This window comes from Hyla sarda, chromosome 1 (assembly GCF_029499605.1).
Source record: "Hyla sarda isolate aHylSar1 chromosome 1, aHylSar1.hap1, whole genome shotgun sequence".
Lineage (NCBI taxonomy): Eukaryota > Metazoa > Chordata > Amphibia > Anura > Hylidae > Hyla > Hyla sarda.
In genome coordinates, this window is record NC_079189.1 from 605,334,362 (window position 1) to 605,478,540 (window position 144,179).

General features: G+C 44.9%; 4 protein-coding genes across 7 annotated transcripts; 2 read left to right on the forward strand and 2 right to left on the reverse strand.

The window, feature by feature from the left end:
* The first annotated feature begins 6,987 nt into the window (after window positions 1-6,987).
* On the forward strand, window positions 6,988-29,066 carry LOC130296832 (gastrula zinc finger protein XlCGF26.1-like). Of its 2 annotated transcripts, XM_056548833.1 has the most exons (5): window positions 6,988-7,034; window positions 21,226-21,365; window positions 21,494-21,673; window positions 26,607-27,036; window positions 27,679-29,066. In XM_056548833.1, the coding sequence occupies exons 2-5, from the start codon at window positions 21,288-21,290 to the stop codon at window positions 28,857-28,859; spliced, it is 1,869 nt and encodes a 622-aa protein (XP_056404808.1). In that variant the 5' UTR covers window positions 6,988-7,034; window positions 21,226-21,287; the 3' UTR covers window positions 28,860-29,066. The 2 variants fall into 2 exon arrangements, with proteins under 2 accessions (XP_056404808.1, XP_056404817.1); XM_056548842.1 differs by lacking the exon at window positions 6,988-7,034 and having other exon boundaries at window positions 20,581-21,365; window positions 26,607-27,024.
* Window positions 29,067-53,825: 24,759 nt separating this feature from the next.
* On the forward strand, window positions 53,826-56,823 carry LOC130297297 (uncharacterized). Its single transcript, XM_056549608.1, has 2 exons — window positions 53,826-56,366; window positions 56,578-56,823. Exon 1 carries the CDS (start codon window positions 54,322-54,324, stop codon window positions 55,210-55,212), a length of 891 nt encoding a protein of 296 aa, XP_056405583.1. The 5' UTR covers window positions 53,826-54,321; the 3' UTR covers window positions 55,213-56,366; window positions 56,578-56,823.
* A 4,329-nt stretch (window positions 56,824-61,152) lies between these two features.
* Window positions 61,153-104,991, reverse strand: LOC130297003 (oocyte zinc finger protein XlCOF8.4-like). Of its 3 annotated transcripts, none has more exons than XM_056549150.1 (7): window positions 104,947-104,991; window positions 92,907-93,046; window positions 92,529-92,708; window positions 90,209-90,335; window positions 90,064-90,125; window positions 89,142-89,538; window positions 61,153-62,728 (listed from the first exon to the last, which is right to left on the reverse strand). In XM_056549150.1, exons 2-7 carry the CDS (start codon window positions 92,982-92,984, stop codon window positions 61,971-61,973), a joined length of 1,602 nt encoding a protein of 533 aa, XP_056405125.1. In that variant the 5' UTR covers window positions 92,985-93,046; window positions 104,947-104,991; the 3' UTR covers window positions 61,153-61,970. The 3 variants fall into 3 exon arrangements, with proteins under 3 accessions (XP_056405125.1, XP_056405118.1, XP_056405135.1); XM_056549143.1 differs by lacking the exon at window positions 104,947-104,991 and adding an exon at window positions 103,035-103,133; XM_056549160.1 differs by lacking the exons at window positions 61,153-62,728; window positions 104,947-104,991 and adding exons at window positions 63,429-65,166; window positions 103,035-103,133.
* Window positions 104,992-125,498: 20,507 nt separating this feature from the next.
* LOC130297256 (oocyte zinc finger protein XlCOF6.1-like) lies at window positions 125,499-131,792 on the reverse strand. Its single transcript, XM_056549518.1, has 4 exons — window positions 131,733-131,792; window positions 131,588-131,649; window positions 129,830-130,108; window positions 125,499-127,382 (listed from the first exon to the last, which is right to left on the reverse strand). Exons 3-4 carry the CDS (start codon window positions 130,104-130,106, stop codon window positions 126,475-126,477), a joined length of 1,185 nt encoding a protein of 394 aa, XP_056405493.1. The 5' UTR covers window positions 130,107-130,108; window positions 131,588-131,649; window positions 131,733-131,792; the 3' UTR covers window positions 125,499-126,474.
* Window positions 131,793-144,179: the final 12,387 nt, after the last annotated feature.

The window sequence follows — 144,179 nt, forward strand, 5'->3', positions numbered from 1 at the left end:
GACATATGCCTGGAAAACTCACCCCCAACTCAAGAGTTACTACATTCCCTTCTACCGAATAGAACTCTACACTTCCTACACATACAGGCTATACAGGGCATGTGCCGGGCATTGCTCAAGGTGTACGTCGTCAGGAAAGACCCCACTTGGTTGGAGACAGCATCGCAGTCAGCAGCGGAATCTAAAATTAGACTCCCATTTATTCGTTCCCATATCAATAGAGAAGGGGGAAATGCTTATCCTTTGTACCTATTGTCCTGGGAGAAAGAATTGGGTTTGTCACTGACGACGGAGGAAAAGTCAGTGGTGTTAAAAAACTCCCATGGCTTTTCAAAATGTGTGAAACTCCAAGAAAACCACTTTAAGCTCATCTCAAGATGGTATAGGACCCCTGAACGATTATATAATTGGGGCCTCTCCCCTACGAGTGAATGCTGGAGAGGCTGTAAGCAAACTGGCTCTCTATCACACTTGTGGTGGACTTGCCCGTCAATCACTGATTATTGGAAGGCAGTGGGACAACACATAGACTTGATTCTAGGCAGAAAAGTACACTTGACCCCACAGCTAGTGCTCTTGGGCTTACCCCATGGGGGAAATACCCTGCACAAACACTCACTTCTGGCTCATCTGTTGGCAGCGGCAAAATTATTAATACCTCTCCACTGGAGACAGCCTAATCCCCCAACTTTGCAAGAATGGCTAGCAAAGGTAGCCAGTATTTGTAGATTAGAAGAACTATCTAGCTGGAGTATCCGCTCATACGACAAATACTTTAAAACGTGGTACCCTTGGATTCACTTCAAGGAGACAATACAGGCAAATATTGACACAGCAGGAGCTGGTGACACCTCAGTATCCCAGTGTAATCAGTAGACCCATGACATAGTCCATTGACCTACCCTTCACCCCCCCCTTTCCCCCACTTTTCTCTCATCTCCTCCTCGTTCTCCTATGCCTTTCACTTTACCTCTCTTCTTTTTCTTTCTTACTCGCTAATTGTTTACCTTAGCAATTTAGATACAAATGACTTTCAATAGTTTGTTGATTTAATTCGATAAGTGAAAGATACACGGAACGTCTTTTTACCGCTGCCCTTTGACGCAGTTTGAGGTAACGCTAGACAGATTACTTCTAATTCATATTAAGAAATGTATACCCATATGACAGCACCTTTAGTTGCCTTAGATTGTGAACAGGAGTTCATTGTATCTTTGAAGGTATTGACTTTTTCGATTCATGCTCAAGCAATGTTGATTTACAGCTTTGTCAATTTATGCTTCACAACTTTGTCTTATATTGGTTGAAAAAACTAAATAAAGATTTGAAAAAAAAAAAAAAAGGGAATTATTGTTTCCATTTGGTGCATAAACATTGTAAATACTATATGCATTGCCATTATGTTCTAACTGCACTTGAGATAAGCGTGGCTAAGAATCCCTCTCATGGGAGAGTTAACACTCCAGATTTGCCATCAATCGTGGTGTCTCCCAGGACCCTGCCTACCCACAGCTTCTGCATTCTCTTAAAGTCATTTTCCGCAAGATGTTTCTCCTGGAGGAGGACTATGTCAGGTCGCTAAAGTTTCAGAAAACGCAGAATTTTAATTCGCTTCTGAGGGGACTGTAGCCCCTCAACATTCCAAGTAACTGCCCTACACATATGTAGAACCCCCTCCGGGGGCAAGGGGGGGGGGGGAAAGGCACTACACTGGTCAGGAGATAGAGAGAGAGAGACAGAGCAGTCAATACCAGATGGAGTGAAGAATAATGGGGAAAGGGAAGAAAGACCAATCCAGAGAACCATGCGCATAATATGAAACTAGACAAACCCTGCAATACAACAGTGCCTGGCATGGAATAAAGGCAGCTGGCAATCGGGTGATGGACTTTTTCTGGCACATGTGGAAATCAGAGCCCTACCCACGCACCTTTGGCTGACCAGGGCGCGACCTATTAAGGCCATAGTAAAAAAAACAGGAAGGCTCTAAATGCCGCTAAAAATGCTGCTAAATGACCACTTAACCCCAGAAACACAGGACTCCATGCCCCCTAACGCCATGCTAACAAGAACTATAGGTGGACCCAAATCCCCCACAAGAGAGTAAACAACATGATGAGTGCAAAGATCAATCTGCTGCGCCCCCCAGCTGACTTTCAGCATTTCCTGGATTCATTAGGTGATCGTGTGCGGCTTTCTGTGTCTAGATGGACGAGAAGCATTGTCGCCCCGACCCCTCAGTGATAGGAAGCAACAAGTAGGTCGATTCGGCTCCATCATGAGATCCTGGAATGCCGCATCTGCAGCTGCTGGTGTCGGGTAAAAGGAGAAAGTCCCATCAAAGTGAAACACCTTCAGGATGGCAGGATACTAGAGTGGAAAGCAACTCTTTGCCTTGAACAGCCCGGTACATATCTTTCTATGAGTTCACCTGCACTTGGCAACTTCAGCCAAGAAATCTTCAAAGATCAGCACTCTCTTGTTGTGAAATGGGGGATGTATGCCTGCGGTAAGCCCTCAGGATCTCCACCTTGTCACTGTAATCAAGCAGCTTCAGGATGACTTGCCTCGGACGGGTCACATCACTATGGCGAGACTGAGAGCTAGCAGCGGGGGGCCTAACCCAGTTTGTGTGCCTTTTTAACACTACATTTATACTAGAGGCCCAGAGCTTTGGGCAGGTCGCTCTCACAAAAGTCTTGCAGGTAAGGCTGAAGAAGAGATCCACTGACCCCTACTAGACATAGATTGTTCCAGCGGGATTGTTCCAGGTCTTCAAGTTGTTCGCTGATCCAGTAAAGATCAGTTTCTGTCTGGCAAATTCGGGTAGCAAGGCCACAATTCTCATTTTCCAAAGCGATAATTCTCTGTTCCGCCTCGGCCAGCAGCCCGACATGGGCGCCCAGATCAGTCTGAATAAGTGTTAATGTAGAGTAGAACACATAGTGTTTTCGAGCATCTGTTAAAGAGTAGGGATGATCAACTTGACCAAGGCTGCTGCTAGTGTCTGGAGGTCCATGGGGGTGGACAGAGAAACATCTGGAACGACTGCCAAGGGGGCAGAGAGAGAGGAGCAGCTGATGGTTATGTACCTTTCTCAGGTGAGAACAGGAGCTGGCTGATCCAAACGTCCATGACTACTGCCAGATTTTGCACAGGCTGTGCTGGCACAGGACTTGAGGCCGGAGCAGGAATGGAGGGGAGTGCTGCAGTGGAAGAGCCCGAGCATTGAGACCCCTTATTTCCATGAGAGAAACAGGAAACTCCAGCTGAGTGAAAAGGTTGTTTGGCAGGAAAAGCAGGCCCTCCTTAGGACCATGGACCATCCTTAGGTAGAGGAAGTACTTTATCACGGCTGGCACAGAGATCTCTCATCACGGAGTTAGGTTGGTGGGGGGTAGATAATCCCTGCAGACGGTAACCCCACTATCTCGGCTTTTCTAGTGGCTGGGTGGCACAAAGGGCAGAGTCCCTGATAGGTGGTAACCGGTGCAGGCCGCAGCGACAAGTGATGGTGGCCCCTTATGCGTTATGGGGCTGCCTGGCAATATGATATTCTGCCCCCTCTGCTTTCTAGGACCTGCAGGGTCTCTATCTGGAAGTGGCAGTGCGGGCTGACCGTCTGCCATCCACGTGAAAGGTCCCCCGAGAGATGATGCATGCTCCTGGCTGTAGCGTGGCCTGAGCAGTGATATGTCAGCAGCCCTTATGCTCTATGGGGCTGCTTGTCTGTGAAGAGGGGATATTGCCCCTGTCGCCTCCCGATGCTGACCCGGTACCTAGAGGGTGAGCGGGCGGTGCGCTGACTGACTGGCCGGCTACAGCGCTGTGCGTTTCACAAGATGGTGGCACCATATAGCAAGGTGAAGAGGCCTCTGGGAACTGCCGGGCCCTCTTCTGCCTGCCGGGACTCCATGCAGCATTCTGGGGTAAGTACCCCCCTGTGGCGGCCGGTACAGTACGGGTATGAGGTCCGTCTCCACGCTCCTCACATGCCCGCGTTGGAACTGGAAGTCCGTGAGGACTCATTTTGAAGGTATTGTGATGGAGAATCCAGCAATATAAGATTGGGGCCATGGATGTGCCCATAAAACATACTGTGAATAGTTGTTAGATATGGTATTATTAGAGGGGCAGCCCCCTTGAGTCCTTCCTTCTGTAAACGGGATTACTCTGGTACCTTTTTGGCTGGAGATGGTGTTATATTGTATAGTACAGCTGTGTCATCCACCCCCGACCATAACTATTCCCACCTATATAGCGGTTCTTAGACTTGGGGTCTCCACATACTTCTGGATCAAAAGGGAACAAATTCCTTAGAGATGATGATACTGAATTACACCAATGCATTATAGACATTTCATCCATTATATGTGACACCGATCAGTTAAGAAGAAGGTCGGAGGGTCCATACCTGTCTCCGAGTCATCAGATCAGCGCTCTGAGAATACAGGCAGGATATATAAGCAGAGCACAGATAACACTGATCAATGCTGGGGAGTGAAAAATAGTGAACAAAAAGACAAAAAATAAGTGAATAGGCTCCTCCCCTTGTAAGTTTAATTCATCCCCTTTTTCAATAAAATTACGTTAACAAAGAAATAAACATATTTGGTATCGCCACATGTGGAAATATCCGAACTACTAAAATATAACATTATATAAATTATATGTATGAATAAAAAGTTATCAAAGAGCAAGTTACACATATACAGCTCTACTGTGTACACATACAGCTCAGCTACATGCACATTACACATATACAGCTCTACTGTGTACACATACAGCTCAGCTACATGTACATTACACATATACAGCTCTACTGTGTACACATACAGCTCAGCTACATGTACATTACACATATACAGCTCTACTGTGTACACATACAGCTCAGCTACATGTACATTACACATATACAGCTCTACTGTGTACACATACAGCTCAGCTCCATGTACATTACACATATACAGCTCTACTGTGTACACATACAGCTCAGCTACATGTACATTACACATATACAGCACTACTGTGTAAACATACAGCTCAGCTACATGTACATTACACATATACAGCTCTACTGTGTACACATACAGCTCAGCTACATGTACATTACACATATACAGCTCTACTGTGTACACATACAGCTCAGCTACATGCACATTACACATATACAGCTCTACTGTGTACACATACAGCTCAGCTACATGTACATTACACATATACAGCTCTACTGTGTACACATACAGCTCAGCTACATGTACATTACACATATACAGCTCTACTGTGTACACATACAGCTCCGCTACATGCACATTACACATATACAGCTCTACTGTGTACACATACAGCTCAGCTACATGTACATTACACATATACAGCTCTACTGTGTACACATACAGCTCAGCTACATGCACATTACACATATACAGCTCTACCGTGTACACATACAGCTCAGCTACATGTACATTACACATATACAGCTCTACTGTGTACACATACAGCTCAGCTACATGCACATTACACATATACAGCTCTACTGTGTACACATACAGCTCAGCTACATGCACATTACACATATACAGCTCTACTGTGTACACATACAGCTCAGCTACATGCACATTACACATATACAGCTCTACTGTGTACACATACAGCTCAGCTACATGTACATTACACATATACAGCTCTACTGTGCACACATACAGCTCAGCTCCATGCACATTACACATATACAGCTCTACTGTGTACATACAGCTCAGCTACATGTACATTACACATATACAGCTCTACTGTGTACACATACAGCTCAGCTACATGTACATTACACATATACAGCTCTGTGTACACATACAGCTCAGCTACATGTACATTACACATATACAGCTCTACTGTGTACACATACAGCTCAGCTACATGTACATTACACACATACAGCTCAGCTACATGTACATTACACATATACAGCTCTACTGTGTACACATACAGCTCAGCTACATGTACATTACACATATACAGCTCTACTGTGTACACATACAGCTCAGCTACATGTACATTACACATATACAGCTCTACTGTGTACACATACAGCTCAGCTACATGCACATTACACATATACAGCTCTACTGTGTACACATACAGCTCAGCTACATGCACATTACACATATACAGCTCTACTGTGTTCACATACAGCTCAGCTACATGTACATTACACATATACAGCTCTACTGTGTACACATACAGTTCAGCTACATGTACATTACACATATACAGCTCTACTGTGTACACATAGAGCTCAGCTACATGCACATTACACATATACAGCTCTACTGTGTACACATACAGCTCAGCTACATGTACATTACACATATACAGCTCTACTGTGTTCACATACAGCTCAGCTACATGTACATTACACATATACAGCTCTACTGTGTACACATACAGCTCAGCTACATGTACATTACACATATACAGCTCTACTGTGTACACATACAGCTCAGCTACATGTACATTACACATATACAGCTCTACTGTGTACACATACAGCTCAGCTACATGTACATTACACATATACAGCTCTACTGTGTACACATACAGCTCAGCTACATGTACATTACACACATACAGCTCTACTGTGTACACATACAGCTCAGCTACATGCACATTACACATATACAGCACTACTGTGTACACATACAGCTCAGCTACATGTACATTACACATATACAGCTCTACTGTGTACACATACAGCTCAGCTACATGTACATTACACACAGCTCTGCTGCAGACATATATAACACACACATACACAGCTCTGCACCACGCACATCACACACACACAGCTCTGCTGCATACACATAACTTCAGCTCATCCAGCAGCGATCACAACCAGCACAGCAGAGTCCTGCATACACTGAGCAGATGAGCCTAGAGCAGCAGCCCCTGATCATGTGACTCCTCCTCTCTCATGTGACTGATCACATGACGGTGACATCATCGCAGGTCCTGTAACGACAAAGAAGCCACAGGTAAAGGTATGTGTGTGGGTTTTAAGTTGTTCCCCTCTTACTGGTTATTGTGGTTCCGCTCTCTGTAGTTACTGGTTATTGTGGTTCCGGTCTCTGTAGTTACTGGTTATTGTGGTTCCGGTCTCTGTAGTTACTGGTTATTGTGGTTCCGGTCTCTGTAGTTACTGGTTATTATGGTTCTGGTCTCTGTAATTACTGGTTATTGTGGTTCCGGTCTCTGTAGTTACTGGTTATTGTGGTTCCGGTCTCTGTAGTTACTGGTTATTGTGGTTCCGCTCTCTGTAGTTACTGGTTATTGTGGTTCCGCTCTCTGTAGTTACTGGTTATTGTGGTTTTGGTCTCTGTAGTTACTGGTTATTGTGGTTCCGGTCTCTGTAGTTACTGGTTATTATGGTTCTGGTCTCTGTAGTTACTGGTTATTGTGGTTCCGCTCTCTGTAGTTACTGGTTATTGCGGTTCCGGTCTCTGTAGTTACTGGTTATTGTGGTTCTGGTCTCTGTAATTACTGGTTATTGTGGTTTTGTTCTCTGTAGTTATACTGGTTATTGTGGTTCCGGTCTCTGTAGTTACTGGTTATTGTGGTTCTGGTCTCTGTAGTTACTGGTTATTGTGGTTCTGGTCTCTGTAGTTACTGGTTATTGTGGTTCCGGTCTCTGTAGTTACTGGTTATTGTGGTTCCGGTCTCTGTAGTTACTGGTTATTGTGGTTCCCGTCTCTGTAGTTACTGGTTATTGTGGTTCCCGTCTCTGTAGTTACTGGTTATTGTGGTTCCCGTCTCTGTAGTTACTGGTTATTATGGTTCTGGTCTCTGTAATTACTGGTTATTGTGGTTCCGGTCTCTGTAGTTACTGGTTATTGTGGTTCCCGTCTCTGTAGTTACTGGTTATTGTGGTTCCCGTCTCTGTAGTTACTGGTTATTGTGGTTCTGGTCTCTGTAGTTACTGGTTATTATGGTTCTGGTCTCTGTAGTTACTGGTTATTGTGGTTTTGGTCTCTGTAGTTACTGGTTATTGTGGTTCCGGTCTCTGTAGTTACTGGTTATTGCGGTTCTGGTCTCTGTAGTTACTGGTTATTGCGGTTCTGGTCTCTGTAGTTACTGGTTATTGTGGTTCCCGTCTCTGTAATTACTGGTTATTGTGGTTCCCGTCTCTGTAGTTACTGGTTATTGTGGTTCCCGTCTCTGTAGTTACTTGTTATTGTGGTTCCGGTCTCTGTAGATACTGGTTATTGTGGTTCCGGTCTCTGTAGTTACTGGTTATTGTGGTTCCGCTCTCTGTAGTTACTGGTTATTGTGGTTCCGCTCTCTGTAGTTACTGGTTATTGTGGTTCCGCTCTCTGTAGTTACTGGTTATTGTGGTTCTGGTCTCTGTAGTTACTGGTTATTGTGGTTCCGGTCTCTGTAGTTACTGGTTATTGTGGTTCCGGTCTCTGTAGTTACTGGTTATTGTGGTTCCGCTCTCTGTAGTTACTGGTTATTGTGGTTCCGCTCTCTGTAGTTACTGGTTATTGTGGTTTTGGTCTCTGTAGTTACTGGTTATTATGGTTCCGGTCTCTGTAGTTACTGGCTATTGTGGTTCCGGTCTCTGTAGTTACTGGTTATTGTGGTTCCGCTCTCTGTAGTTACTGGTTATTGTGGTTCCGCTCTCTGTAGTTACTGGTTATTGTGGTTCCGCTCTCTGTAGTTACTGGTTATTGTGGTTCCGCTCTCTGTAGTTACTGGTTATTGTGGTTCCGCTCTCTGTAGTTACTGGTTATTGTGGTTCCGCTCTCTGTAGTTACTGGTTATTGTGGTTCCGGTCTCTGTAGTTACTGGTTATTGCGGTTCCGGTCTCTGTAGTTACTGGTTATTGCGGTTCCGGTCTCTGTAGTTACTGGTTATTGCGGTTCCGGTCTCTGTAGTTACTGGTTATTGTGGTTCCGGTCTCTGTAGTTACTGGTTATTGTGGTTCCGGTCTCTGTAGTTACTGGTTATTGTGGTTCCGGTCTCTGTAGTTACTGGTTATCGCGGTTCCGGTCTCTGTAGTTACTGGTTATCGCGGTTCCGGTCTCTGTAGTTACTGGTTATCGCGGTTCCGGTCTCTGTAGTTACTGGTTATCGCGGTTCCGGTCTCTGTAGTTACTGGTTATTGTGGTTCCGGTCTCTGAAGTTACTGGTTATTGTGGTTCCGGTCTCTGTAGTTACTGGTTATTGTGGTTCTGGTCTCTATAGTTACTGGTTATTATGGTTCTGGTCTCTGTAGTTACTGGTTATTGTGGTTCCGGTCTCTGTAGTTACTGGTTATTGGGGTTCCGCTCTCTGTAGTTACTGGTTATTGTGGTTCCGCTCTCTGTAGTTACTGGTTATTGTGGTTCCGCTCTCTGTAGTTACTGGTTATTATGGTTCTGCTCTCTGTAGTTACTGGTTATTGGGGTTCCGCTCTTTGTAGTTACTGGTTATTGTGGTTCCGCTCTCTGTAGTTACTGGTTATTGTGGTTCCGCTTTCTGTAGTTACTGGTTATTGTGGTTCCGCTTTCTGTAGTTACTGGTTATTATGGTTCCGTCCTCTGTAGTTACTGGTTATTGTGGTTCTGGTCTCTGTAGTTACTGGTTATTGTGGTTCCGGTCTCTGTAGTTACTGGTTATTGTGGTTCCGCTCTCTGTAGTTACTGGTTATTGTGGTTCCGGTCTCTGTAGTTACTGGTTATTGTGGTTCCTGTAGTTACTGGTTATTGTGGTTCCGGTCTCTGTAGTTACTGGTTATTGCGGTTCCGGTCTCTGTAGTTACTGGTTATTGTGGTTCCGGTCTCTGTAGTTACTGGTTATTGTGGTTTTGGTCTCTGTAGTTACTGGTTATTATGGTTCCGTCCTCTGTAGTTACTGGTTATTGTGATTCTGGTCTCTGTAGTTACTGGTTATTGTGGTTCTGGTCTCTGTAGTTACTGGTTATTGCGGTTCTGGTCTCTGTAGTTACTGGTTATTGTGGTTCCGGTCTCTGTAGTTACTGGTTATTGCGGTTCCGGTCTCTGTAGTTACTGGTTATTGTGGTTCCTGTAGTTACTGGTTATTGTGGTTCCGGTCTCTGTAGTTACTGGTTATTGCGGTTCCGGTCTCTGTAGTTACTGGTTATTGTGGTTCTGGTCTCTGTAATTACTGGTTATTGTGGTTCCGGTCTCTGTAGTTACTGGTTATTGTGGTTCCCGTCTCTGTAGTTACTGGTTATTGTGGTTCCCGTCTCTGTAGTTACTGGTTATTGTGGTTCCCGTCTCTGTAGTTACTGGTTATTATGGTTCTGGTCTCTGTAATTACTGGTTATTGTGGTTCCGGTCTCTGTAGTTACTGGTTATTGTGGTTCCCGTCTCTGTAGTTACTGATTATTGTGGTTCCGGTCTCTGTAGTTACTGGTTATTGTGGTTCTGGTCTCTGTAGTTACTGGTTATTATGGTTCTGGTCTCTGTAGTTACTGGTTATTGTGGTTTTGGTCTCTGTAGTTACTGGTTATTGTGGTTCCGGTCTCTGTAGTTACTGGTTATTATGGTTCTGGTCTCTGTAGTTACTGGTTATTGCGGTTCTGGTCTCTGTAGTTACTGGTTATTGCGGTTCCGGTCTCTGTAGTTACTGGTTATTGTGGTTCTGGTCTCTGTAATTACTGGTTATTGTGGTTCCGGTCTCTGTAGTTACTGGTTATTGTGGTTCCCGTCTCTGTAGTTACTGGTTATTGTGGTTCCCGTCTCTGTAGTTACTGGTTATTGTGGTTCCCGTCTCTGTAGTTACTGGTTATTATGGTTCTGGTCTCTGTAATTACTGGTTATTGTGGTTCCGGTCTCTGTAGTTACTGGTTATTGTGGTTCCCGTCTCTGTAGTTACTGGTTATTGTGGTTCCCGTCTCTGTAGTTACTGGTTATTGTGGTTCTGGTCTCTGTAGTTACTGGTTATTATGGTTCTGGTCTCTGTAGTTACTGGTTATTGTGGTTTTGGTCTCTGTAGTTACTGGTTATTGTGGTTCCGGTCTCTGTAGTTACTGGTTATTGTGGTTCTGGTCTCTGTAGTTACTGGTTATTGCGGTTCTGGTCTCTGTAGTTACTGGTTATTGCGGTTCTGGTCTCTGTAGTTACTGGTTATTGTGGTTCCCGTCTCTGTAATTACTGGTTATTGTGGTTCCCGTCTCTGTAGTTACTGGTTATTGTGGTTCCCGTCTCTGTAGTTACTGGTTATTGTGGTTCCCGTCTCTGTAGTTACTGGTTATTGTGGTTCCGGTCTCTGTAGATACTGGTTATTGTGGTTCCGGTCTCTGTAGTTACTGGTTATTGTGGTTCCGCTCTCTGTAGTTACTGGTTATTGTGGTTCCGCTCTCTGTAGTTACTGGTTATTGTGGTTCCGCTCTCTGTAGTTACTGGTTATTGTGGTTCTGGTCTCTGTAGTTACTGGTTATTGTGGTTCCGGTCTCTGTAGTTACTGGTTATTGTGGTTCCGGTCTCTGTAGTTACTGGTTATTGTGGTTCCGCTCTCTGTAGTTACTGGTTATTGTGGTTCCGCTCTCTGTAGTTACTGGTTATTGTGGTTTTGGTCTCTGTAGTTACTGGTTATTATGGTTCCGGTCTCTGTAGTTACTGGTTATTGTGGTTCCGGTCTCTGTAGTTACTGGTTATTGTGGTTCCGCTCTCTGTAGTTACTGGTTATTGTGGTTCCGCTCTCTGTAGTTACTGGTTATTGTGGTTCCGCTCTCTGTAGTTACTGGTTATTGTGGTTCCGCTCTCTGTAGTTACTGGTTATTGTGGTTCCGCTCTCTGTAGTTACTGGTTATTGTGGTTCCGCTCTCTGTAGTTACTTGTTATTGTGGTTCTGGTCTCTGTAGTTACTGGTTATTGTGGTTCTGGTCTCTGTAGTTACTGATTATTGTGGTTCCGGTCTCTGTAGTTACTGGTTATTGTGGTTCCGGTCTCTGTAGTTACTGGTTATTGTGGTTCCGGTCTCTGGAGTTACTGGTTATTGTGGTTCCGCTCTCTGGAGTTACTGGTTATTGTGGTTCCGCTCTCTGGAGTTACTGGTTATTGTGGTTCCGCTCTCTGGAGTTACTGGTTATTGTGGTTCCGCTCTCTGGAGTTACTGGTTATTGTGGTTCCGCTCTCTGGAGTTACTGGTTATTGTGGTTCTGGCCTCTGTAGTACTGTGACTCTGTAGTATACAGCAGCCACAATGTTGTCCCTTTCTGAGGCTAATAACTTATCGCAGCTGTTCTCTGGTACTCCTTTATAGGTTGGGTCTCAGGCCTGATTCTACTTGCCCAAGGTGTAGCCAGGTGGGAGCCCATTTTTATATGGTGTGGCAATGCACAATCCTGGTTCCTTTCTGGAGGGGGGAGGGGTGCTCTCTCTCATCAGTAAGATATGAGATACTGGTGCCACTGGAGGTTAAAGGGGTTCTCCACTGCCCTCCCTTCCGGAGCTCCGCTCACAGCGTCCAGAAGTTTATTACTCCTAACTCTGTGTGTGGGCTTCCGTGTTCAAGGCCGCCCCCTTGTGACGTTACGCCCGCCCTCTCAACGAAAGTCTATAGGAAGGGGGCATGGCAGCGGTCGCGCCCCCTTCCCATAGACTTTCGTTGAGGGGGCGGGTGTGATGTCACGAGGGGGCGACCTCAAACACGGAAGCCCACACACAGCGTTTGGAGTAATAAACTTCTGGACGCTGTGAGCGGAGCTCCGGAAGGCAGGGCAGTGGAGAACCCCTTTAACCTCCAGTGGCTCCAGTATCTCATATCTTACTGATGAGAGAGAGCACCCCTCCTCCTCCAGAAAGGAACCAGGATTGTGCATTGCCACACCATATAAATATGGGCTCCCACCTGGCTACACCTTGGGCAAGTAGAATCAGGCCTGAGACCCAACCTATAAAGGAGTACCAGAGAACAGCTGCGATAAGTTATTAGCCTCAGAAAGGGACAACATTGTGGCTGCTGTATACTACAGAGGAAATTCTTTTCTTTTTGGATTTCTTTTCTGTCACAGTACTACAGTGCTCTCTGCTGCCACTTCTGTTTATTTTAGGAATTGTCTAAAGCAGCATATGTTTGCTGATCCTGCTCTAGACAGTTACTGACATGGACAGAGATGTCAGCACTGTGGCCGTGACAGAAAAGAAATCCAAAAAGAAAAGAATTTCCTTGGCGCTACCATACATCAGGAGACGTGGAGGAGGCCGTAGGAGGGCAACAACCCAGCAGCAGGACCGCCACCTCCGTCTTTGTGCAAGGAGTAGCAGGAGGAGCACTGTCAGAGCCCTGCAAAATAACCCCCTCAGGCAGCAAATGTGCATGTGTCCACTCAAACGGTCAGAAACAGACTCCTTGAGGGTGGTATGAGGGATCGACGCCCACAGGTGGGGGTTGTGCTTACAGCCCAACACCATGTAGAACGTTTGGCATTTGCCAGAGAACACCAAGATTAGCAAATTCACCACTGGCGCCCTGTGCTCTCACATATGAAAGCAGGTTCACACTGAGCACGTGACAGACGTGACAGTCTGGAGACGCCGTGGAGAAGGTTCTGCTGCCTGCAACATCCTCCAGCATGACAGGTTTGGCGGTTGGTCAGTAATGGTGTGGGGTGGCATTTCTTTGGGGGGCCGCATAGCCCTCCATGTGCTTGCCAGAGGTAGCCTGACTGCCATTAGGTACTGAGATGAGATCCTCAGACCCCTTGTGAGACCATATGCTGGTGCGGTTGGCCCTGGGCTCCTCCTAATGCAAGACAATGCTTGACCTCATGTGGCTGGAGGGTGTCAGCAGTTCCTGCAAGAGGAAGGCATTGATGCTATGGACTGGCCCGCCCGTTCCCCAGACCTGAATCCGATTGAGCACATCTGGGACATCATGTCTCGCTCCATCCACCACAGACTGTCCAGGAGTTGGTGGATGCTTTAGTCCAGGTCTGGGAGAACATCCCTCAGGAGACCATCCACCACCTCATCAGGACCATGCCCAGGCACTGTAGGGAGGTCATACGGGCACGTGGAGGTCACACACACTACTGAGCCTCATTGTGACGTGTATTAAGGACATTACATAAAGTTGGATCAGCCTGTAGTGAGGTTTTCCACTTTGATTTTGAGTGTGACTCCATATCCAGACCTCCAAGGGTTGATAAATTTGATTTCCATTGATAATTTTTGTGTGATTTTCTTGTCAGCACATTCAACTATGTAAAGACGAAAGTATTTCATACGATTAGTTTATTCATTCAGATCTAGGATGTGTTATCTTAGTGTTCCCTTTATTTTTTTGAGCAGTTTATTAAAAAATCTTAATCCTTCCAGTACGTATCAGCTGCTGTATGCTCCAGAGAAAGTTGTGTAGTTCTTTCCATTGTGACCACAGTGCTCTCTGCTTACACCTCTGTCCATGTCAGGAACTGTCCAGTGCTCTGGACAGTTCCTGACATGGACAGAGGTGTCAGACAGAAAGGAATTTAAAAAGAAAAGAACTTTCGCTAGAGCATACTGCAGCTGATAAGTATTGGAATAATTAAGATTTTTATATAGAAGTAATTTACAAATCTGTTTTACTTTCTGGCACCAGTTGATTTAAAAAAAAATGTTTTCCACCGGAGTACCCCACTAAGAGGCGTTGTATCCTCTGAAAGTGCACCATCCAGGGCCGGTCCTAAATTGGGTCCTGGTGGGTCCTTTGTCCCAGGCGGCACGCTGTCAGGGGCGGTACTTTGCTGCCCAAGATTTAATTACTCCATTATAGCACCGTTATAATAGGGAAATTAAATCTCTGGCAGTAAAGTGCTGCCGCCGATCACATGGGGAGCTGCAGCCGTTGATGCGGAGGGGAGAGGGCCCGCAGCAGACACTGTGTTGGAGCTGCGAGCCCTGAACGTCCTCAGCGGCAGCCACTGTGGCACTTTAAATGGGCACTGTCAGATACAAAACCTTTTGATATGTTGTAAAGCATGTATAACCAATAGGTTCTGCAATTGCTTTCATTAGAACATTTTCAGTATTTCATACTGAAACAGCCAGTCAAACAACTGCCCCCCCCCCCCCCCTGTCTGCTTGGACACATACTAGTCCTGTTGTGTCCATGAGTCATCACCTATGTCATGGACACACTTCCTTGATTGACAGCAGTGAGCGCAGGGCTCAAAGCTGGAGGAAAAATCCTCCCACTGTCAGCTTGTGTCCCGCTACTGTCAGTGAGGACAAGCTGGGAGTTGTAGTTTTGCTAATGCTAGGGGAGATGTGAGCAGACAGCATACTGAGGGAGGGGGCGGAGACCAGCACAGTGAGGCCACGCCCCCTCCCTTTGAGAGGAATTCAGACTAGTGAGCTAAATTAAAAGTGTAATAAAAAAAAAAAAACGGTGCTAGACACATAAAAATATAGATAGATGTACATGGTCAGGATTAGCTACTGAGTGATATATAAAAAAATGTTTTTTTTGTTGGATCTGACGGGTACGCTTTAAAAGAACCACAGTGGCTGCCTGGGAGAAGAGCTGAGGTCACGTCCCACTGTGACGTGACCTCACGTCATTGTCAGCAGTGAGCAGGTCCATAGAGGAGCTCATTCCGCCGCCGTCCCGACATGTGGGGGAATGCCTGCTGGAGTGGTGAGTAACTTAACCTCTTCAGGAGTCAAGGCGTATGCATACGCCCTGCATCCTGAGTCCTTAAGGTCCCGGGACCAGACCGGGATGCCTGCTGAAATCATTCAGCAGGCATCCCAGCACATCGCCGAGGGGGTCCTAAGACCCCCACATATCAGCGATCGCCGCAGATTTGCCGCAAATGGGTTAAGAGGGACGAAATTCCCGTATTGAACCCCCAGAATGTCCCCCTGCTCTGGGTGTTAGCGGAAAAATCGTTTAGGGCCTTTTGCACCCATTGCAAGATAAAGGTTACCACCTTTTACGTGGATAACTTTTATACTAGTATCCCTCTCTTCACATCCCTGGCCGCCAGATTCAGGCTCACTTGTGGGACAGTCCGGAAGAATCAAAGAGGTCTTCCGCCCCATCCCCTCCAAATTCCTATCCCCCGGGGTGAGTTCCGTGCCCTTACCCATGAAAACCTGTTGCTGGTCTGGTATAAGGACAAGAGGGATGTCCTTATACTCACCACAATTCATGGGAATGGCTGTCCTTGTGCGAGATACCGCAAGACCGGTCCTCAGGCCTGATTGTATTCTGGACTACAATCGGTATATGGGGGGCTTGATCTCTCTGATCAAGTCCTCAAGCCATATAATAATGCACTAAACCCCAGGGCCTAAGCCCGGGGTAAAAAAAAACCTATTGCTTACCCCCTAAAAAGTAACTTTCATTGAGTACTAATAAAATGTCCCAAAAGTAACACTTTAAAACTGATACCAGGTGTACCTAGTACTTATAACATTAAGGTCAAGAGAATAGTCTCCACTATTTCTCCAAAAATAGCACTGCAGTGGCTAATTGTATAGAGGGTAACACACTGGTACCACTTAAAATCAAAACACTATTGCCGCCTCTACATGTTTCGCCGCTACCCGCGGCTTTCTCAAGAGGCAATGGTGGCAATGGCAGAGGGGGTATTTATAAACCACTCTCCCCTTGTCATCATTGTGTGCCCAGGTTCCTTCTCCAATGGAGTTCACTTTTATATTTATTTTTATCCAGATCACCAATAGAATCTCACCCATACTTAAAACCATCTGTGTGAGTGACCTACTTACCAATCACAGTCGGGAGATGTCATGTCCGGGAGCCCGTCATTATCGCGTCACCTACGCGTCATGCCCCGTCATCTAGAAGCGCCTGTGTTTACTTGCTACATCGTAGCGTTGCGCCGCGCATGTCTAATGCTGGCTTTCACAGTCTTAGTTTCCATCAGCACTGTCCGATCTATTGCGGATGCGCTGGAAACCTGCGCATGCGCTAGCACTTAGAGAAAAAATTTACCTTTTGGACTCATGCATTGACCTATATATAAGGAAAGACTTGTATGGAGCAATTTCTGCAATCGCCAGATCCATCTCGCCTCCTCTTGTAGTAGGCGAGTATCGATGTTTCCTTTCCTCGGTCCTTGTTGTAATGGACACAACCCAGAAAACTTAAGCTCCTCCAATCTCCCATTATGGGTTGCCAACATATGTCTCGCCAATGGTGTGTCCTTAGCCGTTGTGATGTTGCTCAAATGTTGAGATTCTTCTCCCTAATTCTTGAGTCGTTTTTCCCACAAATAGTTTGGGGCAGGTACACTGGGCAACATATATGACATTGTGTGATCCACAATTAATAAACTGTCTTATTTGATTAATACAGTTGTCAACCGGATTCACGATTTCTTTAGTTTTATGTATGTACCGGCAAAAACTACAATGTCCGCAATGATATGTTCCCACTGTCTTGTTTTTTAAGAGGAGGCGAGATGGATCTGGCGATTGCACAGTCAATCACCGTTGGGCTTGAATGAAGGCTTTTCTTTTGCAGCCTTTTTATAATATGCCTTCATTTAGTTTTTTGGATTATCCTTCCCAATGTTATTTTGTTCATTATTTTGCAGCTTCTATAATGGGGTCCCAGGTCATGCACTTTCTTTCACCCACATACATATTTTTTGCATGCCGGACATATATACTGGTGACCGTTACTGAGTTAAGCGCTATAGCATTAATCCCTGACAATATAGGTGGCATAAGATTGAGGCTGATACAGATATCCATTGTGTGAGAATAGACTTGTGGAGTTGTAAAGTGTGGGTTGTTATAACAATATTTTAAATAATCTATACATGCCTACTATTATACCTTTTTGTCTGATATTCATTTTATGTTGGCTTCTCTTTATTGTTACAACCCTTCAATCCACATCCATGCCAGCCTATATGAACATCTTCCACCACACTGTCAGAATTGACTGATAATTCAAAAGGAAGAGCGTATGAAGACCAAAGTATCAAAAACTCATCAAGCTTTATTAGTACAAAATGCACAAAAATAGGACAAACACTTAAAGCACATAAAATTAGAGATACAACTCCAGATCCACAAGGGCAGGAAGGGGGGGGGGGGACTGGTCAGGGTACATCAGATTCATGTATACTATGCTGCAGGTACAAAGATAGATGGGTAATGGGGAAATACAGCAAAATGCCCAAAGTAAATAAATCAATAAGCCGGGAAGGGGTTAAATCCCGATTAATAGCCCCATAAGGTGCATAGAAAATAAGTGGATTTCACCCGTAAAACGTATATGCAGGCTAGAACTCAGAACCCAACAGGACGTAAATAAAGTATAAACAGTAAATTACCTAGTGAAGAGGGTGAGAGAGTGTAAGACCAGACCGCCGTGGCCCAACGTTTCACCAAAATAGGCTTCTTCCGGGGCGTCCCGAAAGAAGCCTATCTTGGTGAAACGTTGGGCCACGGCGGTCTGGTCTTACACTCTCTCACCCTCTCCACTAGGTAATTTACTGTTTATACTTTATTTACGTCCTGTTGGGTTCTCATACACATCATACACGGCAGGTCCCATCTGCTATCAGCACCCGGGGGCATTAATTTTGTTTAACTTCATAAGGACCTGGCCAATTTTTGCTTTTGCATTTTCATTTTTTTAATCCTCACCTTCTAAAAATTATTTCTCTTTCAATTTTTCACCTACAAACCCATATAAGGGCTTGTTTTTTGCGTCACCAATTGTACTTTGTAATTACATCAATAATTTGGTAACAAAATCTATGGCAAAACAAAAAAATATATATTTGTGGGGTAAAATTGAAAAAAAAGTTATTTTGTTACTTTTGGGGGCTTCTGTTTCTACGCAGTGCACTTTTTCGGTAAAATGATCTTTATACTTTAGGTCCATTATCTTTATTCTGTAGGTCCATATGGTTACAAGGATACCTAATTTATATAGGTTTTATTTTATTTTACTGTTTTAAAAAAAATCTTTACTACATGCACCAAAATTAGTATGTTTAAAATTGTCATCTTCTGACCCCATAAAAGTTTTTTTTTCTGCATAGAGGGATGTATGAGGGTCATTTTTTGCGCTGTGATCTGTAGCTTTTATCAGTGCCATTTTTATTTCAATCATGGGATTTTTTATTGCTCTTTCTTTCTTTCAAAAAATTCGCAATTGACTTTTTTTTTACATATACGCCATCAACCTTGCGGTTTAGCTAACATTGTATTTTAAAAGTTCGGACATCTATGCATGCGGCGATACCACATATGATGTTTATTTTTTTTATTTAAAAAATGGGAAAAGGGAGGTGGATTCAAACTTTTATTAGGAAGGGGTTAATTAACTTTTTTATTAACTTTATTTTATTTATTTTTTACACTTTTTTTTATAGTCCCCATAGGGAGCTTTACCATGCAATCTTCTGACTTCATACACTGTTCAATGCTGTTAGAGATGAGCGAACTTACAGTAAATTCGATTCGTCACAAACTTCTCGGCTCGGCAGTTGATGACTTTTCCTGCATAAATTTAGTTCAGTTTTCAGGTGCTCCCGTGGGCTGGAAAAGGTGGATACAGTCCTAGAAGACTCTTTCCTAGGACTGTATCCACCTTTTCCAGCCCACCGGAGCACCTGAAAGCTGAACTAATTTATGCAGGAAAAGTCATCAACTGCCGAGAAGTTCGTGACGAATCGAATTTACGGTAAGTTCGCTCATCTCTAAATGCTGTGCCATAGCATAGTATTGATCAGTGTTATTGGTGCTTTGCTGCTCCAGCCTGCCTTGACTGGCCAGAGCCTCGGAGCACCATTCGGACGGCGAGGAGGCAGGTAAGGGTCGCCGTCCACTCAGCTCATCTGGACATCGTGATTTTACCGTGATTGTCCCGATCAGCTCCGCTGAGCTGCCGGGATCATTTCACTTTCCTTTTAGATGCCGCAATCAACTTCGATCAATGACTGGAATTAAACGTGGGTCCTGGCTGTTGATAGCAATCGGGACCCACTGGGTTTGAAGCGTGCTCAGCCCTTGGTACTTAAAGGGGTACTCCGCTGCTCCGAACGCTGGAGCAGGCGCCGGGAGCTTGTGACGCCCTAGCCCCGCCCCTCATGACGTTACACCCTGCCCCTCAATGCAAGTCTATGGGATGGGGCGTGACAGCCAACACACCCCCTCCCATAGACTTCCATTGAGGGGACGTGGCGTGAATGCATGAGGGGGGCGGGGCTATGACGTCACGAGCTCCCGGTGCCGGCTCCAGCTGAGCAGCGAAGTACCCCTTTATGGTGTTAGTTAAGTTCGATTTTTCTAAAGTAGTAAAATAATAGTAAAGCCTGTAAACATGAGGATCATTTTAATCGTATTGACATTAATAAACATTTATTGCACTCATTTTTACTGTAGAATACACTGCGTAAAAATGAAACCCAAAAGTGGCAAAATTGTGGATTTCTTTTCTTTTTCCAAATAAAATAATATTTTTTTGTGGTTGTGACGTACATTTTATGGTAGAATAAAAGGTGTCATTACAAAGTGCAATTGGTCTCGCAAAAAACAAGCCCTTAAATGTGGATTGAAATATAAGAGTTATGGATTTTAGAAGGCAAGGAGGAAAAAGCGAAAATGCAAAAAGGAAACTGTTTGTGTCCTTAAGGGGTTAAAGAACTCTGTTATGCTAAAAAATTTCATAAACTAAAAAAAATCCAAAGACCCTTCATACGGTGATCTGCTGATTCTTCAATAATACAATCTATTCAGCCATATATTTGGCATATAGCCATGGCAGGTCTAGGATCCTTCGCTAGGCCCCAGGTTGCCCTGGTAACCCATTGGCTCCATGTGACCATTATCTTGTTCTGGCCATTGCATCGGGATGTTATCTGTACATTACAGCCGCCATCATCTCCTGATACCATGGACACCTCTCCTGCCACATAACTGTATGTCCTCATGTGGGAAGATAGTCCGAACTACAGCGTATAGTTACATCATGGTGCGGGAAGGGGTTAAGATCTTCACTATGATCTATCTGCTCCCAACCTGACCGTCCCTTATATCCTCCCCCCTTTACCTGCCCCCCAAACCGGCCTTCACTGTTTACTTAGAAACTCCTCTCCTCTCCACATCTGAGACCCCTTCCCCCACCAAACACCTTCCTAGACTGTATGGCGATACTGACCATGTGGTGTCCGCCATCTTATCTCTCCTCTGACCTGAGTCCTAAGATCGTGTTTATATGGGATTTTATACTGGATCCTCTTCTTCCCTTCAGGTTCCTCCAACCCAGGATCCTCTGCTGATATCTTCTATATAAGAGAAGTTTCCTGATCAACCATGGAGAGAGACAGGAACAAGATGGCCGACAGGATAATAGACCTCACCCTACAGATACTCTTCCGGCTTACTGGAGAGGTGAGGGATTCTGGGAGTGATGTCACATGACCTCATTCTTATCTATGTAATCACATATGGATATGACTGGAGAGGTGAGGGATTCTGGGAATGTATGTAGTGATATTAATGTGTCTCTCCATACACAGGATTACACAGTAGTGAAGAAGTCCTCTAGTAGGTGCTGTCAGGCCCCTGTGTGTGAAGGATGGGGAAGAACCCTGAGCCCAATCCCGGGGCCCCCACCTCACTCCCTGATACACGAGGAAATGGATGAACAGAAGATCCTAGAACTCATCAACAAGATGATGGAGCTGCTGACTGGAGAGGTGACCCTGCTGGGAATGCTGGGACATTATACAGTAATGGAGGGGTCTGGTGATGACTGGAGAGGTGACACTGCTGGGAATGCTGGGACATTATACAGTAATGGAGGGGTCTGGTGATGACTGGAGAGGTGACACTGCTGGGAATGCTGGGACATTATACAGTAATGGAGGGGTCTGGTGATGACTGGAGAGGTGACACTGCTGGGAATGCTGGGACATTATACAGTAATGGAGGGGTCTGGTGATGACTGGAGAGGTGACACTGCTGGGAATGCTGGGACATTATACAGTAATGGAGGGGTCTGGTGATGACTGGAGAGGTGACACTGCTGGGACATTATACAGTAATGGAGGGATCTGGTGATGACTGGAGAGGTGACACTGCTGGGAATGCTGGGACATTATACAGTAATGGAGGGGTCTGGTGATGACTGGAGAGGTGACACTGCTGGGACATTATACAGTAATGGAGGGGTCTGGTGATGACTGAAGAGGTGACACTGCTGGGAATGCTGGGACATTATACAGTAATGGAGGGGTCTGGTGATGACTGGAGAGGTGACACTGCTGGGAATGCTGGGACATTATACAGTAATGGAGGGGTCTGGTGATGACTGGAGAGGTGACACTGCTGGGACATTATACAGTAATGGAGGGGTCTGGTGATGACTGGAGAGGTGACACTGCTGGGACATTATACAGTAATGGAGGGGTCTGGTGATGACTGGAGAGGTGACACTGCTGGGAATGCTGGGACATTATACAGTAATGGAGGGGTCTGGTGATGACTGGAGAGGTGACACTGCTGGGAATGCTGGGACATTATACAGTAATGGAGGGGTCTGGTGATGACTGGAGAGGTGACACTGCTGGGAATGCTGGGACATTATACAGTAACTACACCAAAAGAAGAAGATACCAGTAAACTGATTTGGATACAAAAATAGTGGATAAACTTTATTAAAGTGCATTATAAAATCATACATAAAATACAAGGTACTAAACAGATGAAAGCTACAGAAAAAAGGTAGTGATACTAAATCCACAATGGTAGACAATACAGACGGCAGGGATACAGTCCACAGATGTCAAATTGCAACATGCCCATAAGTAGTAAAAATAAATAATATAACATACATATAATGGATGTATAAAGCTGGTATATGTCCTCAAAGGGGCTATGGGTAAAGTGCAAATAACAAATTGTAAGGCACCTAGCCCTATTCAGAGGTTAGTCAGCAGCATTAGATAACAGCGAAGATAAGAGCATGAAAGACAGCATAAAGTAGCAAATACCTGCCATACACCAAAAGGGGAGATCACTACCTGTACCCCAACGCGCGTTTCGCGTATGGGCTTCGTCAGGGGGCGTCGACGAAGCCCATACGCGAAACGCGCGTTGGGGTACAGGTAGTGATCTCCCCTTTTGGTGTATGGCAGGTATTTGCTACTTTATGCTGTCTTTCATGCTCTTATCTTCGCTGTTATCTAATGCTGCTGACTAACCTCTGAATAGGGCTAGGTGCCTTACAATTTGTTATTTGCACTTTACCCATAGCCCCTTTGAGGACATATACCAGCTTTATACATCCATTATATGTATGTTATATTATTTATTTTTACTACTTATGGGCATGTTGCAATTTGACATCTGTGGACTGTATCCCTGCCGTCTGTATTGTCTACCATTGTGGATTTAGTATCACTACCTTTTTTCTGTAGCTTTCATCTGTTTAGTACCTTGTATTTTATGTATGATTTTATAATGCACTTTAATAAAGTTTATCCACTATTTTTGTATCCAAATCAGTTTACTGGTATCTTCTTCTTTTGGTGTAGTTAGGTTATGATAGGATCCAGTTTACGCAATTGCCTGTTAGCCAATTGTGTTTGTTCAGTGACAGTGACATTATACAGTAATGGAGGGGTCTGGTGATGACTTTAGAGGTGACACTGCTGGGAATGCTGGGACATTATACAGTAATGGAGGGGTCTGGTGATGACTGGAGAGGTGACACTGCTGGGAATGCTGGGACATTATACAGTAATGGAGGGGTCTGGTGATGACTGGAGAGGTGACACTGCTGGGAATGCTGGGACATTATACAGTAATGGAGGGGTCTGGTGATGACTGGAGAGGTGACACTGCTGGGACATTATACAGTAATGGAGGGGTCTGGTGATGACGGGAGAGGTGACACTGCTGGGAATGCTGGGATATGATACAGTAACTAGCTTTTGCCCGCGGCTTTGCTCGCGTTAAATTTGGGGTAACATAGATTTACTTTTTACGATCCTATAGTAATGAGGCCACTCTGGGTAAAGTCTACGGGCATCCAAACAACCCAAAACATTACATCTGCTGTTTCTGTTTCAATGTTTTTATTATTATTAAGGTGATCAAAAATGAATAAGCATACAAAACATATAACGTCAGCAGTACACATTATGCCAACTGTGAGGAATTGTAAACTTCAACAAGTAATTAGCAATATATTAAGCTTAAGTCCGAAAGGTTCGGATTGCAAAGTCACAAATCTGTTGTGGCTTCCCATTAAGGGATTCCTATGAAGGCTCCTCCACTTGAACAAGAGACACAAGATGAGCCTTTGGAAGGAGCCAAAGCTCCCTGAATCAACCAGTATATGATCAGACAAATTAGCCCGGTGACACCGGGTTTTAAACAATACAAAGACAGACACACAAGGGGAAACAGCACAAGGAACGAAACAGGGGAGGGAGAATAGTTCCAGTAGGAGAAAAAGAAAGGAAGGTAAGAGGAGAAAAGAAGAGAGACAGAAACTTCAAGAAGGATTACCCAGATAGTCCACCCAAGGTTGCCAGGTAGCCTCAAACGACTGTTGGGAATCATTTAAAAGGCTCGTCAATTTGTCATTAGCCATTATCCAATTTAACTTGGGGCGTATCAGCTGAAATTGTATAGAACTTGATTTCCAATTAGTCGCCATGGCTATCTTAGCGGCTAGAAAGATGTAGGAAATAAGTTTGCATAGTCCCTTTGAGATATTCGGGATTGGGGCATTTAGTAGAGCTTGCTCCGGGGATTTCACAAGGTTCACACCTGTTACCGACAAAATAAAATAATAGACCCGTATCCAAAAGCGTTTTACACGTGGGCAAGCCCACCAAATATGAAACGTAGTTCCCATCTGCTGGCAATTACGGAAGCATAATGGAGAAGCTGTGGGGTACATTTTAGCTATTCTAGTAGGGACCAAGTACCATTGAAGGAGCACTTTCCAGCCCGCTTCCTGCAAGGATGTGTTAATGGAGAGTTTGGAGTTGACAGAGGCACTAAGGATCCAATCTTTCAATTCAGTTTCCTTCCCCAGGTCCTTCTCCCAGGCAATCATGTACGGCAATTTGGTGGGGGTAGACAATAAGGTATCATAGATAGTAGAAATAATGCCCCGGCTGTCGGAAGCTCTCAGGCACAATGATTCATAAGAGGTGCGGTAAGTTATATCTGTCCCCGTCTTCTTAAGACCTGACAAGAAATTAGCAATTTGATTGTAGCGGAATAATTCGGGTAGCTTATAGAAGGCGCGGAAGTAGGCAATTGGTTTGATACCTAATCTATCAATAAAGTCACCTATGCGAAACAATCCATTATTTGTCCACCAAGACATACATCTACTGTTTCATGGAATTGAAGATCGACATCCTTTGAGGACTTTTACAGAGTCTGCGCGCAGGGGAACTCGCCTTCTCGTGCTGCTTATGTACTGCCAACAGTCCTCCTATCCCGACCTCCTATCCCGACCTCCTATCCCGACCTCCTATCCCGACCTCCTATCCCGACCTCCTATCCCGACCTCCTATCCCGACCTCCTATCCCGACCTCCTATCCCGACCTCCTATCCCGACCTCCTATCCCGTCCTCCTATCCCGTCCTCCTATCCCGTCCTCCTATCCCGTCCTCCTATCCCGTCCTCCTATCCCGTCCTCCTATCCCGTCCTCCTATCCCGTCCTCCTATCTTGACCTCCTATCTTGACCTCCTATCCCGTCCTCCTATCCCGTCCTCCTATCCCGTCCTCCTATCCCGTCCTCCTATCCCGTCCTCCTATCCCGTCCTCCTATCCCGTCCTCCTATCCCGTCCTCCTATCCCGTCCTCCTATCCCGTCCTCCTATCCCGTCCTCCTATCCCGTCCTCCTATCCCGTCCTCCTATCTTGACCTCCTATCCCGACCTCCTATCCCGACCTCCTATCCCGACCTCCTATCCCGACCTCCTATCCCGACCTCCTATCCCGACCTTCTATCCCGTCCTTCTATCCCGTCCTCCTATCCCGTCCTCCTATCTCGACCTATCTTGACCTCCTACCCCGACCATCCCGTCCTCCTATCTCGACCTCCTATCCCAACCTCCTATCCTGTCCTCCTATCTCGACCTCCTATCTCCATATGGGAAATATGTTAGGGTACAAGGATCAGGTCATTATGGAGGATCAGCAGCCCCTCACATTACTAAAACTGGGACCCCCGTGATCTCCGGAACAGGTCCCCAGCTCTCAGTGAGGAGAACGTGCCATAGACTGTACATGCTCTAATGGTTTCTATGGGAGAGCCGAAGAATATAGCACTCAAGCATCTCTGGAGCCCCCATAGAAATGAATGGAGCGTGTGCCATCTAAAGCACACACTTCTCACTGATAACCGGGGTCCCTTCCTGGAGATCTCTGGGGGTCGTAGCGGTTGGACCCCCCAAGATCAGCTACTTCTCTGCTATTCTGTGGATAGGGGATAAAATAGTTTTTGCTGGACATTGTCATTAATCCATCATGTAATATATCTATTATCTATGGCCATCTAGAAGACCTGCACCTGGGCTTAGATAACTCCTCCTGCACATATAAAACATTCCAGGTGACTTCTACTGTGTGATGACTTTTACAATATTTATTTCACAGCTTATGATTCAGGGAGAAGATCTGAACAATAGCAAAGATACAGAAATAGGAGTAAAAAAAGAAGAGACAGATGTGATCAGTGATGAGCAGTATAAGGAGGACATTCCTACAGAGAAAGATCTGAACTCTATTAATGCTACAGACATAAAGGTAAAAGAAAGAGAAGAAGAGACAGATGTGAGCGGTGATGAACAGTATAAGGAGGACATTCCTACAGGGAAAGATCTGATCTATAATAATGCTACAGACATAAAGGTAAAAGAAAGAGAAGAAGAAACAGATGTGAGCGGTGATGAGCAGTATAAGGAGGACATTCCTACAGGGAAAGATCTGATCAATATTAATGCTGCAGACATAAAGGAAGAAGAAGAGACAGATGTGAGCGGTGATGAGCAGTATAAGGAGGACATTCCTACAGGTAACCGCACAGGTATGTAGTAAAAACTAAATGCAGAGACAGTTCTGTGTCCTGTCTGTATTTTAATGGAACGGAGGATTATACAGCAGAAATTACTTAACATGGACAAAAATATGACCCCAGTATATGATAACACATGATGTGCAATAATAATATGAATGCAAAATACAACTGGAATACAATGCATACAGAAATTCTTCAGACTAAAATTTTGTCTAAAATGAGGTTCACCAAACATTAGGAGCTTGGCAACGGCACTATTATAGGAAAAGGTATGAGGAACACATGGGGTTTTGGCGCAATTTCAGCATAGGATGAGGGAGTAGGAATACTGAGCTGATGTACGGGCACCTCAAAATACTTTGCAGCTAGCAGGAATGGTGTGCTGTGGCATTTCAGAAGCTCAGCTCCGCCTCCTTGGCACTTGACTTAGAAATTATAAAGAGATTATATAAGTTTGAGTATCGCCATCAGCACCAGGAACATGAAATACCCGGACATGAGCAGCAAATACACCAGACAGATTCCCTGTAGAAAGGTCCTAATTCTGATAGTGCCTTATATAGATGCACATAAAAGACTTACTATATTTATATGCAACATTCTTAAGGTTATATTTCTTAAAAATAATAAAATCTGTGTTATCCTTGGCAGATGACTGTACCAGGAGATCAGAGGAGAATCTTATATCTTCAGATTATAAAGCAGATGATGATATCACACAAGATACATATGAAGAACATTCCATTATCCCAGATACACCCTCAGCCCTTCACAGCCAAGATCTGTCATCTCATCCTGTTATACCCGTCCTGTCTTCTGATCCACCACAGACTGTCAAGATAAATAAAAGCCACAGAAGGGTTGTTGGACATCAAAAAGCTCATATAGGAAAGAAGCCATTTTCATGTTCAGAATGTGGAAAATGTTTTTATCTGAAATCAAAACTTATAAATCATCAAAAAATTCACAAAGGAGATAAGCAGTTTTCATGTCTGGAATGTGGGAAATGTTTTAAAATGAAATCAAATTTTATGGCACATCTTAAAACTCACACAGGGGAGAAGCCATTTCCATGCCAAGAATGTGGAAAATGTTTTAGTCGAAAATCAAATCTTGCTGAACATCAGAAAACTCACACAGGAGAGAAGCCATTTTCATGTTCAGAATGTGGGAAATGTTTTACTATGAATTCATTTCTTTTTAGACATAAAAGAATTCACACAGGAGAGAAGCCATTTTCATGTCCAGAATGTGGGAAGTGTTTTTCTGTGAAATCAAATTTTGTGGCACATCGCAAAACTCACACAGGAGAGAAGCCATTTCAATGCCCGGAATGCAAGAGATACTTTACTACAAAATCAGTTCTTGTTAAACATCGAAGAGTTCACTTAAGGGAGAAGCCATTTGCATGCCCGGAATGTGAGAAAAGTTTTATTCAAAAATCAAATCTCGTTGAACATCTAAAAATTCACACAGGAGAGAAGCCATTTTCATGTTCAGAATGTGGGAAATGTTTTACTCAGAAATCAATTCGTAATAGGCATCAAAGAATTCACACAAGAGAGAAGCCATTTTCATGCCCAGAATGTGAGAAATGTTTTAGTCAAAAATCACATCTATTTTATCATCAAAAAATTCACACAGGGGAGAAGCTATTTTCATGTTCAGAATGCGAGAAATGTTTTACCCGAAAATCAGATCTTGTTAAACATCATAGAATTCACACAGGAGAGAAGCCATTTTTATGTTCTGAATGTGGGAAATATTTTGCGCAGAAATCAATTCTTCGTTATCATAAAAAAAAATCTCACACAGGGGAGAAGCCATTTTAATGCTCAAAATGCAGGAAAGGTTTAACTTGAAAAACAAATCTTGAGGAACATCAAATAATTCACGCAAGAGAGAAACCATTTCCGTGTGCAGAATGTGGGAAATGTTTTACTCGGACAAAAGTTCATACAAAAGTACATAGTGTTTCTTCTAAATAAAGTGCATGATTATGTGTATTAAAATAAAAAAATAAAAAGGGCTTGAATATTCCTGGTCTATATTAATTGTACTAATTATCTAGAATAGCATGTTGCTGTGTTATCAAAACATAAACATATGATGAGGAGGAAAGCGCTTATGGACTCTATACATTCGTGATGGCGTGGGAGAAAATCAACTGCAAAAAGAAATATATAATAAGAAATAATTATATAACCAGTCCTCAAGAAGTAGTGAAAAGAAGTAGTGAAAAAAAAAAGAAGAAAAGAATGAATAAAAAGAGGGAAGTATTAGTACTTTCCTCTTTTTATTCATTCTTTTCTTCTTTTTTTTTCACTACTTCTTTTCACTACTTCTTGAGGACTGGTTATATAATTATTTCTTATTATATATTTCTTTTTGTTGATTACTGGGTCTTTTGGGGTTATCAGACCTACCAGTTAACCTCGGAGTAGATGGTAGATTGAGCTGCACTCCCTCTTTGTCTTTTTTTTGCAGAAAATCAACTGCGCCTGCCCGGCTGTCTACTATAGGACGTCATCATGTGACCTAGGTCATATGACTCTGTCACCTGATCTGAGCATCAGGTTTAGAGCATCAGGTGCAGCGCCGGAGGCTCGTGATGGCACGGCCATGCCCCCTCAATGCATGACGTAACAAGCCTCCGCCCCCGTGCACCGGATGTCTGGAGTGTCGCAGACGAGATTGTGGGGGTCCCCAGCGGCGGAACCCCCGCGATCAGACAACTTATCCCCTATCCTTTAGATAGGGGATAAGATGTCTAGGGGCGGAGTACCCCTTTAACTCCTACTACTGTAGAACTCCCACTCTCCTGCCTCAACAAGACACAGAAAGAGTGGCAGTCAATGGGGGACCGAGTCACTTGGGGCCACTAAGTCCCTACATGTGAAGGTCTACCCACCTACAGTATACTTGGAGCGCGCCCGCTATTCCAGCAGCACTGGTACACCCCTTGTGGGCTACTGCAGATTCAACCTTTTTACCAAATGCAACATGATAATAAATATATATATATATAAAACTCAACGTGTGTATGTATGTATGTATGTGTGTGTGTGTGTGTGTGTGTGTATGTTCCAGCATCATGTCCAAACGCAGTGGCGTTGCTAGGGTTGGTGTCACCCGGTGCGGTAGAAAATGGTGTCACCCCATACCTTCCCCCCCACAGTAAGTTTTTAGCCTGTTGTGACAGACACCACTGTTGTAGCGCATTGTGATAAATTCCAGTATAATAATCAGATATACCAGTTGCCACAGAATAGGAAAGTGTTAAAGAAGTTTTCACCATTTAAATATACAGCTCCCTGAATTCCTTAAAGGGGTACTCCACTGGAAAACATTTACTTTTATATCAACTGGTGCCAGAAAGTTAAACATATTTTTAAATTACTTCTATTTAAAATCTTAATCCTTACAGTACTTATAAGCTGTTGTATTCTCCACAGGAAGTTGTGTAGTTCTTTCCAGTCTGTCCACAGTGCTCTGTCTGTCCATGTTAGGAACTGTCCAGAGCAGGAGAGGTTTGCAATGGGGATTTGCTCCTACTATGGACAGTTCTTGACATGGACAGAGGTGTCAGCACAGAGCACTGTGGTCAGACAGAAAATAAATTAAAGAAAAGAACTTCCTGTGAATCACTTATACAGCAGCTAATAAGTACTGGAAGGATTAAGATTTTTAAGTAGAAGTAATTTATAAATCTGTGTAACTTTGTAGCACCGGTTGATTAAAACATTTTTTTTTCCAGTAGAGTACCCCTTTATGCAGTGGTGAGGTTATGCTGGGAGTTGTAGTTTCACTCATCATAACTGTAGAACTGACAAGCGACTACAGCTCTGATAGGACACAGTGAGGAGAATGTACAATGATATCAGTGATTACAGGTGACGTCTTCTCTATAGTGAGGAGAATACACAATGATATCAGTGATTACAGGTGATGTCTTCTCTATAGTGAGGAGAATGTACAATGATATCAGTGACTACAGGTGACGTCTTCTCTATAGTGAGGAGAATACACAATGATATCAGTGATTACAGGTGACGTCTTCTCTATAGTGAGGAGAATGTACAATGATATCAGTGACTACAGGTGACGTCTTCTCTATAGTGAGGAGAATACACAATGATATCAGTGATTACAGGTGACATCTTCTCTATAGTGAGGAGAATAGACAATGATATCAGTGACTACAGGTGACGTCTTCTCTATAGTGAGGAGAATGTACAATGATATCAGTGACTACAGGTGACGTCTTCTCTATAGTGAGGAGAATACACAATGATATTGATTACAGGTGATGTCTTCTCTATAGTGAGGAGAATGTACAATGATATCAGTGACTACAGGTGACGTCTTCTCTATAGTGAGGAGAATACACAATGATATCAGTGACTACAGGTGACGTCTTCTCTATAGTGAGGAGAATGTACAATGATATCAGTGACTACAGGTGACGTCTTCTCTATAGTGAGGAGAATGTACAATGATATCAGTGACTACAGGTGATGTCTTCTCTATAGTGAGGAGAATACACAATGATATCAGTGACTACAGGTGACGTCTTCTCTATAGTCTTCCCTTATCTAATTCAGATGGTACATACCGCCTGGTCCAGCTAAAACTTCTCTCTGCAGAATGTGACGCCCAGACGTCTCCTCACTATGTCAGCGCATTCTCATCCTCTATATGAAAACAAGTATTATTATAAATCTGCCAGATTCTGTATGCTCTAAATATAATACTACTATACACTACACTCTTTGTTTATAAACCTTCCATACACCGTACCCTCTGAATATAATACTACCGCACACTGTACATTCTGATTATAATACCAACACATACTGTACCCTCTGAATATAAATCTGCCACATACTGTACCCTCTGAATATAAATCTGGTGCTGTTGCTAGTGGATGATGGGGGTGCTAGTACTGGGGAGGTGTTGCTGGAAGATGATGAGGGTGCTACTGGCCATCCCCCCTGGCAGTATCACCCCCATCATCCATCGGCAGGATCATGCACCATCAGGATCTGCTGGGGGTTTTCTGGTGGATGATGAGGGTGCTACTGCCAGGGGGGGGAGCATTAGGTAGGCAACAGTTCCCCCACTTAAGGTAGGTAGCAGTTCCCCCACATTAGGTAGGTAGCAGTTCCCCCACATTAGGTAGGTAGCAGTTTCCCCACATTAGAGAGCATAGATTCCCCACATTTGGTACCAGTTACCCCAAATTAGGTAGTAATTTCCGCACATTAGGTAGCACAGATTCCACACATTAGGTAGCACAGATTCCACACATTAGGTAGCATAGATTCCACACATTAGGTATCATAGATTCCACACATTAGGTATCACAGATTCCCCACATTAGGTATCACAGATTCCCCACATTAGGTAGCAGTTTTCCCACATTATGTAGCAGCCTTCGCACATTAGGTAGCAGTTTTCCAACATTAGGTAGCAGTTTCCCCACATTAGGTAGCATAGATTCCCCACATTTGGTAGCAGTTTCCCCCCATTAGGACGCAGGTTCCCTTGCATGTTCCCCACAATAGGTCAAAGTCTCCCCACATTAGCTGGTTCAAACAAACCCCTCCTCCCCCCACACAAAAAAAAGACACACACACACACAGATAGAGAGACACACACACAGTCAGAGAGAGACACACACACAGTCAGAGAGACACACACTCACAGAGAGACACACACACAGTCACACACAGTCACACAAAGACAGAGAGTCACACACAGACAGAGATAGCGACAGACACACACACAAACGGAGAGAGATACACACACAGTCACACACACAGACACACAAACAGAGAAAGTGAGACAGACACACACTCACTCACCCATCCAGCGCAGCGCTCTTTCTCTCCGGGCGCTCTGCGAATGACGTCACGTCCTCCTGCGCCGGCCCTGCGGAGGGACGTCGGACCGCGCAACAGAAGACGTGGGGGCGCAGGCCGGTTCACTGTGCAGGTGACGGGGGGTGGGGGTGCTAGTACGGAGGCGCAACAAGTGAGGACCGGGGGGGGATGCTATTACAGAGACAGTGCAAGTGGGGGCCGAGGGGGTGCTGCTAGTACGGAGACAGGCAGCGCAACTGAGGACTCGCGGCGTACCTGGTGTCACCCCATCAGGATGGTGTCACCCGGTGCGGGCCGCACCCCCCGCACCCCGGTCGCAATGCTACTGTCCAAACGGCTAAAGATATTAACATGAAACTTGGCACACGTTACTTATATGTCAACAACAAACATAGGATAGGTGATTTAACCCTTACTCACCCCCATTTGCCAGGGGCGGGGCTTATGTTTAAAGTCCTATACAAGTCAATGGGAAATATATGTTACTGCATAACTTCCAAACGGCTGGAGATATTTCGATAATACTTGGTTACATGTTACTGATATGTCCACTTAAAATATAGGATAGTTAATTTAACCCTTAACTACCCCCATTTGTGAGGGTTGGGGGTTTTGTTTAAAGTCCCATGCAAATCAATGGGAAATGTATGTTCCCACATAACTTCCGTACGGCTGGAGATATTTCAATACCTGGTACACATATTACAGGTCGAAATATGAGGACGGGATAGGAGGACAAGATAGGAGGACGGGATGGTCGGGATATGAGGACGGGGATAGGAGGACGGGATAGGAGGACGGGATAGGAGGTCGAGATTGGAGGACTGGATAGGAGGACAAGAAAGGAGGACGGCAAAGGAGGTCGAGATAGGAGGTCGGGGAAAGGAAGTCGGGGTAGGAGGACGAGATAGGAGGTCGGGATATGAAGTCAAAAACTTCCTCCTTTGTTTATTTTCCTCCCCAACAAGGATTAGGAAGGAAAAACCGGGCAACGCCGGGTACTCAGCTAGTAAATAAATAAATAAGAATAAAAATATAAAGAATAACAATATAATGATTAAGAAAAATATTAAAAGTTTAAAAAAATGAAAAAATTAAGTATTAATAAAAAAAAATATTTAAAAAATTATAAAAGTAAAAAAACAAACATCTTTATATATAAAGCTCAACATGTGTATGTACAGTATGTGTGTGTGTGTGTATATGTATGTGTATATGTATGTGTGTGTGTGTGTGTGTGTGTATGTTCCAGAATCACGTCCAAACGACTAAAGATATTAACATGAAACTTGGCACACATGTTACTTATATGTCAACAACAAACATAGGATAGGTGATTTAACCCTTACTCACCCCCATTTGCCAGGGGCGGGGTTTTTATTTAAAGTCCCATACAAGTCTATGGGAAATATATGTTACTGCATAACTTCCAAACGGCTGGAGATATTTCGATAATACTTGGTCACATGTTACAGGTTGGGATAGGAGGTCGGGATGGGAGTTCGAGATAGGAGAATGGGATATGAGGACGGGATAGGAGGCTGAGATAGGAGGATGGGAAAGGAGGACGGGATTGGAGGTCGGGATAGGAGGTTGGGATATGAAGTCAAAAGCTTCCTCTGTTGATTTTCCTCCCCAACAAGAATTAGGAAGGAAAAACAGGGGCAACGCCGGGTACTCAGCTAGTATAATATAAAATATAGGGAAATAACCTTTTAACTATATACTTTCCAGCTGATACACATGCTCATCCTATAATCAAATATGTTAAATTACGTTTTAATCTATGTTGCACATGTGAGCTGATCATCCTATTAATAATACTTTAAGGAAAACTGTCAGCTTGTTCACCAACGCCAATCCCAATACACTGGGTTGGTGTGGGTGAACAGGATTATAACGAGGGGGTTACTTACTTAAATTGCTTCAGTAGGTCCGGAGATATCAGCTTCCGAAGTTCCGTTCTTGTATTCAGGGAGCCGTGCTGTGGAGGCGCCCCCCCTTGATGGCCGCTTCTGTCTCCCTCTGTTACCTCCTAATACCTCCCCCACTATTCAAATATTCATAGTCTTCAACTCCACGTCCTAGTAACGTGGGGTCAACAGTCACGTGAGCGCAGTGCTCTCTCTGAAGAGCGCATGCGCCGGAAGATTTTCCCCCTGCTCTCCAGTCATGATTAAATCTTCTAATCATGATGTGGAGTTGAAGACTATGAATATTTAAATAGCAGGGGCGGTATTAGGAGGTAACAGAGGGAGACAGAGGTGGGGCCAGGGGGGCCCCGCCTCCACAGCGCAGCTCCCTGAATACAAGAACGGAACTTTGGAAGCTGATCTCTCCGGACCTACTGAAGCAATTTAAGTAAGTGACCCCTCTATGGCATCCTGTTTACCCACACTATAACCAAGTGTATTGGCTTAATGTTGGTGAACAGGCTGAGAGTTGCTTTAAATCAATCATGTTAAAATACAAAGAAAATTTCTTCATGGAAAAATAGTAATATAAACAGAACAGGAAGCGTTTCCTCCTTATAATGATGTTCTTCACACAAATCATCTGTAATATCAAAAGAAAAAGATACAGTGGGGATCAAAAGTTTGGGCACCCCAGGTAAAAATTTGTATTCATTTGCATAAAGAAGCCAAGGAAAGATGGAAAAATATCCAAAAGGCATCAAATTACAGATTAGACATTCTTATAATATGTTATCAAATGTTAGATTTTATTTCCATCATTTACACTTTCAAAATAACAGAAAACAAAAAAATGGCGTCTGCAAAAGTTTGGGCACCCTGCAGAATTTATAGCATGCACTGCCCCCTTTGCAAAGCTGAGACCTGCCAGTGTCGGGGATTGTTCTCAATCATCATCTGGGAAGACCAGGTGATGTCAATCTCAAAGGTTTTGAATGCCCAGACTCATCTGACCTTGCCCCAACAATCAGCACCATGGGTTCTTCTAAGCAGTTGTCTAGAAATCTGAAACTGAAAATAGTTGATGCTCACAAAGCTGGAGAAGGCTATAAGAAGATAGCAAAACGTTTTCTGATGTCAATATCTTCTGTTCGGAATGTAATTAAGAAATGGCAGTCATCAGGAACAGTGGAAGTTAAAGCAAGATCTGGAAAACCAAGAAACATATCAGACAGAACAGCTCGCAGGACTGTGAGAAAAATAATTTAAAACCCACGTTTGATTGCACAATCCCTCCAGAAATATCTGGCAGACACATGAAGTTGTGGTACACTATTCCACTATAAAGAGATACTTGTACAAATATGGTCTTCATGGAAGAGTCATCAGAAGAAAACCTCTTCTACGTCCTCACCACAAAAATCAGCAATTGAACTTTGCAAATGAACATTTGATGCCTGATGCATTTTGGAAACAAGTTCTGTGGACCGATGAGGTTAAAATGGAAATTTTTGGCCGGAATGAGCAAAGGTACGTTTGGAGAAGAAGGGGAACAGAATTTAATGAAAAGAACCTCTGTCCAACTGTTAAGCATGGGGGTGGATCAATCATGCTTTGGAGTTGTATTGCAGCCAGTGGCACAGGGAATGTCTCACGAGTAGAAGAAAAAATGGATTCAATAAAATTTCAGCAAATTTTGGATGCTAACTTGATGCCATCTGTGAAAAAGCTGAAATAAAAGAGAGGATGACTCCTTCAAATGGATAATGATCCTTAACACACCTCAACATCCACAGGGGATTACATCAAGAGGCGTAAACTGAAACTGACCTCAACATAATTGAAAGTTTATGGATAGACCTTAAAAGAGCAGTGCGTGACAGACAGCCCAGAAATCTCAAAGAACTGGAAGACTTTTGTAAGGAAGAATGGGCAAAGATACCTCAAACAAGAGTTGAAAGACTCTTGGCTGGCTACAAAAAGCATTTACAATCTGTGATTCTTGCCAAAGGGGGCAGTACAAGATATTAACTCTGCAGGGTGCCCAAACTTTTGCAGATGCCATTTTTTTGTTTTCTGTTATATTGAAAATGTAAATCATGGAAATAAAATCTAACTTTTGTTGACATATTATAAGAATGTCTAATCTGTAATTTGATGCAGTTTGGAGATTTTTCCATCTTTCCTTGGCTTCTTTATACACATTAATACACATTTTTACAAACTTTTGATCCCCACTGTAGATGCTGGGACATTATATAGTAATGGAGGGGTCTGGGGATGACTGGAGAGGTGACACTGCTGGGAATGCTGGGACATTATACAGTAATGGTGGGTTCTGGTGATGACTGGAGAGGTAACACTGCTGGGACATTATACAGTAATGGAGGGGTCTGGTGATTACTGGAGAGGTGACACTGCTGGGACATTATACAGTAATGGAGGGGTCTGGTGATGACTGGAGAGGTGACACTGCTGGGAATGCTGGGACATTATACAGTAATGGAGGGGTCTGGTGATGACTGGAGAGGTGACACTGCTGGGACATTTATACAGTTATGGAGGGGTCTGGTGATGACTGGAGAGGTGACATTGCTGGGAATGCTGGGACATTATACAGTAATGGAGGGGTCGGGGTGATGACTGGAGAGGTGACACTGCTGGGAATGCTGGGACATTATACAGTAATGGAGGGGTCTGGTGATGACTGGATAGGTGACACTGCTGGGAATACTGGGACATTATACAGTAATGGAGGGGTCTGGTGATGACTGGTGAGGTGACACTGCTGGGAATGCTGGGACATTATACAGTAATGGAGGGGTCTGGTGATGACTGGAGAGGTGACACTGCTAGGACATTATACAGTAATGGAGGGGTCTGGTGATGACTGGAGAAGTGACACTGCTGGGACATTATACAGCAATGGAGAGGTCTGGTGATTACTGGAGAGGTGACACTGCTGGGACATTATATAGTAATGGAGGCATCTGGTGATGACTGGAGAGGTGACACTGCTGGGACATTATACAGTATTGGAGGGGTCTGGTGATGACTGGAGAGGTGACATTGCTGGGAATGCTGGGACATTATACAGTAATGGGGGGGCTGGTGATAACTGGAGAGGTGACACTCCTGGGACATTATACAGTAATGGAGGGATCTGGTGATGACTGGAGAGGTGACACTGCTGGGAATGCTGGGACATTATACAGTAATGGAGAGGTCTGGTGATGACTGGAGAGGTGACACTGCTGGGACATTATACAGTAATGGAGGGGTCTGGTGATGACTGGAGAGGTGACACTGCTGGGACATTATACAGTAATGGAGGGGTCTGGTGATGACTGGAGAGGTGACACTGCTGGGAATGCTGGGACATTATACAGTAATGGAGGGGTCTGGTGATGACTGGAGAGGTGACACTGCTGGGACATTATACAGTAATGGAGGGGTCTGGTGATGACTGGAGAGGTGACACTGCTGGGAATGCTGGGACATTATACAGTAACAGAACTGGAGGGGTCGGGGTGATGACTGTATCATTGTGTGTCAGGTTCCTAAAAGGTGTCAGGACGTGGCGGTCTATTTCTCCATGGAGGAGTGGGAGTATGTAGAAGGACACAAGGATCAGTACAAGGATCAGGTGATGATGGAGGATCAGCAGCCCCTCACATCAGCAGGTAATAGACATGACTATATACACACGTCCTCTCATTATTTGTATGTAAAGAATGAATTCAGTCTCTGTATGTGTTCCCTACAGTCAGATCCAGTAAGAGAACAGCAGCAGAGAGGTGCCCCCCTCCTCTTCTTCCACAGGATCAGGTAGATGAAGATATTCTCTATGCAGAGAGATAGTCTCTTGGACATAATAGTTAGAGGAAACAGAGTTAAAAGCCCCTCTCTTCAAGCATATCTTTACTTTACCTTTTAGGTCCAGAAGAGAGATCTGCTCTGGAGTCTATAGGGACACTTATTACGGGTGACCTATATAGGATGGGAACTGAACTATTACTGTTATTTTCCTAGGTTGCCCTTGGTTTCTGGACTCCGGTTTGGCCTCTCTAGCGGTGGTGTACTGTGCTCAGGGAAGTATACATCCCATGTCTGGGTTGACGTGTCGGGTAAGTCTTTAAAGGGGTACTCTCGTGGAAAACATTTATTTTATTTTTTTAAATCAACTGGGGCCATAAAGTTTTACAGATTTGTAAATCACTTCTATTAAAAAATCTTAATCCTTCCAGTACTTTTTAGGGGCTGAATACTAAAGAGAAATCAAAAAAAGAAATGCATTTCCTGTGATGTCCTGACCACAGTGCTCTCTGCTGACCTCTGCTGTCCATTTTGGGAACTGGAGAAAACCACGCCCACTCCTTATATTTATGTTACAAGCAGAAAAACAAGTAGGGTAATGTCATTCAAATGGTACAATACTTAATTTATACAAGATGTCTTTCCACACGCAAAGAGGCCAACATCCTGTTGAAGCTGTGTTCTCAAGCATTCCTTCCAGAAAAATCTTATCTCAGGTTGCTAACAAATGTAATACAGAGTTCAATTATGGCTGAAAATGACCATCATGGCGTCTTGAACCAACTTTATTCTCTCACAAATCCCCCATTAGAAGCTTGGAAAATGGCAGCAATGTTTATATTGAAGGTACTTCAGAGGCTCTATACCGCCATCTGCCGGACTTTGGATTACATGCTTCGGTGCTTCACCAGATTCCCACCACTGTTCCATTTTCCTATAGCTTCTGTAATATAATGAGACAAGTGAAAGTATTGTTTGAAATACAGGGGTAGGCGTCTTACTTGACATTTAATCTTACAATAGACCCATATAACAAAGAAGGACAAAAAGCAAAAATAATGTAATCATGGGACCAAACAGGAAATGTCTGTTTTTAGTAGCCGTTGGCGACCAACCGCTAAATATGTCGTACCAGTGATGAGCAGTTTCATCCTTAATAGATCCTGATCTTTGTCTATATATGCAGACACTAAGCTATCCTATAAGGTGTGATTATACTTATTTATGTTTTCTTACATGTTCAGCATCTTTTAACAAATTATGCAATTTAGATAAGTTGGGAAGAGTTATGTTTACGAGTATAAACAAGCATATATCATTTTCAAACAAGAAAGTCTAATTTTCCCAATGCAGTACATGAACAGCTGATATGCACCCTGAGAAAAGAGCAGTAAGAATAACCGGTTGCCGTCTAAGGACGAGCCGGCTCGTCCTGAGATGGCAACCGTTGTATGGCGCGGGCTACCGACTTGAGCCTGCGCCATACCGGCCGGCCCCAAGCTGATTCCTGTAGCTGGGGGCCGGCGTTAATAGCCGACATGCGGCGATTACCGTGGCCGGTTATTAACCCTTTAGATCACTGCTGTCAAAGTTGACAGCGGCGTCTAAAGGGACATTTAAACCATCCCTGGTGGTCGAGTGGGGAGGATTGCCCCCCCCCCCCCCCCGCAGCAAGATGGGGGGGGGGGGGTTAATCCACTGTGGAGGTAGCCTGAGGGCTTACCTCTCCTGTAGTGCTGGCTCCTGAGCTGAGAATGATAAGGCCTGGCAGGACCAGGCTTTATCATTCGAGCGCAGAGCACACGGATCAATGTGGTTCTATGAAACCACATTGATCTGTATGAGGAATCTAAGGATTCCTCCTAAAAGTCCCCTAAGGGGACAAAAAGTGTAAAAAAAAAGTTGAATAAAAAGTTTTAAAATACACCCATTAACCCCTTCCTTATTAAAAGTTTAATTCACCCCCTCTTCCCAAATTCCATATAAAAATATGTAACCACAATAAAAAATACACATATGTGGTATCGCCACGTGTGTAAAATGTCTGATCTATAAAAACATAGCATTAATTCAACCGCACGGTCAATGGCGTACGCGCCCCAAAAATTCAAAATTGCATATTTTTGGTCACTTTTTATATCATGAAAAAATGAATAAAAAGCGATCGAAAAGTCCGATCAATACAAAAATGGTACCAATAAAAACTTCAGATCACGGCGCAAAAAATGAGCCCTCATACCGGCCCATACACGGAAAAATACATTTATAGCGGTCAGAAGATGACAATTTTAAACATAAATTTTCGTGCATGTAGTTATGATTTTTTCCAGAAGTGCGACAAAATCAAACCTATATAAGTAGGGGATCATTTTAATCGTAATTACCTACAGAATAAAGATAAGGTGTCATTTTTACCGAAAAATGTACTGCGTAGAAACGGAAGCCCCCAAAAGTTGCAAAATTGTGTTTTTTCTTCAATTTTGTCACACAATGATTTTTTTTTTGTTTTGTTTGTTTCTCTGTAGATTTTTGGGTAAAATGACTGATGTCATTACAAAGTAGAATTGGTGGCGCAAAAAATAAGCCATCATATGGATTTTTAGGTGCAAAATTGAAAGATGATGATTTTTAAAAAATAAGGAGGAAAAAACGAAAGTGCAAAAAAGGAAAAACACTCGGTCCTTAAGGGGTATGAGAGTTTCATTATCATTACTCACCAAACACACTTGTCGAAGACCTACCTCAATAAAATGATTTCCCACAGTGACCGGAGTTCTGTAGACAAGGTTCATAAACCTCAGTCCCTTCACCACAAACTTTACCCTTATGAGCATCATTACACAAGGCTAAATCGTGTGTCTTGTTCTTTCCATCCACATATTGTCTGCTGTAGTGACAAGTAGAGGTCTGGTCATCAATCTACTCATTACAGTAGTTTTTCCAGGCTTTACATGGTAGGCCTCAAAATGTACTTCACACCACCTATCTTCACATCTGACATATTTAATGTGTTTCAAACCAGATATCCGATTTACTCAAAATGTGGAAAGTATTTAGACCATTCATTATACACTGCTCAAAAAAATAAAGGGAACACTTAAACAACACAATGTAACTCCAAGTCAATGACACTTCTGTGAAATCCCACTGTCCACTCAGGAAGAACACTGATTGACAATCAATTTCACATGCTGTTGTGCAAATGGAACAGACAACAGGTGGAAAATATAGGCAATTAGCAAGACAACTGCAATAAAGGAGTGGTTCTGCAGGTGGTCGCCACAGACCACTTCTCAGTTCCTATGCTTCCTGGCTGATGTTTTGGTCACTTTTGAATGTTGGCGGTGCTTTCGCTCTAGTGGTAGCATGAGACGGAGTCTACAACCCACACAAGTGGCTCAGGTAGTGCAGCTCACCCAGGATGGCACATCAATGCGAGCTGTGGCAAGGTTTGCTGTGTCTGTCAGCGTAGTGTCCAGAGCATGGAGGCGCTACCAGGAGACAGGCCAGTACATCAGGAGATGTGGAGGAGGCCGAAGGAGGGTAACAACCCAGCAGCAGGACCGCTACCTCCGCCTTTGTGCAAGGAGGAGCAGTGCCAGAGCCCTGCAAAATGACCTCCAGCCGGCCACAAATGTGCATGTGTCCATTCAAACGGTCAAAAACAGATTCCATGAGGGTGGTATGAAGGCCCGACATCCACAGGTGGGGGTTGTTCTTACAGCCCAACACCGTGCAGGACTTTTGGCATTTGCCAGAGAACACCAAGATTGGTACAGGGTGCCCTGTGGTCTTCACAGATGAAAGCAGGTTCACACTGAGCACATGTGACAGAGTCTGGAGACGTCGTGGAGAACGTTCTGCTGCCTGCAACATCTTCCAGCATGACCGGTTTGGCGGTGGGTCAGTAATGGTGTGGGGTGGCATTTCTTTCGGGGGCCGCACAGCCCTCCATGTGCTTGCCAGAGGTAGCCTGACTGCCATTAGGTGCCAAGATGAGATCCTCAGACCCCTTGTGAGACCATATGTTGGTGCGGTTGGCCCTGGGTTCCTCCTAATGCAAGACAATGCTAGACCTCATGTGGCTGGAGTGTGTCAGCAGTTCCTGCAAGAGGAAGGCATTGATGCTATGGACTGGCCCGCCTGCTTCTATTCACTTAATCACTTTCTGAACTGAGTCATTTTTCCTTTTGCGGGCCTCTTTATTTTACTTAGGGCTAGTGTGCAATTTGTCCTGCAACTGTGAATATATTTTACATTTACTATTGTATCTGAGCTAGTATCTTGTGTTTACAGCCATTACTGTTGGATGTAGGTATATATACACTTGATTGCAATTGATCTTGGATTTAGATCTAACTATGTGATATGTGCACTTTACTAGTCTACTGTATTTATGCCATCGGACACATTAGTAGTCTGTCTGCTTCTGCTCCTTTTAATTGTTTTTAATATTCACTTTATTAATCAAGTGTATTCACTGCTTTATCAATATTGTTCTCAGTGTGCCATTCTTTGGTTAATTTACAAATCTGTTTAACTTTCTGGCACCAGTTGATTTAAAAAAAATAAAAATATGTTTTCCACCGGAGTAACCCTTTACTGTCAGATCTTATTAACATATCTGCAATGGATTTGCCTTTCCTGTATACATAACGGCTATGCAGATATGTTAATAAGATCTGACATTAAGAAAAAGAAGGTTCCAAGACAGACATTTTTAAAAGCAAAAAATAAAAGGTACATTCCAATGCGGTTCATGCGGTTGGAATACTCAAAGGAGATAAGGTGTCTCATCCAATGACGGGGAGGGATGGTAAACATGTAATACTAAACAGGTAGTGTACTTACTAAAGGGCCCGTGTGGCATGGTATATGTCAGTCAAACAATGAGAACTGTAAAAGTATTCATGAACATAAGAGTGCTATCCGTAATTTTGCTAAAAGAACAGAGAAGGAAGGTATTAGTGAGAAATACGGGCAGACGAGTGTCGCTAGGCATTTCTGCGACAAGAGACACCAGGTGTATGAACTGTATTAGAAGAAATCTCAGGCCCGAGTAATCTATATATATATATATATATATATATATAAAACTCAATGTGTGTATGTGTGTGTCACGATCACACCCTATCGGTCCAGCCAAGAAATTAGAGAGAGTGTGATGGTGCAAGGGTTAAGGCCGCCAGACCTCTGGGTATACACTACTAGTCCCAGCAAGTCACCAAATTAACCCTAGATAAACGTGTTTTCACCAGAGCTGCCTTCAGAAAGGTGAGCTCATATATTTAGAGATCAAAGACCAGAGCTGATTAATTAAACATTTAATCTGATAAAAGGTATCACAGTGCTAAATATATAAAAATACAGAAACAAATGACATACAGGTATAAAAATATATAAAAGAGTTTTGCAAGACAAGTTCAGAAAACAAAAGATGAAGTTCTTACAGCATGATGGTATAGCAGTCCTTGTCAGTGAGAGTCCAGCTCTTGTCAGCTTTTGGCACAACCTTGAACAACAGTTGAGTCCAGCATTTTAAGTCTTATCTGCTTCTTTGGAGGGAAACTCCATTCCCCCCCCTCCCCTCTGATCCCACCAGGTGGGGCATCTCTCTTCCTGACCCCTTATCTGTTTGATTATATGATGGGACCAGGGTGCATGACTTCAAAGGAGATACTAAACAGCCAGACCCCCAATAAAATGCAATACACAAACCCACAGTCTGAATGACCCTCACCCCCAGGTCTTGGATAATACCCAGATACAATTATAAAACACATGTATGTTTCCATAATCAGGCCTTGGGCCTGACAGTGTGTATATGTGTGTATGTATGTGTATATGTATGTGTGTGTATATGTATGTGTGTGTGTGTATGTGTGTGTATATGTGTGTGTGTGTATGTGTGTGTGTATATGTGTGTGTGTATATGTGTGTGTGTGTATATGTGTGTGTGTGTATGTGTGTGTGTATGTGCATGTATGTGTGTATGTATGTGTGTGTGTGTGTATATATGTGTGTATGTATGTGTGTATGTATGTGTGTATGTTCCAGCATCACATCCAAACGGCTAAAGATATTAACATGAAACTTGGCCACATGTTACTTATATGTCAGCAACAAACACAGGATAGGTAATTTAACCCTTACTCACCCCCATTTGCCAGGGTTGGGGTTTTTGTTTAAAGTCCCATACAAGTCTATGGGAAATATATGTTATTGCATAACTTCCAAACGTCTGGAGATATTTCGATAATACTTGGTCACATGTTACTTATATGTCCACCTAAAATATAGGATAGTTAATTTAACCCTTAACTACCCCCATCTGTGAGGGTCGGGGTTTTTGTTTAAAGTCCCTTGCAAATCAATGAGAAATGTATGTTCTCACATAACTTCCGTACGGCTGGAGATATTTCAATACCTGGTCACATATTACTGGACGGGATGGGAGGACGGGATAGAAGGTCAGGATAGGAGGACGGGATAGAAGGTCGGGATATGAGGACAGGAAATGAGGTCAGGATAGGAGGACGGGATAGGAGGTCGGGATAGGAGGTCGGAATATGCGGTTGGGATATGACAACAATATATGAGGACGGGATATGAAGTCAAAAGCTTCCTCTGTTGATTTTCCTCCACAACAAGGATTAGGAAGGAAAAACCAGGCAACACCGGGTACTCAGCTAGTGAATAAATAAAAAATAAATTGTTACAAGGGGAAGTTTTTTGGATAACAAGGTTAAATTGTCTTACTCCTAATGGTATTAACCCCTTAAGGACTCAGCCCATTTTGGCCTTAAGGACTCAGACAATTTAATTTTTACGTTTTCATTTTTTCCTCCTCGCCTTCTAAAAATCATAACTCTTTTATATTTTCATCCACAGACTAGTATGAGGGCTTGTTTTTTGCGCGACCAGTTGTCCTTTGTAATGACATCACTCATTATATCATAAAATGTATGGCGCAACCAAAAAACACTATTTTTGTGGGGAAATTAAAACGAAAAACGCAATTTTGCTAATTTTGGAAGGTTTTGTTTTCACGCCGTACAATTTCTGGTAAAAATGACATGTGTTCTTTATTCTGAGGGTCAATACGATTAAAATGATACCCATTATTATATATTTTTATATTATTGTTGCGCTTAAAAAAAATCACAAACTTTTTAACCAAATTAGTACGTTTATAATCCCTTTATTTTGATGACCTATAACTTTTTATTTTTCCGTATAAGCGGCGGTATGGGGGCTCATTTTTTGCGCCATGATCTGTACTTTTTTTTGATACCACATTTGTATATAAAAAACTTTTAATACATTTTTTATAATTTTTTTTTTTAATAAAATGTATTAAAAAAGTAGGAATTTTGGACTTTTTAAATTTTTTTTCGTTCACGCCGTTCACCGTACGGGATCATTAACATTTAATTTTAATAGTTCGGACATTTACGCACGCGGCGATACCAAATATGTCTATAAAAAATGTTTTTTACGCTTTTTGGGGGTAAAATAGGAAAAAACGGACGTTTTACTTTTTTATTGGGGGAGGGGATTTTTCACTTTTTTTTTACTTTTACATTTTTTTACATTTTTTTTTACACTTGAATAGTCCCCATAGGGGACTATTCATAGCAATACCATGATTGCTAATACTGATCTGTTCTATGTATAGGACATAGAACAGATCAGTATTATCGGTCATCTCCTGCTCTGGTCTGCTCGATCACAGACCAGAGCAGGAGACGCCGGGAGCCGCACGGAGGAAGGAGAGGGGACCTCCGTGCGGCGTTATGAATGATCGGATCCCCGCAGCAGCGCTGCGGGCGATCCGATCGTTCATTTTAATCGCGAACTGCCGCAGATGCCGGGATCTGTATTGATCCCGGCACCTGAGGGGTTAATGGCCGACGCCCGCGAGATCGCGGGCGTCGGCCATTGCCGGCGGGTCCCTGGCTGCGATCAGCAGCCGGGATCAGCCGCGCATGACACGGGCATCGCTCCGATGCCCGCGGTTATGCTTAGGACGTAAATGTACGTCCTGGTGCGTTAAGTACCACCTCACCAGGACGTACATTTACGTCCTGCGTCCTTAAGGGGTTAATGAACACTGCAACTTTAATGCATTTTTGTAATATTTTGCTATTTCGTGAAGATTTTAATTATAGCCCCTTAACGACGAAGGACGTAAATGTACGTCCTGGTGATGTGGTACTTAACGCACCAGGACATACATTTACGTCCTAAGCATAACCGCGGGGATCGGAGCGATGCCTGGATCATGCGCGGCAGGTCCCGGCTGTTGATCGCAGCCAGGGACCCGCCGGTAATGGTGGACATCCACGATCCCGGGGATGTCCGCCATTAACCCCTCAGATGCCGTGATCAATACAGATCACGGCATCTACAGCATCACGGTCACTTAAATGGATGATCGGATCGCCCGCAGCGATCCGATTATCCAGCACGGCAGCCGGAGGTCTCCTCACCTGCCTCCGCTGCCTTCCGGGAGTCTTCTGCTCTGATCTGCCTTCCTGCAGTCCAGAGCAGAAGATGACCGATAATGCTGATCAGTGCTATGTCCTATACATAGCACTGAACAGGATTAGCAATCGAATGATTGCTATAAATAGTCCCCTATGGGAACTATTAAAGTGTAAAAATAAAAGTAAAAAAAGTAAAATAATAAAAAGTAAAAAAAAATTGAAAAACCCCCTCCCCCAATAAAAACGTAAATTGTCCCATTTTCCCTATTTCACCCCCAAAAAGTGTAAAAAAAATTATTTATATACATATTTGGTATCGCCGCGTGCGTAAATATCTGAACTATTGAAATAAAATGTTAATGATACCGTACGGTGAACGGCGTGAACATAAAAAAAAAAAAGTCCAAAATAGCTGCTTTTTTATAACATTTTATTCCCAAAAAATTTATAAAAAATGTATTAAAAGATTTATATAAGCAAATATGGTATCAATAAAAAGTACAGATCACGGTGCAAAAAATGAGCCTTCATACCGCCGCTTATACGGAAAAATGAAAAAGTTATAGGTCTTCAAAATAGGGGGATCTTAAACGTACTAATTTGGTTAAAAAGTTTGTGATTTTTTTGTAAGCGCAACAGTAATAGAAAAGTATGTTATCATGGGTATCATTTTAATCGTATTGACCCAAAGAATAAAAAACACACGTCATTTTTACCGTAAATTGTACGGCGTGAAAACGAAACCTTCCAAAATTAGCAAAATTGCGGTTTTCTTTTTAATTTCCCCACACAAATTGTATTTTTTTTGGTTGCGCCATACATTTTATGGTAAAGTGAGTGATGGCATTACAACGGACAACTGGTCACGCAAAAAACAAGCCCTCATAGTAGTCTGTGGGTGAAAATATAAAAGAGTTATGATTTTTTGAATGCGAGGAGGAAAAAATGAAAAAGTTAAAATAAAATTGTCTGCGTCCTTAACCCCTTAAGGACACATGACGTACTGGAACGTCATGTGTCCACTCCCGATCTATAACGCGGGGCCACAGCGTGGCCCCGCGTCATAGCGGTTCGGGCCCGGCCTCTAACAACGGCCGGGACCCGTGGCTAATAGCGCGCGGCATTGATCGCTGTGCCGCGCGCTATTAACCCTTTAGACGCGGCGTTCAAAGTTGAACGCCGCGTCTAAAGTGAAACCGAAAGCATGCCGGCTAGCTCAGTGGGCTGTTCGGGATAGCCGCGGTGAAATCGCGGCATCCCGAACAGCTGACAGGACAGCGGGAGGGCCCCTACCTGCCTCCTCGCTGTCCGATCGCCGAATGACTGCTCAGTGCTTGAGATCCAGGCATGAGCAGTCATGCGGCAGAATCATCGATCACTGGTTTCTTATGAGAAACCAGTGATCAATGTAAAAGATCAGTGTGTGCAGTGTTATAGGTCCCTATGGGACCTATAACACTGCAAAAAAAAAGTGCAAAAAAAAAGTGAATAAACATCATTTAACCCCTTCCCTATTAAAAGTTTGAATCACCCCCCTTTTCCCATAAAAGAAAAAACACAGTGTAAATAAAAATAAAAATAAACATAAATGGTATCGCCGCGTGCGGAAATGTCCGAATTATAAAAATATATCGTTAATTAAACCGCACGGTCAATGGCGTGCGCGCAAAAAAATTCCAAAGTCCAAAATAGTGCATTTTTGGTCACTTTCTATATCATGAAAAAATGAATAAAAAGCGATCAATAAGTCCTATCAATGCAAAAATGATACCGTTAAAAACTTCAGATCACGGCGCAAAAAATGAGCCCTCATACCGCCCCATACACGGAAAAATAAAAAAGTTATAGGGGTCAGAAGATGACAATTTTAAACGTATAAATTTTTCTGCATGAAGTTATGATTTTTTCCAGAAGTGCGACAAATTCAAACCTGTATAAGTAGGGTATCATTTTAATCATATGGACCTACAGAATAAAGGTAAGGTGTCATTTTTACCGAAAAATGTACTACGTAGAAACGGAAGCCCCCAAAAGTTACAAAATGGCGTTTTTTTTTTTCAATTTTGTCTCACAATGATTTTTTTTCCCGTTTCACCGTAGATTTTTGGGCACAATGACTGACGTCATTACAAAGTAGAATTGGTGGTGCAAAAAATAAGCCATCATATGGATTTTTAGGTGCAAAATTGAAAGAGTTATGATTTTTTAAAGGCAAGGAGCAAAAAACGAAAATGCAAAAACGGAAAAACCCCCGGTCCTTAAGGGGTTAAGGCCCAAATGGGCTGCGTCCTTAACGCCCAAATGGGCTGAGTCCTTAAGGGGATAGGTGTAACTCTCGCAAGAATTGCGGACTATGTAACATGGTGGAGGGCGCACTATTGTAGGCTCAAAACACTGGTCTTTTGAATGGAATGCAGCTCATTTGTGTTTCAATGGGTGGGGTGGCTGATGTGTGGGAGGGAGGAAAGTGACCTCACACGTACAAACAAGGAACTATGGGTAGTGTAGATTGAGAGTACGAACTTAAACAGGAAATACCCAGTTCACAAAAAAGATAGACTCAGCTTTATGGCAATCTCACATCATAGCCATTTAGCCCCAAAAGACAAGTGCCGATCCTTCCTAAGCATGTCCATTACTGTCTGGGAGGTAAGTACTAAAATCTTCTAAGTTGGAGTACCCCCTTTAACTCAAAAAGAGTCTGTGACTTCGCAGAGATCTTCAGATTTTTGTGTCCAGGTGGACACTGGTTTAGTGTCACCCTGTTCAGTGTCCTCATCATTCTGCATCGCTGTAATCATTGGCCTTTTTCTAGCAGAACTTACAAGGCTGTTGAAAAAATCCTGCAGAATCCTTGCAGCATAATAAATGCAGAAATCCTGCAGAATCCTCGGTGCATAATAAATGTCTCTGTACTCCTCTTCAGAACTCCCGGCGGACGGGAAGACAGCTACAGCTACGCTGTAGCTGTCTTCCCATCCGCCGGGAGTTCGGAAGAGGAGTACAGAGATATTTATTATGTGGTGAATGCAGGATTCTGGTTTTTAATTTCAGAAGATAAAGGTCAATGTAAGGAGCACTGGCTAAATCCTGTAGTCCCTTTTTTTTCTCTTTTGTTAAAGGGGTACAATTTAAAAAAAAATAACCTGGTGCCAAAAAGTTAAACAGATATTAAATTACCTCTTTTTAAAAATCTTAATCCTTTCAGTACTTATCAGTTGCTGTATGCTCCAGAGGAAGTTGTGTTGATCTTCCAGTCTGACCACAGTGCTCTCTGCTGACACCTCTGCCCATGTCAGGGACTGTCTGAAGCAGGAACAAATCCCTATAGCAAACCTCTCCTGCTCTGGACAGTTCCTGACGTGGACAGAGGTGTCAGCAGAGAGCACTGTGATCAGACTGGAAAGAATAGTTTTCCACCGGAGTACCCCTTTAAGGACCAGGGGTTTTTCCGTTTTTGCACTTTCATTTTTTCCTCCTTACCTTTAAAAAATAATAACTCTTTCAATTTTGCACCTAAAAATCCAAATAATGGCTTATTTTTTGCGCCACCAATTCTACTTTGTAATGACATCAGTCATTTTACCCAAAAATCTACGACAAAACAGAAAAAAATAATAATTGTGCGACAAAATTGAAGAAAAAACACAATTTTTTTAACTTTTGGGGGCTTCCATTTCTACACAGTAAATTTTTTGGTGAAAATGACACCTTATCATTATTCTGTAGGTCCATACGATTAAAATGATCCCCTACTTATATAGGTTTGATTTTGTCACACTTCTGGAAAAAAAATCATCTTCTGACCCCTATAACATTTTTATTTTTCCACGTATGGGGCAGTATGAGGGCTCATTTTTTGCGCCGTGTTCTGAAGTTTTTATCGGTACCATTTTTGTATTGATTGGACTTTTTGATCGCTTTTTATTCATTTTTTCATGATATAAAAAGTGACCAAAGATACACTATTTTGGACTTTGGAATTTTTTGCGTGTACGCCATTGACCGTGTGATTTAATTAACGATATATTTTTATACTTTGGACATTTCCGAATGGGGCAATACCACATATGTTTATTTTTATTAACACATTTTTTTTTTTTTATGGGAAAAGTGGGGTGATTCAAACTTTTATTAGGGAAGGGGTTAAATTAACTTTTTTTTTCCACTTTTTTGCAGTGTTATAGCTCCCATAAGGGGCTATAACACTGCGCACACTGATCTTTTACATTGATCAATGGTTTCTCATAGGAAACCATTGATCAATGATTCTACCGCTTGACTGCTCATGCCTGGATCTCAGGCACTGAGCAGTCATTCGGCGATCGGACACCAGGAGGCAGGTAGGGATCCTCCTGCTGTGATTTCACCACGGCCATCCCAAACAGCCCCCTGAGCTAACCGGCATTGTTTTACTTTCACTATAGATGCGGCGTTCAACTTTGAACGCTGTGTCTAAAGGGTTAATAGTGCGCGGTACCGCGATCAATGCCGCGTGCTATTAGCCACGGGTCCCGGCTGTTGTTAGAGGCTGGGCCCGACCCGCTATGACGTGGCGTGGCCCCGTGTTATAGAAAGGGAAAGGACTCAGGACATACCGGTATGTCCTTGGTCCTTAACAGGTTAAAGGAGTACTCCACTGAAAAACATTTTTTTTTTTAAATCACCTTTGTACAATTTTTGTATATCATATATCCAAGTAAATTACGTTTTTCTACTATTCAAGCCTAATTGGTGATTTTCTCTCTCTATACTATATATTTCTCACCAAAAGACCTATATACTAATCTGGTTTCAGGGTACCAGTCATCACTTACCCTTTTACTGTAATCTGTTTAAGTTTAGGTCTTCAACAGGCCGTTATTTATTGTATCACTTGAGATGGCATGCAACTTTTTACATTCACTTAATACAGAGGGTTGGATTGAGGAAGCAAGAGAAGTGTTCTCGGATAAGGAGTTCATTCAAACTAACAAATTCACTCCTACCATTACAACTGTTTTCAAGGAATTACATACAACATAGAAAGACCAGGGGAAATCCTGGTGGGAGCTTAAGTCATTAGAAAACAACATTGTTCCGAATGGTTTTAGGATTACCCTAATACCAGCAGCACGCTCCAGAACCCCACAACTTATGAAATGGTGGGAGAAAGAGGCCGCCAATTCATCTATTACATTTATGCAACGTCTCCTAGAAGAAGAAAAAACTAATCTGGAAACAGTCGCGAACAAATTACAGGATTTGATCAAAACAGCCAATACCTTGAGAAGTGACCCAGAATTTATAAAAAAAAAAGAAAGTGAGTTGCAAAAAATATATAGAAAAATACAAATTCCTCTTAAAAGAAAGGAAACACAAGCAATTCAAAAAGGATCTTACTGAATTCAGAGATAATCGTGCCTATACTTTTATTGGACAAGATCCCAATAGAATTACTGACACTGATATCTCTTCCTCGGAGGCAGAACTATCGGACTCTGATAGGTCTAGGAATCCAAACTATCGTTCGCCCTACAAAACAAGATATGGAGGACAAAGATGGAATCACAATCCCCATGGCAGGGGCAGGAACACTCCAGGAAGAGGATCCTGTATTCCAACTGGATCTGGTCCATATGTGCTCTCTTCTTCCTCACAAACCCCTATGGCAACTCAACCACAACCCTCTTTTTTGGACCGGGGATTACAAGAACAGATACCCCGGAACTAGTGGCAACCTCCAACAATCAAATAATTAACCTTTCCACCCATACTCTAATGCATACTGAGCGATCTCTTATAAACAAAGGCCTTTCATTTGTGCCCACTGTTACTCCTAGTCTTTGATTGGATCAAAGATATCCATCTCTTCGGCCATAAGCTTAAGTGGAAAAAATTCTTCAAATGACAAGACACACGTACTTGCACAACCTTGGGAATCTCTCCATCATACTTAGCTCCCTGCTGTCAGAAAATGACAGAAGCATGGGAGATGGGCCCTTTACGGGCCTAAAACCGAAAAGCACAAGATTTCCACTGGTGGGAGAGCACGACTGCATTGACAGTTTTGTCAATGTAGTCTGCCAAAATATTGAAAACCTCCTATCAAGCTTCCATATCCCGCAGTACAACCTATCTTTCTGAATTTCAGGCACTCAATTACCTAAAAGGGGACACTAACATCGTCATTAAGGCTAGGTTCAGACTACGGAATTTCCGCCGGAATTTTTCGCTTTTAAATTTCCGGCAGAAATTCCCCTTACTATAATGCATAGTGTAGTGAATGGTTTTCCGTTCCCAAATTCATACTTCGTAATTTGTGAAGCGGAAAATCCGGATGAAAAATCCGCTAGAAAATTTCAGCCTGAAGAAAGGGGTTGCTCTTTCTTCAGGCGGAAATCCTAGCGGAACACATAGCAGTCTATAGGAGACTGCAGTGTCCGCGCGGTCCTAGCACCGACTAATTCAGTCGGCGAAGGCGGAACTCGGAATCTCCAGGCGGAAATTTTCTGCCCGGAGATTCCGTAGTCTGAACCTAGCCTAAGTCTTGTGACAAAGGAGGTAATTTATTACTGATAAATCAAGAAGAATATGTCAATATGTGTCTAAATATCCTAAATGATTCTACCACCTACCGAGTTTTGGACACTTATCCTATGCCTAAATATCATAAGGAACTAAAAACAATTCTGTTGGAGGCAAAATCTTGTAATTTGATGATAATTAACTCTCATTCATGCTGCCTTCTCATCCTTGTCTATCTACCTTTTATGGCTTACCCAAGGTACACAAAAGGGTTCTTTCCCCTCAACTGTCGTCCGATTGTTTCTGGAGTTGACAATCTGACTCAAAATGTCAGCATCTACCTTGATACAATTCTTTGTCCCTTCGTCTTGAGTCTTCCCTCTTACATAAGAGATATGACAGATCTCTTACTCAAATTTGATCGCATCACTTTGGAACAACACCATTGGCTATGTGCCATTGATGAAGAAGCACTCTACAGTTCAATTCCTCATACATCTGGTTTGGAAGCCGTCGAATTTTATCTTAAAAGTAGAAGTATACATTTGGTACCACACAATAATTTTATCATGACCCTCTTGTCGTTTGTCTTAAAGCACAATTTCTTTACTTTCAAACGGAAAGTCTACCACTAACTCAGGGGCACGTCTATGGGGTCCCCAGTGGTCCCTAACCCACGCCAATATGCTCCTGGGTTGGTGGGAGGAGACTGTTGTATTCAGTGACCATCACTCCCTTTATCATGATTCTATAGTTCTCTGGGCACGCTATATCGATGATATAGCAATCATCTGGTCCGGCACACCTGAACTATTTGAACAATTTGTTGGGGCACTTAATCTGAATAACATTGGTCTAAGATTTACTCATGAGATTAACATAAATTCTCTCAATTTCTTGGATGTTATGCTAGAACGCAATGAGGAAGGTGGTATCAACACCAAAGTCTTAAGAAAACCTATGACAGGAAATAATCTGCTGAGGTGGGAAAGCCATCACCCTTTGCCCCTTAAGAAAGGCATCCCCAAAGGCAAATACTATCGTATTCGACACAATTGTTCATCCGAATCGGCCTTCAAATGTAAAGCCTCTCAACTCAGGTCACGATTCAAGGAGAGGGGCTATCCAGATAAAATTCTTAGACAGGCATATCAAAGTGCACAACAAAAAGAAAGAACTAGTCTTTTACAACCAAGGGACACGGTGGAGGACAACATCACTCCCCCATGGATCATAGCTACATTTGATGCCGCGGTGACAGACAGACATATTATTGACCAGTATTGGCCAATTTTTAAATCGGACCCCCTTGTAGGTCAATTGGTTGAGGATAGAGCCGTCGTCACATACAGAAGAAGGTCTAGGAACCTAAGGTTTTGTCGGTTCATAGCCACTTCTCAGCCCCCAATAAAACAACATGGCTTGATCATAACATCAAAGGTACCTTCAGATGCGGTAGTTGTAAGGCCTGTAACTATGTTAAAGTCTCTAAAACCCTCAGAAGGTACACAGACAACCATGAGTTCAAAAATCAGAATTATGCCAATTGCAAGACTGCGGGAGTCATTTATTTAGCTTCTTGTCCCTGTCCTAAAGGGTATGTACGGAAGACAAATAGACAGTTCAGACGGCGCATTTTGGAACATATAGGGGATATTAAAAATAAAAGGGACAAAACTCTAGCAAACCATATGCATCTCCATCATGCTATCACTCCTCTTGATTTAACATTCCAAACTATTACAACTGTCAAATTGGACAGTAGAGGAGGCAACTTGGATAATAAACTCCTACAGATGGAGACCAGACTGATATACCAGCTGAAAACATGTATCCCCTACGGATTAAATGATGCAATTACTTTTGCTTCCTTTATCTAAGGTACTCGTTATCCTAGTTCTCTCTCCCCTTCTCATTGGACTCTCCTCTCCTGGACTCTATTTTAGATGTTGATCTATAATTAAGGTCGCTGCCAGTATCGTATTTGGCAAGGAATTTTTTCCTTGAATATTTTTATCATACCTCTATTAGGACGTGTGGGTAGTATTGGTTATCTAGCTTTTCAGTGACCTTTGTCCTAAATATCCATTCATATACTTTTCCATCTTAGTGCTACATTTCTTATCCGCCTCCATATATTATTTTAAGAATGGTTTTCCATATTACCTCTTATTCTGCATGAAATCCTGATGTGGAACGCTTGTTTGCATTCCACAAGATGGGCACTGACGTTATCATGCGTCTCACTGAGACCGGATGTTACGTCAGTTGCGTTCCACTCATTGCTAGTGGCGTCTTGACTAAACAGATAGTAATATCCCTTTGTGCTCCATCCGACCAGATGTGACATTACGTAGCGTTCCATTTACAGGAAGCAGCGTCACGGTATGCGCCAACAGGGACCTTCTTAAGCGCCGGACATGTGGCTCAGAGCAGCGGTGTCTCTGGGCTCGCCGGCAGCAAGCATTGGTTCACCGGCAGCAAGCATCGTTCCATCAGCAGCAAGCATCGTTCCATCATGCAATAAGGTATGTGGGGACCGTTGTTATTCCCCTGTGTTTATCTTTTGGAGCTATTATTGGCCTACGATTCTAATTTCATCATGGTAATTTCAACTATTTTTTCTTTTGCTCCAGCTTATCATGGCCTATTTCGGGCTGCCTCTTTCTTGCTGCCGTTTTATCTAAATTGTTTTTGATATCTGACTGCCGGAGTTCTTAATCCATCAGGTTAGTTAGCCCTTAGTTTTGGACCTTGCATACTCTGTTTATTGTTGGGACAACATGGATTATGAATTACTCTATACACAATACCCCCTCTTATCCTATGTGGTAAGACATTTTTGCGTTTCAATAGATATTAATTTTAATAATTTTTTGTCATATGTTGAACACATCACACATCTCATGTCCATTTTTTTGTGTTCTGTTTATCTTACAGTAGTCATGAATATCCCTCAGGCGGCGGATTTAAACTATACTTAAATAAATGTATTGATGGGCAATAGTTTCTATGCTGTATATTATTGCTATCGTATACTTTTTTTCTCATATATCTGTCAATACACGGATATCACATTGACAGTGACTTGTATTCTCTCTGACCAGCTGAGACACCTACTTACCCATTGACGTTACACTCATCACCTATCTTTGTATCATTTAAGTGTTGGTCTATTATCTTTTATACTAACATCTGTTTTGTGTGGTATCCTCTCACTCCCTGATGATTTTCCACGTATGAGGCGGTAGGAGGGCTCATTTTTTGCGCCGTGATCTGAAGTTTTTAGCAGTACCATTTTTGTATTGATCGGACTTTTTGATCACTTTTTATTCATTTTTTCATGATATAAAAGGTGACCAAAAATATGTTATTCTGGACTTTGGGGGGTTATTTGTACTTTTGTTAGGGAAAGGGTTAAATCACATTTATTACCTTTTTTTTTTTTTTTACACTTTTCTTCTGCAGTGTTATAGCTCCTGTTACGCCGAGTGCTCCGGGTCCCTGCTCCTCCCCGGAGCGCTCGGGGCGTTCTCCTTTCTGCAGCGCCCCGGTCAGACCCCCTGACCGGGAGCGCTGCACTGTCATTCACGATGGGGATGCGATTCGCATAGCGGGACGCGCCCGCTCGCGAATCGAATCCCAAGCCACTTACCCGTCCCGCTCCCCGGCTGTCATGTTCTGGCGCGCGCGCCAGCTCTCTAAGATTTAAAGGGCCAGTGCACCAGTGATTGGTGCCTGGCCCAATCAGTCTAATTGGCTTCCACCTGCTCCCTGTGTATATTACCTCACTTTCCCTGCACTCCCTTGCCGGATCTTGTTGCCTTGTGCCAGAGAAAGCGTTAGTGTTGTCCAAAGCCTGTGTTCCAGATCTTCTGCTATCCTCATTGACTATGAACCTTGCCGCCTGCCCCGACCTTCTGCTACGTCTGACCTTGCCTCTGTCTAGTCCTTCTGTCCCACGCCTTCTCAGCAGTCAGCGAGGTTGAGCCATTGCCGGTGGATACGACCTGGTTGCTACCGCCGCAGCAAGACCATCCCGCTTTGTGGCGGGCTCTGGTGAAAACCAGTAGCAACCCTAGAACCGGTTCACCGACACGGTCCACGCCAATACCTCGCTGCCACAGTGGATCCACATCCAGCTAGCCGAATCATAACAGTAGATCCGGCCATGGATCCCGCTTAGGTGCCGCTGCCAAGTCTCGCTGACCTATCCACGGTGGTCGCCCAGCAATCGCAGCAAATTGCCCAACATGGACAGCAGCTGTCGCAGTTGACCGCCACCTTACAGCAACTTCTGCCACTGCTACAGCAGCAACCATCTCCTCCGCCAGCTCCTGCACCTCCTCCGCAGCGAGTGGCCACTCCTAGCCTCCGCTTGTCCCTGCCGGACAAATTTGATGGGGACTCTAGACTCTGCCGTGGCTTCTTGTCTCAATGTTCCCTACATATGGAGATGTTGTCGGACAATTTCCTACAGAACGGTCTAAGGTGGCGTTCGTAGTGAGTCTTCTGTCTGAAAAGGCCTTGTCTTGGGCCACACCGCTCTGGGACCGCAATGATCCTGCCACAGTCCAGTCCTTCTTCGCTGAAGTCCGTAGTGTCTTCGAGGAACCAGCCCGAGCTTCTTCTGCCGAGACTGCCCTGCTGAACCTGGTCCAGGGTAATTCTTCAGTAGGCGAGTACGCCATCCAATTTCGTACTCTCGCCTCCGAATTATCTTGGAATAACGAGGCTCTCTGCGCGACCTTTAAAAAAGGCCTATCCAGTTACATCAAGGATGTGCTGGCCACACGAGAGATTCCTGCCAACCTGCAAGAACTTATCCATTTGGCCACCCGCATTGACATGCGTTTTTCTGAAAGACACCAGGAGCTCCGCCAGGAAAAAGACCTTGATCTCTGGGCACCTCTCTCACAGTATCCTTTGCAATCTACCCCTGTGCCTCCCGCCGAGGAGGCTATGCAAGTGGATCGGTCTCGCCTGACCCATGAAGAGAGGACTCGCCGTAGGGATAAAAATTTATGTCTGTACTGCGCCAGTACCGAACATTTCTTGGTGGATTGCCCTATTCGTCCTCCACGTCTGGGAAACACACGCACGCACACAGCTCACGTGGGTGTGGCGTCTCTTGGTACGAAGTCTGCTTCTCCACGTCTCACTGTGCTCGTGCGGATTTCTCCTTCTGCCAACTCCTCCTTCTCAGCCGTGGCCTGCTTGGACTCTGGTGCTTCTGGAAATTTTATTCTGGCCTCTTTGGTGAATAGGTTCTGCATCCCGGTGACCCGTCTCGTCAAGCCGCTCTACATTTCTTCGGTCAACGGAGTGAAGTTGGACTGCACTGTGCGTTACCGCACAGAGCCCTTGCTTGTGAGCATTGGACTGCATCACGAGAAAATTGAATTTTTCGTCCTTCCCAACTGCACCTCTAAAGTCCTCCTCGGTCTGCCATGGCTCCAGCATCATTCTCCCACCCTTGAGTGGACCACCGGGGAGATCAAGAATTGGGGTCCTGCTTGCCGCAAGAAATGCCTCACGTCTGCTCCCAGTCCCGTCTGTCGGGCCTCAGTGTCTCCTCCTGTGCCTGGTCTCCCGAAGGCCTATCAGGACTGTGCAGTGCCTCCTCATAGCCCCCGTCCTGGTGACACTCTGCCCCGTGACAAGCTTCACCCTCTGCCCCCCCTCCCCATTCCTTCTGAACTACCTGCCGCCGGTGTAGCTACCCAGGACTTTTTTTTGTTCCAGAAGGAAACTCAAGAAGCGCCCCCTATGTTCTCTTCTCAGTTAAAGGGACAAGGAGACAAAGAGAGGGGGAGACCTAAGGGGGGGGGGGGGGTACTGTTACGCCGTGCGCTCCGAGTCCCTGCTCCTCCCCGGAGCGCTCGCGGCATTCTCCTTTCTGCAGCGCCCCGGTCAGACCCCACGATGGGGATGCGATTCGCATAGCGGGACGCGCCCCCTCGCGAATCACATCCCAAGCCTCTTACCCGTCCCGCTCCCCGGCTGTTATGTTCTGGCGCGCGCGCGCCAGCTCTCTAAGATTTAAAGGGCCAGTGCACCAGTGATTGGTGCCTGGCCCAATCAGTCTAATTGGCTTCCACCTGCTCCCTGTGTATATTACCTCACTTTCCCTGCACTTCCTTGCCGGATCTTGTTGCCTTGTGCCAGAGAAAGCGTTAGTGTTGTCCAAAGCCTGTGTTCCAGATCTTCTGCTATCCTCATTGACTACGAACCTTGCCGCCTGCCCCGACCTTCTGCTACGTCTGACCTTGCCTCTGTCTAGTCCTTCTGTCCCACGCCTTCTCAGCAGTCAGCGAGGTTGAGCCGTTGCCGGTGGATACAACCTGGTTGCTACCGCCGCAGCAAGACCATCCCGCTTTGCGGCGGGCTCTGGTGAAAACCAGTAGCAACCCTAGAACCGGTCCACCGACACGGTCCACGCCAATCCCTCGCTGACACAGTAGATCCACATCCAGCTAGCCGAATCATAACAGCTCCCACAGGGGGCTATAACAATGCACACACTGATCTTTTACACTGATCACTGCAAAGCCATTGCTTTGCATTGATCAGTGTTATCGGCTGTTGATTGCTCAAGCCTGGATCTCAGGCTTGGAGCAATCAATCGCTGATCGGACACGCCGGAGGAAGGTAAGAGAACCTCCGCTCGCGTCCTAGCTGATCGTCACACCGCATTTTCTCTGCGGTGGTCCCGATCAGCCCCACTGAGCAGCTGGGAAGCTTTTACTTTAGTTTTAGAAGCGGCGATCAACTTTGAACGCCGCGTCTAAAGGATTAATAGCGTGCGGCACCACGATTGCTGCCGCGCGCTATTAGCCCCGGGTCCCGGCTTCAGTTACATGCACCGCGTGACCCCGCGTTATATCGCAGGAGCCGGCCAAGGGCGTAAATATATGGGGTTAAAGGGTTGCTCCGGATGAATTTTTTTTTTCCAAACAACAGATGCCAGAAAGTTAAACAGATTTGTAAATGACTTCTATTAAAAAAAAATCGCAATTCTTCCAGTACTTATCAGCTGCTGTATGCTCCACAGGGATTTGTGTAGTTCTTTCCAGTCTGACCACAGTGCTCTCTGCTGACACCTCTGTCCATGTCAGGAACTGTCCAGAGAAGGAGAGGATTGCAATGGGGATTTGCTCCTACTCTGGACAGTTCCTGACACGGAAAGAGATGTCAGTATAGAGCACTCACTGTGGTTAGACTGGAAAGAACAACACAACTTCCATCAGCCGCCGCTGCTCACATCCTCTCAGTGAGTGCAACGCAGAGAATGTCAGGAGAATTTCAAACCCGCTGAGAGTCCCTGCACCTGATGGTGATGAATTTGCACAGAGGGTAATAAAGGGGAAAAGAAATGTCACAAGGCGGGATAAATGGTATCGGGGGGGGGGGGGGGGTGATTAAATGGCACTAGGAGATTCTGCTGTAATATTGTTTTTTTACAGGTAATTAGTACAGTACAGTATTCAGTCATTAAGATTTTTTTGCCTTTTTTCCCAATAGGGGACACCATTTTTTTTCCCTGTGAGTGTCCGCTATTATGAGATTCTACTGTATTTGGAACCTGTAGAATCTCCTAATAGCGGACACTCTTTATATATCTGAACAAAAATAGAGGGTAGGAAGTTCACCCATACAAAATGTGAAAATAAGCTCCACCCTAATCCTGACCCAGACCGTTGCACATTTCTTAGCGCAGACAATTTCTAAACATCATTTAGTGCTCTATGTCAGTTCTTCCCTGTGCAAATTTAAAAAAAAATATTTATAAAATTCTGAACACATTCCCCACATTCTGAGCATGAAAATGGCTTTTCTCCTGTGTGTTTTCTGTTGTCCATCAAGATCTGATTTCCCAGATCTTGGGAACATTATCATTCATTCTAGGGACATTATCTACATTCTAGGGATAAAATGGCTCCACCCCTGTGTGATTTACTGTATATCTATCAAGGTTTTGCAATAACATATTTACCACATTCTGAACATGCAAATGGCATGAGTGAGTTTTTGGATGTTCAATAAGTTTTGACTTCTGGTTAAAACATTTTCCGCATTTAAGGCATGGAAATATCATTTCTCTCCTTAGTGACATTTTTCATGTTTAACAAGATGTGATTTCCGTGTAAAACATTTCTCACATTCTAAACACAAAGATGGCTTCTTCCTTTCTGTGAGTGTTTCTATGTTTAACAAGATTTAATTTACGAGTAAAACATTTTCCACAATCTGAACATGAAAATGGCTTCTCACTTGCGTGAGTTTTATGATGTTGAACAAGATTTGATTTATAGGTAAAACATTTCCCACAATCAAGAAAATGGCTGCTCTCCTGTGTGATTTTTTTTATGTCTATTTAGTTGTGCTTTAAAGGCAAAACATCTCCCACATTTTAGACATGAAAATGGCTTCTCTCCTGTGTGAGTTTTTTGATGCTGAACAAGATGTGATTGCCTAGTAAAACATTTCCCACATTCTGTACATGAAAATGGCTTCTCTCCTGTGTGAGTTTTTTGATGGTCAACAAGATTTGATTTTCGAAGAAAACATTTTCCACATTCTGAACATGAAAATGGCTTCTCTCCTGTGTGAGTTTTTTTATGGTCAACAAGATTTGATTTCTGAGTAAAACGTTTCCCGCATTCTGAACATGAAAATGGCTTCTCCCCTGTGTGAGTTTTTTTATGGTCAACAAGATTTGATTTCTGAGTAAAACATTTCCCACATTCTGAACATAAAAATGGCTTCTCGCCTGTGTGAGTTCTATGATGTTTAGCAAGTTCTGATTTACTAGAACAACACTTCCCACATTCTAAACATGAAAACGGTTTCTCTCTTTTGCGAGTTTTCAGATGTTTATTACTCGCCTTACTTCTATTTTGCATAACAGTCTGTGATGAATCAGTAGACAGGACGGGTATAACAAGATGAGATGACAGATCTTGTCTGTGAAGGGCTGAGGGTGTATCTGGGATAATGGAATGTTCTTCATATGTATCTTGTGTGATATCATCATCTGCTTTATAATATGAAGATATAAGATTCTCCTCTGATCTCCTGGTACAGTCATCTGCCAAGGATAAAACAGATTTCATTATTTTTCAGTAATAACTGAAACCCCTTAAGGACAATGGATGTAATTGAACACTCCGGTACAGTGATACTTAATGCATCAGGACATACACTTACATCCTGAGCTGCATTCTATGTATGAAGCGAGCTCCTGTGTTTGCTTCATAGACAGAATGCAGAATTAACCTCTAAAGTGCTGTGATCAATAGCGATCACAGCACTTAAGAGCCTGAATGATGGCTCCTCTGACCAATTGGCACCCCACCAACATATATGCAAGGATCCGATTGGTTCCCATGCCAGCTGGAGTCAGCCTAGGCTTTGTCGTGGTCTACTAATAAAGTTTGCCTTTGTGCAATTGCATATCATTTAGTATTTGCAATCATAAGGGACTTGACCCCAAGAGAAAGTAGGGCGTACAGGTACACCCTGGGTGCCTGGGACTTAGTGCGCCAGTACGTACATGTACATCCTGCTTCCAGCCGCAGCAATGAAGCGAGTGCAGGAGCATCATAGACTGCGGGTCCCAGCTGCTGCTAGCAGCCCGAGACCCGTTGGTAACAGCCAGGTGGTTGGGTGGGCAGGTTGGTAGACAGCCAGTTGGGTGGGCGGGCAGGTAGCTAGACAGTGAGGTGGGTGGGCGGGCAGTTAGACAGCCAGGTAGGTAGACAAGACTAGTTACTGCTGCCACCATATTTAATCACTTTGCCCAAATGAACATAAATGTATAATGTGATGTGTTTGAGCAGTTTCTGGCTTATATAGCCTATGCATCTGATGATATCAGCAGTCCATGCCTATATACCGGTCCATACAAGCCAATAGGTACTGATGTAAGCAGAATGAGTCAGGCACAGTCTAAAATTGGGGAAAAAAATTGCGGCAAGACTTGATGATGTCAACAAAATAATGATCACGAGTCTGGACAGAAATTCATTTTGTGGGATTGTCATGTAGCTAATGTCAATTATTTTACTGGTTTATTTATTTTAATGACCAACTATAATTTTACAAACTGTTGTACTCAAATGGATACATTGTTGTTTAAGCTGGTTATTGCCATGTGCCGATCCTTACTATTTGGAATCTGTAAAATTTCAGTGACATTGAGCTACCAGTAAATATTCACCAATGGAGTAGATATTTGGCCTAAATTTTTTCTTTATATATCTGAACAAAAATAGAGTGTAGGAGGTTCACATTTACAAAATGTAAAACATAAGCTCCACCCTAATCCAGACCAAGACCATTACGCATTTCTTAGCGCAGACATTTTCTAAACATCATGTAGTGCTCTATGTCAGTTTCTTCCCTGTGTGAATTTTAAAAAACATTTATAAAATTCTGAATAAAACATTTCCCACATTCTGAGCATGAAAATGGCTTCTCTCCTGTCTGTTTTCTGTTGTCCAACAAGATCTGATTTCCCAGTTAAACATTTTCTACATTCTAGGGATGAAATGGCTCCACCCGAGTGTATATCTAGCAAGATTTTGCAATAACGTATTTTCACCATTCTGAACATGCAAACAGCATTATCCCTGAGTGAGTTTTTGGATGTTTAATAAGTTTTGATTTCTGGGTAAAACATTTTATCACATTTAAGGCATGGAAATATAATTTCTCTACTTTAGTGAAATTTTTCATTATGTGATTTCCGAGTAAAACATTTCTCACATTCTGAACATAAAGATGTTCTTTCTATGAGTGTTTTGATGTTCAACAAGATTTGATTTGAGTAAAACATTCCCTACATTCAAGAAAATGGCTTCTCTACTGTGTGACTTGTTTTCTGATGTCTATTTAGTTGTGCTTTTGAGGTAAAACATCTCCCACATTTTAGACAGGAAAATGGCTTCTCCCCTGTGTGAGTTTTTTGATGATAAACAAGATGTGATTGCCTAGTAAAACATCTCCCACATTCTGAACATGAAAATGGCTTCTCTCCTGTGTGAGTTTTTTGATGGTCAACAAGATTTGATTTCCGAAGAAAACATTTTTTACATTCTGAACATGAAAATGGCTTCTCCCCTGTGTGAGTTTTTTTATGGTCAACAAGATTTGATTTCTGAGTAAAACATTTTCCACATTCTGAACATGAAAATGGCTTCTCTCCTGTGTGAGTTCTCTGATGTTTAACAAGTTCCGATTTCCTAGAACAATCCTTCCCACATTCTGAACATGAAAACTGTTTCTCTCCTTTGTGAGTTTTAAGTTGTTCATTACTCGTTCTATTACTTTTTCTCTGTTTACCAGCCTGTGATGGATCAGAAGACAGGACGGGTATAACAGGATGAGATGACAGATCTTGGCTGTGAAGAGCTGAGGGTGTATCTGGGATAATGGAATGTTCTTCATATGTATCTTGTGTGATATCATCATCTGCTTTATAATATGAAGATATAAGATTCTCCTCTGGTCTCCTGGTACAGTCATCTGCCAAGAATAAAACAGATTTTATTATTTTTCAGTAATAAACGGAACCCCTTAAGGACATTGGACGTAATTTAACACTCTGTGGGGATTGGGGTCTGTGTTTTTCTTTTCTGTATGACCCGGACCGGGATGCCTGCTGAAATCATTCAGCAGGTACCCCGTGCAAACCCCTGTTCTGTCGGAGCATGCTGGGATTTGTTGTTTTGCAACATCTGGAGGGCCACAGTTTGGAGATCACTGTGCGGTGGTTTCTAAACCGTGACCCTCTAAATCTTGCAAAACTACAACTCCCAGCATGCACGAACAGCAAACAGCTATCTCGCCATGCTGGGAGTTGTAGTTACGTACCTCCAGCTGTTGCATAACTACATCTCCCAACATGCCCTTTGGCGATCAGTACATGCTGGGAGTTGTAGTTTTGCAACAGCTGGAGGCACACTCATTAGAAAATACTGAGTTAGGTAACAGAACCTAACTCAAGGTTTTCCAACCAGTGTACCTCCAGCTGTTGCAAAACTACAACTCCCGGCATGCACGGTCTGTCAGTGCATGCTGGGAGTTGTAGTTTTGTAACAGCTGGAAGTGTGCCCCCCCAATGTGAATGTTCATTCACACGGGCGGGTTTACAGTGAGTTTCCTGCTTCAAGTTTGAGCTGCGGCAAATTTTCCGCCGCAGCTCAAACTCCTAGCGGGAAACTCACCGTAAACCCCCACCAGTGCGAATGTACCCTAAAATCACTACACTACACTAACACATAATAAAGGGTAAAACACTACATATACACCACCTTACACTGTCCCCCCCCCCCAATAAAAATTAAAAACATATCGTATGCCAGTGTTTCCAAAATGAAGCCTCCAGCTGTTGCAAAACAACAACTCTCAGCATTTCCGGACAGCCACTGACTGTCCAAGCATGCTGGAGTTTAGCAACATCTGGAGGCACCCTGTTTGGGAATAACTGGCATAGAATACCCATATGTCCACCCCTATGCAATCCCTAATTTAGTCCTCAAATGCACATGGTGCTCTCTCACTTCGGAGCCCTGTCGTATTTCAAGGAAACAGTTTAGGGCCACATATGGGGTATTTCCGTACTCTGGAGAAATTACACTACAAATTTTGGGGGCTTTTTCTCCTTTTACCCCTTATGAAAAGGAAAAGTTGTGGTCTACACTAGCCTGTTAGTGTCAAATTTTTAATTTTTTTTACACTAACATGCTGGTGTTGCCCCATGCTTTTTATTTTCACAAGCGGTAAAAGAAAGAAAAAAAAAGACCCCCAAAATTTGTAACAAAATTTCTCCTGAGTACGGAAATACCCCATATGTGGGCGTAAAATGCTCTGCGGACGCACAAGGCTCAGGAATGAGAGTGCACTATGTACATTTACTAAATTGGTGATTTGCACAGGGGTGGCTGATTTTACAGTGGTTCTGACAAACGCAAAAAAAACTAAGTACCCACGTGTGACCCCATTCTGGAAACTACACTCCTCACGGAACGGAACAATGGGTATAGTGATCCTTAACACCCCCCAGGTGTTTGACAATTTTTTTGTTAAAGTTGGATGGGAAAATGAAAAAAAAAAAAAAGAATTTAACTAAAATGCTGGTGTTACCCAAAATTTTTCATTTTCACAAAGGAAAATAGAAAAAAAGCCCCCCTAAATTTGTAACACCATTTCTTCTGAGTAAGAACATACCCCATATGTGGATGATAAGTGCTCTGCGGGTGAAGTACAATGCTCAGAAGAGAAGGAGCGCCATTGGGATTTTGAAGAGAAAATGTGTCCGGAATTGAAGGCCATGTGTGTTTACAAAGCCCCCATGGAGCCAGAACAATGGACTCCCCCCCACATGTGACCCCATTTCGGAAACTACACCCCCCACATAATGTATTAAGGGGTACAGTGAGAATTTATGCCCCACAGGTGTCTGACAGATTTTTGAAACAGTCGTCCGTGAAAATGAAAAATCTGTCAAACGCCAGTGAGGTGTAAATGCTCACTGCACCCCTTATTAAAATTCTGTGAGGAGTGTAGTTTCCAAAATGGGGTCACATTTTGGGGGAGGGGGTCGGGTCCACTGTTCTGGCACCATGGGGGGCTTTGTAAACGCACATGGCCCCCCGACTTCCATTCCAAACAAATTCTCAATGGTGCTCCTTCTCTTCTGAGCATTGTAGTTCACCAGCTGAGTACTTGACATCCACACATGGGGTATTTCCATACTCAGAAGAGATGGCGTTACAAATTTTGGGGGGCATTTTCTCCTATTACCCCTTGTAAAATTTGGGTAAAGACGAGCATTTTAGTGGAAATTTTTTTTTTTAATTTACACGTCCGACTTTAACGAAAAGATGTCAAACACCTGTGCGGTGTTAAGGCTCACTGTACCCCTTGTTATGTTTCTTGAGGGGTGTAGTTTCCAAAATAGTGTGCCATGTGTTTTTTTTTTTTTTTTTTGCTGTTCTGGCACCATAGGGGCTTCCTGACATGCCCTCCAAAAACCATTTCAGCAAAATTTGCTTTCCAAAAGCCAAATGTGCCTCCTTCTCTTCTGAGCATTGTAGTTCGCCCACAGAGCATTTTATATCCTAACATGGGGTATTTCCATACTCTAAAGAAATGGGGTTACAAATTTTGGGGGGCATTTTCTCCCAATACCCGTTGTAAAAATGGTAAATTTGGGGAAAATACTGCACTTTAGTGAAAACATTTATTTTTTCATTTACACATCCGACTTTAACGAAAAGTCGTCAAACACCTGTGGGGTGTTAAGGTTTACTGGACCCCTTGTTACATGCCTTGAGGGGTGTAGTTTCCAAAATAGTATGCCATGTGTTTTTTGCTGTTATGGCACCATAGGGGCTTCCTAAATGCAACATGCCCCCCAAAAACCATTTCATCAAAATTCACTCTCCAAAATCCCATTGTCGCTCCTTCCCCTCTGAGCCCTCTAGTGCACACACAGAGCACTTTACATCCATGTATGAGGTATTTCCTTACTCGAGAGAGACGGTAATTACTCACCGGTAATTCTGTTTTCACGAGCCATGACAGCACCACCTGAGAGGGACTCCGCCCCTAGGGACAGGAAACCTTGGAGAATAAAAGGAAGTCCACTCCTCTCCATCCTCAGTGAGTTACAGAGACCTAGAAGACCCTTCCTACTTAGTTAGTAATAACAGTCATGAAAGCAACAATAACTAAACAAGCAAACATACATTTTTATTTTTATTTTTTACACCCAAGTGACCAAAATACAAAAAGGGTGGGAATGCAGCGGTGCTGCCATGGCTCGTGAAAACAGAATTACAAGTGAGTAATTACCGGCTTTTCCCATCGCCATGACAGCACCACCTGAGAGAATACCAGAGACCAAGATTAGGGTGGGATAACAGTTTGGAGAACCTTACGACCAAAGGATAAATCAGAACAGCTCCCCACATCCAACCTATTGTGGCGAAAAAAGTGTGGGGAGACGACCAGGTGGCCACCTTACAGATTTGGTCTATCGAGGCCCCTCTCCTCTCGGCCCAAGAGGATGCAACTGCACGTGTAGAGTGAGCCTTGAGACCAATAGGAGGAGAAAGGCCAGAGTAGACATAAGACAAACAAATAGCCTCCCTAATCCATCTAGCTATGGTGTCACTTCTAACACTATTACCCTTATTCTGGCCACAGAATTGTACAAATAGTCTATTTGATTTCCTAAAATCCTTAGTTCTTTCCAAATAAGAAATAACGCACCTCCTTACATCCAGCATATGAAAAGATTTCTCTCTCTCATTTCCTGGGTTGCTACAAAATGAGGGTAAGACTATTTCCTGAGACAAATGAAAATTAGATACTACTTTCGGCAAAAATGCTGGGTCAGTCCTAAGAACTATTCAATCATCGATATGAGTATATGGCTCAAGGCAAGAAAAATTAGCTATTTCACCCACTCTACGAACAGAGGTAACAGCTACCAGGAGAGCAGTCTTCAGAGCCAGGTGTCTGATGGAGATAGAGGAAACTGGCTCAAAGGGTTCACCACATACCATATTGAGAACTAAGGTTAAATCCCAAGAAGGGGTTTTAGGAAGTTTCGGAATTTGGAGCCCCAAGGGTCTGTTAATGACATCTCCCGAAGGCATGAGAACCAGGCCCTGCGGGGCCAGAATGGAGCTATGAGAATGACCCTCGCCCTGTCCTCACGAATCTTTTTTAGAACTCATGGTATTAATGCTAGTGGAGGGAAGGCATAGCTCAGACTCCACTTCCAGTACTGGGACAGCACGTCCACTGCTGTAGGGTTCTCTGAGGGGGACAGGGAGAGAAACTGTTTTACTTGGCGATTCTCTCTGGTGGCAAACAGATCTATCTGAGGATAGCCCCATAGTACAAATTTTTTTTTTGAATATGTCCTTGTTTAGGCACCATTCCCCCTGATGGAGATGATGTCTGCTCAGATAGTCTGCTCTGGTGTTGAGGGAGCCCTTTAGATGAACTGCTGATATTGACGCTAGATGTTTTTCTGCATAGGAGAGGACCTGGGAAGAGAGAGACATTAGATGAGGGCTCTTATGTGTACCCTGTCTGTTTATAAGGGCCACAGCAGTTGAGTTATCTGTAAGAACTTTAATATCTTTCTGAAAAATAGGGTGTCCAATTGTCTGCAGGGACCGAAGGACTGCCAGTAATTCTTTGTAATTAGAGGACTCAGACTGTAAGGAAGATTCCCAGGGCCCCTGAAAATCTTGGACACCCACATGAGCTCCCCAACCCCAAGGGTTAGCATCAGTTGTAACAATAGTGGGGTGCATAATCCTCCAATCTAACCCCCTTGATAAGTTTTCCCTGTCATGCCACCAAAGAAGAGACATCAGAGTTTCTGAAGACAAAATAAAACTTCTATCAAGATCTTCAGGTGACCCATTCCAGATTTTTAGAAGTTCAGCCTGAAGACAGCGGGAATGAAACTGAGCCCATGGCACAGCTGGAACTGAGGCTGTAAATAAACCTAATAAAGACATTCCTTTCCTAATGGTAATTTTAGGGGAACTCATAACTTCTTCTACAAAATTTATAATTTTATCAATTTTATTCTGGGTAAGGAAGGATTTTTCATGTATAGAATCCCAAATAATACCCAAAAATACTTTTTTCTGGGTTGGGGATGGAGACGACTTCTCCCAATTCACTATCCAGCCTAGTTTTCTATAATTTGTAAGTTGCGAGAAACAAAAGACTGGACCTTTGAAGCTGAGTCCGCTACCAGGAGAAAATCATCCAGGTATGGGATGAATATTCCTTCCTCTTCCCTTATGTGTGCTGCCATCTCGGATATCACTTTCGTGAGGATCCTTGGAGCTACTGAGATCCCAAAGGCAAGGGCACAAAACTGAAGATGCATTAGTCTGGAGCCTAGGTGCACAGCAATTCTTAGGTACTTTTGAAAATCCGGATGTATTGGTACATGGAAGTAGGCATCCTTTAAAGGGGTTCCCCTTTAAGGGGTGCTTAGACATCTTATCCCCTATACACCGAGGGGCCCAGCATAAAGAAATCCCTCAGCCATTCCTAAAGCCCCTCTGAGACTGGGGCTTCTCCAGGCTTCCCACAGGGACAGGAAACCACTGAGGATGGAGAGGAGAGGACTTCATTTTATTCTCCAAGGTTTCCTGTCCCTAGGGGCGGAGTCCCTCTCTCAGGTGGTGCTGTCATGGCGATGGGAAAAAATTGGGTTACACATTTTGGAGGGATTTTTCTCCTATTACCCCTTGTAAAAATTCTAAAACTGGGTCTAGAAGAACATTAGTGTAAAAAATTGAGATTTAGAATTTTCTCCTTCACTTTGTTGCTATTCCTGTAGAATACCTAAAGGGTAAACAAACTTTCTGAATGTCATTTTGAATACTTTGATGGGTGCAGTTTTTATAATTGGGTCATTTGTGGGGTATTTCTAATATGAAGGCCCTTCAAATCCACTTCAAAACTGAACTGATCCTTGAAAAATTCTGATTTTGAGAATTTCGTGAAAAAATAGAAAATTGCTGCTGAACTTTGAAGCCCTTTGATGCCTTTCAAAAGTAAAAACATGTCAACTTTATGATGCAAATATAAAGTAGACATATGGTATATGTGAATCAATATAAAATGTATTTGGAATATCTATTTTCCTTACAAGCAGAGAGCTTCAAAGTTAGAAAAATGCAAAATTTTCTAATTTTTCACCAAGAAATGATGCAAGTATCGACGAAAATTTACCACCATGTTGAAGTAGAATATGTCATGAAAAAACGATCTCGGAATCAAATAAGTAAAAGCATCCCAGAGTTATTAATGCTTAAAGTGACAGTGGTCAGATGTGCAAAAAAATGCTCTGGTCCTTAAGGTGAAAATGGGCTTGGTCCTCAAGGGGTTAAGAGCCTGAATGACAGCTCCTCTGGGATCCCCCACGATCTCCACGCAGCAAAAATATGGATATCTGTTTAATTGTATTGACCTACAGGATAAAGAGAACATGGTCCCAGAGGAAGTTGTGTAGTTCTATTCAATCTAACCACAGTGCTCTCTGCTGACACCTCTGTGTGTCTCTGGAACTGTCCAGAGCAGGAACAAATCTCCATAGAAAACCTCTCCTGCTCTGGACAGTTCCTGACATGGACAGGAGGTGGCAGCAGAGAGCACTGTGGTTAGGCTGGAAAGAACTACACAACTTCTTGTGGAGCATACAGCAGCTGATAAATACTGGAAGGATTATTATTTAATTTTTTTTTATATAGAAGTAGTTTACAAATCGGTTTTAACTTTCTGGCACCAGTTGATTGGAAAAAAATTGTTTTCCACCGGAGTATCCCTTTAAGGAGTTAAAAAGGTTTCATACAAAAACAAAAGGCAACACAGTACAGGGGTTCAGGTAGAAGTGGAGTCGGGATGGCAGGCAGAGTGCAAATTGGATATTGCAAACAGACCATAGGTCTTTATTGAATGAAGCTTTCTATGCATGAATGTAATAATGATTCCAATATTAGACCAAAAGTTTATTGAGAAAAACTGTACAGTTGAAAGTAGGCTCTTGTACCCTGTTGGGCGTCTATAGCCTGGATACAAGGTGAAATACGGTTGGGATACATGGAGGAATACAGATGTTGCAGCTGGGCCTCTAGGTCCTGCACACTGGTAGGTTGCCGTAGCTAGTGCCTGTCACATATGGGCAGGGAACAGTGAAGTCCTAACTCCCCCACAGCCCTATCTATTGCCTATCCACCGTAAATGACGGATCGACAACCACAATGACAAACCCTCTCTGCTAAGTGCTGGGGCAGCATTGTCAAAATAATAAAATACGAAAACAGTAGGAGTCAGGAAACAGCTGGAGGCACACAAACTAACAGAGATACACTAAGACACACACAGTAAAACTCTTAGTAAATTAGGCCCACTGTGTCTAGCGGCACTGAAGACATCCTGGAGCTGACGGTGACAATAGGTAACCGGCACACGTGGACCAGAAAGAGGAGCCAAGAAGTTGCTCTGTTCAGAGAGGCCAGAGTAGTGAAAAAGAAATCCTGTCCAGAAGAAAGGGCGGCAGATGCTGGCCCCTCCCCCAGGGGATAGGCCAAAGGAGCAAGCCAATGAGCATAGAGAAATGCAGGGTGGGAGGAGAAAGGGCAGAAGAGCCTGTCCCGCCACCCAGACATCAGAAAAGGGGGTGGGGGGGGGGGAGACTTCTGACTGGTCTTTATGAGAAGCTGGGGACTAGATTAGGAACTACCACAGAGAATGCCAAATGGCAAGCCACAGCAGGAAGTCCAACCGATCTTGCCCGCAGAAAAGAGAGAGAGCATGAAGAGTGGCAGAAAACAATAGGTATAGCGAAATGCAGGTAAAAATGGTTCTCTGGCCATTATGTCTAGTTTGGCAACGCACACTGACAACCCCCCAAAAAAACTGAAAAGACACCAATTGACAAATAAAAAATGCCAACAGGAGGAGCCAACACCTTTTTCTCTGCCTAGTGTCACCTCCTAGTGGCAAGAGCCTACACCAATGGTGCTGTGTCACGCAATGCAACCCACAAGAAACCAACGTTTCTCCCATCATACCCCCAAGTATTCATACCCTTTACTCAGGACTTAGTTGAAGCCCCTTTGGCAGTGATTCCGGCCTACAGTCTTCTTGGGGATGAGGTCACAAGGTTTACATAGCTGGATTTGGGGATTTTCCGCCATTTTTTTTTCTGCAGATCCTCTCAAGCTCTGTCAGGTTGGATGGGGACCATCGGTGGAAGCCATTTTCAAGTCTCTCCAGAGATGTTCTATTGGGTTCAAGTCAAGGCTCTAGCTGGGCCAACCTCACTGTCCCAGCTGCTGAAATCCACCCATAGCATGCTGCTGCCCCCACAATGCTTCACTGTAGGATTGGTATTGGACAGTGCCTGGTTTTCTCCAGACATGATGCTTAGAATTTAGGTCAAAAACTTCTTGGTATAATCAGATCAGAGAATTTTGTTTTTCACAGTCTGAGATTCCTTTAGGTGCCTTTTGTAAGCTCCAGTCGGCTTTCATGTGTCTTTTACTAAGGAGAGGCGTCTTTCTGGCCACTCCGCCATAAAGCCCAGATTGGTGAAGTGCTGCAGTGATGGTTTTGGACCTTCTGGAAGTTTCCTTACATCTGCATACAGGATCTTTGAATCTCAGCCAGTGTGAATTCTTGGTCATCTGTCTTATCACGGCCATTCCCCCCCCCCCCCCCAATTACTCAGGTTGGTGTGGCGGCAGGCTTAGGAAGAGTCCTGGTCATTCCTTCTTCCGGTGGTCTGCATGCAGTGTGGAGTTGTCCATGTGTCGTCTCGTTCTGGAGGGAGGTCATGCAGACTTCCCGTATCTCCTTACCCTAGAGAACTGTTTGTTGGGTCTGATTAATAAGGTGCAGTCTGGCTCTTATAGGTGCATGCTCATTCACTTCTTCTCTTTTGTGCCTGAAAATTATAGTGATTATAGCGATGGCCTGAACGGACAGTGTTACCACCCCCTATCTCGAGAGGGCTTAACCTGGTTAACAAATATGTCCAGCTCTATAAGGCTTTCTTTCATAGCTGACAGTGCCCTAAAAAGTTTGAGAAAATCTGGATGCCATGGCTCATTCTAGATGCATCTGTTGGCGATACTCACAAGGCGCACTTAAAGGGGTACTCTGCCCCTAGATGTCTGATTGCGGGGCTCCCGCCGTTGGGGACCCCCACAATCTCCCTGCTGCACCCAGCGTTCATTTAAAGCGTCAGGTGCTGCGCCGGAGGCTCGTGACGTCATGGCCACGCCCGCTCAGTGCAAGTCTACGGGAGGGGGCGAGGCAGATGTCACGCCCCCTCCCATAGACTTGCATTGAGGGGGCGTGGCCGTGACATCACAAGCCTCCACCCCACATCACCAGTCATCCGGCACAGAGCAAAGTTCACTCCGTGCACCGGATGTCTGGGGTGCCGCAGCCGAGACCGGGTGTCCCACCCGCGATCCAACATCTTATTCCCTATCCTTTGGATAGGGGATAAGATGTCTAGTGGCGGAGTACCCCTATAAATAGGTAACTTGGTGTATCCTTTTCTTTGGGGGTTAGGGTGGGCACGGGAGTGATGTGATTATGTATACGTGTGTGTTCTTCTATGTGTTGGGGACGTTTGTTAGATCTGTCGATCGCACAGTGACTGTCTGATCTACTGCACTGTTCACAATACCCATGCCATGTCGATTTCGTTCATGCTGTGCGGGCCTTTTTTCAATATGCTTGTAACTGGCGCTTACTTCGATATTTGTGCAAACCTAAAGTCGGACACTGATGTTACTATTGTTATTGTTTACTTTAAAAGAAGAAGAAAAAAAAAAACAGAATCGTACAAAAAGTTTTAGATTTTTTTTAAGTGGTACAAAATAGAAAAGTATGTAATCATGGGTATCATTTTAATTGTATTGACCCACAGAATAAAGAACACATGTAATTTTTACCGTAAATTGTACAGTGTGAAAACTAAACCCTCCAAAATTGCAAAATTGTGGTTTTCATTAAAATTTCCTCCCTAAAAAAATAAATGTTTTGGTTCGCCGTACATTTCTGGCAAAATGAGAGGTTTCATTACAAAAAACTATTGCTCACACAAAAAACAAGCCCTTATATGGTTCTGTAAATGGAAATATAAAAGAGTTATGGATTTTAGAAGGCGAGGAGGAAAAAACGAAAACGCAAAAATAAAATTGTCCTGGTCCTTAAAGGAGTACTCCAGAACAAAAATTTTTTAGACCATGATAAACCTCTGCTGAAGTGATACAAGTTTGTAATTTACCTCCATTACGATATCTGCAGTAATACCAGACTTCTCCGAAACCGGAAGTTCAGCCACTGATTCTCCTTGATGAATTTCGTCTCCATTTCTAAGATGCTCCCTGTTGTCTGCCGGCCGCCCCAGCCTCCTGTGGGTCACTCCCACACTTTGCATATTCATATGCTTTTTGTTTGCACAGCCCCCATTTGCTGGGCTGTGCAAACTCCTCTGTATGCCCCCAGTCTATCAACCGCGTCCGTCCGCGCCTGGGGAGAGAGAAGGTACACACCCCCTCCCTCCTCTCCCCGAGCTCAGGACCCACGGGGAGAAGTACACGCCCCCTCCCTTATCTCCCCGAGCTGAGGACGTAGATCTCCACGGGGAGAAGTACACGCCTCCTCCCTCATCTCCCCTGTCTGAGCTCTGACTGTGTTTACTGTACACAGGCTGGGGATTCATACACTGCAGGGACTGGGAATAAATCTATGACTGGGGATGATTTCTATGTGAGGAGGAGGGGGTCCCTGTTATGTGTGTGTGTATGCTGGGAGTTGTAGTCCCTGTTATGTGTGTGTGTGTGTGTATGCTGGGAGTTGTAGTATCTGTTATGTGTATGTATGCTGGGAGTTGTAGTCCCTGTTAGGTGTGTGTGGGCTGGGAGTTGTAGTCCCTGTTATGTGTGTGTATGCTGGGAGTTGTAGTCTCTGTTATGTGTGTGTGCATGCTGGGAGTTGTGGTCCCTGTTAGGTGTGTGTGTGTATACTGGGAGTTGTAGTCTCTGTTATGTGTGTGTGTGTATGCTGGGAGTTGTAGTCCCTGTTAGGTGTGTGTGTGTATGCTGGGAGTTGTAGTCCCTGTTATGTGTGTGTATGCTGGGAGTTGTTGTCTGTTATGTGTATGTATGCTGGGAGTTGTAGTCCCTGTTAGGTGTGTGTGTATGCTGGGAGTTGTAGTCCCTGTTATGTGTGTGTATGCTGGGAGTTGTAGTCTCTGTTATGTGTGTGTGTATTCTGGGAGTTGTAGTCCCTGTTATGTGTGTGTGTATTCTGGGAGTTGTAGTCCCTGTTATGTGTGTGTGTGTATACTGGGAGTTGTAGTCCCTGTTATGTGTGTGTGTGTATACTGGGAGTTGTAGTCCCGGTTATGTGTGTGTGTGTGTGTGTGTGTGTGTGTATGTATGCTGGGAGTTGTAGACCCTGTTAGGTGTGTGTGTATGCTGGGAGTTGTAGTCCCTGTTAGGTGTGTGTGTGTGTATGCTGGGAGTGGTAGTCCCTGTTATGTGTGTGTGTGTGTATGCTGGGAGTTGTAGTATCTGTTATGTGTATGTATTCTGGGAGTTGTAGTCCCTGTTAGGTGTGTGTGTGTGCTGGGAGTTGTAGTCCCTGTTATGTGTGTGTATGCTGGGAGTTGTAGTCTCTCTTATGTGTGTGTGCATGCTGGGAGTTGTAGTCCCTGTTAGGTGTGTGTGTATGCTGGGAGTTGTAGTCCCTGTTATGTGTGTGTGTGTGTATACTGGGAGTTGTAGTCTCTGTTATGTGTGTATGTGTGTGTGTGTGTATGCTGGGAGTTGTAGACCCTGTTAGGTGTGTATGTGTGTGTGTATGCTGGGAGTTGTAGTCCCTGTTAGGTGTGTGTATGCTGGGAGTTGTAGTCCCTGTTAGGTGTGTGTGTATGCTGGGAGTTGTAGTCCCTGTTAGGTGTGTGTTTATGCTGGGAGTTGTAGTCCCTGTTAGGTGTGTGTGTGTGTATGCTGGGAGTTGTAGTCCCTGTTAGGTGTGTGTGTATGCTGGGAGTTGTAGTCCCTGTTAGGTGTGTGTGTATGCTGGGAGTTGTAGTCCCTGTTAGGTGTGTGTGTATGCTGGGAGTTGTAGTCCCTGTTAGGTGTGTGTGTATGCTGGGAGTTGTAGTCCCTGTTAGGTGTGTGTGTGTATGCTGGGAGTTGTAGTCCCTGTTAGGTGTGTGTGTGTATGCTGGGAGTTGTAGTCCCTGTTAGGTGTGTGTGTGTGTGTGCTGGGAGCTGTAGTCCCTGTTAGGTGTGTGTGTGTGTGTGTGTGCTGGGAGCTGTAGTCCCTGTTAGGTGTGTGTATATGTATGTTGGGAGTTGTAGTCCCATTTAGGTGTGTGTGTATGCTGGGAGTTGTAGTCCCTGTTATGTGTGTATGCTGGGAGCTGTAGTCCCTGTTAGGTGTGTGTGTGTGTGTGTGTATGCTGGGAGCTGTAGTCCCTGTTAGGTGTGTGTGTGTGTATGTTGGGAGTTGTAGTCCCTGTTAGGTGTGTGTATGCTGGGAGCTGTAGTCCCTGTTAGGTGTGTTTGTGTATGCTGGGAGCTGTAGTCCCTGTTAGGTGTGTGTGTGTGTGTGTGTATGCTGGGAGCTGTAGTCCCTGTTAGGTGTGTGTGTATGCTGGGAGTTGTAGTCCCTGTTAGGTGTGTGTGTATGCTGGGAGTTGTAGTCCCTGTTATGTGTGTATGCTGGGAGCTGTAGTCCCTGTTATGTGTATGCTGGGAGTTGAAGCCCCTGTTATGTGTGTATGTATGTTGGGAGTTGTAGTCCCTGTTAGGTGTGTGTGCATGTATGTTGGGAGTTGTAGTCCCTGTTAGGTGTGAGTGTGTGTGTATGCTGGGAGTTGTAGTCCCTGTTATATTTGTGTGTATGCTGGGAGTTGTAGTTTCTGTTATGTGTATGTATGCTGGGAGTTGTAATCACTGTTATGTGTGTGTATGCTGGGAGTTGTAGTCCCTGTTAGGTGTGTGTATGCTGGGAGTTGTAGTCCCTGTTATGTGTGTATGTATGCTGGGAGTTGTAGTCCCTGTTAGGTGTGAGTGTGTATGCTGGGGGTTGTAGTCCCTGTTAGGTGTGTGTATGTGTATGCTGGGAGTTGTAGTCCCTGTTATGTGTGTATGCTGGGAGTTGTAGTCCCTGTTATGTGTGTGTATGCTGGGAGTTGTAGTCCCTGTTAGGTGGGTGTATGCATGTTGGGAGTTGTAGTCCATGTTAGGTGTGAGTGTGTGTATGCTGGGAGTTGTAGTCCCTGTTATGTGTGTGTTTATGATGGGGGTTGTAGTCTCTGTTATGTGTATGTATGCTGGTAGTTGTAGTTCCTGTTAGGTGTGTGTGTATGCTGGGGGTTGTAGTCCCTGTTATGTGTGTGTATGCTGGGGGTTGTAGTCCCTGTTATTTGTGTATGCTAGGAGTTGTAGTCCCTGTTATGTGTGTGTGTGTGTGTGTGTATGTTGGGAGTTGTAGTCCCTGTTAGGTGTGAGTGTGTGTATGCTGGGGGTTGTAGTCCCTGTTATGTGTGTGTGTATGCTGGGAGTTGTAGTCCCTGTTATGTGTGTGTATGCTGGGAGTAGTAGTCCCTGTTATGTGTGTGTATGCTGGGAGTAGTAGTCCCTGTTATGTGTGTGTATGCTGGGAGTTGTAGTCCCTGTTATGTGTGTGTATGCTGGGAGTTGTAGTCCCTGTTAGGTGTGAGTGTGTGTATGCTGGGAGTTGTAGTCCCTGTTAGGTGTGAGTGTGTATGCTGGGGGTTATAGTCCCTGTTAGGTGTGTGTATGTGTATGCTGGGAGTTGTAGCCCCTGTTAGGTGTGTGTATGCTGGGAGCTGTAGTCCCTGTTAGGTGTGTGTATGCTGGGAGCTGTAGTCCCTGTTAGGTGTGTGTGTGTATGCTTGGAGCTGTAGTCCCTGTTAGGTGTGTGTGTGTGTATATGCTGGGAGCTGTAGTCCCTGTTAGGTGTGTGTGTATGCTGGGAGTTGTAGTCCCTGTTAGGTGTGTGTGTATGCTGGGAGTTGTAGTCCCTGTTATGTGTGTATGCTGGGAGCTGTAGTCCCTGTTATGTGTATGCTGGGAGTTGTAGTCCCTGTTATGTGTGTATGTATGTTGGGAGTTGTAGTCCCTGTTAGTTGTGTGTGTATGCTGGGAGTTGTAGTCCCTGTTAGGTTTGTATGCTGGGAGTTGTAGTCCCTGTTAGGTGTGTGTGTGTGTATGTTGGGAGTTGTAGTCCCTGTTAGGTGTGTGTATGCTGGGAGCTGTAGTCCCTGTTAGGTGTGTGTATGCTGGGAGCTGTAGTCCCTGTTAGGTGTGTGTGTGTATGCTTGGAGCTGTAGTCCCTGTTAGGTGTGTGTGTGTATATGCTGGGAGCTGTAGTCCCTGTTAGGTGTGTGTGTATGCTGGGAGTTGTAGTCCCTGTTAGGTGTGTGTGTATGCTGGGAGTTGTAGTCCCTGTTATGTGTGTATGCTGGGAGCTGTAGTCCCTGTTATGTGTATGCTGGGAGTTGTAGTCCCTGTTATGTGTCTATGTATGTTGGGAGTTGTAGTCCCTGTTAGTTGTGTGTGTATGCTGGGAGCTGTAGTCCCTGTTAGGTGTGTGTATGCTGGGAGCTGTAGTCCCTGTTAGGTGTGTGTGTGTATGCTTGGAGCTGTAGTCCCTGTTAGGTGTGTGTGTGTGTATATGCTGGGAGCTGTAGTCCCTGTTAGGTGTGTGTGTATGCTGGGAGTTGTAGTCCCTGTTAGGTGTGTGTGTATGCTGGGAGTTGTAGTCCCTGTTATGTGTGTATGCTGGGAGCTGTAGTCCCTGTTATGTGTATGCTGGGAGTTGTAGTCCCTGTTATGTGTCTATGTATGTTGGGAGTTGTAGTCCCTGTTAGTTGTGTGTGTATGCTGGGAGTTGTAGTCCCTGTTAGGTTTGTATGCTGGGAGTTGTAGTCCCTGTTAGGTGTGTGTGTGTGTATGTTGGGAGTTGTAGTCCCTGTTAGGTGTGTGTATGCTGGGAGCTGTAGTCCCTGTTAGGTGTGTGTATGCTGGGAGCTGTAGTCCCTGTTAGGTGTGTGTGTGTATGCTTGGAGCTGTAGTCCCTGTTAGGTGTGTGTGTGTGTATATGCTGGGAGCTGTAGTCCCTGTTAGGTGTGTGTGTATGCTGGGAGTTGTAGTCCCTGTTAGGTGTGTGTGTATGCTGGGAGTTGTAGTCCCTGTTATGTGTGTATGCTGGGAGCTGTAGTCCCTGTTATGTGTATGCTGGGAGTTGTAGTCCCTGTTATGTGTGTATGTATGTTGGGAGTTGTAGTCCCTGTTAGGTGTGTGTGCATGTATGTTGGGAGTTGTAGTCCCTGTTAGGTGTGTGTGTATGCTGGGAGTTGTAGTCCCTGTTATATTTGTGTGTATGCTGGGAGTTGTAGTTTCTGTTATGTGTATGTATGCTGGGAGTTGTAGTCCCTGTTATGTGTGTATGCTGGGAGTTGTAATCACTGTTATGTGTGTGTATGCTGGGAGTTGTAGTCCCTGTTAGGTGTGTGTATGCTGGGAGTTGTAGTCCCTGTTATGTGTGTATGTATGCTGGGGGTTGTAGTCCCTGTTAGGTGTGTGTATGTGTATGCTGGGAGTTGTAGTCCCTGTTATGTGTGTATGCTGGGAGTTGTAGTCCCTGTTATGTGTGTGTGTGTATGCTGGGAGTTGTAGTCCATGTTAGGTGTGAGTGTGTGTATGCTGGGAGTTGTAGTCCCTGTTATGTGTGTGTGTATGCTGGGAGTTGTAGTCTCTGTTATGTGTATGTATGCTGGTAAACAAATGTATACAGGAAAACAAATGCACAGGGTTTGTACAGTGGTCTTCATGTCAGCGTTTATTGTACTGCATCTTTGAGAGAAAATCATGTCAGGAGGGACGTACAGGAGAAATAACTCTGTAGCATATACAGCTTCATCCAGGGGAAATTGAGAAGGAGGGGAAAACGGATTTTGGCGGCGGACGCCAATTGAAATCTACACTTGCAGAATTCTGAAAGTGGAGTTTTAGATTAAATCATAAACCTGTCTAGGACCAAGGGCGTACCTGTACGGCCTCAGGGTTTCCGGTCACCACCGGTAACTGGGCGGTGAATGGCACGTGATGCCTGCTGAAATCGGTCAGCAGGCATCCTGTGCCTGGCTAGCCCCTGAGGCCCCCCCATCTTGGTCAATTCAGACCGGAGATTTGTGGCGATTCCAGGTCATATGTGTCTCCGGTGACCCGGTATATAAGGGTGTTCGGGGCTGTCCAAGACAGGTTCAATCACCCTGAAGAGATAGGAGTGAGGTGGCGGGGGGTGCCACCCCACCTATCTCTGCTATTGGTCGGTCAGAAGCGACCGACCAATAGCAGATCGGGGAGGTGGCGCATGGGTTAAAATTCAGTTCCTCCGCTCTGCCCACCCACGGTAGTCCGGGCAGAGCTGGGGAACTGTGATGTGCGCAGCGGTGGAGGTCCCTTTCCAATTGCGTGAGGTGATCCTCCTCTAAGTGAGGCGGGCAGCGATCGTGCTGTTGACAGGAGCCAGGAGGTGAGTACTTGCCTAGCAACATCTGGAGGGCCGCAGTTTGGAGATTCTTGTGCAGTGGTCTCTAAATGGTAGCCATCCAGATTTTGCATAACTACAACTTCCAGCATGCACGAACAGCAAATGGCTGTCTAGGCATGCTGAGAGTTGTATTAGTGTACCTCCAGCTGTTGCATATCTACAACTCCCAGCATGCCCTTCGGTTATCAGTGCATGCTGGGAGTTGTAGTTTTGCCACAGCTGGAGGCCCACTGGTGAGGAAGCACCCAGTTAGGTAACAGAACCTAACTCAGTGCTTCCCCACCAGTGAGCCTCCAGCTGTTGTAAAAACTACAACTCCCAGCATGTATGGTTTGTCAGTGCATGCTGTGAGTTGTAGTTATGCAACATCTGGATGGCTACAATTTAGAGACCACTGCACAGTGATCTCCAAACTGTGGCCCGCCAGATGTTGCTAGGCAACTACTTACCTCCTGGTTCCCGTCAACAGCACGATCGCCACACCTAGAGGAGGAGCCTGGCCCGCAGTCGGTAAGGGACCACCACCGCTGCTCACATCACAGTTCCCCCGCTCTGCTCGGACTACAGTGGGTGGGCAGAGCGGGGGAACTGAACTTTAACCCTCGCGCCACCTCCCCGATCTGCTATTGGTCAGTCGCTTCTGACAGGCCAATAGCAGAGATAGGTGTGGTGGCACCCCCGCCACCTCACTTCAGGGTGATCGAAGCTGTCTTGGACCGCCCCAAACACCCTTATTTACCGGGTCACCAGAGACACATATGACCTGGAATCGCCACAAATCTCCGGTCTGAATTGACCAACATGTGGGGGGCTCAGGAGTCCCCCAGGCACTGGCACGGGATGCCTGCTGAATGATTTCAGCAGGCATCCCGTTCCGTTCACCGCCCGGTTACTGGTGGTGACCGGAAAACCTGAGACCATACAGGTACGCCCTTGGTCCTAGACAGGTTAATTGTGGTGTCCCGGTACCATATTGCATACCGTACCTTATATGGTGGTCCCCAAAGTCAGAGAAACTACGCTCAGGTAGGGTCCCCCACGTGGGACAGCCCCTAGTCACCTCTCCTCTACTCTAATTCTGTCATGTTTATACAAGGACATATTTGGTAATAATGTATATTTAATACAATGTATAGTACTTACCTTGCTAGCATAGCAGGACCTTCGGTCATGTGACCATGTTAAATTCTCTATGGTATGTTAGAGGACCTTTGGAGGTCCTTGGGTAACATGTTACCCATAATCCTCTGTGAAGGTGATTGACATCAGTATGGACAAATTAGCACTAGTCCAGCCCCTGCCCATATAAGGGAGCTGTAGCCAATGATCGCTCTCTTGGGTTACTGCTCTCGTGGATGCCGGACTAGCAGGATGGATCTGCACAACTTTCAAAGACACTCTAGGCCTAACAACCTAACTGCCTCAGCAGAAGCTAAACCGTGAGTTCTAAACTAATCCCTGCTAAAGGTAGCGTGACTACTGGACCGCAACTAAATCCCCTAAATCCAGTGGAAAAACGCATATTATCCTAAAGACTCTAAACTGCTTAAGGTCCCAACCTTTGTCAATCTCCAATAGAATTTGCATTTGTAGAGACTGTTCCTGTTGTGAAGTTTGCATAAAATCTTCAGTAAAAGATCCAACTGTTTTCAGCAAACTCTCCGGTTGCGGACATTCAATTATTCTATACCTCCCTATAGCTCTTGGGAAGGGTGGCGGTAGGACAAGCATTACAGAGGAGCCCTCACCCTGGCGTCACGAATAGCAAGGGTTAACCAGACACCCTTTAGTCACCGCAGAGCTACCCTCCCCATACCCTACTCCCCCAGGCTATCACATAATGATTTAATCTAAAACTCCACTTGCAGAATTCTGCAAGTGTAGATTTCAATTGGCGGCTGCCGCCAAAATCCGTTTTCCCCTCCTTCTCAATTTCCCCTGGATGAAGCTGTACATGCTACAGTGTTATTTCTCCTGTACGTCCCTCCTGACATGATTTTCTCTCAAAGCTGCAGTACAATAAACGCTGACATGAAGATCACTGTAAAAACCTTGTGCATCTCTGCTTCCCTGCATGAACCCTGTGCATCTCTGCTTCCCTGTATAAACCCTGTGCATCTCTGCTTCCCTGTATGAACCCTGTGCCTCTCTGCTTCCCTGTATGAACCCTGTGCATCTCTGCTTCCCTGTATGAACCCAGTGCATCTCTGCTTCCCTGTATGAACCCCGTGCATCTCTGCTTCCCTGTATGAACCCCGTGCATCTCTGCTTCCTCCCTGTATGAACTCCGTGCATCTCTGCTTCCCTGTATGAACCCCGTGCTTCTCTGCTTCCCTGTATGAACCCCGTGCATCTCTGCTTCCCTGTATGAACCCCGTGCATCTCTGCTTCCCTGTATGAACCCCGTGCATCTCTGCTTCCCTGTATGAACCCCGTGTATCTCTGCATCCCTGTATGAACCCTGTGCATCTCTGCTTCCCTGTATGAACCCAGTGCATCTCTGCTTCCCTGTATGAACCCAGTGCATCTCTGCTTCCCTGTATGAACCCAGTGCATCTCTGCTTCCCTGTATGAACCCTGTGCATCTCTGCTTCCCTGTATGAACCCTGTGCATCTCTGCTTCCCTGTATGAACCCTGTGCATCTCTGCTTCCCTGTATGAACCCTGTGCATCTCTTCTTCCCTGTATGAACCCTGTGCATCTCTTCTTCCCTGTACGAACCCCGTGTATCTCTCATTCCCTGTATGAACGCAGACATATACATGCACAGGGTTCATACAGTGATCTTCATGTCCTGTACAAACTCCATTTCCATGCCCTCTTTAAGGGGCTAATGATCACCCCATGAAAAAGCAGAAACCAGACCGTGCAGTCCATCCTCCCCTTGCAGCCCGAGGAAACCTGCATTATACACCTCACACTAATATAACTCAGCCCTGGTTGGGAAACACTGGTATACACACACAAAAGGGACTACAACTCCCAGCATGTGTCATTCAGGAGTCTTCAGTCTGTGGTATAACACCAGCATGCTGCCTCTGTAGTCTCCTGGGAGTTGTAGTTCACCACACCGATACAGGGCATACACCAGTGTTTCCCAACCAGGGTGCCTCCAGGTGTTGCAAATCTACAACTCCCAACATTACCTGGTTGGGAAACACAGGCATACACACACCTAACAGGGACTACAACTCCCAGCATACATACACACCAAACAGGGACTACAACTCCCAGCATTCACACACACACATAACAGGGACTACAACTCCCAGCATTCACACACACATAACAGGGACTACAGCTCCCATCATACACACACACCTAACAGGGACTACAACTCCCAGCATACACACCTAACAGGGACTACAGCTCCCAGCATTCACACACACACACACCTTACAGGGACTACAACTCCCAGCATACACACACCTAACAGGGACTACAACTCCCAGCATACATACACACACATAACAGGGACTACAACTCCCAGCATACACACACACACCTAACAGGGACTACAACTCCCAGCATACACACACCTAACAGGGACTACAACTCCCAGTATTCCCTGGTTGGGAACCACTGGAATACACACAGCTAACAGGGACTACAACTCCCAGCATACACACACACCTAACAGGGACTACAACTCCGAGCATACACACACACACACCTTACAGGGACTACAACTCCCAGGATACACACACACACACACCTAACAGGGACTACAACTCCCAGCATACACACACATAACAGGGACTACAACTCCCAGCATACATACACACACCTAACAGGGACTACAACTCCCAGCATACACACACTCCTAACAGGGCTACAACTCCCAGCATTCCCTGGTTGGGAACCACTGGCATACACACACCTAACAGGGACTACAACTCCCAGCATACACACACACCTAACAGGGACTACAACGCCCAGCATACACACACACCTAACAGGGACTACAACTCCCAGCATACACACACACCTAACATGGACTACAACTCCCAGCATTCCCTGGTTGGGAACCACTGGCATACACACAGCTAACAGGGACTACAACTCCCAGCATACACACACCTAACAGGGACTACAACTCCCAGCATACAAACACACACCTTACAGGGACTACAACTCCCAGCATACACACACACACACACACACACATTAAAGGGACTACAACTCCCAGGATACACACACACCTAACAGGGACTACAACTCCCAGCACACACACACACATTACAGAGACTACAACTCCCAGGATACACACACACACACCTAACAGGGACTACAACTCCCAGCATACATACACACACCTAACAGGGACTACAACTCCCAGCATACATACACACACACACACACCTAACAGGGACTACAACACCCAGCATACATACACACACACCTAACAGGGACTACAACTCCCTGCATGCACACACACACACACACACACACACACACAACAGGGACTACAACTCCCAGCATACACACACCTAACATGGACTACAACTCCCAGCATACACACACACACATAACAGGGACTACAACTCCCAGCATACACACACACACACAACAGAGACCCCCTCCTCCTCACATAGAAATCATCCCCAGTCAGATTTATTCCCAGTCCCTGCAGTGTATACATCCCCAGCCTGTGTACAGTAAACACAGTCAGAGCTCAGGCAGGGGAGATAAGGGAGGGGGCGTGTACCTTCTCCCTGTGGAGATCTGCTTCCTCAGCTTGGGGAGATAAGGGAGGGGGCATGTACTTCTCCTCGTGGAGATCTACGTCCGTCCTGAGCTCGGGGAGGGGAGAGGAGGGAGGGTGCGTGTACTTCTCCCCATGGAGATCTACGTCCTCAGCTCGGGGAGATAAGGGAGGGGGTGTGTACCTCCTCTCTCCCCTTGCTCTGCCCTCCCCCAACTCTAGCTTCGGAAATCTTCGGAGAGCTGGGGGAGGAGCGGAGGCAAGTATTCACGGGGCGCAAAAAACACCTCACAACGGCTTTAGTGGCATGGGCTGCAGGGAGAGGTGTGTTTATTGAAATTAATGGGGAGGGGAGAGACTTGCGTAGGGGAGGGGGGATGAGGAGGGAGGCACGGAGGGACAGGAAACAGAAGCAAGGGAGCTTGGGGGATGACGATTTTTACGTCATCCTCCAGGGCTCCATAACCCGGAAGTGCGGGAAATTTGCGGCGATGTGGCGGAGGAACGGCTGGACCAATTTCAGAAAGGAAGACATGCGCATAAAGGTAAAGCAGAGAGGAACTTTATGGTCTTAAAAAAAGTTGCATTATAGAACTCCTTTAAGGTTAAAATGGGGTTGGTTCTTAAGGGGTTAAACCAATATTCATATTGCTTTTATTTAGTACATAAAATGTTATCTTAAAAAAAAAAGAAAGGATGCTTAAAATTGCCCTATTCTGACTGCTATAACTCTTATTTTCCATTCTATGGGGCTATGTGAAGGTTCATTTTTTGTGCTTTGATCTGCATATTTTATAGGTACAATTTTTATTGAGGTGGAACCTCGAGATCGCTTTTTATTTTTTTTATGATACAGGATGAAAAAATATGCAACTTTAGAGTTGGGTATTTTTTTCAGTTTACACCATTTATCTTGTGGGATAAATATATAAATATTGTGTGTATATATATATATATATATATATATATATATATACATACACACATACACACACAATTACTATTATTTTTTTTAATAAGTGTCCCTTTCTTACCTTATATACCGAATTTATGGGGGTATACCACGCACCCTAATTTTTCCATGGAAATTTTGGTAAAAAAGTTTTTTTACCAAAATATCCTTGGAAAAATGAGGGTGCGTGTGCAGGTGTACCTCAATAAACTGTTTCTGGTGGCTTCTGCAGTTCAGTGATTTAAAGCAAGCTCTTTAAATCATTGACGTGCAGTGGGTTCTGTGGGGCCAGAGTGCCGCTGCTCTATTCCCCTCCCCGTCCCCGATTTTATAGTTAAATATCCCGCCGCTGCCGCCACGGCACAATTCCCTCCCTGTCCCCGTTTTATAGTTAAATATCCCTCCGCCACCACTGTCCAATTTCCTCCCCGTCCCGGTTTTATAGTTACATGTGCCCTGGGGACTGCGGTTCTTCATGCTCCGGCGATCTCCTGATCTGTCACTGTGCGCTGCGCACTGACTGACGAGTGACGTCATGTTGAGGACGTCACTCGTCATTATGCAGAGCACAGTGACAGATCAGGAGACCGCCGGAGCATGAAGGACCGCAGTCCCCAGGGCACATGTAACTATAAAACCGGGGATGGGGAGGGAATTGGGCAGTGGCGGCGGCGGGATATTTAATAGAGATAAGCGAACTTACAGTAAATTCGATTCGTCACGAACTTCTCGGCTCGGCAGTTGATGGCTTTATCCTGCATAAATTAGTTCAGCTTTCAGGTGCTCCGGTGGGCTGGAAAAGGTGGATACAGTCCTAGGAAAGAGTCTCTTAGGACTGTATCACCTTTTCCAGCCCACGGGAGCACCTGAAAGCTGAACTCATTTATGCAGGATAAGTCGTCAACTGCCGAGCTGAGAAGTTCGTGACGAATCGAATTTACTGTAAATTCACTCATCTCTAATATTTAACTATAAAACCGGGGATGGGGAGGGAATTGGGTAATGGCAGCGGCGGCAAGATATTTAACTATAAAACCGGGGACGGGGAGGGAATCGGGCTGTGGCAGTGGGACTCTGGCCAGGCAGAAGCTGCTGCAGTTCAATGATTTAAAGCGCCCGCTTTAAATCATTGAACTGCAGCGGCTTTTGCGTGGTCACAAACAGTCTATCGGCATATAACACGCAGATAGACTTTAGGCTAAAAATTTTAGCATAAAAAATGCGTGTTATACGCTGATAAATAGGGTACTAAAGTAATCATTTCATTGCTCATACAGATCAATGTAATACAACAACGTAATACTACATAGGTGGCCTAGGGCTACTATGACAACAGCTTGGCTTCCTACGATCTCTTTGGGGGGAGCCAATGTAGCCACTGCACCCCACTGACTAATGCTAGACACTGTTTAAATGCTGCAGACATCCGCCTCTTCAGCAGCAGACATCCGCCTCTAATAGCAGGCAAAGGAGATTGCTAGCTATAAGAGGCGGATGTCTGCTGTTGAAAAATACCGAGCCCTCTCCTTACAACATCCATGGCGAGACAAGGAATATATCTGTCAAGTGATATTATAGGGTTAATATTTGAATATTTTTTAATTTACAAAATATTACACGAAAATGTTTGCAGTTAGTAGAATCTGTGACAGTTCTCTGCATTTAGTAGTTACTACTCACCTGGGTGGTTACCTGTAGGAATGTTCTCCTTATACTGTTCATCACTGCTCACATCTGTCTCTTTTTCTCCTTCCTTTATGTCTGTAGTATTAATATAGATCAAATCTTTCCCTGTAGGAATGTCCTCCTTATACTGCTTATCACCGCTCACACCTGTCTCCTCCTCTTCTTCCTTTATGTCTGTAGTATTAGTATAGATTAGATCTTTCCCTGTAGGAATGTCCTCCTTATACTGCTCATCACCGCTCACATCTGTCTCTTCTTCTTCCTTTATGTCTGTAGTATTAATATAGATCAAATCTTTCCATTTAGAAATGTCCTCCTTATACTGCTCATAACCGCTCACATATGTTACTGGAACATTCATAATGTTCAAACCTTCACCCTGCTTCAAAAGCTGTGAAAGAAATATTGTAAAAGTCATCAGACATTAGGAGAAGTCGCCTAGGATTTTTAATATAAGCAGAAAAGATTATTAATTATCATGAGGACCGAAGGACAGGAGGAGTTATCTGAGTCCCATAGCTGCAAGTCTAGAAGCTGAACATAGATATTAGATAATGTATCAATAACCTCAGGACCTCATACACATGTATATCCCCCATGGCTAGACAGGCTTCATGTTGTGTCAGTGGAGGAGATCAGCTCCTGCCAGACACCTCTGGGGTTTGTCTGGGGGGAAATAAAGGATCAGATGGGTATAAATCCAACCTGTTGGTTCCTTATTCCAACCAGCAGTCTCCATAGCCAGAAAACTGTGAGAAGATCCAGACAACATGTAATGTCTATGGTCGGCTTTATCCTGTCATCTCCACCTTTCTCATTCCACAAGTATAAAGCATATAATACTGTAGGATAAAACAAGACTGAACACAAGAGCTTCACAGCCCTTCTACAGATCATAGGGAATATCTCCATCTACCTGATCCTGTGGAAGAAGAGGACGGGGACACCTCTCTGCTGCTGTTCTCTTACTGGATCTGACTGTAGGGAACACATACAGAGACTGAATTCATTCTTTACATACAAATAATGAGAGGACGTGTGTACATAGTCATGTCTATTACCTGCTGATGTGAGGGGCTGCTGATCCTCCATCATCACCTGATCCTTGTACTGATCCTTGTGTCCTTCTACATACTCCCACTCCTCCATGGAGAAATAGACCGCCACGTCCTGACACCTTATAGGAACCTGACACATAATGATACAGTCATCACCCCGACCCCTCCAGTGGTGTTACTGTATAATGTCCCAGCATTCCCAGCAGTGTCACCTCTCCAGTCATCAGACCCCTCCATTACTGTATAATGTCCCAGCATTCCCAGCAGTGTCACCTCTACAGTCATCACCAGACCCCTCCATTACTGTATAATGTCCCAGCATTCCCAGCAGTGTCACCTCTCCAGTCATCACCAGACTCCTCCATTACTGTATAATGTCCCAGCATTCCCAGCAGTGTCACCTCTACAGTCATCACCAGACCCCTCCATTACTGTATAATTTCCCAGCATTCCCAGCAGTGTCACCTCTCCAGTCATCACCATACCTCTCCATTACTGTATAATGTCCCAGCAGGGTCACCTCTCCAGTCATCACCAGACCCCTCCATTACTGTATAATGTCCCAGCAGTGTCACCTCTCCAGTCATCACCAGACCCCTCCATTACTGTATAATGTCCCAGCAGTGTCACCTCTCCAGTCATCACCAGACCCCCTCCATTACTGTATAATGTCCCAGCAGGGTCACCTCTCCAGTCATCACCAGACCCCTCCATTACTGTATAATGTCCCAGCAGTGTCACCTCTCCAGTCATCACCAGACCCCTCCATTACTGTACAATGTCCGAGCATTCCCAGCAGTGTCACCTCTCCAGTCATCACCAGACCCCTCCATTACTGTATAATGTCCCAGCATTCCCAGCAGTGTCACCTCTCCAGTCATCACCAGACCCCTCCATTACTGTATAATGTCCCAGCAGTGTCACCTCTCCAGTCATCACCAGACCCCTCCATTACTGTATAATTTCCCACCATTCCCAGCAGTGTCACCTCTCCAGTCATCACCAGACCCCTCCATTACTGTACAATGTCCGAGCATTCCCAGCAGTGTCACCTCTCCAGTCATCACCAGACCCCTCCATTACTGTATAATGTCCCAGCAGTGTCACCTCTCCAGTCATCACCAGACCCCTCCATTACTGTATAATGTCCCAGCATTCCCAGCAGTGTCACCTCTCCAGTCATCACCAGACCCCTCCATTACTGTATAATGTCCCAGCATTCCCAGCAGTGTCACCTCTCCAGTCATCACCAGACTCCTCCATTACTGTATAATGTCCCAGCAGTGTCACCTCTCCAGTCATCACCAGACCCCTCCATTACTGTATAATGTCCCAGCAGTGTCACCTCTCCAGTCATCACCAGACCCCTCCATTATTGTATAATGTCCCAGCATTCCCAGCAGTGCCACCTCTCCAGTCATCACCAGACCCCTCCATTACTGTATAATGTCCCAGCATTCCCAGCAGTGTCACCTCTCCAGTCATCACCAGACCCCTCCATTACTGTATAATTTCCCAGCATTCCCAGCAGTGTCACCTCTCCAGTCATCACCAGACCCCTCATTACTGTACAATGTCCGAGCATTCCCAGCAGTGTCACCTCTCCACTCATCACCAGACCCCTCCATTACTGTATAATGTCCCAGCATTCCCAGCAGTGTCACCTCTCCAGTCATCACCAGACCCTTCCATTACTGTATAATGTCCCAGCATTCCCAGCAGTGTCACCTCTCCAGTCATCACCAGACCCCTCCATTACTGTATAATGTCCCAGCATTCCCAGCAGTGTCACCTCTCCAGCCATCACCAGACCCCTCCATTACTGTATAATGTCCCAGCATTCCCAGCAGTGTCACCTCTCCAGTCATCACCAGACCCCTCCATTACTGTATAATGTCCCAGCAGTGTCACCTCTCCAGTCATCACCAGACCCCTCCATTACTGTATAATGTCCCAGCATTCCCAGCAGTGTCACCTCTCCAGTCATCACCAGTCCCCTCCATTACTGTATAATGTCCCAGCAGTGTCACCTCTCCAGTCATCACCAGACCCCTCCATTACTGTATAATGTCCCAGCAGTGTCACCTCTCCAGTCATCACCAGACCCCTCCATTACTGTATAATGTCCCAGCAGTGTCACCTCTCCAGTCATCACCAGACCCCTCCATTACTGTATAATGTCCCAGCAGTGTCACCTCTCCAGTCATCACCAGACTCCTCCATTACTGTATAATGTCCCAGCATTCCCAGCAGTGTCACCTCTCCAGTCATCACCAGACCCCTCCATTACTGAATAATGTCCCAGAATTCCAAGCAGTGTCACCTCTCTAGCCAGCAACTCCATTATCTTGTTGGTTAGTTCTAGGATCTTCTGTTCATCCATTTCCTCAGGTATCAGGGAGTGAGATGGGGGCCCCGGGATTGGGCTTAGGGTTCTTCCCCATCCTTCAGACACAGAAGCCCAACAGCGCCCACTAGAGGACTTCTTCACTACTATGTAAGCCTGTTTAAGGAGACACAAATTAATATCACTACATACATTCCCAGAATCCCTCACCTCTCCAGTCATATCCATCTATTACATAGATAAGAATGAGGTCATGTGACATCACTCCCAGAATCCCTCACCTCTCCAGTCATATCATCTGTTATTACATAGATAAGAATGAGGTCATGTGACATCACTCCCAGAATCCCTCACCTCTCCAGTAAGCTGGAAGAGTATCTGTAGGGTGAGGTTTATCATCCTGTCGGCCATCTTGTTCCTGTCTCTCTCCATGGTTGATCAGGAGAATTCTCTTATATAGAAGATATCAGCAGAGGATCCTGGGTTGGAGAAACCTGAAGGGAAGAAGCGGAGACTGTTATAAACCGCAAGATTCTATGGAGACATAAAATCCATTTCCTGGAGAGAATATGGGGAATCATCTGAGGAGACTTTACAGGGGTTTTCATATCTGTATAATACACCAGAGGTTATAGTATATGATCCCATCCTCCTCCTGTATAATACACCAGAGGTTACAGTATATTGTAATATCCCAGTACAGGACATGGTCCTGTACTACCCTTAGGCCCTGTCAGGTTGAGACCCTCAGTGACCTGGGGGCTCCCCTGCATGGTCTCCCCTGTTGTTTCCTGAATGTTGTGTATATCACTTTAATGCCTAGACAGTCTCTTAATGTATAGGTAGTACAAAGGACCTGTGGGAGGTCTCAAGGACCTGTGGAAGTCTGTCACATGTTATGTTATGCAGTCTCATGATTCGTTGCCACATGTTCTCCAAGAGAGCACCAGCTTAACCTATGTCCCGCAGCTTGACCAATGAGCTTTATTCCAGCCCCCCACTATATAAAGGGGCAGCCATTACAATTCACTGTCTTCTCTTAGAGATTCCACCTGCTACTGAGCACAGCAACCACCAGAGATCTCAGCGCAAGTGATCAGCATCTGGAAGACCCCAAAAGCTACAGTCATTCCAGTAAGTCTCAAGTCTATGTCTGCTGTCACTGAAACTAGTCAAGTCCTGCATATAGTCAAGTCCAATCTCGAGTCAAGTTAATTACAAGTATTATTGGTCCAGCAAACTGCGAGGTCCCTCTGGGTCCTGGCCACTTCTCTGGGAAATCTGGCCTTAACTGTGAAGATAATTCCATCTGTCTTATACTCAGTAAAGCCTCTGTTTGACCATAACTGGTTGTGGACTCTCATTTCACTACTAGCAACTGGGATAGCGGAGGAACCGGGCGTGTGGTGTTCCGGAACCCTAAAACCACATTGGCGTCACGAACACTAGGGGTTAACAACATCTTGCCCCGGGGTTAATACCATCTGATCCCACCACTCACACCGCTACACCCGTGGTCCCGCCATACACTCGTGGGTCACCACAATCTTGGCATCACGAACAGAATACGGGTGTGTGCCTTTACCACTCAGCCACCCACTCAAATCAAGTCAGGCCACCCATTAACAGGATACAGGTGTGTGCCTTAACCATTCAACCACTGCAGGCCACCTGCATCAGTATACGGGTGTGTGCCATATGTCTAATAGAGAATCGAATCCAGCAAAGTGTACAGGACTGTGTTGTTAAAGTTTGTTTTTACAGTGGTGTGGATAAAAGTAGTGGGGAAGGTGAAAGAGAGACTGTTAATCGTCATTACTAAGTGTGTCAAGTCCGTACCTGAAGGGGTTAAACAGAGTCTGGTGTTTCCCGCGCGCGGGAGCGGTCGCAGCTCCGCCCAGTCAGTCCCCAGCGGTGACGCCTCTTCAGTGTTCGAGCTGGAACTAAGAACCTGCCCTGTGTTGCACAGGGGAAGCATTTACCAACTGGACCAAACAGGAAGTTCCCTGGGCGCAGCCATAGTGGAGATTCCGGCGGCTGCATCCGGCTCAACAGAATATTGGCAAGTATCCGCTGCAGCGTAGACTCTGCATAAACCCACGATTTGCTGTAATAAGTCTTCAGCACAGGTGGCAGTCAGCGTTAATCCCAGGTGCCCAGTCAAGTCTGCAGGTACCCGTAACAGTCTATTGCCGGACAGCTTAAAGAGACATCACACTCAATTCTTCTTAAAGAGACTGTGCACCCAATTCTTTTTTAAAGAAACAGCGCACCCAATTCTTCTTAAAGAAACAGTGCACTCACTTGACGAGACAGTGCACTCAAGGAGATCGACAAAATGTCAGCACCCAGATCTACCAGGCGACAATGCCCCTCCATCTCCAGCAGTGAGGTTATCACCTGCCCCAGCAGCCAGGAGGAAATTGACAGCACTGCCTACAGTCAACGTTAACAGTCCTGATGTTCCAGTGTCTACACGGATATTCTTGGGGAATCCTGTCCTCCCTACCTACAATGGAGACCCCTTCACCCTGAGGGGTTTCAAGGAGAAGATCCAGAGCTTGTTTGTCTTTTATTCTCTCCCAACCAACCAACAGGTGCAGCTGCTCACAGGACAATTACAGGGACCAGCACTTGAGGAAGTCCACACCTTGCCGCCTCCGAGAAGGCAACGGTAGAGCAGATCTTCGAGGGGTTGTACCAAGTATTTGAGTCACATTCTCCGTAAGATGTCAGATCGCCGGGGTCCTGCTGCTGGGGACCCCCTGGATCTCCGCTGCAGCAACCGGCTTTCATTACTGCACAGAGCAAACTCGCTCTGTGCGTAATGACTGGCAATACAGGGGGTACCGGCTCCGCCCCCTCGTGACATCACAGTCCGCCCCCTCAATACAAGTCTATGGGAGGGGGCGTGGTGGCCATCACGCCCCCTCCCATAGACTTGCATTAAGGGGGCGGGGTGGGACGTTACAAGGGGGCGGAGTCGTGACGTCACGATGATCAGGCCCCTGTATCGCCAGTCATTACGCACAGAGTGAGTTTGCTCTGTGCAGTAATGAAAGCCAGGTGCTGCAGCGGAGATCCTGGGGGTCCCCAGCAGCAGGACCCCGGCGATCTGACATCTTATCCCCTATCCTTTGGATAGGGGATAAGATGTCTAGGGGCGGAGTACCCCTTTAAGGGACAGGGAGTGATTGTAACTGATGTGTCTGATAAGGGGTCAACAGAATTCATATTGGGGAAGAATATCATGAAACATTGTTTTACTGACATCGTAGATTCCTTGCATGCCTCTCTCCCATACATGTCCCCCTCAAGCCAGCTGGCTGCGCAGCACCACTTAAAGGTTCTCCGAAGTTTGCCAATCGACAAGGAGAAGTTTGCAAAGTACGGATTCAAGAAATCAGGTCGGTGACCTTACAGCGTAACACAGAGACAGTCCTGTGGTGCCGTGCCCGTCCCGGAGTGAGAAACAAGGACTATCAAGCCCTGTTGGAGCCTATCCACTTGGAAGATCATCCACTAGTTCGAGCAGCAAGGAGTCTAGTCACCGTCATTGATGGGAAAATTCCAGTCCGGTTAGTCAATCTTTCAAGTGTGGCTACCATTCTACCAAAGCACACTCCAGTTGCCCAGTTGTATCTTCTACAGCCAGGTGATATTCTATCAGAACGCAAAGCGGCTCGACAACGATCAGCCCAAGTGACTCCAGGTTCTGTGGAAAGTCACCCGAATCCTCGAATCCTGCTGGGCGCAACTTCAAGTGGGAGACGAAACCACCCCAAAGGATCAAGTCAACGGGGTTATCAATGTCACCAAGAGGCACCACAAAGCCTCCAGTAAGCATCCTACAGACTTTGGACGTATGTCCATGATCCAGCATCGGATTTTGACAGGCGACAACCCACCTATCAAAGAGAGATGCCGTCTGGTCGCACCAGGCATGTACCAAACCCTCGAGAAGATGTTAGTCGACATGAATGACGCCGTTGTAATTCATGAAAGGCAGAGTCCCTGGGCAGCGTCCCTTGTTTTGGTAAAAAAGAAGGATGGAACCATCCGTTTCTGTGTCGACTATAGAAAACTGAATGACATCACCCATACAGTAAGGACGCTTATCCTCTTCCAGGAATCGAGAAATCACTCACCGCCCTTGGGTGGGCAGTGTACTTCTCCACCTTGGACTTAACCAGTGGGTATTGGCAAGTGCCTATGGCTGTGGAAGACTGAGCGAAAACAGCCTTCGTGACCCCAATGGAACTGTTTGAGTTCAAGAGCATGCCGTTCGTGCTGTGCAATGCCCCTGCTACCATTCGACGGCTGATGGAGCTGTTTGGGCCATTTAAACTTCCAGAGTGTCCTGCTGTACCTTGATGATGTCATTGTATACTCTAAGTCCTATCAAGAGCCCTTTGGTCATCTGTCAGACGTCTTCCAAGTGTTGATCAAACATGGATTGAAGATCAAGACGTCCAAGTGCCATCTGCTCAAACCTCAGGCACACTACCTAGGTCATGTTGTCAGCGCTGAGGGAGTCCAGCCTAATCCCAACAAGGTGGAAATTGTTAAGAACTGGCCTACCCCGTGCACAGTGAAAGACGTCCGGAGCTTCCTGGAATTTGCCGCCTATTACCACCGCTTCATTCCTCACTTCGCCCAGATTGCAGAACCCCCTCACAGTCCTCTTGCGGGGTACAGCGAAGGAGAACTACAGTGGGAAGCTACCTGTGGCCTGGACCAAAGAGCACGAGATAGCCTTCCAAGCCCTGAAACACCTATTGACGGGGCCACCCATCCTGTCATATCCAGACTACACTCAACTGTTCCGGCTGTACACTGATGCCAGCTTCGAAGGTTTGGGAGCGGTCCTATCCAAATCCAGGAAGGACAAGAGCGGGTGATAGCCTATGCCGGTCGTAATCTGCGCGGAGCAGAAAAGAATGATACCAATTACAGCTCCTTCAAGCTGGAACTCCTTGCCCTCGTATGGGCTGTGACTGAGAAGTTTAAAGATTACCTGGCTGCCACGCCATTCACCGTCTATACGGATAATAATCCATTGGCCACCTGAACACCGCCAAACTGGATGCCATTGAGCAGCGGTCGGCTTCAAGGTTGGCCAATTATGACTTCACCATCAAGTACAGAAGCAGCAAATCCAAATTCAATGCTGATGTACTATCTCGGATGGCCCCCGGTGAGGAACCACCCGTCGAAGACGAGTGGGAAGACGTGGAGATACCCCCATTCTACCAGAGATTCGTGAGTCAGAATACTGTAACTACCCTTAAAGAGGGCAAATCTAGGTCCAAGAAAGTCCAGGAAGATTTGTACACCTGGAAGACTCTGCAGGACAAAAGTCGAGTCATGGGGGATCTGTTGGACTACCTTCTAACAACCCGTTTACGTTGGGCTCAGAGCGACTACGAGTTGAAGAAGCTGTGGCGACAAAGAAAGCGACTGTTCGTGCACAAGGGACTGTTGTACCGAAACTCTTTGTAAACTCTGGTTTCAGGTGAACGACTTAATCAGATCCTTGTTCCTCGAAGGGACGCGGCGATGGTCCTCAATGCCTACCATGATGAGTCGGGACACTTCGGAGTCCACAAGACAGAAGCCACTGTCAGGAGACGGTTTTACTGGATTGGGATGCAGAGCGACATTGAAAAATGGTGCAGTGAATGTGCCGTCTGCAACGTCACCAAGAAGGGCCTAAGGATGCCAGAGCACCCCTCCATCCCATTAAGAGTGAAAGGCCTAACCAGTTGGTCGTGCTAGACCATGCCAAGTTGTCTCCTACCGGTCCGGGTACTCTTATGCTCTAACCATGGTGGATCATTACTCCAAGTGGGCTGTAGTCGTACCAGTCAAAGATCTTACAGCCAAAACCACAGCCTAGATGTTCTACTCCCATTGGGTACAAATCCTCGGACGTCCAGAGTCTGTCCTCACTGACCGAGGAACGGCCTTTGAGGCCCAACTCTTCCAAGAGCTGTGTCAATTTCATGCCTGCAAAAAGCTCAGGATGACTGCCTATCACCCTCAAGGGAACAGTCTCTGTGAGAGGATCAATCAAGTCTTCATTTACATGCTGCGAGCAGTATCTGTGTCCAGGCACAAAGAGTGGCCCCAGTTGTTACCCAAGCTCTTGGAGATTTATAACAAAACAGTGCACTGTTCCACTGGATACACCCCATTCTATTTGATGATGGGCCGACATGATCAACTACTAAAAGACTGCACGTTTGGACTACACGCTCCATTCAATAAAGTCTCCGCAAGCTTCTATGGAATGGGTCTCCGACCATCAACGAAGAATCCAAGAAGCAAAAGAGATTGTCAACAGAAAGATGGGTGAGGCTCAACAGAAGCAGCAGCAAGACTACAACCATCATGCCTCCGCCAAACCCCTCCAAATAGGTGACAAGGTCTAGCTGCGGAAGTTACCGAGAACTCACAAACTGGACTCTATCTCGACTCAGATGTGTATGCAATCCAGAAGTCAGGGTATGAACCGCAAGTCATTCATCGCAATCAAATCAAGTTGTGTCACAAGGAGGATTTGCATGTGCTCCCGATGCCTCCCTCACCACCTCTCAAACCTGCGGAGGGGAGTATGTACCCAGAGAAGGAATTCACCCGTCCATGGATATTCCTATGTTCCCTCCCGGCCGAGCTGCAATCTTTGGTTTCATACCAACCTGTGGAACCAACTCTAGTCACTACACCGGCTCAAGCTCTTTCACCGTGGCAAGAATATACTCCAGTCTCCAGATCACCTGCCTCACCCATGGTCGAACCTCCAAGTCCAAGTTCAAGTCCTGTCAGTTCAGAGTTACCACCTACTTCGGCTGAACTACTCCTGAAACTAAACTAAAGCACATATTCACTATAAGGTAACGTGAATGTCAAAGTGTTATCTGAATTCATTGTCTAGCATAAATATGTCTAGAATAAACTAAAAATAGTGTTCTGGGAAGATGTGTTTTAAATGCCAAGGGACCCCAGCAGCCAAGGCATTGGGCAGAGAGCCTTAGGCAACCCAATCCACCAATGTGTAATTCATAGTCATAAGTCTAGTCATGTATACAATGTCTAGTATATAGTCTAGTCATGTACAGTATATCATATACATAGTAAAAATGTAATGTTATGTCTAGTAAACTGTTATGTAAGTCAGTAAGTGCATAGTCAAAGGTCCTTACAAGTAAAGTAAACTTACATGCACAAGTTGAATATCATCTCTAATCCTGTTCAACCACAAGTCAGAGCGTGTATGGACAATATATACAAAGACTCTAATGTTATCTGCTATTTCACCAGCCTGAAATGGACGTTTGTGCAAAAATGCCTCATGACTGCATCTGGCCTTGCAGCCACTTCGTTCCTCAACCCTGACAGCACCTACGTTGAGGACAACTTATGTTAAGTAGGGGGGTTTGTAATGTCCCAATACAGGACATGGTCCTGTACTACCCTTAGGCCCTGTCAGGTTGAGACCCTCAGTGACCTGGGGGATCCCCTGCATGGTCTCCCCCTGTTGTTTCCTGAATGTTGTGTATACTGCTTTAATGCCTAGACTGTCTCCTAATGTATAGTAGTACAAAGGACCTGTGGGAGGTCTCAAGGACCTGTGTAAGTATGTCACATGTTATGTTAAGCAGTCACATGATTTGTTGTCACATGTTCTCCCAGACAGCACCAGCTTAACCTATGACCTGCAGCTTGACCAATGGGCTTTAGTCCACCCTCCTCACTATATAAAGGGGCGGCCATTACAATTCACTCTCTTCTCTTGGAGATTCGACCTGCTACTGAGCACAGCAACAACCAGAAATCTCAGTGCAAGTGATAAGTATCTGGAAGACCCCTTAAAGCTACAGTCATTCCAGTAAGTCTCAAGTCTATGTCTGCTGTCACTGAAACTAGTCAAGTCCTGCATATAGTCAAGTCTAATCTCAAGTCAAGTTAATTACAAGTATATTGCTTCAGCAAGCTGCGTGGTCCTTCTGGGTCCTACCCACCTCTCTGGGAAATCTGGCCTTAGCTGTGAAGATAATTCCATCTGTCTTATACTCAGTAAAGCCTCTGTTTGACCGTAACTGGTTGTGGACTCTCATTTCACTACTAGCAACTGGGATAGCAGAGGAACCGGGCATGTGGTGTTCCAGAACCCTAAAACCACACTGAAGTCTCGAACACTAGCGGTTAACAACATCTTGCCCCTGGGGTTAATACCATCTGATCACACCGCTACACCCGTGGTCCCGCCATACTCCTGTGGGTCACCACAATCTGACCTCATCCTCCTCCTGTATAACACACCAGAGGTTACGGTATATGACCCCATCCTCCTGTATAATACACCAGAGGTTACAGTATGACCCCACCCTCCCCCAGGATCCTGTCAATATCCCTACCATCCTACAGTTTTGAGGTGCCTAACATTGCCCTCTGTTGCCCCTGCTCTGAGGACACCTCCCTGGAGAATTTTTGGGCTGTTCTCGGGCCCTGCGGCCTGTTTGTCCCCCACCCGGAGTCCCTCTGTGGTGCCTGGTTTCCTGACCCTGGAACCGTGCCGGGTTTGGTAGAGGCGGGGGCTGTGCAGACGAACAGTTGTGTGTAAACAGAGTTTACTGAGTTGACTGAGCTCGAGCTGCCTCGTTCCTCCTTTTTCAGATACCTACAACTCTGTCATGTTCATGAGGTGCAGGGTAGGTCAAGATTGCTGGAGATTCATTCTAATGCTACCTTGGAGTCTGCTGTAACTAAAATGGAGTCTGCTGGTATCATCTTGTGGCTCTATAAAGAACTTTTAAATATCATGAGAAATTCCCCTTACTGGTCTGCAGTAAATGGGAGGGGGATTTGGGACCTTTGACTGATGATAAATGGTCTACTGTTTTGGCCCATACCTCATTCTTATCTCTCTCTGAGGCCAATGGTTTGTCACAGCTGTTTCTAGCACACAGGGTGCTCTTGCACACACCAGTTCTCTTGCATACGATTGGTCTCCGACCTGACTCCACCTGCCCTTGGTGTGGCCAGTTGGAGGCCCATATAGTGTAGAAATCTGCTCTTTTTAGGTCCTTACTGGAGAGGAATTCTCCTGCTAATTCGCAGGGTATATGGGATCACTCTGACATTTGAGCTTATAGGGGTACTCTACCCCTAGGCATCTTATCCCCTATCCAAAGGCAGTGGAGTACCCCTTTAAGCCCTCTGGGGTTGAAATTGGTGTACTGCGTGTATTGTATCAAGCTAAAACACTAATAGCCCAACACTGGATCAGAGTTAGCTCTCCAACTGTAGCCAATGGTACTGCCCGGGTCTCCCTTATTGTGCAATTGGAAAGGGGTATATTTGATAAGCACAAGTCGACCCATAAGTTTCACACGATATGGGGCCCCTGGGTGCGCGCACACAGGTTGGGCTCGGGCGATTCTTAAAGGGTTCCTTTCTCCAGCATTTGCAGGGGGGGGGGGGGAGCTTCTTTGGCCCACAGTACCTCACTCAGAATTCATGTATGTATCCATTAGTTAATATATGTTGCGCTCCATGTTGTGTAACATCTCATTATGTATACGGGATATGCCTGTTGTGCCTGCATGACATGTTGTGCTGTGATGCTTTGCGGGTATTTTTGTATCCTCTTCTATGTATTGCCTGGAACGCTGTTATTGTGAGGGATCATCTTGGTTGACTTGGGACTGTTCTGTTTGCGTGTATGGTGGGGAGGGGGACTGGACTGTTTGCGGGTACGGAGGGGAGGACTGGACTGTTTGCGGGTACGGTGGGGAGGGGGACTGGACTGTTTGCGGGTACGGTGGGGAGGGGGATTGTTCTGTTTGTGGGTACGGTGGGGGGGGGACTGTTCTGTTTGTGGGTACGGTGGGGAGGGGGACTGTTCTGTTTGTGGGTACGGTGGGGAGGGGGACTGGACTGTTTGCGGGTACGGGGGGGAGCCAGTGTTTTGTGAATTTTTTTTTCTTTTTTTTCTTTGTGTTTAATAATTTATAAAACCTCAATAAAAATATGATTCAATAAATGTTGCTCTGTGTGGACATTTAATTCCAGGTACAATGTGTGTTGGGAACCGTATTCACTTCAATAGAGCTGAAGTGTAATGCATCACATAACCTGGAGTGTGGCGCTGTTTATAGAAGAGAACGGCCAATATATATAACCCCTTTATAATGTGTCCACAGATACACATTATATATACACACACACACACATATATATATATATATATATATACACACACACAGATACAAATCAAAAAGTGTTGCAGTATCTTGTACCTTTTTTTTATTGGACTAACAGAATTTTGTAGAGAAGCTTTTGGGATTCCTCCCTTTATCAAGTCCAAAGCAAATCTGAGCTCACAAGGTTACAATCACACACACATTATATATATATATATATATATATATATATATATATATATATATATATATATATATATGTACACACACATACCTTGACTCAGAGAGTTGTACAGAATCCAGGGCTTACAGGACCTGCAGCGATGTCACATGGAGGAGGAGGAGGAGTCACATGATCACAACCAGCACAGCAGAGTCCTGAATACACTGAGCAGATGAGCCTAGAGCAGCAGCCCCTGATCATGTGACTGATCACATGACTATGACCTCATCACAGGTCCTGTAAGCACAAGACTCCAGTACAGCTCTGCAGGTCAGAAGATTATATACATAATATAAGGTTGCAGCAGCACTCAAAGGTAAAAAAAATAATGGAGGCTTGTAGCACACTTTTTTTCCCCCCATCACATGGAGGTGGCCTTACTTTGGATGGGAGCCTAACACCCTAACTCTACTCACCTCTGCCGGGCATATAGGGGGAGATTTATCAAAACCTGTCCAGAGGAAAAGTTGCCCATAGCAACCAATCAGATCGCTTCTTTCATTTTTGAAAAGGCCTCTGAAAAATTAAAGAAGCGATCTGATTGGTTGCTATGGGCAACTCGGAAACTTTTCCTCTGCACAGGTTTTGATAAATCTCCCCCTCCTTATCAAAACCTGTGCAGAGGAAAAGTGGACCAGTTACCCATAGCAACCAATCAGATGGCTTCTTTCATTTTTTTAAAAGTTCTCTAAAAAAAAGGAAAGAAGCGATCTGATTGGTTGCTATGGACAACTGCACTACAATTCCCCTGCACAGGATTTAACCCCTGGAGGACACGAGACATAGCTGTGCAGTTCCGCAATCACCACATCACCCCAGCAGTTATAGAGGTCAGAATAAGGCGATTTTACACATACGAATTTGGGTAAAAAATGTTTTTTGTTTTTAAGGAGTGCAATAATTGAAAAGTATATAACCATGGGGGATCATTTTAGCCCCTTAAAGGAGTAGTCCAGTAGTGAACAAGTGGTGAACAACTTATCCCCTATCCTAAGGATAGGGGATAAGTTGCAGATCGCGGGGGGTCCGACCGCTGGGGCCCCCCCGCGATCTCCTGTACGGGGCCCCGACAGCCCGCGCGAAGGGGGCGTGTCGACCCCCGCACGAAGCGGCGGCCGACACGCCCCCTCAATACAACTCTATGGCAGAGCCGAAGCGCTGACTTCGGCAATCTCCGGCTCTGCCATAGCGATGTATTGAGGGGGCGTGTCAGCCGCCGCTTCGTGTGGGGGTCGACACCCGCTATCTGGCCGGAGAGCCTGGCCCCCGTACAGAGAGATTGCGGGGGCCCCAGCGGTCGGACCCCCTGCGATCTCAAACTTATCCCCTATCCTTAGGATAGGGGATACGTTTTTCACCACTGGACTACCCCTTTAAGTACTCAGCCCATTTTCACCTTAAGGACTTTAAAAAAAAAAATCTTTTTGTAATTTAGTTTTTTCCTCCACCCCTTCTAAAAATCATAACGCGCTAAATTTTGCACCTACAGACCCATATGAGGGCGTTTCCTTTTGCGTCACCAATTGTACTTTGTAATGACATCACTTATTTTATAACATAATCTGCGGCGTGTGGGAGAGAAAATCCTGTATAGCCTGTGCGATGCTAGATGGAAACCATCTTGCCAGATGAAGCCATCTAGCTCCGAGATGAGATCATTAGTTTCCTGTAGGAAAGAGGGGATCCTTGGAAGGAGAGGGGAAACCAACCACTCTTAAAGGGTTTCTCCACCATAAGGTGATTTTAGTACGTACCTGGCAGACAGTAATGGACATGATTAGGAAGGATCTGCACTTGTTTTGGGGCTAAATGGCTATGTTTGTGAGATTACCATAATACTGTGGCTAGCTTTTTGTGAACTTGCATTTCCTGTTTGACTTTTTTCTTTTTTTGACAACAAATCCCACAATTCCATTTTCCTCCCTCCCACACATCAGCCACCCCACCCATATAAACAAAAGACCTGTGGTTTTCAATCAGGGTGCCTCCAGCTGTTGCATTAGTTGCAGATTGATCTCTCTCCCACCAAGCGATCCCTCCACCCATTGAAGCAGACAGGCTCCCTGTCATCAGCTGACTAGTGAGTAAGGTCTCGGCCGCATTGCAAGCTGGGAAAAATCGGAGACAACAGTCATTTTGTATACTGGTAAAAATAAATATTGGAGTGAAAATCACAGAAGAATTGTGAGAAAACCGTCACACACAGGTACAGACACTATATTATGAACTACACTAACTTTACAGCCCCTGTAGCATAGTCAAATAAAAAAAAATCCTGGAATACCCCTTTAAGTAGCTGGAAAGGTACCTGAGCCGATCCCCACAACAATCGGCCGACCTGGGGGTCGGCTCAGCGAATTGTACACCTTAGGCAGTATGTACCAACGTGCTGGGACAGGGTTGGAAGGCAAAAGACGTTCGGCTGTCTTTTCAGTGAGGACCCCCGATTCTACGCTGACCCTGAGTACAGTTTATCGATCACCCTTCTGATAGGATCCCCCTTGCATCTCTCATATGTATCAGTATTGGACAGGTGATTATTGACCTCCCAATCATGATCAGCCTTGGGCCATAACACTACAGCTCCCCCTTTATCTGACTTACAGATTATTAAGTGCTGATTTTTCTGTGGCTGTTAAATTAAGGTTGGCACGGGGATATACAAGGGCCTTTACATCATTGAGAACTGCTCTCAAAAAAAGATCTAAAGAGCTGCCCGCTGGAATAGGGAGATTAAAACGTGAAGCATTGCCACCTAGAAAATAAGAAGGGGTGGGGAGGGGGGGGGGGTCATCACTCAAAGGTGAGTACTCCCTCTCTTCTTGTAAGCAAAGCTCTTCCTCCTTCTTAAATTCCTGGACAACTTTAAAGCCTAAAATCTGCTAATTGTACAAGGGATTTCTCCTTGCTTGTGTGTTGGAACGCCTACAGATTTGATTGCATTAGAAAAAGAACTTGTGTAAGTTCATTTTTCTTATGGCTTTATAGAAATCAATTTCAAAGTGCTCAAGAAAGAAACCCTCATTAAAGGGGTACTCCGCCCCTAGACATCTTATCCCCTATACAAAGGATAGGGGATAAGATGTCAGATCGCCGGGGTCCCGCTGCTGGGGACCCCGGCGATCGCTGCTGCAGCACCCCGCTATCATTACTGCGCAGAGCGAGATCGCTCTGCATGTAATGACGGGCAATACAGGGGACGGAGCATCGTTACATCACGGCTCCGCCCCTCGTGACGTCATGGCCCGCCCCCGTCAATACAAGTCTGTGGGAGAGGGCGTGGCAGTCGTCACGCCCCCTGCCATAGACTTGCATTAAGGGGACGGGCCGTGATGTCATGAGGGGCGGAGCCATGACGTCACGCTGCTCCGGCCCCTGTATCGCCCGTCATTACGCACAGAGCGAACTTGCTCTGTGCAGTAATGATGGCGGGGTGCCGCAACGGTGATCCCCGGGGTCCCCAGCAGCGGGACCGCGGCGATCGAACATCTTATCCCCTATCCTTTGGATAGGGGATAAGATGCCAGGGGCGGAGTACCCCTTTAAGCCTGAAGTTCAACCCTATAGAGAGTGCCGACAGACAGTCATTAGGGAGAGTGAGTGGGGTCAGATTTGTGACGATGTCAGTGGTTAAGTCCTGCGCCAAGTGACCGACTTTCTTTTCTTCTCCTTTTTCCAGTTTTCTGTTTTTTCTCTGACCTCCTCTCCTTGTCTTTTTCCTAAATGGTACATTCACACGTACGCAGATTTGATGCCCAGGATTTTCTGCTGCAGATTTCAATGTAAACCAAATGACTGAGCACATCTTCAAATCTGCAGTTACAAATCCTGTGCATCAAATCTGCGCGGGATCCTTTATGTGTGATCGTACCCAAAGGGTGAAAATTTTGTTTTCCGGTAGTGGAAGGACGACTCGAATCTTGGTCATCAGAGGTGCTCCCCTCTGATTCCGTGGTAAAGAAATCTCATGTCAATTTATTCTTTTTGTGATTTATGGTAGTGGGATTTTTAAAGTTAGCCCATGTAAACTCACGATGACATTCATAATCTTTTTTGTCACAATTTTTTTTTCTTTTTTTAACCCCTTAAGGACCCTTGACGTACGCGTACGTCATGACACCCTGGTACTTAAGGACCCATGACGTACGCGTACGTCATGGAGAATTCCGGTCCCCGCCGGGCGGGGATCGGACCGGGATGCCTGCTGAAATCATTCAGCAGGCATCCCGTGCAAACGCCCAGGGGGGTCATTAGACCCCCCAGGTCGGCGATCGCGGCAAATTGCAATTGAATTCACACTTGCGATTTGCGCGATTCTGGGTCATTACGGGTCTATGGTGACCCGGAATATAAGGGGGATCGCGGTTGTCTCAGACACCTACAATCCCCCTGAAGGGATAGGAGTGAGGTGGCAGGGGTGCCACCTCACTCCTATCCATGCTATTAGTGGTCTAGACGCGACCACCAATAGCAGATCGGGGGCGGAGGGGTTAACTTTCGTTTTCCCCGTCCTGCCCACCTACCGGCGCTGAAGATCCACTTACCCATCCGGGCGGGCGACGGAGATTAGCGGGCGGCGACGTCTTGTGGCTGGGATCCTACGGAAGCCAGTGAGTTGCCTAGCAACATCTGGAGGGTACAGTTTGAGACCATTATACAGTGGTCTCTAACTGTAGCCCTCCAGATGTTGCAAAACTACAACTCCTAGCATGCCCAAACAGCTGTTTGCTGTCTGGGCATGCTGGGATTTGTAGTTTTGCAACAGCTGTAGGACCACAGTTTGGAGATCACTTTGCAGTGTTCTCTAAAACTGTAGCCCTCCAGATGTTGCAAAACTGCAAATCCCAGCATGCCCAAACAGCTGTCTCGGCATGCTGGGAGTTGTAGTTGTGTATCTCCAGCTATTGCATAACTACATCTCCCAGCATGCCCTTCGGCGATCAGTACATGCTGGGAGATGTAGTTTTGCAACAGCTGGAGGCACACTGGTTGGAAAATACTGAGTTAGGTAACAGAACCTAACTGAAGGTTTTCCAACCAGTGTGCCTCCAGCTGTTGCAAAAGTACAACTCCCAGCATGCACGGTCTGTCAGTACATGCTGGGAGTTGTAGTTTTGAAACAGCTGGAGGTTTGCCCCCCCATGTGAACGTACAGGGTACGTTCACACGGGCAGGTTTACAGTAAGTTTCCTGCTTCAAGTTTGGGCTGCGGCAAATTTTTCGCCGCAGCGCAAACTCCTAGCGAGAAACTCACCGTAACACGCCAGTGTGAATGTACCCTAAAAACACTACACTACACCAACACATAATAAAGGGTAAAACACTACATAAACACCCCCTTACACTGTCCCCCCCCCCCCAATAAAAATTAAAAACGTATTGTACGGCAGTGTTTCCAAAACGGAGCCTCCAGCTGTTGCAAAACAACAACTCCCAGCATTTCCGGACAGCCACTGAGTGTCCAGGCATGCTGAGAATTTAGCAACAGCTGGATGCACCCTGTTTGGTGTAGAATACCCCTATGTCCACCCCTATGCAATCTCGAATTTAGTCCTCAAATGCGCATGGTGCTCTCTCACTTCAGAGCCCTGTCGTATTTCAAGGAAACAGTTTAGGGCCACATTTGGGGCATCTCCGTACTCGGGAGAAATTGCACTAAAAATTATGGGGGCTTTTTCTCCTTTTACCCCTTATGAAAAGGAAAATTTGGGGGCTACACCAGCTTGTTAGTGTAAAAAAAAAAAAATTTTACACTAACATGCTGGTGTTGCCCCATACTTTTTATTTTAACAAGCAGTAAAAGGAAAAAAAGACCCCCAAAATTTGTAACACAATTTCTCCTGAGTACGGAAATACCCCATATGTGGGCGTAAAATGCTCTGCGGGCGCACAACAAGGCTCAGGAGTGAGAGCGCACCATGTACATTTGAGGAGGCCTAAATTGGTGATTTGCACAGGGGTGGCTGATTTTACAGCGGTTCTGACATAAACGCAAAAAAATAAATACCCACATGTGACCCCATTTTGGAAACTACACCCCTCACATAATGTAATAAGGGGTGCAGTGAGCATTTACGCCCCACAGGTGTCTGACAGATTTTTGGAACGTAATTTTTCATTTGCACAGCCCACTGTTCCAAATATCTGTCAAACGCCAGTGGGGTGTAAATACTCACTGCACCCCTTATTAAATTCTGTGAGGGGTGTAGTTTCCAAAATGGGGTCACATGTGGGGGGTCCACTGTTCTGGCACCACGGAGGGCTTTGTAAACGCACATGGCCCCTGACTTCCATTCCAAACAATTTTTTTTCCCAAAAGCTCAATGGCGCTCCTTCTCTTCTGAGCATTGTAGTTCGCCAGCAGAGCACTTGACGTCCACACATGGGGTATTTCCATACTCAGAAGAGATGGGGTTACAAATTTTGTGGGGCATTTTGTCCTATTATCCCTTGTAAAAAAAATTAATTTGAGGGAAAACTAGCATTTTAGTGAAAAAAAAAATCATTTACACATCCAACTTTAACGAAAAGTCGTCAAACACCTGTGGGGTGTTAAGGCTCACTGGACCCCTTGTTACCTGCCTTGAGGGGTGTAGTTTCCAAAATAGTATGCCATGTGTTTTTTTTTTTGCTGTCCTTGCACCATAGTGGCTTCCTAAATGGGACATACCCCCAAAAAACCATTTCAGCAAAATTTGCTTTTCAAAAGCCAAATGTGACTCCTTCTCTTCTGAGCATTGTAGTTCACCCGCAAAGCATTTTACGTCCTAACATGGGGTATTTCCATACTCATAAGAGATGGGGTTACAAATTTAGGGGGGCATTTGGTCCTATTATCCCTTGCAAAAAATTTTATTTGAGGGAAACTAGCATTTTAGTGAAAAGAAAAATAAAATCATTTACACATCCAACTTTAACAAAAAGTCGTCAAACACCTGTGGGGTGTTAAGGCTCACTTTACCCCTTGTTACGTGCCTTGAGGGGTGTAGTTTCCAAAATAGTATGCCATGTGTTTTTTTTTTGTTTTTTTTTGCTGTTCTGGCACCATAGGGGCTTCCTAAATGTGACATGCCCCCCAAAAACCATTTCAGAAAAGCTCACTCCCAAAAAACTCACTCCAAAATCCCACTGTCGCTCCTTCCTTTCTGAGCCCTCTACTGCGCCCGCCGAACACTTTACATACACATATGAGGTATTTCCTTACTCGAGAGAAATTGGGTTACACATTTTAGGAAGATATCTCTCCTTTTACCCCTTGTAAAAATTCAATAACTGGGTCTACAAGAACATGCGAGTGTAAAAAATGAAGATTTTGAATTTTCTCCTTCAATTTGCTGCTATTCCTGTGAAACACCTAAAGGGTTAACAAACCTTTTGAATGTCATTTTGAATACTTTGAGGGGTGCAGTTTTTATAATTGGGTCATTTGTGGTGTATTTCTAATTTGAAGGCCCTTCAAATCCACTTCAAAACTGAACTGGTCCCTGAAAAATTTCGATTTAGAAAATTTTGTGAAAAATTGGAAAATTGCTGCTATACTTTGAAGCCCTCTGGAGTCTTCCAAAAGTAAAAACATGCCAACTTTATGATGCAAACATAAAGTAGACATATTGTATATGTGAATCAATATATCATTTATTTGGAATATTCATTTTCCTTATAAGCAGGGAGCTTCAAAGTTTAAAAAAATGCAAAATTTTCAATTTTTTCATCAAATTTTGGAATTTTTCACCAAGAAATGATGCAAGTATCGACAAAATTTTACCACTAACATAAAGTAGAATATGTCACGAAAAAGCAATCTCGGAATCAGAATGAAAGGTAAAAGCATCCCAGAGTTATTAATGCTTAAAGTGACAGTGGTCAGATGTGCAAAAAATGGCCGGGTCCTACAGTGAAAATTGGCTGGGTCCTTAAGGGGTTAATTTCTTTGATATCAGACAGTAATTGCAGAAGCCGTTATTTGAGACTCTTAAAAAAATGTGACTCTTGAACGAAGTTCTTACTTAGCTTTACATAATTCAGTGGCAATAACTTCATAGTTTCTCCGATTTTTGTCCAGGACAATCTTAAAGGAGAACTCCAGAATATAAAAATTGTCCCCCATACTGCCGGCAGTAAAAAAAATAAAGATGTACATACCTTCCTCCGCTCCCCCGGGGCCTCCGGTAACCGACTCCGGTCTCCGCCGCGATCCTCTTCCTGGTTGCCGGTGGTCGGAGAATCATACTGGACTCACCAGCCGCAGCGAAGTCCGACTCAGACGGTGATAGGCTGAGCAACAGTGTGAGAACGCTTCAGGACACAAAATTCTTCACTACATCGTCACCTGCTGCCGGGGCCGAAAACGTCACACTGCCGCTCAGCCTATTCGCCGGCCGAGTCGGGACTTCACTGTGGCTGGTGATTGGCTGAGCGTAGTATGACTCGGCAACCAGGAAGAGGATCGCGGCGGAGGCCGGTTACCGGAAGCCCCGGGGGAGCGGAGGAAGGTATGTACATCTTTATTTTTTTACTGCCGGCAGTATGGGGGACAATTTTTGTATTCTGGAGTTCTCCTTTAAGTAAGTTCATGTGTGCATTATGCCACTCTTCCATGTATTGTGAATCTTCCTGGAACTGTGACGGAGACTTGAAAACTCTTACTCCTCGGGGTACCAGTTTACATTCCAGGTAGGCAGACAAATAATTTATAGTCCAAAAGGTTTTAATCTCTTTTTTGGCCAAGGAAAAGATCTGATGCTCTAAGGACTTAATATTATGGAGCTGTAGTTCATCCTTGGAATTGCACATCAGAAAAAACGCCCCTGATATAGCAGAGTCCATTTTAGCAAACGTACGTTTAGTGTCGATAGACATATCCACTTCTGGTAGGTCTTGTGTGCTCATAGTCTCAGAAGGTTAGTCCATAGAAGCTATCACACAGAAGAGAAAAGTGTTGCGACGGCACCACAAAGGACTATAACTGACTACGTATCAGGGCTCCGCTAGCTTGACCTGGTCCTCGGTATATGGGTTGCAGCTTGGAACAGTATTCGAATAGACGTCAAATAGAAGGAAAAGCCGCACTCACCAGTCCCAGGGAACAGTGTTGCTTTGTTTCAGAACTTCACAGCATACAAAATGGATGTTACATGGAAGTCCAAACAGCAGCAGGTCAGGGCGGCGGGGAAGTGGAAGATGCAGGGGCGTGAACAGTGGCAACGAATTGTTTCGTGTCAATCAATTATGCTTCATCCGGACTCACTGTGGAAGATTGATCCCAGGAGCTTTATATAGGTGAGTAAGTGAGGTAACCCTTAGCAACCTATATATATATATATAAACAATAATACCAAGTGCATATTAAAATTAAACTATATACACTACAATATAAGGAACAACCTAAATGTGCCTAACCCCATGGACAATCAAAGGAACTGTGCCAGATCGCTACGCTCGTTCAACCCCAAAGCCCCTGTGGCATCCAGACGAATGATCCACTTCGTTTCTTGTCGGAACAGACGAGTTTCACGATCAGTTCCAGCCTTAGAATACACTCTTTCTAATCGCATAAATTTAAAGGGTACCTCTCATCAAATAAACTTTTGATATATTTTAGATTAATGAATGTTGAATAACTTTCCAATAGCATGTTAATGAAAAATATGCTTCTTTCTATTGTATTTTTCCCGATCAGTCCTGTCCGCAAGCATTTCTGACTCATGCTGGAGTCCTAAACACTCAGAGCTGCCAGCCTGCTTTGTTCACAGCCAAACAGGCTGTGAACAAAGCAGGCTGGCAGCTCTGAGTGTTCTCCTTTGTGAACAAAGCAGACTGGCAGCTCGTAGTGTTTAGGACTCCAGCATGAGTCTGAAATGCTTGCTGCCAGGACTGGTAGGGAGACCCCTAGTGGTCATTTCTTCAAAGTGGAAAATTAAATAGAAAGAAGCAGATTTTTTAATAACATGCAATTGTGAAGTTATTCTGCATACATTAATCTATAATATATCAAAAGTTTTTTTGATGAGAGGTACCCTTTAAAGGGGTATTCTGGGCAAAAACATCTTATCCCCTATCAAAAGGATTCTATGCGTAGCTGCGTCTGCAGTTTCGTAAACCGCCGGGCTTCCGAGACGGGGACGTGACGTCACGCCACTCCCCCTCCATTCATGTCTATGGGAGGGGGCGTTCCGGCCGTTACGCCCCCTCCCATAGAAATGAATGGAGGGGGCGTGGCGTGACGTCACTTCCCCATCTCGGAAGTCCGGCGGTTTGCGAAACTGCAGACGCAGCTACGCATAGAATGCGGGCTGCTGCAGGGAGATCGCAGGGTGTCCCAGCGGCAGGCCCCCGCGATCAGACATCTTATCCCCTATCCTTTTGATAGGGGATAAGATGTTTTTGCCCGGAATACCTCTTTAAGTTTGGCAAGACTGTTGCCATGATAATCTTTTATATGGGATATTAACCCCGCAGCTCTTTTATTGGTCCTAAGAGAATAGAAATGCTCTTGTCTCCTGTGAAAAAGAGGCCTTTTGGTCTTATCTACATAAAATTTCCCATAAAGACAAAAATGTACAATGTGGGTACTTCTGCAGGTAAATAATTGGTTGACTTTGACCTCATACCCACCTATACTGAAACTCCTCCTGCCTATGTTGTGCTGACAATATGAGCAGCTTTTGCAAGGGGAAGTTTCCCAGAGGGGAAGTGTCTGTCAACTAATTATTAGAAACTTTTTGGTAAAAACGACACCTTATCTTTATTCTGTAGGCCCATACGGTTACAATGATACTCTACTTATATAGGTTTTATTTTATTTTACTACTTATAATTTTTTAAACTACATGCACCAAGATTAGTATGTTTAACCCCTTAAGGACCCGGGCTTTTCCGTTTTTTTCATTTTCAATTTTTCCTCCTTAACTTTAAAAAATCATAACTCTTAAAAATTTTCACCTAAAATTCCATATGATGGCTTATTTTTTGCGTCACTAATTCTACTTTGTAATGACATTAGTCATTTTACCCAAAAATCTACGGTGAAACGGGAAAAAAAAATCAATGTGCGACAAAATTGATGAAAAAACACTATTTTGTAAGTTTTGGGGGCTTCGGTTTTTACGCAGTACATTTTTCGGCAAAAATGACACCTTATCTTTATTCTGTAGGTCCATACGGTTAAAATGATACCCTACCTGTATAGGTTTGAATTTGTATCACTTCAGAAAAAAATCATGAATACATGCAGGAAAATGTATACGTTTAAAATGGTCATCTTCTGACCCCTATAACTTTTTTATTTTTCTGTGTTCAGGGCGCTATGAGGACTAATTTTTTGCGCCGTAATCTGAAGTTTTTACTGGTACCATTTTTGTTCTGATCAGACTTTTTGATCACTTTTTATTCACTTTTTTGTGGTATAAAAAGTGATCAAAAATGCGCTATTTTGGACTTTGGAATTTTTTTGTGCGTACGCCATTGACCGTGCGGTTTAAAAAGCGGTATATTTTTATAATTCGGACATTTCCACACGCGGCGATACCACATATGTTTATTTTTATTTACACAGTTTTTTTTTTATTCTTGGAAATGCCGGGTGATTCAAACTTTTATTAGGGGAAGGGATAATTCAAAGGGTTAATGATTTTTTTACACTTTTCTTATGCAGTATTATAGCTCCTATAGGGGGGGGGGGGGCTATAACATTGCATGTACTGATCTTTAACACTGATTGATGCATCTCCATAGGAATGGATCAATCAGTGTTTTCGGCGATTGATTGCTCAAAGCCTGGATCTCAGACCTGAAGCATTCATTCGGCGATCGGACAGCACAGGAGAAGGTAAGAAGACCTCCTCCTGTGCTACAGCTGTTCGGGATGCGGCGATTATGCTGCGGCGATCCCGAACAGCTCCCGGAGCTAGCCGGGCACTTTCACTTTTGTTTTTAGCCGCCTCAGCTTTGAGCGCGCGGCTAAAGGGTTAATAGCGCGCGGCACCGCGATCGGGCCTGCCGCGATATGATGCGGGGTCCCCGTGTGACCCCGCGTTATATCGCAGGACCAGGACTCCTGACGTATGCGTACGTCGTGGGTCCTTAAGGGTTTTTTACCTGCATATATAGCAGGAAGCGAGATTTTTTTGCGCTGGAATAAAGGTTGGGGGGTTAACCCCCCCTTCCCCCCCCTTTTTTTTCCCCTTCTTTTCCCTTTCTTCTTTCCTCTCTCTTGACTCCCCCTTAGTGTCCTCTCCCGGTGGTAGTAGGTTTCGATTTCCTAGGAGTTGGGGTTTGGTTATCTTTTTAGATACGTGTGGGTCTGTGCTATTAGATAATGATGAAGTCAGTAGTTATGCTAAAGGTGGGAGCCCTGAATGTGAGAGGTTTACATGATGCTGGGAAAAGATCCATCTTGAAAAAACTGATAAAACAGGAGGGGTTAGAAGTAATAATTTTACAAGAGACACACTATATGGTATCTCACAGGTATAAGTTCACATGTAAACAATTCATTTTTGAGTACCATAGCTACACAGATAATTCAAATGCTAAGGGGACGAGCATACTGATCTCGCAGAACATTCCATGGGATCCCATTAAGATCATGTCAGACGAGGGAGGCAGATTTGTATTTGTGGAGGGTCTCATTGCGGACCAGAAAGTGACGTTTGCCTCTGTTTATTTGCCTAATAAAAAACAGGGGCAGGCCTTGGCTCGTATCCTCGATAAGCTAGAAGACTTTGCAGAGGGCCTGGTCATTTTAGGAGGCAATTGAAATTTTTCATTAGACCCCCAGATGGATACATCACGAGGGAAATCATACATGGGCACAATAAATCTCTTGAAATGTAAAAAAACACTACACAAATTTCGGTGGGTTGACTCCTGGCGAGTCCTTTACCCTAAGGAAAGAGATTTTACATGTTACTCTGCAGTGCATGATTCCTACTCAAGGATTGATTATTTTTCATAAAACAAAAGGATCTGGACTCGCTAGGTGCCGCCTCTATTGAGAATATTGTTTTTTCGGACCACGCATTGATAAAAATCTTTATTAGTATGCCGGTAATAGCCCCTAAACAATGGAATTGGCGTTTGAACCCACTTTTGCTACAAGATAAATTAGTGAAAGAAGATCTAATGACCCAGTTAAGAGAGTATTTTCAAAATAACAGTACACAGGGAATCTCCCCGGTCGTAATATGGGAAGCGTATAAATGTGTCGCAAGGGGAGTCCTTGTGAAACATGGATCCAGATTAAAAAAGGAGAGATCCTCAAAAATAAACCAATTACTTGAGGACCTAAGAAACCTAGAAGCCAAACATAAAACTCAAAGGGATGACAATACCAAAATAATATTAACAAATAAGAGAGAAGAGCTTAGACAACTATTAACAGTAGAGGCTAAAAAGGAGCTCCTAAATTGTAGAAGCCGTGTCTATGAGTACAGCAACAAGATAGGCAAATCACCGGCAGAGGCCTCGCGTTCTCAGAGAGCACAGGCATACATCGCTAAAATATGTCAAGGGTCGCAAATTATAACATATAAGCCGAGAGAGATAGCCGAGGCTTTTAGAAAGTACTATAGGAATCTGTATAATATAGATTCAACCAACCCAGCAACGCTATCCAACAAATTCCGCTCTAAAGTTAAGGCCTATATTGCAAAATCAGGGTTGCCTCAATTGAAAAGAGAGGATATTGACTGGTTGGAAGAGGACATAACACAGAAAGAACTGGAGACAGTACTGAAACAAACACAAGAGTCAAAAGCCCCGGGGCCAGACGGTTTTTCATTGATCTACTACAAGCAATTTAGCGAGATTTTGTCCCCCGCATTTTTGAATACTTTTAATTCTATTTCACAGGGGACTAGCCTGCTGAAAGACTCCACCAGAGCCCATATAACAGTGATCCAGAAGGAGGGGAAGGACCCGACCCAATGTATGAGCTACTGCCCGATTCCCCTCCTTAACACAGATCTGAAAGTATTCTCAAAGATCCTAGCAGGTAGGCTGTCGGTAGTGTTGCATAAGATTATACATCCAGATCAGGTGGGTTTTATGGCAGGAAAAGAAGCAAGGGACAATACCATTCGCTCCATGGATCTCATACAGTTCGCCCGGTCGAGGAAAGTACCCTTAATCTTACTATCATCTGATGCGGAAAAAGCCTTCGACCGGGTGAACTGGATATTCACGGAGGAATCCCTGAGTCATCTGGGTATCCGGAATAAATTCCATCAATGGATCATGGAAGTTTATAGGTTCCCCACAGCAAAAGTCAGGGTAAATGGTATCCTGTCAGAAGAATTTGAGATTAGGAATGGGACAAGACAGGGTTGCCCCCTTTCCCCGCTGGTTTTCATTTTGGTCTTGGAGGCATTTCTATGCCGATTAAGAGCTAATACGGACCTGGGGGGAATTGAAATTCCCCCAGGGGTATACACATAAGGTTGCAGCATTTGCAGATGATTTGTTATTTTTCATTACAAAACCGTTAACGTCCCTACCAATACTGCTTAAAGAATTTGAGACTTATTGCCGACTCTCTAATTTCAAAATTAATTATGATAAATCGGAAGCCCTTAATATATCGCTCTTGGAAGGAGAGAGAGAATACTTGCAGGCCTCATTTAAAATAAAATTGACTAAACAGGCTATAAGGCTCTTGGGAGTTTGGATTCCCAGGGATCTTCAAAAAATCTATGAATTCAATTATATACCGCTGATCAAACAGGTACGAAACTTGTGTCAGAAATGGCAGAATAATAATATGTTCTCATGGTTTCGTAGATGCGCCCTTTTTAAGATGTCCATACTTCCAAGAGTATTGTACCTGTTTCAATGCCTGCCAGTTACGCTCCCACAGGTGTTCTTTAAAACCATGGCATCAATTCAGAAGGATTTTATCTGGCGCGGGAAGAGCAGTGATGTGCCTCCCTAAAGAGAGGGGAGGGGTGGGTCTCCCCGATTTAAGGGGATACTACTACGCCTCCCAACTTTCAAGAGTAGTAGAATGGTGTAGAGATGACGGCCATAAATTATGGTTTAAAATTGAGCAAAACGAAACCCATATCCCACTCAAATGTCTACAGTGGTGTACTGATATAAAGGACAAAACTGTCTGGCAGCACGAGTTGATTGGTGCTACTTTGCGAGTTTTTAAAAACAAAATAGTTAGGAAACAAATGCTACCCATAAACTCAGCTATGTTCCCGGTTATAGGAAACCCTTCCTTTCCTCCGGGAATAGGCGACACTAGGTTTCTCAGATGGATCAAGGAGGAAAAATTTTGAGTGGGTCAATTGAAAAAACAGAATGTACCGGGCAAATGGATAGAGTTATCGGAAGTAAATGAGGTGACACCACTAGACTTCTGGAGATTATTGCAACTGAAGTATTTTCTAGCGAAGCTACCTAACCCCAGTTTATTCAGGGATCATCCCACCAAATTTGTGGCCCTTTGTACATCTAAGGAGCGAGAACAACACTTAATCTCACAAATATATAAACAGTGGTCGGGGGCCCTGTAGGATAGTCCGCCAGCCTACACGCGCAAATGGGAGAGAGACTTGAATCTGCAATTAACTCATGAACAGTGGGCTAAAAAAAATTCAATAGCCCATGGCTCGTCCATATGTGTAGGCCTTCAGGAGGCCAACTTGAAAATATTGTCAAGATGGTACCAAGTGCCTAAGCTAATCTCCAAATTGCAGGCTCAAAATTCTGGGGACTGTTGGCGATGCAAAAGAGAAGAGGGTAGTATACTACACATATTCTGGTCTTGCCCCAAAATCACTAGTCATTGGCAAAAAGTATGGGAAACCATCCTTTTAATAACAGAGAAAAATATTCAGTTTGAGCCAGGTTTTTTTCTATTACAACATAATACGATCCCTCTGTCTAACTATAAGAACTCTCTGCTAAGTGTGCTAGTTCAGACCGCAAGGAATTGTATACCTTCTCTCTGGCGACAGGAAAAGGCTCCCTCCTTGTCCTTATGGTTCAATAAAATTAAGGAGGTGAGACATATGGAAGATTTAAGGTCAGCCCGCCAGGACACAGGCATAGACATTTTCATCATTTGGTCCCCTTGGGATCAATTTACTGACTCATCAGACTACAGAACCTAGGAGGAGTAGGGAGATAGTAGAGAGATGGGAGGAATCAGGGGGAAAGGAGGGGAGGGACCCCCTTCTCTTTTTTTTTTTTCTTTCTTGGGGGGGGGGGGGAGGAGAGGGATGGGAGGGGAAGGGGGGAGAGGAAGGAAATTGTATTAAGTAGATTCAGAGCCAGAGATTGGTTTTCGTAGTATGGACAGTAGACTCCTTATTTGAGAGACAATAATAGATTGAGTTTTTTGTGATGCACCCCTCTAAATGCTCATTTTTTATTGTACCCTCTGTTTTCCCCACTCTTTGAGTTGGGGACTCTATTCCCATCCCTGTATTTATGTAAAGACTAGGTAAGAGGGAGGTATGTTTTAGGAGGGGGGCCGAGAATTTAAGGAGAATCTGTACCATATTCTGTTGTATGTACTAGTATATTTAAAAAAAAAATTGGCATCTTCTGACCCCTATAACATGTTTTATTTTTCCACATACAGGGCCATATGAGGGCTCATTTTTTGCGCCGTGGTCTGTTGTTTTTATTGGTACCATTTTTGTTTCAATGGTACTTTTTGATCGCTTATTATTAAAGAGTACCTATCATCAAAAAATGTTTTGATATGTTAGAGCTGATTGTATATAGAACAACTTTTTAATTGGATTTAATAAAAAAAAATGCTTCCTTTTATGTGTTTTTTAGTTTTGAAAATGTGGCCACTAGGGGTCTCCCTAGTCGCAAGCTTTTCATTGATTTCGGACTCACGCCGGCCTGGCAGTGAGTCCGAAATCGCAGTGCTGGCTGAGCACGTGACCAGCTCAGCGCAGCTCCCCGCCTGTCAATCAGACAGGCGGGAGCGCTGTGCTCACATGCAGGGCACTGAACACCGAGGATAAGCGGCGCTCTGAACATGGGGGACAAGCAGGCATCTGGGCAGTGAGGACAAGCGGCGCCCCGTACACTGAGGACAAGCGGCACCCCGTACACTGAGGACAAGCGGCGCCCCGTACACTGAGGACAAGCGGCGCCCCGTACACTGATGACAAGCGGCGCCCCTTACACTGGGGACAAGCGGCTCCCCGTACACTGAGGACAAGCGGCGCTCCATACACTGAGGACAAGCGGTGCTCCATTCACTGAGGACAAGCGGCGCTCCATTCACTGAGGACAAGCAGCGCTCCATTCACTGAGGACAAGCGGCGCTCCATTCACTGAGGACAAGCGGCGCTCCATTCACTGAGGACAAGCGGCGCTCCATTCACTGAGGACAAGCAGACATCTGGGCAGTGAGGACAATCGGCGCTCCATTCACTTAGGACAAGCAGCGCTCCATTGACTGAGGACAAGCAGACATCTGGGCAGTGAGGACATTTGGCGCTCCATTCACTTAGGACAAGCAGCGCTCCATTCACTGAGGACAAGCAGCGCTCCATTCACTGAGGACAAATAGGCATTTGGGCAGTGAGGACAAGCAGCGCCCCGTACACTGAGGATAAGCAGGTACTATTCCCATGCCGCCCCCCCCCCCCCCCAAGTAAGGGCGGAAGCAGTCCCCCCCAGCAGGCTTCAGTGACGCGGAGCCTGCTGGGGCACGCCCACATCCTCCTGCCGGGTGCTCACACTAAGTGAGCAAAAAGATAGGTAAGTTACAGAGCTTTTTAAAGCTCTTTAAAAAGTTTTTAAGGGCAGGGAAGGTGTTAGATATAGTTAGGGAACATAGCTTAAGTTAGTGTAGAAAAGTTTATTTAGTGATAGGTACTCTTTAATATTTTTATGGTATATGAAGTGACCAAAAATGGACAATTTTGGTCTTTGGTATAATTTTACATGTACGCCATCGACTGTGCGGTTTAGCTACACAGCCTACACTAATGGAGCGCCGATAACACTGGTCAATGCTGTTCTGTGAAACAGCACTGTTCAGTGTTTGCATATAACAGTCCCCCATGGGGACTAAAAAAAAGTGTTAAAGGACAAATGCGGCAGAAAACTTTTAACATCCCCTGTTCCCGGGCTGCAAAAAACAAAACAAAAAAGAATCTTTAACTCACCTTCTTACGTTCCCCCGTTGTGCCGGTATCGGTGTCCTACTTTGCTCTCTGCTTCTTAGGCTCGGAACTTCACACTGCGGTCAGTGTATCACGACGGGGCCCGAGCTCCTAACATAACATGATTTTTTGTATTTGCGCTATCTTTGATTGGTGCCTCCAACTGTATTTTCTCTACTTCTTTATCTTTGTATAATGTTAAGTAAACCGCAAGGTCAGTGGTGTAAACATAAATTTTCATTTTTACCAAAAAGTGCACTGCATAGAAATGGAAGGCTCCAAAAGTTGAAAAATTGCATGTTTTTATTTATATTTTTTCTAATTTTGCCCCACAGACAATTATTATTTTTTGTTTCACCTTAAATTTGGTGGTAAAATGAGTGAAGTCATTAAACAGTGCGTTGGAAGCCAACAGTGGCCACAGCAGTATAATTTGATATGATGAACTCGGAAACAATGAAGAGGACAATGGAATGGAGTGGATTGACATGGATGGAAGGGTGTACAGTGATAACATATCTTGCCCAACCAGCTAGTTAACTCATTAACGACGCAGGAGGTATATTTACGCCCTGTGACTGCTCCCGCAATATAATGCAGGGGTCACGCGGTGACCCTGCGTCATGTCCGGTCGGTCCCGGCGGCTAATACAGGACATCACCGATCGCGGTGATGCCCTGTATTAACCCTTCAGACGCGGTGATCAAAGTTGACCGCCGTGTCTGAAGTGAAACTGAAAGTATCCCGGCAGCTCAGTCGGCTGTTCAGGACCGCCGCGATGAAGTCCCGAACAGCTTACAGCACACCAGGAGGATCTCTCCCTGCCTCCTCAGTGTCCGATCGTCGAATGACTGCTGGCAGGCAGGAGCAGTCAAGCGCCGATAGCACTGATCAATGGCATGTTAATACATGCCAGTGATCAGTGTAAAAGATCAGTGTGTGCAGTGTTATAGCCCCCTATGGGAGCTATAACACTGCAAAAAAAAAAGTGTTAATAAATGTGATTTAACCCCTTCCCTAATAAAAGTTTGAATCACCCCCCTTATCCCATAAAAAAAAACTGTAAATAAAAATAAACATGTGGTATCGCCGCGTGCGTAAATGTCCGAACTATAAAAATATATAGTTAATTAAATCGCATGTTCAATGGCGTACACGTTAAAAAGTCTAAAATAGCGTATTTTGGTCACTTTTTATACCATTAAAAAATGAATAAAAAGCAATCAAAAAGTCAGATCAAAACAAAAATGGTACCGATAAAAACGTCAACCCTCAAACCACCCCGTATGTGGAAAAATAAAAAAGTTATAGGAGTCAGAAGATGACATTTCTAAACATATAAATTTTCCTGCATGTAGTTATGATTTTTTCCAGAAGTACGACAATATCAAACCTATATAAGTAGGGGATCATTATAACTGTATGGACCTACAGAATAAAGATAAGGTGTCATTTTTATTGAAAAATGCTCTGCGTAGAAACGGAAGCCCCCAAAAGTTACAAAATGGTGTTTTCTTTCGTTTCGCCATGGATTTTTTGGTAAAATGACTAATTTCACTGCAAAGTAGAATTGGTGATGCAAAAAATAAGCCATAATATGGATTTTTAGGTGGAAAATTGAAAGGGTTATGATTTTTGAAAGGTAAGGAGGAAAAAACGAAAATGCAAAAACTGAAAAATGCTGAGTCCTTAAGGGGTTAAACAAGTCCTTTGCTCTCATCTGCTCATTAAGCCATAAAACCAGCCCCTGCAGTGTTGGACACAATGGACTGTGCATTTGTGATGGAGTAATCATCCTGTCAGCCCAAGGTGTGGTTCTCGAGGAAACTTGGATGGACATCTGTCAACACAATATGGGACAACAAAGAGGATTCCCCACTCAAGAAGACATCAAAGGACAAGGACTGATTGTAATGCAAATAAACCACCTACAGGACAACATTCAACAACCCTGTTTGCGGATTGTCAAGGAACTGTTCTGATTGGCCATGGAGATGTCTTGGGATTGGCAATGTATGGGTTATGTGTGTGGATGACTGCTATATAAGTTACCGTATTTATCGGGGTATACCACGCACCGGCCTATAACACGCACCCTCATTTTACCAAGGATATTTGGGTAAAAAAAAGTTTTTTACCCAAATATCCATGGTAAAATGAGGGTGCGTGTGTGCGCGTGTATACCCCGATACACCCCCAGGAAAGGCAGGGGGAGAGAGGCCGTCGCTGCCCGCTTCTCTCCCCCTGCCTTTCCTGGGGTCTAGAGCCCTGCTGCCGGCCCTTCTCACCCCCTGGCTATCGGCGACGCTGCCCGTTCTGTCCCCCTGACTATCGGTACCGGCGCCCCATTGCCGGCGCCGATAGCCAGGGGGAGAGAAGCAGCGCCGACAGCCAAGGGGAGAGAAGGGGCAGCGGCACCCATTGCCGGCGCCGCTGCCCCGTTGCCTCCCCCCATCCCCGGTGGCATAATTACCTGGGTCGGGTCCGCGCTGCTGCAGGCCTCCGGCGTGCGTCCCCTGCGTCGTTGCTATGCACGGCGCGGCGCACTGACGTCATGCGCCACGCCGTGCAGCGCATAGCAACGACGAAGGGGACGCACGCCGGAGGCCTGCAGCAGCGCGGACCCGACCCAGGTAATTATGCCACCGAGGATGGGGGGAGGCAACGGGGCAGCGGCGCCGGCAATGGGTGCCGCTGCCCCTTCTCTCCCCCTGGCTATCGGCGCCGGTACCGATAGTCAGGGGGACAGAACGCGCAGCGGCGCCGATAGCCAGGGGGTGAGAAGGGCCGGCAGCAGGGCTCTAGACCCCAGGGAAGGCAGGGGGAGAGAAGCGGGCAGCGACGGCCTCTCTCCCCCTGCCTTTCCTGGGGCGGTATCGGCGTATAACACGCACATGGACTTTAGGCAAAAAATTTTTGCCTAAAAAGTGCGTGTTATACGCCGATAAATACGGTACTTATAGGATGATGAGAAAGAGAGAGTGACACTTCCTGCCCCCTTCCTATCACCTTCCCTTCTTCCTTGCACCCCTATCCCTTAATTAGTTAGGATCCCCCTTTGTATTTATATGTATAGCTTGTAATAAACCCCTATAAAGATCCAGTTGTCCTCAATCAATTAGTAAGACACCCCAAAAAACTAAGCAGTTTCTGCACAGTGTAATAGGTGGGTCTGTAGGTGGAAAATTAAGCGTTATGGCTATTAGAAGGTGAGGAGGAATAAACTAAAGCACGTTAATGGAAGAAAAAACAAAACAAGGTCCATAAAGGAGAACTCCAGCCAAATGAAATTACCTTTATATAGCTGCATATGATAAAGTTATATAACTTTGCAAGTGGAAGTGTAATCTTTGCTGAGCACATACCCTGCTTCTCTACAGGCAGGAAGTCCAGGAGATCTTATCACACTGATGACTAGCGTCTACCGTAGACAATACTTCATAGTCCCTTCTCCTCTGCTCAGAGAGCTGACTACTTCAGTGTGCCATGTTTGTGTCCCTGATTGGTTGGAGGGCAACCCCCCCCCCCCCCCTCACTGCTCACAGCAATATGTAACCCTAAGCGTATTGTGGACAACCAACCTCGACACGGGCCAATTGGATTGGCTAAGGGTTATGATATGGACGAGGCAGTCTGAAGAACAAGTAAGGCTAATAACCTCTTGACACCCATCTATGAATGCTATCCTATGCATATATCGTGAACTAGATACCCCAACATGAGCCAACTGAAATGATGTGGGGTACAACTATTGGTGAGGCTGCCCGTTTACCAAATCAGATTAATTCCCTCCTATTATCAATGTATGTATCTATATACTTTTACTAACGTAGAAAGAACATTTTTTTTTTTATAAATGTATAATATTCCCCCTCTTTTCACTAGTTTCTCACTTTAACACAATACACTTAAAGGGGTACTCCGGTGGAAAACTTTTTTTTTTATCAACTGATGCCACAAAGTTAAACAGATTTGTAAATTACTTCTATAAAAAAATTCTTAACACTTCCAGTAATTATTAGCGGCTGTATACTACAAAAGGAAATTCTTTTATTTTGGGATTTATTTTCGGTCACGGCCACAAGTGCTCTCTGCTGACACCTCTGTCCATTTTTGGAACTGTCCAGAGCAGCATATGTTTGCTATGCAGATTTTCTCCTGCTCTGGACAGTTCCTGACATGGACAGAGGTGTCAGCAGAGAGCACAGAAAATAAATCACAAAAGAAAAGCATTTCCTCTGTAGTATACAGCCGCTAATAGGATTGGAAGGATTAAGATTTTTTAATCGAAGTAATTTACAAATCTGTTTAACTTTCTGGCATCAGTTGATTTAAAAATAAATAAATAAGGTTTTCCACCCGAGTACCCCTTTGATCTAATCATTGTATATATTTCTTATTCAAATGAATAATCTCCTTTCATGCCCTTCTACTCGGAACGTGTGATTAAAAAACATTTCTCACTGTCAATAGTTGAACATAAAAAAAAAAAAGTCTAAAAATTATTTGTTTTTCCCTTTTTTGGGGGGATTCTCACACCCAGATCATCACCAATGATCACAATTCTAGGGGAATAAAGGATATCCTTCCATACTGGCTAACTATGGGATGCCTGTTGGGTCTTCTTGATATGGGGCATTAGCAACATAATAATAGATAACAGATCTACTATAAGATGGATGAATAGAAGTTATAAAAATAAACTTTTATTAACAAATTGGTAACAAAATTGGAGATGCCATATATGATTTACACAGCCTTAATATTTAAAGCAGACCCATCAGCAGGTTTTTAGGGTATAAAGTAAGGGCATGACTGTAAAGGGGGTTTGATCCTGAATCCGTAAGTAGTTTTCATTCATTAATTGACCCCTCCAGGGCCAAGATTGAAATAGATATGCAAATTAGTCTTTGGGCCCCACTGGGCTTTCCCGTTCTTTTGCTAGAGCCCAGCACAGTTGAGCCCCTTTCCCAGTTAGTCGCTCCCACTTTCTCCCATTTGTAATTTTTTTAATTAAATATTTTATTATGCTTTTATTGTGTAATGATATCTGAATAAAACATTTCCCATATTCTGAGCATGACAATGGCTTCTTCCCTGTGTGTTTTTGATTTCCAACAAGGATCTGATTTCCCAGGTAAATATTTCCTACGTTCTAGGGACTAAATGGCTCCACCCCTGTGTAATTTACTTTATATCTATCAAGATTTTGCATCAAAGTATTTTACTTTCCACATTCTGAACATGCAAATGGCATCATCCCTGTGTGAGCTTTTGGATGTTTAAAAAGTCTTGATTTTTGCATAAAACATTTTCCACGTGTATGGCATGGATATATCTATCATCTCTCCTTAGTGACATTTTTCATGTTCAACAAGATGTGCTTTCCGAGAAAAACATTTGCCACATTCTGTACACGAAAATTGCTTCTCCCCTTTGTGACTTTTTTGATGTCTAATAAGATTTGCCTTATGAGTAAAACATTTTTGACATTCTAAACATGAAAATGGCTTCTCCCCTGCGTGAGTTTTTAGATGTTTATTCACTTGTGATTTTGAGGCAAAACATTTCCCACAGTTTGGACATGGAAATGGCTTCTCCCTTGTGTGAGTGCTTTGGTGTTCAACAAGATTTGATTTATGAGTAAAACATTTCCCGCATTCTGGACATGAAAATGGCTTTTCTCCTGTGTGAGTTTTTTTATGCTGAATAAGATATGATTTCAGAGTAAAACATTTCTCACATTCTGAACATGAAAATGGCTTCTCTCCTTTGTGAGTTTTTTGATGGTCAACAAGATTTGATTTCCGAAGAAAACCTTTTTTACATTCTGGGCATGAAAATGGCTTCTTTCCCGTGTGAGTTTTTTGATGCTCAACAAGATTTGATTTCTGAGTAAAACATTTTCCACATTCTGAACATAAAAATGGCTTCTCGCCTGTGTGAGTTCTCTGATGTTTAACAAGTTCCGACTTCCAAGAAAAACACTTCCCACATTCTGAACATGAAAAATGTTTCTCCATTTTGCGAGTTTTTAGATGTTTATTACAGCTTCTATTACTTCTATTTTGCTTAACAGCCTGTAATGAATCTTTAGGTGGGACTTGTATAACAGGATGAGATGAGAGATCTTGGCTGTGAAGGGCTGAGGGTGTATCTGGGATAATGGAATGTTCTTCATATGTATCTTGTGTGATATCATCATCTGCTTTATAATATGAAGATATAAGATTCTCCTCTGATCTCCTGGTACAGTCATCTGCCAAGAATAAAACAGATTTTATTATTTTTCAGTACAGTAATAACCTTAACCCCTTTAGGACAATGGACAGAAATGTACACTCTGGTGCCCTGATACTGAACGCATCAGGACATACATCTATATCCTGAGCTGCACTCACAGTCAATGGCCATGGTCACCATTGTCAATCTATTGACTGAGTTGCTGATAGCAGGTCCTGTGAGGGCTTCATAAACAGAATTCAGAATTAATCTCTAAAACATCTTCATCAATAGCTATCACGGCCTGAATGAACGCTCCTCTGACCGATCGGCACCCCAACAACATATATGCAGGGACCCGATCGGTTCCCATGCCAGCTGGAGTACCTACGTGCTGGCTCCGTCATGATTTTCTGATAAAGTGTGCCTTAGTGCATTTGCAAAGCATTGTTTAGTATTAGTAGTATTAGTAGGAAACTTAAATAATGTAAAAAAAATAAAAATGCAAAAAAAAAAAATATATATATATATATATATATATAAAAAAAGCCCCTCCCCCATATAAAATGTAATAACTAATTTTCTGTTACAGCTCGCGCTGTGGCCAGTCTTGCTGGCTGCGAGCGCACTCTTGCTCTCTCCCCTGCTGCTGGCAGTGCCTGCTTTCACATCGCAGGACGCGCCCGCATGCGTACTCTGGGCCGTCACTTACCTTCTCTGCTCTCTGTCCCCTCTCCTGTACCTGGTTTTCTGTGCATGCGCATCTGCCCACTAGGGCGCCCACTCTTTCAGATTTAAAGGGCCAGCACACTAATGATTGGTGCTGGTCTGCTCCTGAAGCTTTTTAGCCCCAGACTTCCTCTTGACCCCTGCCGGTTCTTTGTGCCCTTGTGCCTTGGAGAAAGCGTTACCTGAATTGTGTCTTGTCTTACCGTGTACCAGTTTTGCCTGCCTCGTTCCCTGACCACGCTTCCTTGCCGCCTGCCCTCTGACCTTGTTGCTGTGCCGCCTGCCCTGACCTTCTGCCTGTCCTTCACTAAGAGTACGTCTCATCCTCTATGTGCCACGCATCACCTCGGCTGCCTTAGTGGAAGAGTCGTATCAGGGAAAGTGACCTGGGAGCCACCTGCCGCAGCAAGTCCATCCTGCTTTGCGGTGGGCTCTGGTGAAAACCAGGGGCTCCTTAGAATCTGCTCCCTGGTACGGCTCAAGTCATCATCCACACAAGGTACAGCGGATCCACATCTCCAGTCGTTACATTTTCCCATTTTGTAAAGAAAAGAAAAGTAAACATTTTTAACAAAAATAAAAATGTCCAATCCATCAAAATATATGTTTATGTTCCAGCATGGTGTACGGCATAAACATAAATAAATAGCAAACGCCAGAATACTTTTTTTTAATTTTTTTTGTTACATCATATATCAGGAAAAAAATTATACAAAGTGATAAAGTTCCATCAAAAAAAAAAAAAAAAAAAATAATAAAAACATATTGTGGTGCAGAAAATAATCCTACTACAGCCCCGTATAGGGAAAAATAAAAAAGTTATTGGGGTCAGAAGAGGACCATTTTAAAGGGGTATTCAAAATTTTGAATGTAACACAGGGGCAGCAAAGTTAGTCTAGTTACTAATATACTTCTAGAGATGAGCGAAGTTACAGTAATTAGATTCGTCACGAACCTCGCGGTTCGGCGGTTGCTGACTTTATCCTGCATAAATTAGTTCAGCTTTCAGGTGCTCCGGTGGGCTAGAGACTCTCCTAGGACTGTATCCACCTTTTTCAGCTCACCGGAGCACCTGAAAGCTGAACTAATTTATGCAGGCTAAAGTCATCAACCACCAAGCCGCGATGTTCATGACGCATCGAATTGCTGTTACTTCGCTCATCTCTATATACTTCCATTACCTGTGTTTGGTGGCTGGTATAGAATTTCTTTGTCTTTCTTTTCCCAGGAAGTTCATCTTTTGCAGCCTACAAAATGAGTGTTGTCTCAGACCTTCCCCCAGCTTGCTGTGCGACCCGAGACATTACATCACAAGTCAGGTGCTGAAGGGGGGCTTGGCTGCTTCGTCTGTTGTGTGTGAAGCCGGCCCCCTGATGACGTTATCGGCGCACATATGCGTGCATTCATCACCAACAGCTTGTGTGTCAGGTGATGTTGGGCAAGCCATGTGATTAAATGAAGCGTGGCTATTCTGCAATGAGTGGGGCAACCGATGTTTGGGAGGGAGGCCACAGAAACAGGAAGCAGCCAGTTCCCAAAAACAAGCCAGCAACGTGATGGGGACACAGGACACGGCCATTTACCACCAACACAAGCACAGATACTTGGTTATCATGTCAATTATTTTATGACACTTAATCCCCAAAGTCACTTTATGTTGGATTACCCCTATAATATTTAAATATTTTTAATTTACAGTCGGTGACTGAGTGGAATCTGTGATTCTAGAATCTGCATTTAGTGGTTACTACTCACCTGGGTGGTTACCTGTAGGAAAGTCCTCCTTATACTGCTCATCACCGCTCACATCTGTCTCGTCACCTTCTTCCTTCATTCCTGTAGCATTAATATAGATCAGATATTTCCCTGTAGGAAAGTCCTCCTTATATTGCTCATCACCGCTCACATCTGTCTCGTCACCTTCTTCCTTCATGCCTGTAGTATTAATATAGATCAGATATTTCCCTGTAGGAATGTCCTCCTTATACTGCTCATCACCGCTCACATCTGTCTCGTCTTCTTCTTTCTTCATGCCTGTAGCATTAATATAGATCAGATCTTTATCTGTAGGAATGTCCTTGTTATACTGCTCATAACCCCAAACATCCATCTCTGGTACATTATTAAGGTTCAGATCTTCTCCCTGATTCATAAGCTGCAAAAGAAATATTGTAAAAGTCATCAGACCGGGCTTGGCCCTTCCCAATCCCTGGTTATATTTTCTTGCCTCCCAATTGCACCAGATGCAGGGTTGGGCATCTGTAAGTATGTTGGGGCCGACGGGACGACTGTTAATGACCAGACATGGGAGACAAATCCCGCTCCACATGCTTGAGATAGGTGCCCTTACTAGACCTCCTGACTCCTCTCACACTACCCATTTATTGTGCAGGCTTTGGGGCTACATGTGAAAATTACTTGGACTTATTGGTTGCACTAAATTTACCCCACTGTGGCATAACCCTGGCTTGCCTAATTTTTACTCTTTTATGGATGGCTTTTGGGGGAGGAAGGACTGTGTAGTTTGGAGCAATTATCTGTCCAGGGTGTAGTTTGGTCCTTTGGGGACTTGCTGGAGGAATTTGCTCTGCCACATTCTTCTTTTTATAGGTACTTACAGCTCCACCATGTTTATGAAACACAAAGTAGGTCCCTCTCGTTGGTTATCCATTCTAATAGTGTTTTGGATTCTGTGATCTCGAAAAGGGAGTTGTCTGGGATCATCTCATGGGTGTATGGAGAACTGCTGAGCTTCCATCATGACTAATTCCCCTTGACTATTCATGGTAAGTGGGAGAGGGATGCTGGTGTTATGACTGACGAGGAGTGGTCCACCGTGTTGGCACTTTTATAGCCTATTGTGTTAGGGTTGGAGGGATGAGATGGATTGTTTGTTTAAGGGGTGGGTGCTGTTGGGGTGGGCGGTGGGTTGTTTGTGTGTCTGTTTCTTTATTTCTATGTCTATGAAAAAGCTTCAATAAAAATGATCTAATTTTAAAAAAAAGTCATCAGAGAGTAAGAAAAGTCATCTGGAATTTTAGACATGAGCAGAAAGAATCAAAAATTATCATGAGGACCAGAAATGACAGGAGGAGTTATCTGAGCCCCATAGCTGCAGGTCTCCTAGAAGATGGACATAGATATTAGATGATGGATGGATAACCTCAGGACCCTCATACACATGTATATCCCCCATGGCTAGACAGGCTTCAGGTTGTGTCAGTGGAGGAGATCAGCTCCTGCCAGACACCTCTGGGGTTTGTCTCGGGGGAAATAAAGGATCAGATGGGTATAAATCCAACCTGTTGGTTCCTTATTCCAACCAGCAGTCTCCATAGCCAGAAAACTGTGAGAAGATCCAGACAACATGTAATGTCTATGGTCGGCTTTATCCTGTCATCTCCACCTTTCTCATTCCACAAGTATAAAGCATATAATACTGTAGGATAAAACAAGACTGAACACAAGAGCTTCACAGCCCTTCTACAGATCATAGGGAATATCTCCATCTACCTGATCCTGTGGAAGAAGAGGACGGGGACACCTCTCTGCTGCTGTTCTCTTACTGGATCTGACTGTAGGGAACACATACAGAGACTGAATTCATTCTTTACATACAAATAATGAGAGGACGTGTGTATATAGTCATGTCTATTACCTGCTGATGTGAGGGGCTGCTGATCCTCCATCATCACCTGATCCTTGTACTGATCCTTGTGTCCTTCTACATACTCCCACTCCTCCATGGAGAAATACACCGCCACGTCCTGACACCTTATAGGAACCTGACACACAATGATACAGTCATCACCCCGACCCCTCCAGTGGTGTTACTGTATAATGTCCCAGCATTCCCAGCAGTGTCACCTCTCCAGTCATCACCAGACCCCTCCATTACTGTATAATGTCCCAGCATTCCCAGCAGTGTCACCTCTCCAGTGATCACCAGACCCCTCCATTACTGTATAATGTCCCAGCATTCCCAGCAGTGTCACCTCTCCAGTCATCACCAGACCCCTCCATTACTGTATAATGTCCCAGCATTCCCAGCAGTGTCACCTCTCCAGTCATCATCAGACCCCTCCATTACTGTATAATGTCCCAGCATTCCCAGCAGTGTCACCTTTCCAGTCATCACCAGACCCCTCCATTACTGTATAAGGTCCCAGCAGTGTCACCTCTCCAGTCATCACCAGACCCCTCCATTACTGTATAATGTCCCAGCAGTGTCACCTCTCCAGTCATCACCAGACCCCTCCATTACTGTATAATGTCCCAGCATTCCCAGTAGTGTCACCTCTCCAGTCATCACCAGACCCCTCCATTACTGTATAATGTCCCAGCATTCCCAGCAGTGTCACCTCTCCAGTCATCACCAGACCCCTCCATTACTGTATAATGTCCCAGCAGGGTCACCTCTCCAGTCAACACCAGACCCAGTGGCGTTGCGACCCGGGTGCGGGGGGTGCGGCCCGCACCGGGTGACACCAACCTAATGGGGTGACACCAAGACGCTCCGCAGCACCCACACCCCCTATGTGCCCGACCGGCCTCCCATCCGTCAGTACCCCCCCCCCCCCGTGCTGTGTGCGCGGTGCGCCCGTCTATTAGCAACCCCCCCCCCCCTTTCAGTGCGCCCGTCCGTCATCATGCCCCCCCCTCTCACCTTCACCAGTACTGTGCCCGGCCTCCGCTCCCACGTCTGCGCCGGCCTGACGTCATACCGCATGGCCGCGCAGGGGGACGTCAGTTACGCCACTCGCATTGCGCCCGGTGAGAAGGATCGCTGCGCTGGATAGGTGAGTGTGTGTGTCTGTCTCTATCTATGTTTGTGTGTGTGACTCTGTGTGTGTGTGTGTGTGAGAGGCTGTGTGTGTGACTCTGTGTGTGTGACTGTGTGTGTTTGTGTGACTCTCTGAGTGTGTGTGTGACTGTGTGTGACTCTGTGTATTTGTGTGACTGTGTGTGTGTGTGTGTGTGTGTGTGTGTGACTGTGTGACTCTGTGTGTCTGTCTGTGAGTGTGTGTCTCTCTGACTGTGTGTGTTTGTGTGTGTGTCTCTCTGTGTTGTGTTGTATGTTTTTTTTTTTTGTGTGTGTGTGTGGGGGGGGGGGGGGGGAGACTTTGACGCATTGTGGGGAACCTGCAAGGGAACCTGCGGCCTAATGTGGGGAGTCTATGCTACCTAATGTGGGGAGTCTATGCTACCTAATGTGGGGAGTCTATGCTACCTAATGTGCGGAGTATATGCTACCTAATGTGTGGAGTCTATGCTACCTAATGTGCGGAGTCTATGCTACCTAATGTGGGGGGGTCTATGCTAGCTAATGTGGGGAATCTGTGCTACCGAATGTGGGGAAACTGCTACCTAATGTGGGGAATCTGTGCTACCTAATATGGGGAAATTGCTACCTAATGTGGGGTAACTGGTACCTACCTAATGTGGGGAAACTGGTACCAAATGTGGGGAATCTATGCTGCCTAATGTGGGGAAAAGATGCTACCTAATGTGGGGAAACTGCTACCTACCTAATGTGGGGGAACTGCTGCCTACCTAATGCTCCCCCCCTGGCAGTAGCACCCTCATCATCCGCCAGCAACTACCCCCCCCCCCCCCCCCAGCGGCACCTCCATCAGCAGATCCTGATGGTGGATGATGGCGGTGCTCCTGCCAGGAGGATGATCCTGCCGATGGATGATGGGGGTGATACTGCCAGGGGGGATGGCCAGTAGCACCCTCATCATCCTTCAGCAAACCCCCCCCCCAGTAGTAGCACCCCGTTCATCCACTAGCAACACCACCAATACCCCCCTCCCGTGGTAATAGCATCAGCTAACGGATGTTGAGGGGTGTTACTGCGGTTGTGGTATTATATTCAGAGGGTGCACTGTATGGCAACGTTATATTCAGAGGGCGCAGTTTGTGGTAGTATTATATTCAGAGGGCACAGTGGGTGGTAGTATTATATTCAGAGGGCGCAGTTTGTGGTAGTGTTATATTCAGAGGGCACAGTGGGTGGTAGTATTATATTCAGAGGGCGCAGTTTGTGGTAGTATTATTAGAGATGAGTGAACTTACAGTAAATTCGATTCGTCACGAACTTGTCGGCTCAGCAGTTGATGACTTATCCTGCGTAAATTAGTTCAGCCTTCAGGTGCTCCGGTGGGCTGGAAAAGGTGGATACATTCATAGGAAAGATTCTCCTAGGACAATATCCACCTTTTCCAGCCCACAGGAGCACCTGAAAGCTGAACTCATTTATGCAGGAAAAGCCATCAACTGCCAAGCCGAGAAGTTTGTGACGAGTTGAATTTACTGTAGTTTGCTCATCTCTAAGTATTATATTCAGAGGGCGCAGTGGGTGGTAGTAATATATTCAGAGTGTACAGTATGTGTTGGTATTATATTCAGAGGGTACAGTATGTGGCAGATTTATATTCAGAGGGCACAGTATATGGTAGTATTATATTCAGAGGGTACAGTATGTGATAGTATTATATTCAGAGGGTACAGTATGTGATGGTATTATATTCAGAATGTACAGTGTGTGGTATTATTATATTCAGTGGGTATGGTGTATGGAAGGTTTATAATCAGAGTATAGTGTATAGTAGTATTATATTTAGAGGATACAGTGTCTGGCAGGTTTATAATAATAATTGTTTTCATATAGAGGATGAGAATGCGCTGACATAGTGAGGAGTCATCTGGGCGTCACATTCTACAGACAGAAGTTTTAGCTGGACCAGGCGGTATGTACCATCTGAATTAGATAAGGGAAGACTATAGAGAAGACGTCACTGATATCATTGTACATTCTCCTCTCTGTGTCCTATCAGAGCTGTAGTCGCTTGTCAGTTCTACAGTTATGGTCAGTGAAACTACAACTCCCAGCATAACCTCACCACTGCATAAAGGGGTACTCTACTGGAAAACATTTTTTTTATCAACTGGTGCAACAAAGTTAAACAGATTTGTAAATTACTTCTATTTAAAAATCTTAATCCTTCCAGTACTTATTAGCTGCTGTATAAGCGAAGTTATTTTCTTTTTTAATTAATTTTCTGTCTGACCACAGTGCTCTGTGCTGACACCTCTGTCCATGTCAAGAACTGTCCATAGTAGGAGCAAATCCCCATAGCAAACCTATCCTGCTCTGGACAGTTCCTGACATGGACAGAGGTGTCAGCAAATAGCACTGTGGTCAGATTGGAAAGAACTACGCAACTTCCTGTTGTTACGCCTAGCGCTCCGGGTCCCCGCTCCTCCCCGGAGCGCTCACGGCGTCTTTCTCCCTGCAGCTCCCCGGTCAGTCCCGCTGACCGGGAGCGCTGCTCTGTCATGGCCGTTGGGGATGCGATTCGCACAGCGGGACGCGCCCGCTCGCGAATCGCATCCCAGGTCACTTACCCGTTCCCGTCCCCTGCTGTCATGTGCTGGCGCGCGCGGCTCCGCTCTCTAGGGCGCGCGCGCGCCAGCTCCCTGAGACTTAAAGGGCCAGTGCACCAATGATTGGTGCCTGGCCCAATTAGCTTAATTAGCTCCCACCTGGTCCCTGACTATATCTAGCCTCCTCCCTTGCACTTCCTTGCCGGATCTTGTTGCCCTTGTGCCTAGTGAAAGCGTTTGTGTGTTTAAACCCTGTGTACCAGAACTACTGCTATCTCCCCTGACTACGAACCTTGCCGCCTGCCCCCGACCTTCTGCTACGTCCGACCTTGCTTCTGCCTACTCCCTTGTACCGCGCCTATCTTCAGCAGCCAGAGAGGTGAGCCGTTGCTAGTGGATACGACCTGGTCACTACCGCCGCAGCAAGACCATCCCGCTTTGCGGCGGGCTCTGGTGAAAACCAGTAGTGTCTTAGAACCGGTCCACTAGCACGGCCCTCGCCATCCCTCTCTGGCACAGAGGATCCACCTCCTGCCAGCCGGCATCGTGACACCTGTGGAGCATACACCAGCTTATAAGTACTGTAAGTATTAAGATTTTAAATAGAAGTAATTTAAAAATCTGTTTAACTTTCTGGCACCAGTTGATATAAAAGTAAATGTTTTCCAGTGGAGTACCCCCTTAAGTAATTCTGGGAGCTGTATATTTAAATGGTGAAAACTTCTTTAACACTTTCCCATTCTGTGGCAACTGGTATATCTGATTATTATACTGGAATTTCTCACAATGCGCTACAACAGTGGTGTCTGTCACAACAGGCTAAAAACTTACTGGGGGGAGGGGGGAGGTATGGGGGTGACACCATTTTCTACCGCACCGGGTGACACCAACCCTAGCAACGCCACTGACCAGACCCCTCCATTACTGTATAATGTCCCAGCAGTGTCACCTCTCCAGTCATCACCAGACCCCTCAATTACTGTATAATATCCCAGCATTCCCAGCAGGGTCACCTCTCCAGTCATCACCAGACCCCTTCATTACTGTATAATGTGCCAGCATTCCCAGCAGTGTCACCTCTCCAGTCATCACCAGACCCCTCAATTACTGTATAATATCCCAGCATTCCCAGCAGTGTCACCTCTCCAGTCATCACCAGACCCCTCCATTACTGTATAATGTCCCAGCAGTGTCACCTCTCCAGTCATCACCAGACCCCTCCATTACTGTATAATGTCCCGGCAGTGTCACCTCTCCAGTCATCACCAGACCCCTCCATTACTGTATAATGTCCCAGCATTCCCAGCAGTGTCACCTCTCCAGTCATCACCAGACCCCTCTATTACTATATAATGTCCCAGCAGGGTCACCTCTCCAGTTAGCAGCTCCATCATCTTGTTGATCAGTTCTAGGATCTTCCGTTCATCCATTTCCTCATGTATCAGGGAGTGAGGTGGGGGCCCTGGGATTGGGCTCAGGGTTCTTCCCCATCCTTCACACACAGGGGCCCGACAGCGCCCACTAGAGGACTTCTTCACTACTGTGTAATCCTGTGTATGGAGAGACACATTAATATCACTACATACATTCCCAGAATCCCTCACCTCTCCAGTCATATCCATCTGTTATTATAGATAAGAATGAGGTCATGTGACATCACTCCCAGAATCCCTCACCTCTCCAGTCATATCCATCTGTTATTACATAAATAATGAGGTCATGTGACATCACTCCCAGAATCCCTCACCTCTCCAGTCATATCCAACTCTCCAGTCATATCCAACTGTTATTACATAAGAATGAGGTCATGTGACATCACTCCCAGAATCCCTCACCTCTCCAGTAAGCCGGAAGAGTATCTGTAGGGTGAGGTTTATGATCCTGTCGGCCATCTTGTTCCTGTCTCTCTCCATGGTTGATGGGTCATCCAGGAGAATTCTCTTATATAGAAGATATCAGCAGAGGATCCTGGGTTGGAGAAACCTGAAGGGAAGAAGAGGAGACGATTATAAACCGCACCAGATTCTATGGAGAAATAAAATACATTTCCTGGAGATAATATAGGAAAATGTCTGAGGAGACATTAGAGGGGTTCCGAACGCTGGAGCCTGCGCCGGAAGCTTGTGACGTCATAGCCCCGCCCCTCATGATGTCGCTCCCTGCCCCCTCAATGCAAGTATATGGGAGGGGGCGTGAGGGCTCTCATGCCCCCTCCCATAGACTTGCATTGAGGGGGCATGGCGTGACATTATGAGGGGGCGGGGCTATGACGTTACACATGTTATAGCAACCAAACCACTGGGCCGTAGTCTGGGGTAAAACACCCCTATCTAGACAACCCCTGAAACATGACTTTTAATGTTTTGTTACTGTTAAAAAGTTTTCTGATGCCAGAGCGGAACCAGATAACAAAGATAACTGTATCTGGGAGTTATCACTCCATTAACTGTAGTATACGGCACTGCAGTTGCTGTTATATTGCTTGTCTGCCCTGGAAATCACTTAAAATGTCACCCTATCGCCAGCCTCTACATGTTTCGCCGTAACAATGGCATTCTCAAGAGGCAATAGTGGCAATGACTGATCAAACATGGCGTTGGGGTTATTAATAATCACCCATGTGACATCACACTCAATTGCCCATGACATGATCAACAATTCTGCTCCAATTAGATCATTATTAAAGGGGTAGTCCAGTTAATAATTTCAATTATTAGTTTCCTAGTTTTATATTGATTACATTTTAGCAATAAAAATCCATTAAAAATTATCACCATTATTCCTACGGTGAAATGTCATCAAAACCCTTTTCTGCCTCCCTGTTCTGGCATCTCCATCTCGGTTGCTGTCCCTCCTCCTGCAGCCCCCACCTTCCAAGAAGGAGATTACATGACTCAAATGCTGAGACGGACCAACTGACTCTCCTTCTGCGAGACAGAGCGGGAGACAAGGCTGGAAAGATTGCATACATGTCAGCCTACCCCGCGTTCACCAACCCGATCTTCCCGATCTCCGCTGCCCCTGACCCTCGACACCTGTCCATCTTCTGTTGTTTACAAAAGCACCTAAACACATCTAATCAGACAATTCCCCATTTAAAAAAAGGCACAAAAACGCCCTCCCACAACGGGGAGAAGCCCAATGGACCCTTCCCGGGGCCCCTAGATAATCTGCGTCCCCTATACTGCAGTATACGGGACACAGAATTTTATCTAGGTGCCCTGGGAGGGGTCCAATGGGCTTCTCCCCGTTGTGGGAGGGCGTTTTTGTGCCTTTTTTTAAATGGGGAATTGTCTGATTAGATGTGTTTATGTGCTTTTGTAAATTGAATAAAGATTGACTTTTTTAGTGAAATACTGGGTGTGCGCTACATGGTGTACTTCCTTTTCTTGTTGTTGGATGTGCAATATGGTACACGGGGTAGCACCCCATTAGAAATGCTTCAAGGCTGATCCTGCTTGCGTTTTAGTGTCGTCATCTGTTGTTCAGTAGACCGGGGTGGGTTATAATATATATGTGCATTTATTATTGTGCATGCCCGGCGCAAGCGGCTGCCTAGGGTGCGTTCACACTGAGCAATACTCAAGTAATTCCTCCACTCCAAATTAAGGCACATCTCCTCTGCCCATTGACTTCAATGTTTTTTCTGCTGGCCTGTTCACACTGCGGAAATTCTGCTAGCAGAATTCCGACGCAGAATTCCTTTCCGCTTGAAGAATGAGTATGTTCATTCTTCAAGCGGAATCCGCGAGCAGAATCCAATAGAAGTCAATGGTAAAAAAAAGAAAAATTCTGCCCGACATAATTTTCAAGCGGAATTCAAGCGCAATTTGAGCGGAATTCAGAAAAGTAGATTAAATAGCCTCCTCCTTCATTTCTCTTCATTTCCGCATGGAAATTCCACTTGGATTTCGCTTGATAGATAAAATGACAGAAGGCAACAATTTCCTGACCAAAATTATTCCTCCTGAATTCCTCAGTGTGAACGCACCCTTAGGGTGCATTCCCACGTGGCGTATTTTGCTGCGTATTTGGTGCTGCGTATTTTATTTTCCCTGTTGAAGTCAATGGGTAGGAAAATACGCAGCAGCAAATACGCAGCAAATACGCTGTGTGGGAACGTACCCTTAGGGTATGTTCACACTACGTAATTCCTCCGGAATTACGTGCTGTGAACATTAACATCATTGTGAATGAGTTTCCGCGAGACCCGTTTACACTGCGGAATTTCAGCGACGGACAATTCTGCCGCTGAAATTGTTCCGCGCAAAGAAATAACATGTTCATTCCTTGAGCAGAAATCCGCGAACACTGCATAGCCGTCAATGGTGATGGCAAAGTGCAGCGCGGTCCTACCACCAAAGTATTGCGGCGGCGGCCGCCAGAATTGACTCTCCACTCGCGGAATTCTGCGAGCGGAGATTCCGTTCATAATCCATAGTCTGAACATACTCTTATTGCACCCAGTTTACTGAGATGAGGTGGGGAGGGACGGGGGCGCAAAAAAAGACTTTTATTATAGACATCTGCCAGGCCAGGGACGCCGTGTGCTTCTTGCGCGTGCCCGCAGTGCAGCCCTCACTCACAGAGCGGTATGCACAGTGTGGGGCTGACCGGGTTACTGTTGCGGTGGGCTAGTGGCACTAAAAATGAGGAATGCGCTGTGTGGTCCCCCTCACTGTGATACGGTATTACTAAAGTGAGGAGGAGCGCTGAACAGGAGCAAAGGATGCCGGGACCTGTAGTATCGAGACGGGACGCGGGGAAAGGACAAAGCAAGAGGGCAAAAAGATAGATCAGAGCGAGGTACAGCTACTAAAAAGGATATGATTATGGACACCTAATTAACATCCTATGCTAATCTGAGGTGTTTGTATTTTTTTTTCACTTAGTTGGATAACCCCTTTAAACTTATAAGTGTCAATGTGGTCCAATCACACTCTCATGTCGTTCCTACATCAGTAACTATCATCCGTTCTGCTCTCTGAGTCATTAAAGGGGTTATCCACCCTGGAAATCACTTAAAATGTCACCCTCTACATGTTTCGCCATAACAATGGCGTTCTCAAGAGGCAATAGTGGCAATGACTGATCAACCATGTTCTGCTCTCTGAGTCATTAATAGCAGCCGCCTCTCGGCGGCTGCTATTAATGTCTCAGAGAGCAGAACATGTTTGATCAGTCATTGCCACTATTGCCTCTTGAGAACGCCATTGTTGCGGCGAAACATGTAGAGGCTGGCGATAGGGTGACATTTTAAGGGATGTCCAGGGCGGACAAGCAATATAACAGCAACTTCAGTGTCGTTTACTACAGTTAATGGAGTGATAACTCCCAGATACGGTTATCTTTGTTATCTTGTTCCGCTCTGGCATCAGTTTAAAAAATATTTTTTCTGGGAAGAGATTTTTTTTTAAAAAGTAACAAAACATTAAAAGTTACGTTTTAGGGGTTGTCTAGATAGGGCTACAGCCCAGGGGTTTGGTTGCTAGAATATTCAAAGGGACACTTACTGGCCTTGGGTAGTGGAGTTTAGTGTCAACCTTATAGAGTGGACTCACTTATGGGAGATACTGTGTGTGTGTGTGTGTATATATATATATATATATATATATATATATATATATATATATATATATAAAAGGGGTGGACTCACTTATGGGAGATACTGTGTGTGTATATATATATATATATATATAAGGGGTGGACTCACTTATGGGACACACACATACATATATATACTTATATACATACCTACACCTAAAGAGTTATACACAACCTGTGTACTTACAGGACCTGCCATGATGTCACTGTCATGTGATCAGTCACATGGAGAAGTCACATGATCAGGGCGATACACAGCTCTGCACCACGCACATCACACACACACAGCTCTGCTGCATACACATAACTTCAGCTCATCCAGCAGCGATCACAACCAGCACAGCAGAGTCCTGCATACACTGAGCAGATGAGCCTAGAGCAGCAGCCCCTGATCATGTGACTCCTCCTCCTCCATGTGACTGATCACATGACTGTGACATCATCGCAGGTCCTGTAACAACAAGGAAACCACAGGCTGAGGTATGTGTGTACAGTGTATATACAGTATATGTAGATCTGGGGACACTACTTAGAATAAAGGGGTTAGGTATATACATTGGTTACTCTCTTTTTTAACCCCTTCAGGGCCTGGTGGCCTTTTTTTTTTTTTTTGCGCCAATTAGGGCTGTACGATATGGGGAAAATGTGAGATTGCGATTTTGGGCCTAAATATTGTGACTGCGATATGCGATGCAGTATTATAATAGATAAATGGTGAAAACCCGCCATTTCATGTCCAATCTCCTCCATTTCACAACTATCCACCCATTTCATGCCCACCGCTCATTTCACATCTACCCCATTTAATTTCTCTCTCCCCCCGTCACATTCTCCCCCCTCTGTCACATTTCCCCCCCCCCCTCTGTCACATCCCCATTCCCCCCCCCGTCACATGCGCATTCTCCCCCCCCCCCCGTCACATCCCCATTCTCCCCCCCCACCCCGTCACATCCCCATTCTCCCCCCCGTCACATCCCCATTCTCCCCCCCGTCACATCCCCATTCTCCCCCCCCCCCTGTCACATCCCCATTCTCCCCCCCCCCCCTGTCACATCCCCTTTCCCCCCCCCCCCCCCCCCTGTCACATCCCCATTCTCCCCCCCCCCCCCCCCCGTCACATTCTCCCCTTCTGTAGGTGGCTTTTTGCACTGCAGCAATACACTGGGCCGTTTTCAAATCTCCCAACGGATCCATGAAACCCAGTGTGTTTGCAGCCGAAAAAGACCTTTCCCCATCAGCCAATCACTGGCTTGACACGTGACACCGCTGCGGCCAGTGATTGGCTGAAAAGGGAAAGGTCTTACTGCTTGTATGGAGAAGAGAGGAGACACCGGACCGCACGGAGGGAAACGGCATCTGCAGGGAACGGGAGTAGGTGAGCAGAAGGTTTATTTTTATTTTTCTCCCTGCGCCCTTTTACTTCACTCATTGTTTTCTACCAGGATGCCTCCAGCTGTTGTTAAACTACTACTACCAGGATGCCCGGACAGCCTTTGCCGGTACCCTGGCTGTGAAATACTGACTTTTAGGGTAGGTTCACATGAACGGATTTACAGCGGATTTTACGCTGCGGATCCACTGGTGAAGGCCCGCTCTATGCTGTCTTTACATGTGCCTGCTTGTAGCGGCAATACGCCGCTACCAGCAGACACACTGCGATGTGCGAGTCGCAGTATCCTCGCACATCGCGGGAGCTCTCTGCCTAGCTCAGAGCAGGAAGAGCGGCTGCCATGTGCGAGTACGCCGCTATGAGCAGACACACTGCGATGTGCGAGTCGCAGTATACTCGCACATCGTGGGAGCTCTCTGCCTAGCTCAGAGCAGGGAAAGCGGCTGCCATGTGTGAGTACGCCGCTACGAGCAGACACACTGCAGTATACTCGCACATCGCGGGAGCTCTCTGCCTAGCTCAGAGCAGGGAAAGCGGCTGCCATGTGCGAGTACGCCGCTACGAGCAGACACACTGCAGTATACTCGCACATCGCGGGAGCTCTCTGCCTAGCTCAGAGCAGGGAGAGCGGCTGCAATGTGCGAGTACGCCGCGCACAACGCTGCAGTGTGTCTGCTCGTAGCGGCATATTGCCACTACCAGCAGGCACATGTAAAGCCAGCTTAGAGCGGGGCCTTCACCAATGGATCAGCAGCTAAATACGCTGCAAAAATCTGCTCGTGTGAACGTACCCTTAGTATTTATATTTATTTTTACTTGCTCTAGCTGGCCCCCACCTGCAGCAGCACACGGGAGCCAGCCCGAGCAGATAATCGCACTTTTTCCCGGGGGCCATATCGCAAAAAGCAAAAATAGCGATTTGATTGCTTTTGCGATATATCGTGCAGCCCTAGCGCCAATTGTACTTTATAATTACATCAACCATTTTACCATAAAATCTACGCTGAACTTTTTTTTATACATATATTTTTGATGGGTTTCTCATGATTTTTTTTTTTCAAAACTTTATTTATCAGATTTTACAGGTATATAAAGCATAAAACAGGCATAGCATGTGGACGGACGACCACACAGGTTACAATACAGCCTATCAAACTCAGATAAGGGAGAGAGGGTGAGGAAAGAAACAAACAAGGGATACCGACAAGGGGAGGAAGGGAGGGGGGAGGAGAAGGTGCACAACCCTTAGAATAAATGCTTTGTCACATATGTCAACACGTACTGTAAGCAAGTGGTAGCGAACAATGTCAAGCCCAGGAGCATGGTTAGTGAGCAACTAATTGAGATGGACCCTAGTAAGAGAGCACAACCAAGTAAAAAGAGAAAAAGAAAATAAATAAAAAAAAAAACCTAAAGCAAGGCGGAGATTGGGCACTTCATCACTGAGTGGCTAGTTGGTTACGGGCAATATACCGCAACCATCTGTCCCACAATTGAATAAAGTTCTGTTCCTTGCCCTGTCTGCGGGCTATCATTCTCTCCATTTCACATGCATATGTTATCTTGGCCCGCAACTGGGCAAAGTCTGGAGCGTGTTTGGACTTCCATGAAGAGGCAATAAGAAGACGCGCAGCCGTAAGAATATGAAATGCGATAGTTTTGCATTGATTAGGGAGGTCAACAATGTGATTGGAGAGTAAAGCAAAGTCTGGACTCCAGGGG

What these genes read in the sequence shown, in the direction of transcription:
- LOC130296832 (XM_056548833.1), top strand. Translation starts at nt 21,288, where the DNA reads ATGGAGAGAGACAGGAACAAGATGGCCGACAGGATAATAGACCTCACC. An exon ending in TCTTCCGGCTTACTGGAGAG is followed by an intron (nt 21,366 to 21,493) that starts GTGAGGGATTCT and finishes CTCCATACACAG; the next exon opens with GATTACACAGTAGTGAAGAA. An exon ending in TCCTACAGGTAACCGCACAG is followed by an intron (nt 27,037 to 27,678) that starts GTATGTAGTAAA and finishes TATCCTTGGCAG; the next exon opens with ATGACTGTACCAGGAGATCA.
- LOC130297297 (XM_056549608.1), top strand. Translation starts at nt 54,322, where the DNA reads ATGCTCCTGGGTTGGTGGGAGGAGACTGTTGTATTCAGTGACCATCAC.
- LOC130297003 (XM_056549150.1), bottom strand. Translation starts at nt 92,984, where the DNA reads ATGGAGAGAGACAGGAACAAGATGGCCGACAGGATGATAAACCTCACC. An exon ending in TCTTCCAGCTTACTGGAGAG is followed by an intron (nt 92,709 to 92,906) that starts GTGAGGGATTCT and finishes CTCCTTAAACAG; the next exon opens with GCTTACATAGTAGTGAAGAA. An exon ending in CTCTTCTTCCACAGGATCAG is followed by an intron (nt 89,539 to 90,063) that starts GTAGATGGAGAT and finishes TTTCTTTCACAG; the next exon opens with CTTTTGAAGCAGGGTGAAGG.
- LOC130297256 (XM_056549518.1), bottom strand. Translation starts at nt 130,106, where the DNA reads ATGAAGAAAGAAGAAGACGAGACAGATGTGAGCGGTGATGAGCAGTAT. An exon ending in TCCTACAGGTAACCACCCAG is followed by an intron (nt 127,383 to 129,829) that starts GTGAGTAGTAAC and finishes TATTCTTGGCAG; the next exon opens with ATGACTGTACCAGGAGATCA.